This window comes from Globicephala melas, chromosome 1 (genome assembly GCF_963455315.2).
Source record: "Globicephala melas chromosome 1, mGloMel1.2, whole genome shotgun sequence".
In the NCBI taxonomy this organism is placed as follows: Eukaryota; Metazoa; Chordata; class Mammalia; order Artiodactyla; family Delphinidae; genus Globicephala; species Globicephala melas.
Window position 1 is genome coordinate 47,743,680 of NC_083314.1, and position 144,179 is coordinate 47,887,858.

The following is a 144,179-nucleotide window of genomic DNA, read 5'->3' on the forward strand; positions in this document are numbered from 1 at the left end:
GGATTGTCTCAAGCAGTTCTGTGTGTTTTACATGCCTTTGCCCCACCCTTGCCATTTGCCCTGACCCAGATCCCCTTCTACAAAGACTCCAGGTCCTACGATGGAGTGTCTTTCCCATCCCTATACTGCTTTGGAATGGTACTGTCAGGCTTCTCAGGGTGTGAGTGTTATTAAAGGTGTTACTGCTCCTTAGCAGCTCCTAGGTTGCAGGTATTGGGCCTATTCACCTTTGTGACTCCCCGACTCCTAACACAGTGTGGTTATAGCACAGCCTCTACTTGGCTGAATGAGCTCAACATGTCAGGGAGCAAGCTGGAAGCAATTTATGATTCCTCACTGACATTCTCTGTAAAGAAATCACCACTTTCCAATCTCTTGTCAACCTCAACTTCTTACATGGGCTGCGTGATGGACAAAAGCCAGCAGTGTGACTCCAAGCCTCCCTTAGAAAGTCTTGCATAGGGGCTCCAGCACCTCCCCTTGGAATGACAGCAGGATTTCACATCAACGGTTGTATTACTAACCATTCAAGCCTCTGCTGAAACTTAGAGACAAAAGAGTGAGTTACAGTGAAGATCTTATTTCAAGCATTTGTTGAATTGAATACCAAAAATTCAAAATGACAAGATATAGCGCCAAACGAGGTGTATGACACTTGAGACGAGTCCAGAAGACCCACTCTGCTAGGAACAGAGCAGCTGATGAATTCTTAAGCTCCTTTCTGGAAATGTCTTCAAACAGAAGACTGGGAAAGCAGTGAAGGAAATGTCTTTGAAAGAAGATCTCTTTGGTGATGCACATGTGAGAAGGCACTTGCAAAAGATGCTCATGCCATCCTGCAGTTTGTAACAGGATGGGAACTGTTCAGTCCTGGACCCGAGGGCCCTTTGATGACAGGGAGGAACTACCTCTGCTGGGGACTGCCTGTGGAAATCCTAAACCTCCTCAGTTAACCCTCGCTAATGACCTGCCGATCCCTCCCTTTTTTGCCCCCAAATTCCATGTCCCAGTAGAAATTCCTGGGAATCTGCTTTTCACCAGCTTAGGGACTGCAATGAAGGGGAGAAACAGAAACAGGCATGAGGGACACTAACTACCATTATTCAGGCACATATAACGATCTACACACTTGCCTGTTTTAAGCCATTTAATCTTTACAATTATTCTGAGGAGTATACAGAACTAGCCCTATGGGGAAACCGAGGCTCAGGTTGCTGAAGACATTTTCCCATGAAAACACAGCTAGAAGAAACAGGGGAGGTACAATTTGCTGTTCCCAGAACCTTCCCTGGACTGCCCTGCTGGCGCTTACCCTGTGTACTCCACCTGAAAGACCACTGCTCATCTCTACTGGTCCAGATCCCACTCTTCTTAAAGGGGCAGCTCCCATCTAACTACCTGCATACAGCAGTCTTGGTTCCTTCCAAGGTGGAAGCAACGGCTTCTTCGTCCATCAGATGGAACTTTGTACGTTTTACATGTCACAGTCCCCCACTCACGCCCCCAGCGTGGCCATTTGTGTACACCTTAGTTCCTCTACTAGAAGAAAAAATCCTTGTGGGCTGTGACAGTGTCTTATTCACCTTGGTAATACCCAAAGCATATAATCAAAGCATTAGAGCAAGTTTCTTGCTCATAGTAGGTATTCAACACATGTTTGTTGAATGAGGAACACAGAGGCATTGTAAAAGGTGAAATCTCAGGTATTCTGGTCCCAGAGCCCCTTGTTTTCAGCTCAGATGAACAAGATCTGAGGGTTCGCTGTCATCAAAAGCAAACGCTGGCCCAATTCCAGAGGGCATCTACCCCTTCCTGGCTTCTGCTTCAAAGTTTCCCCTAAGTCCCAGTCGCAATCCTCTTGATCTTTCCCTGTTTGCTCATTAAAGTTAATTTGGGACATGAAAAGATCCAGGACTGAATATTTCACTCAGGCCAGGTCTCCTTAATACAGCAACTGCAGACAAAACGTACAAAGACGGCAGAGGTTATCAGTACGAGGCCAGTGCATGGAGCACCTGTTTACACCCTGGACCCTCTGTTCATGGATATAGATCTTCAGTCAGCTTTGGGATGCTAAGAATAGCAGGAGAAGTAGATTGTGTCTCTTCATAGAGATGTCAAGAGTCTTCAAGAAGTTCCACAGCTCTCCTTCTGGGAGGGATTAAGAAAATGTTGATTTGTGTGAAAATGGCCTTATGTTGAGTCCTGGGTATGGACGAAGATCATTGTTAAGAATATCAGTTATTGGGGCTTCCCTGGCAGTCCAGTGGTTAAGACGCCACACTTCCCTTGCAAGGGGGCACAGGTTTGATCTCTGGTTGGGGAACTAAGGTCCCCCATGCCGCATGGCGCAGCCAAAGGAAAAAGAAGCAAAGGAATATCGCTTATCATCTTCCGAGTTCTTACGGTGTGGCGAGGATCGTGCTGAGTGTTTTCACATCGATTACCTCTTCCAATCCTCCCAGCCATCCTCCAGGTGGTATTATAACTGACCTTGTATTTCTTATGAGGAAAGCATGGCCTAGAGAAGGTCCGTTACTGGACTGAGATCTTACAGCTATCGGACGACAGGGAAGGTGACAAAGCTGAGATTCCAGCCATGGCAGAATAGGCCCAGGGTCTGGACTACTAACCACCACATCCTATTGCTCCTTAGGATGTCTCAAAGTGTATTTTTTAGCAGGCAGAAAAGATACGAACCAATAACTGCTGCCTTAGAAGGTGCCGCTCTGAAGAGTGGGGTAAGGCCTTGGCTTTTCTTAAATTTCACTTATAAAATTGATTTATTTGAGGAATGAAAGGACAGAGGTTGTCGCATAAACGGTTGGTGCCGTGAGAACCCAAGAACGACTTTGCCTATGTGACATGCCTATAAGGCATGTCAAGGTTTCAGGATTCAACGGGATGGTCTGTAAAGTTTACAAAGCTGGAGCCAGGGGGGTGAGGACAGTGGACGAACACAGAAGCACAGTGAAGTATCGCCAGTCTCAAGTGCCCATCGCCTTTGATTCTAACAGACATATATTTGTTTTCGAAGAAATTTTAATTCTAGTCAATGTAAGTTACTCAGTCCTATGGAAATATTTTTAAAAGCGGAACTGGGGTCAGGACTAAAATAAGAAATGATGCAAGCATAAAATAAATTTCTACAACTACATCCAAATATGTCAATGATCACGGTAAATGTAAGTATCTTAAATTCCTCTGTCAAAGTAATAGCTTTTCAGAACAGGTTAAAATACAAAGTCAAGCTATATGCTGATTATAAGACATATGCTTAAACAAGTGGGCACAGAAAGGCTGAAAACATAGGCATTAAAGAAGACTAGAAAAATAATGAAAATAGATGTTATAATACTAACATCAGACAAAAGAACACTAAAGATGAGAATCACTAACATTAAAAGGGACAAATATATTTTGTCCTTTCTGTCACGTTCAAGTCACAAAGAAGATAGAACAATTATCAATTGTAATGCGTTAACACTGCGGCCTCTATATGCATAAAATAAAACTGATAGAAATAAAAAGAGAAATGTTTTCCAGATAACTTTTGGGTTAAATAGAAAATAAATAAAGTAATAATGACAATATAAATGGAAAAATTATTCAGAAGTGAATGACAGTGAAAGCGCTCTATGTACCAAAACCCATGGGATGCAGCGAGAGTGGACTCAGCTCAAAAGAAGTCACCTTGCCATTTCCTGAGCCTTCAGGCTCTTTACACCAGCACTGCACCATTTGCTGCAGTGGCCACTGTCCACATGTGGCTAGTGAAATTTCAATCTATTACAATGAAAAAGTTGCTTCCCTAGTTGCACTGACCACATTTCAAGTTCTCAGTAGCCACAAGTGGCTAGAAGTTACCATAGTGGACAGCACAGATTTTAGGAACTTCTCACCCTTGCAGAATGTTCTGCTTGGCCGTGCTTCTCCAGAGTTTGCCAGGGAAGTTCCAGTATGTCAACTTTGCCGACTGTAGGCCGCCATTGAGCCCAGGTTTCAATTGGCCAAACTAACCAACTATCGATATACCATTCCCAGATGCTCAAGCCATGTATTAAACCTAGAATCTCAGGAGAGTCAACTCATATTGATAAATGAGGCTCAATCAACTCTTCAGTTGCATTCTACATAGTCAAACACCTTTAGAATTCATTCACATCCATGTTCCTCATACTCTTGCCAATGCCGATTGGTGAGGTCTTGTTACACTTTTGGTGGGTCGATTCCCTCTCACACCTCAGGGCAGGTCTTGTACCCCTTTTCTGGGCTGTGCTGGGATCTACTCTTGTTAGGGACGTGGAGGTATTAAGAGTGGTGGGAGTAGGGCCTACAAAGACTGGCATCCCCTGGTGATGGGACCATCCCGGGTGTAGTCACTGAAAGGTGTTTATGCAGAGGAAGACATTTTCTCTCAAGTGGGAAGACGGGTTTCCTCCATCAGAAAGAGAGGTCCTATGGAACTGGGGAGTTCAAACCTCAGCCTCCCCTGTTTCCCCATTCCAGATCTCAAGGTCCCAGGCCTTCCTCCACAGGAGCCCTTGTCTTAGCGTTAGAGACTGGGGGAGCAGGCCTTTAATTGGCCCTGCCACTCTACAACACACCCAGTACAGCACTGGGTCCTTAGCCATGTTTGCCCTGCAACGGTAAGAACGGACGGATTCCTTTCAAGTTGGTATAAAGGCTTTTGAAAGTGCTTGACACTAGAACCTTCCCTGAGTTTCTGGCAGTTTTCTAAGACATACCCAGGGATGATTCTGACCAACCTTGAACCTCCCGCAGGAACACCTCCTGTCAATGAACTATTCTAATCTGCACTCGACTCATCATTCAGCATGACATTCTCTCATTAGTGTGCAATTTGAATATTTCCTGTGCGTGTCTGAGTCTGCTATACCTTTAACTATATCGTAAGCTTTGTGAGGGCAAGATTATCTCACAACATTTAGTAAATTCATAAGTTCTGAATTTCTGAAGGCATTCTGGCTCATCCTGGCATTTAATGCCAGACAAGTGGCAGTGGCTGTGCCTGGGGCCCCTCAAGAACGTGGGGTGGTGGTCAGGGAGACAGGTCTGAGGGGGAGTCTCGCCGTGGAGCAGCCAGACCATGAAGGACGTCCGTGGGCTCCTGTGGTCAAGCTGAGTTTTCCTCAGGAAACTCTTTCGAGGCACTCGGTGTCCACAGACTCTGGATCTGTCTGCCAGCTCTGCTAGTCATTCCCCATCTTTGGCTTCCTTCTGGTGACTGGTGGGCCATGTCTGGTTTGGGATGGGTGATTCCTATCTTCAAAGTCTTGGTCAGGAGGTTCCTATTTTAATGAACACCATGCAGCCTTGGTGCCTGGCCAAGGTGGGGGCCTGAGCAACCCGGACGGGACCTGAAGAGGGCCGCCTTGTCCTCATGCATGCCACTTGCAACCTCACACTGCTGTGGGCTCAGTGCTGCTGTTCTCTCTCCTCCTCCGGCCACTGGCAATCAGCTGCCGGAAATGGCCATAGGTGGAGAGAAATGTGGTGGTCAGGAGATGACTGCTGTCTGCTTGCCCCTGAGTGTCCACTCTGTCCCTTAGATCTACAGCTCTGAGGTGCTGGACATATCATTAGGAGCGACCTAAAACAGCCTTTTTTGACACCTGCAGTCCAATCTAGGTAGAACTGGGCTACCCAGAAACGTGCACTGGCTCTGTGCTGATGGTGAGTACTCAGCGGAGCAATGGCCTTTGCTGCACAGAGGGCCACTTCCGCTCCCAGCAGCTCAACAGCTCCCCAGAGCGCGGGCAAGAACGAAAGAGAATACTGGAGATTTCTCCTCCCTGGTTCACTCATCACAGTGTCACGTGCATGGCTTCCCTTTGTACCTCCTCTCCCTGAACATTTAGCTTTTTGAAGTTTTCTGGGTGTTTTGATTACTAGTTAATAAGGAAATACTGTGGGGTTACACGATCACTCCCTTCTAGGCAACAACCCCATGCTTCCCTCCCTCCTTCTCTCCCTCCCTGCTTCTCTCTCTCCCTCCTTCTCTCTCTCCCTCCTTCTCTCTCTCTCTCCCTCTTCTTTTCACTTCTCTGCTTTCCAACCCCCCACCCCACAACGCCCATCCTTAGACAAGACAGGTGACAAAGCTCTTTCTTGTTTTTCATAGAGAAACCAAAGCTCTGCTATTTAGGGGGAAATGGTGACCAGATTCCTGGTCTCTCTATTTCCAGTCATTCTTTTACCCCATTTCACCACCCTGCTTTCTTAAAAGCTAGGATTCTACAGCAAAATATTAACAGTGGTTATCATCAGGTTTAGAATTGCAGGTGCTTATTTTTTCTCTCATTTTTTGCTTACAGATTTTTCTAAATTTTCCTCTAAAGGCTCCATATTAGTTTTGTCTTAGCTCAGGTGAACTAGCTGCTATAACAAACAATGTGAAAAATTTCCATGGCTTAATCAAAAAAGTTTGTTTCTTGACCACATGTAGTCTAAAATGAGTGTTCCTGAACAATGTACAGGCCTCCTAAAAGGTGTAATCCAGGAAATCTTTCCTTTTCATCTTGCAGCTCCTCCATCCTCAGCAACATATGGCTTTCAAGTAAGCTGTGATATTCTGTATAAATCCAGAGGAAAGGAAAATAGCATGGAAGAGTGTGCGAGACAGGATTTTATGGATGTGACCGGAAAGTAATATATGTCGCTTCCATTCACACTCCATTGGCCAGAACCCAGTTGCCAGGCTGCATCCACCTGCAAGGTAGGTGGAAAATGTAGTTTATCAGCATACAGAGGAAAAGGAAATGAATATGGTGAATTGCTGGCCAATCTATGCCACACTTGCACAAGAAAAAGAAAAGAAAGTTGAAGTTAACATGGAATAAGGAAGGTAAGCCCTTCCGTAAAGCAATCTTAAGCTCTCTCTCCCACAGCATTTTCACACTGAAATCCCCACTGTCCCACAGTCAAGAAAATGACCTTCATCCTCAAGGGCATGGACAGATTGGACTTTCTGATATTAAAGAGTTATAGGAAACGGAGAAGCTGAGGGCTGAGGCGGAGGGTTCACAGGCAGTGCTGTGACCTGGGTGCAAACTCTCCTCCTCTCCACTAGGGGCGCTGTCAGCACATGAGTGCTGCCTCTCTGCCCCACAGCCTTGCTTACACGGTAAGGACAGATGATTATGCAGAAGACTGTGAGGTCAGCATCATTCATGTTGAATAATGGCCTTCCTCTCCTCTAAGCACTCCTATCCCTCCCTCCCAGAGAAACTTTGGTTCCATGTACCTCTTACAATAAATCCAGAACCACTGGTGTTCCCAGGGCATGTCTCACATTCCCTGTACCTTGTTCTTCACCATCCCCTTTACATGTAGACTCTTGCCTTGAATACAGTCCTGCAAATGCAACTGAAAGTCACCTAGTGCCTAGAACTCTTTCTACCTGTGTATGTTTTATTTTATTTTTTTGCACTCTAATCCTAGGTTTATTCAACACAATTCTTTTCTCTACACAACAAAGTACAAACACAATATTATCTAAAATGCTACAAAGTTACAAAACTGAAAACAGAGAAAATGTATAGTACTGACTGTACAATAAAAGCCAAAAAAGCAATGAACACATTGCCAAGGTAACCTACACGACCACCATGAATACCGACACAACGGGTGGGGGGGCGGGACGGGAGGGGCGGGGGGGGGGAGAGGGGGCAGTTCTGTGATGACCCGACAGAGCTGGCTCTCAACTTACCAGTTTCAGAGAGAAAGGGAGATGTGCGTGTGTGTGTGTGTGTGTGTGTGTGTACGCACATGAGTACACATGAAAAGAACCATTTCGGGTATTTGGCCCTTGAGGTCAGAAGAGGACTCAAACAGGGGCGCAGGGCCAGGCTAACAGGAACGGCAGTTGCATAAAAGCACACCCTTTCCTGTGGGACCCTGCAGGCCAGCAGGTTAGGGCACGAGCAGGCCACCAGATCGGCCCCAGGTCACCTGTGGAAGGGGAAAACATGCTCCCAGGCTGGGGCTGTACCACCGCCTGGAGCCCCCTGCTCATCCCTGCTGACTTTGCCACTAAACTGCCTCTCAGGAACTAGAAATGTGGAAGCTTTCTAGCCAGAAAACTGGAGGGCATCTTTATAAGCGTGACCCCCAAACCAACAACGCCCCTGCAGCCGGAACTCTGCCGCCAGGGGAAACGTAGCAATTACTGCCTTCACCTCCGAAGCCTGCCCCTGAGTGAGGGATTTCTTTCCTACCGATCCTCCTTCGGCTAGAAAAGTGACAGAAGTGAGTTGGATGGGATACAAGTCACAGGGCAGAGCTTCCGTGGCCCTGCTTATACGGAGGAGTTGAAGCTGGAGCGGCTCCTGTGGCGCCGGCGCACCGGGGACCTGTGCTGAGGGGAACGCGACCTCCTCCTCATCCGTGGGGGTGACCTGCACCACATGGGAGGCGGTGGCGGCATTCTCCAGGGACGGCTGAATCGCCGGGGGGCGGGGCGGCCGAGGCCAGGGAGCCACCACAGCGGTGGCAGTGATCTCCTGGCCATCGATGTGTCCTCCCTCCACGTGCTTCAGCGCCTTCTCGGCCTCATCTGGATTCTCAGACTCCACGGGGGTGCATCCTTTCTACAGGCACGTCAATCATTTAAGTTTTCCCATAGGTGGAGAATATCTCCAGGATATGATCCTTGGTCACATTCCTTGTGAGCCTTCCAATGTGCCCTGTGGTGGGTTTAGGGGAAGGGCTCCGCCTTTTCCTTTCCTTTTTATCTCTTCTGGGTGGTTTGGATTTGGAGCGGGAATGCCGCCCGTTGTCCTGCCTGCGCCGAGAAGGACTCGGAGAGCCAGGGGAGCTGCCGGAGCTGGAGCTGCGGGATGTGCTGGAACTTCCTGAGCGGCTCGATGCTGAAGATGAGCTGGAGCCCGTGCTGGTGCTCGAGCCCGAGCTGCAGGTCGAGCTGGACCGAGACCTGGTGCTGCTGCTATCACTGGAAGCGCTGCGCCTCTTTGGAGTTTCATCCCCGCCACGATTCTTCTCGCTGGACTCCTTGGCGGCCCCCTTATCTTTAGAGCGATCCTTGGACTTCCCATCAGAGCGGTCTTTGCGTTTGGTAGGAGGACCCCAGTGCTGGACTTTGTATTATTTTCTTTGACTCCTAGCAAGCTCTTCTTTTTCACTCCTGATAAATCCATTCTCCCCTTCTGAGGTGTTCAAAGCAGCAATGGCGGCCTCACTTATCTGAACTCTCCCTTCTAACTTGAGTCTGAGAAACGATCCCTAATCGATTGCAATTTACGCCAAAGTGCAGCATCTTCCCGCCGCCGCGACCTCCTCCCCCTCTCCTCAGCCACTGAGGCCCGCGCTGCTCGGGCTTCACGATTAGGGAGCGGGGAGGCCCTATTGTGTGTTAGACACACAGCAGATGATAATTAGAGAATAAAGTTGATGAGCTAATTCATACTCAATACATATGCAGATATGTTGAATATGTAATATTCAACAACATATCTTGATATTAATAAGAAATGATACCCTGACATCCCAAAATTAATCTCAAAAGCTAGTTTTTCAGGTTCATCTACTGTCCAGTGGAGAGAGATTTAGGGGCAGGTGAGGGGCTTTCTAGGTGCTCCCCCAAATGTGTCTGTTACAGAAAAATGAAGAGGCTGGATAGATGCTCAGTATGTATAATGTGAGCACACTCCCCAATGTTTATACGGTTTCATGCTTTCAATATATGACCAAACATATGAGTAAGGGATCTTAAACGATGTGCAAATGTTTGTGAGGAACCCCGGCCTTTTCTGGATAGTCTCCGTGTTTGTGGACCTGTCCGCCTCTCCTCTAAGCACTGGACAGGAGCAGAAGAAAGCAGGCCATGGGAGAGAGGGACAAGTGTAACCAGAAGCATCTCAAAGGCCCAAACAGACGTCAGGAGTGCACACATTCTCGCAGGTGCACACTGGGAAATGTTTACCTTCCTCCTTTGGCAGAAGGCAGTTAGTTCCCAGTGTGCTAGAATGGAAGGGAACAGTGAGAACCAGTTCACCAGACGTGTAGGCTCGTGTCCACAACTTTCCATTCTGCCCGGGAGCAGTGGCCAGAGGGAGATGATAAAAGTAGGTAGAAGTTAGCTCTGTATATACGGCCCCAAACTTGAGGAGCCCTCAGGGAGAAGGCGGGTGGAGACCTCCTGAGTTTTGCTCTTCTCTCCTTTGTTAGACAGATGGATTCTGCCTTGTCCTGTTTCTCACATTGTTTTTTGGGGGGAGGTTTTGCCTCAGCAACTAAAAGGGAGGCTGCTTAAGAGCAGGGACTTTGTGGGACTTCCCTGGCGGTCCAGTGGTTAAGACTCTGCACTTCCACTGCAGGGGCCATGGGTTCGATCCCTGGTCAGGGAACTCCTGCATGCCACAGGACATGGCCAGAAAAAAAAAAAAAGGGAGCAGAGACTTTGTCATATCCTAGCTACCTAATTTGCTCTGCAAGTTCCAGAAGAATATAATGTCCTCTACACAGTTGATACTTAATAAAGTCTCCTTTGCTTCTAGCGCCTCCCTTTCCTGTCTCTCCTCAATGTAATGTCTGATTGCCCTGTGAACTCTCAGGGAGGCATCAATGGTCTAAAGTCTAAATTATCTAAGCAGCGGGTCCACTCTCTTTCTGTTCTGTGTGTAAAAACACGCCACTGACTTTGAGAGAGTTTCTCTGTATATCGTTGCTTAATATCTCTACGTAAGGTACGCCCTCTTGGTTTTCCAGAAATCTCCATAACTGAGACTCCAACAGGTTAATTTGCCCAAAGACTCATGGCTGGTCAGGGATAGGACAGGGATTAAGCTGGTAGGCTTGGCCTCAAGCCCCTGCTTCTGTCATCTGGCTTCCACTGACTTCTCTGCAGAGAACGGGGTGATTAATCAGACAACAAAATGGGTAAAAAGTGGGCAGCAACGAGACCCAGTGTGCATGAGTAGAACAGTGAGAATATCCCTCATCCTCCTAAACAGTATGTATACATCATACTTTCTGTCTCTATCCCCAGGTTCCCCAGGGTGTGGAGAGGCTAAGAAGCCTCCACGTTCCCGGCTGGAGCTTACCTTTCTCGGTACAGGTCAGAGTGTTTCAAATCCTTCTTGTTTCTCCTGTTACACTTAGTTACTTGGCTCTTTCCTATTATTTTTCTTCTGGGATACCACTTTTTTATCGCCATTTTTTAATACAGCCATGGAAAATGATGAAATAACTCAGAAAACACTTCCTCCTTGCTCTTAGCAAGTTATTTGTGCTCCAGTTCTAAACTGCTAGGCAAATCTCTGATAATTAATGAATTTCTACCAACATAATACCTCATAAAACATATCTTTTGGGTAACATACCTGAATTTATAGAAACATATTTAAATTAAATGCACTCCCAATCCAAAAAAAAAAAATTGTCCACATAATTTTAATGGAATTCAGCAAACCCATTCTAAAATATATCTGGGAAAGACATTTAGAGAAGAACCCAGGTCTTTTTCTTTTTTTTTTTCCCAGAAGAAAAAATGAGGAATAAATTGCTTTACCAATTTTCATAATACATTATACATATTCAATAATTAAAACTGTGGTGTAGGAGCAAGCAAGTATCATATGCCCATAAATTAACATAGTATGATGTAATAGAGACTCCAGAAACAGAAACATGCAGTGTGAGAACTAAACACATGTTAAGTAAGACATGACACCATAAAACTCCCAGAAGAGAGCATAGGCAAAACATTCTCTGGCATAAATCATACCAATGTTTTCTTAGGTCAGTCCCCCAAGGCAATAGAAATAAAAATAAACAAATGGGACCTTATCAAACTTATAAGCTTTTGCACAGCAAAGGAAACCATAAAAAAAGAAAAAATGAGAAGACAACTTACAGAATGGGAGAAAATATTTGCAAATGATGTAACATCATTTGAATGATGGGAGAGAGAGAAGGAAGGAGAGAGAGAAGCAGGGAGAGAGAGAAGGAGGGAGAGAGAGAAGGAGGGAGAGAGAGAAGGAGAGAGAGAAGCAGGGAGAGAGAGAAGCAGGGAGAGAGAGAAGCAGGGAGAGAGAGAAGGAGGGAGAGAGAGAAGCAGGGAGAGAGAAGGAGGGAGAGAGAGAAGGAGGGAGAGAGAGAAGCAGGGAGGGAGAGAAGGAGGGAGAGAGAGAAGGAGGGAGAGAGAGAAGCAGGCAGAGAGAGAAGGAGGGAGAGAGAGAAGCAGAGAGAGAGAGAAGGAGGGAGAGAATGAAGGAGGGAGAGAGAGAAGGAGGGAGGGAAGCATGGGGTTGTTGCCTAGAAGGGAGTAATTGTGTAACCCCACAGTATTTCCTTATTAACTAGTGATCAAAACACCCAGAAAACTTCAAAAAGCTAAATGCTCAGGGAGAGGAGGTACAAAGGGAAGCCATGCACGTGACACTGTGATGAGTGAACCAGGGAGGAGAAATCTCCAGTATTCTCTTTCATTCTTGCCCGCGCTCTGGGGAGCTGTTGAGCTGCTGGGAGCGGAAGTGGCCCTCTGTGCCGCAAAGGCCATTGCTCCGCTGAGTATTCACCATCAGCACAGAGCCAGTGCACGTTTCTGGGTAGCCCAGTTCTACCTAGATTGGACTGCAGGTGTCAAAAAAGGCTGTTTTAGGTCGCTCCTAATGATATGTCCAGCACCTCAGAGCTATAGATCTAAGGGACAGAGTGGACACTCAGGGGCAAGCAGACAGCAGTCATCTCCTGACCACCACATTTCTCTCCACCTATGGCCATTTCCGGCAGCTGATTGCCAGTGGCCGGAGGAGGAGAGAGAACAGCAGCACTGAGCCCACAGCAGTGTGAGTTTGCAAGTGGCATGCATGAGGACAGGGGACCCCACCTCAGGTCCCGTCCGGGTTGCTCAGGCCCCCACCTTGGCCAGGCACCAAGGCTGCATGGTGTTCATTAAAATAGGAACCTCCTGACCAAGACTTTGAAGATAGGAATCACCCATCCCAAACCAGACACGGCCCGCCAGTCACCAGAAGGAAGCCAAAGATGGTGAATGACTAGCAGAGCTGGCAGACAGCTCCAGAGTCTGTGGACACCGAGTGCCTCGAAAGAGTTTCCTGAGGAAAACTTAGCTTGACCACAGGAGCCCACGGACGTCCTTCATGGTCTGGCTGCTCCACGGCGAGACTCCCCCTCAGACCTGTCTCCCTGACCACCACCCCACGTTCTTGAGGGGCCCCAGGCACAGCCACTGCCACTTGTCTGGCATGAAATGCCAGGATGAGCCAGAATGCCTTCAGGAATTCAGTACATATGAATTCACTAAATGTTGTGAGATAATCTTGCCCTCACAAAGCTTACGATATAGTTAAAGGTGTAGTAGACTCAGACACGCACAGGAAATATTCAAATTACACACTAATGAGAGAATGTCATGCTGAATGATGAGTCGAGTGCAGATTAGAATAGTTCATTGACAGGAGGTGTTCCTGGGGAGGTTCAAGGTTGTTCAGAATCATCCCTGGGTATGTCTTAGAAAACTGCCAGAAACTCAGGGAAGCTTCTAGTGTCAAGTACTTTCAAAAGCCTTTATACCAGGCTTTTGAAAGGAATCCGTCCGTTCTTACCGTTGCAGGGCCAACATGGCTAAGGACCCAGTGCTGTACTGGGTGTGTTGTAGAGTGGCAGGGCCAATTGAAGGCCTGCTCCCCCAGTCTCTAACGCTAAGACAAGGGCTCCTGTGGAGGAAGGCATAGGACCTTGAGATCTGGAATGGGGAAACAGGGGAGGCTGAGGTTTGAACTCCCCAGTTCCATAGGACCTCTCTTTCTGATGGAGGAAACCCGTCTTCCCACTTGAGAGAAAATGTCTTCCTCTGCATAAACACCTTTCAGTGACTACACCCGGGATGGTCCCATCACCAGGGGATGCCAGTCTTTGTAGGCCCTACTCCCACCACTCTTAATACCTGCATGTCCCTACCAAGAGTAGATCCCAACACAGCCCAGAAAAGGGGTACAAGACCTGCCCTGAGGTGTGAGAGGGAATCGACCCACCAAAAGTGTAACAAGACCTCACCCATCGGCATTGGCAAGAGTATGGGGAACGTGGGTGTGAATGAATTCTAAAGGTGTTTGACTATGTAGAATGCAACTGAAGAGTTGATTGAGCCTCATTTATCCATATGAGTTGACTCTCCTGAGATTCTAGGGTTAATACGTGGCTTGAGCATCTGGGAATGGTATAAATATCGATAGTTGGCTAGTTTGGCCAATTGAAACCTGGGCTCAATGGCGGCCTACAGTCGGCAAAGTTGACATACTGGAACTTCCCTGGCAAACTCTGCAGAAGCACTGCCAAGCAGAACATTCTGCAAGGATGAGCAGTTCCTAAAATCTGTGCTGTCCACTATGGTAACTTCTAGCCACTTGTGGCTACTGAGAACTTGAAATGTGGTCAGTACAACTAGGGAAGCGACTTTTTCATTGTAATAGATTGAAATTTAACTAGCCACATGTGGACAGTGGCCACTGCAGCAAATGGTGCAGTGCTGGTGTAAAGAGCCCGAAGGCTCAGGAAATGGCAAGGTGACTTCTTTTGAGCTGAGTCCACTCTCGCTGCATCCATGGATTTTGGTACATAGAGCGCTTTCACTGTCATTCACTTCTGAATAATTTTTCCATTTATATTGTCATTATTACTTTATTTATTTTTTATTTAACCCAAAAGTTATCTGGAAAACATTTCTCTTTTTATTTCTATCAGTTTTTATTTTATGCATATAGAGGCTGCAGTGTTAATGCATTAAAATTGATAATTGTTATATCTTCTTTGTACTTGAAGGTGACAGAAAGGACAAAATATATTTGTCCCTTTTAATGTTAGTGATTCTCATCTTTAGTGTTCTTTTGTCTGATGTTAGTATTATAACATCTATTTTCATTATTTTTCTAGTCTTCTATAATGCCTATGTTTTCAGCCTTTCTGTGCCCAGTTGTTTAAGCATATGTCTTATAATCAGCATATAGCTTGACTTTGTATTTTAACCTGTTCTGAAAATCTATTACTTTGACGGGAATTTAAGATACTTACATTTACCGTGATCATTGATATATTTGGACGTAGTTGTAGAATTTTATTTTATGCTTGCATTGTTTCTTATATTAGTCCTGACCCCAGTTCCGCTTTTAAAAATATTTCCATAGGACTGAGTAACTTACATTGACTAGAATTAAAATTTCTTCTAAAGCAAATATATGTCTGTTAGAATCAAAGGCGATGGGCACTTGAGAATGGCGATACTTTACTGTGCTTCTGTGTTCGTCCACTGTCCTCACCCCTCTGGCTCCAGCTTTGTAAACTTTACAGACCATCCCGTTGAATCCTGAAACCTTGACATGCCTTATAGGCATGTCACATAGGCAAAGTCGTTCTTGGGTTCTCACGGCACCAACCGTTTATGCGACAACCTCTGTCCTTTCATTCCTCAAATAAATCAATTTTATAAGTGAAATTTAAGAAAAGCCAAGGCCTTACCCCACTCTTCAGAGCGGCACCATCTAAGGCAGCAGTTATTGGTTCGTATCTTTTCTGCCTGCTGAAAAATACACTTTGAGACATCCTAAGGAGCAATAGGATGTGGTGGTTAGTAGTCCAGACCCTGGGCCTATTCTGCCATGGCTGGAATCTCAGCTTTGTCACCTTCCCTGTCGTCCGATAGCTGTAAGATTTCAGTCCAGTAACGGACCTTCTCTAGGCCATGCTTTCCTCATAAGAAATACAAGGTCAGTTATAATACCACCTGGAGGATGGCTGGGAGGATTGGAAGAGGTAATCGATGTGAAAACACTCAGCACGATCCTCGCCACACCGGAAGAACTCGGAAGATGATAAGCGATATTCCTTTGCTTCTTTTTCCTTTGGCTGCGCCATGCGGCGTGGGGGACCTTAGTTCCCCAACCAGAGATCAAACCTGTGCCCCCTTGCAAGGGAAGTGTGGAGGCTTAACCACTGGACTGCCAGGGAAGCCCAATAACTGATATTCTTAACAATGATCTTCGTCCATACCCAGGACTCAACATAAGGCCATTTTCACACAAATCGACATTTTCTTAATCCCTCCCAGAAGGAGAGCTGTGGAACTTCTTGAAGACTCTTGACATCTCTATGAAGAGACACAGTCTACTTCTCCTGCTATTCTTAGCATCCCAAAGCTGACTGAAGATCTATATCCATGAACAGAGGGTCCAGGGTGTAAACAGGTGCTCCATGCACTGGCCTCGTACTGATAACCTCTGCCGTCTTTGTACGTTTTGTCTGCAGTTGCTGTATTAAGGAGACCTGGCCTGAGTGAAATATTCAGTCCTGGATCTTTTCATGTCCCAAATTAACTTTAATGAGCAAACAGGGAAAGATCAAGAGGATTGCGACTGGGACTTAGGGGAAACTTTGAAGCAGAAGCCAGGAAGGGGTAGATGCCCTCTGGAATTGGGCCAGCGTTTGCTTTTGATGACAGCGAACCCTCAGATCTTGTTCATCTGAGCTGAAAACAAGGGGCTCTGGGACCAGAATACCTGAGATTTCACCTTTTACAATGCCTCTGTGTTCCTCATTCAACAAACATGTGTTGAATACCTACTATGAGCAAGAAACTTGCTCTAATGCTTTGATTATATGCTTTGGGTAATACCAAGGTGAATAAGACACTGTCACAGCCCACAAGGATTTTTTCTTCTAGTAGAGGAAATAAGATGTACACAAATGGCCACGTTGGAGGCGGGAGTGGGGGACTATGACATGTAAAACGTACAAAGTTCCATCTGATGGACGAAGAAGCCGTTGCTTCCACCTTGGAAGGAACCAAGACTGCTGTATGCAGGTAGTTAGATGAGAGCTGCCCCTTTAAGAAGAGTGGGATCTGGACCAGTAGAGATGAGCAGTGGTCTTTCAGGTGGAGCACACAGGGTGAGCGCCAGCAGGGCAGTCCAGGGAAGGTTCTGGGAACAGCAAATTGTACCTCCCCTGTTTCTTCTAGCTGTGTTTTCATGGGAAAATGTCTTCAGCAACCTGAGCCTCGGCTTCCCCATGGGGCTACTTCTGTATACTCCTCAGAATAATTGTAAAGATTAAATGGCTTAAAACAGGCAAGTGTGTAGATCGTTATATGTGCCTGAATAATGATAGTGGTGTCCCTCATGCCTGTTTCTGTTTCTCCCCTTCACTGCAGTCCCTAAGCTGGTGAGGAGCAGATTCCCAGGAATTTCTACTGGGACATGGAATTTGGGGGCAACAAAGGGAGGGATCGGCAGGTCAATACTGAGGGTTAACTGAGGAGGTTTAGGATTTCCACAGGCAGTCCCCAGCAGAGGTAGTTCCTCCCTGTCATCAAAGGGCCCTCGGGTCCAGGACTGAACAGTTCCCATCCTGTTACAAACTGCAGGATGGCATGAGCATCTTTTGCAAGTGTCTTCTCACATGTGCATCACCAAAGAGATCTTCTTTCAAAGACATTTCCTTCACTGCTTTCCCAGTCTTCTGTTTGAAGACATTTCCAGAAGGGAGCTTAAGAATTCATCAGCTGCTCCGTTCCTAGCAGAGTAGGTCTTCTGGACTTGTTTCAAGTGTCATACACCTCGTTTGGCGCTATATCTTGTCATTTTGAATTTTTGGTATTCAATTCAACAAATGCTTGAAATAAGATCTTCACTGTAACTCACTCTTTTGTCTCTAAGTTTCAGCAGAGGCTTGAATGGTTAGTAATACAACCGTTGATGTGAAATCCTGCTGTCATTCCAAGGGGAGGTGCTGGAGCCCCTATGCAAGACTTTCTAAGGGAGGCTTGGAGTCACGCTGCTGGCTTTTGTCCATCACGCAGCCCATGTAAGAAGTTGAGGTTGACAAGAGATTGGAAAGTGGTGATTTCTTTACAGAGAATGTCAGTGAGGAATCATAAATTGCTTCCAGCTTGCTCCCTGACATGTTGAGCTCATTCAGCCAAGTAGAGGCTGTGCTATAACCACACTGTGTTAGGAGTCGGGGAGTCACAAAGGTGAATAGGCCCAATACCTGCAACCTAGGAGCTGCTAAGGAGCAGTAACACCTTTAATAACACTCACACCCTGAGAAGCCTGACAGTACCATTCCAAAGCAGTATAGGGATGGGAAAGACACTCCATCGTAGGACCTGGAGTCTTTGTAGCAGGGGATCTGGGTCAGGGCAAATGGCAAGGGTGGGGCAAAGGCATGTAAAACAGACAGAACTGCTTGAGACAATCCAGGTGTACAACAAAGCACAGGAATGCTTGCCGATCAAGATCATACAGGCTGTAACTGTGACAATGGGAATGAAAAATGTGGTATGTTTTAAAGATAAACAGCAAAAAACAAATCCTACAGTCCTTTACAGTTTGCAGAGCTTTGGGGGATAACTTACTAAGTTTGACAATCACCGCAACCCATGGGATCAGCAGGGAATGTACTTGTTCGACAAATGAAATAACTGTAGGTCAGTGTTCTTATCTTACCCAGTAGTACAGAGCTAGCCACCGATATAACTAGGATCTGACCCTAGGCTTCCTGGTTCCAGGTTTTGTTTGTCAGTTGTTTCATGGCATTTCATCCTCTCCCTCCACACAGGTTATGAGCAGTTCAGTTCTAGCAACTATTGCAAATTTTACTTTTGGAATTCTAGGGGTGTGCTGTGAAGATTGTATTGATCGATTCACCCATTCAACAGACAATTACATTTTAATGGGAGGAAATAGATCATAAAAGATAAGCAAGCAATGTATGTATATATGAGATGCTGTAAAGTCTAGAGAGAAAAATAGAGCAGAGAAAGGGAATAGGATTCACCAGGCCTGCGAGGGGATGCTATTTCAAATAGGGTCATACGTGAAAACCTGTGCGATAATGGTGACATTTGAGCAGAGACCTAAAAGAAGTGACATGAGCTAGTGAGTCATGCACTGTCTGGGGAAGGGACCAGTTAAGACGATGGCAGTTATCCAGATCGCAGGTGATGGTGGTGTGGACCAGGGTGAGAGAGGTGAAGACGGTGAGAAGTGGTCAGAGTTTGTGTGGTTTTTGAAGGTAGCGTCAAGAGGACTAAGAGACTGACTAGATGTGTGATACAAGAGAAAGGAAAGCACCTCCCCAAACCCCAACGCCAAGATTTTCAGCCTGAGGCAAGAAAAGATGAATTTGCTTTCCGTTGAGATGATAAAGGCTTCAGGAAGGAAAGGATTTGGGGGAAAGTTAAGGAGTGTATTGGGGGGCACTTTAAGTTTGAGATGCCTGTTGGACATTCAAGTGTTGATGGTAATTGGTTATAAGCATCTGGAGTTCAGGAAGAGGTCAGGACTAGTATATAGAAATGGGAGTTAGCGTAGAGTTCTACTGATTTTCAGTGGAGTGATTGTCAGGAACTGTGAAGGATCTGAGTTTGACCCTATTTAAGGTCAGCTTACCCCAGCCTCACGGATGCTGGCAGAAAACATGAGTTCCTGGGGTCACAGACAAAAGACATTATTACTCTCAGCAATAGCAGTAGCCAGAGTACCCGCCCTTCCCTGCCCTGTTCCCTGGGTCTCAGTTGCCTAAGGCAATGTGGAGAGGGCCAGAGATGCCTGCATACACACAGTGGGTTGCATGACAGGAAAGGAACCCCAGGCTGAGGGAGCCTGAAGCTTTTGTAACAGGCAGTAGGCACGCCTATCCTTTGCTCTGAGACGGACACTATCTGTATGTTCCAAAGCTGTTTGCTACACAAAGATCCTTGGAAAGACAGTCCGGAATAAAACCAGTCGGCTTCTCTGCTCATGAGCTGTTCAGGAGTGCAGGACAAGTGTCTCCCCACATGGTGTCACCCCTGAAGCAGCATTGTGGAATTCTGAAGGGGCACTGTTGGCTTTTGCAATGCCTGGGGGTGCTACTGGCATTTCATAGGCAGGAGCCAGGGCTATTCGATATCCTGCAATGTGAGAGACGAGTATCACACAAAGAGAACGATCTCATGTCCCACACCACTTTGAATGTTTTGTCAAGCATTCACTGAAGTGAAAAAAAGTATAATTATTGGAATTATTTGAACCTCGACTCTCTTTCCACTTTACAAAATATTCTTTTTAGGGCTTCCCTGGTGTGTCAGTGGTTGAGAGTCCGCCTGCCGATGCAGGGGACACGGGTTCGTGCCCCGGTCCGGGAAGATCCCACATGCCACAGAGAGGCTGGGCCTGTGAGCCATGGCCGCTGAGCCTGTGCATCCGGAGCCTGTGCTCTGCAATGGGAGAGGCCACAACAGTGAGAGGCCCATGTACCGCAAAAAGAAAAAAAAAAAAAAAAATTCTTTTTAGTATGGCAATATACACTTAATATTTAATCATTTAAATCAAAGGAACATTGTACTTTGCTTTGTTCAGAATATTATTGAAAGTTACCATTTGGGGGAAAAAATACATTGTTAGCAGCAAGACCCATTATTTGAGTAGTCACACCTCATACGACATTACAGTTGCAGCTGAAACAATTATAGTAATTGTAGGGGTGTGTGTGTATTTATATTCAGCCTTTATTTCTTAAGGTCAAATAGGAAGAAATAGACAATTTTGGTGGGGTATTATCTAACTTCTCTTTAGTAAAACTTACTCAACATGAGAAGGTATGATAGAGTCCGACGCTTGCATCAAATCTTGTTGAAATGTCAACGAGGAAGAGGGTTGGAAAGTGATCATTGGATTTAGCAGTGTAGAAATCATCAGTGACCTTGAAAAGAACAATTTCAGCAGAGAGGTGGGGACAAGGTCTGTTTGAAGATAGTTCAAAAGAGCATGAGGGGACAGGAATTGAGACACGAGTATAAACAACTTCTTTGAGGAGATTTCCTGTAAAGGGGAGCAGAGCAAGAGGATCATATGCAAAGCACTTATCCCAGTGCCTAGCACACAGAAAGGGCTCAGAAAATGTTGGCCAAAGAAGGTCTTGATGACCCATGGGAGGTCTACTGAGTAAGGGCTAATGGAAAGAAATGCAGACATAGGGGCTGGTCAGGAAGACCTTCCTGGAGACTTGTGAGTCTTAAAAGGAATGATGGGCTTAGAGGGGGAGGATGGAGATGAGAGGGTGTTTCAGGCGTAAGCCAAGGCACCACGATGGGGAGGAGCTGGGGGCAGCTGCCTGCCAAGCCACTGAGCTTTGGGCGGAGCAGCCAGGGTTGACTAGGGAGCCCTGGAGACAGCAGACAGAAGACCTTGAATGCCAGACTGTGGCATTTATTTTGGGTCTGATGAACCAGTAGGGAGCCAGAGATCCCGAACAGTCAGGGGCATAGTGGGAATCTAGCACTGACTGTATTTCTCAGACTGTGAGCTATGCTTCTATTCCAAGTGTTGAAGTTGGGCAGGTTACAACTCATGCTGCCTGCCGCCAATCTAATGAAAAGCACATATTTTTATGCTAATCCAACCTTCAGTTTCCTTCCTGAGTTAGGGCCATCCTGGGAATACAATTCTTGGGATAAAGATTAATGGGGAATGGAAACTCACCAGGGATCTAAGGAGGGGTGGGAAGAAGGGGTCCTCCTGAATGAGTGCATTTGATGCTGGCTTTAAAACAGCCTGTGTCTGCAGAAAGCCAGGCACTACTGTCAGCTGCCTGTTAGCAGCAGGCTCTGGGTTCTCAGGCAGGGGCCTAATATATGCTTTAACAATGCCTCTTCATTTCAGTGAATCAGGGCAAGAAAACTGCTAGCCGGCTGGGTATTTTAGAGGTAGGATTATTCATCTTATCACGTATGGTATTGAGATTCTGACCAGGCATGGTTGGCACAGTCCAGTTTCCCAGGGAATGAGTGGTGACGGTCAGTCCAAGAGGCCATGTGGTCCAGGGGCAAGCACCAGGCTTTGGTCCCAGCTGAACCTGGGTTTGAATCCCAGTCTTTCACCTCCTGCCTATGTGACCTCCGACAAGTCCTTAAACCTCAATTACTTTATCTGTCAAATAGGGTGACGCTTATTGTAAGGATCTGCTACCCACAGAGCGTGTTGCATAAGAAGGGTTATGCCATTAGTTTATGTTTCAATGCCATCCAGTTGTGAGGAGTCAATAAATGATGGGGTAAATGGAGAACCACGGGAGAGAAGCGCCAGTACTTTTTGGCCAGAACGTGCCAGTTCCACCTAGTTAAACCCCACTTAGCCCCAGATTATAGTCCCCTCTTTGGTAATCCTACTTTGTTTCCATGGTCCAAGTTGCAAGGAAAGCTCCCACAGGAGACTGCAGTCATTGCTGAATTCTTTAGATTGTTAGATTATTAGGTAATGACTCAATATCCTTTTTGATCCTGGGGCTTTTCACATAGAGAGATTAGGCGGGTGCATAGCCAGAGGGAAGGAGCAGGCAAAGAAAGTGCTTGTAAACCAGTGACGTTGGGCTCCATCAGCAGCTTGGAGATATATAGAACTCTATAGAGCTCTAGCTTTCTCTTAGATCAGCAAGTGCTGGCTGGCATGATGGAGACATAGATGTGTTTCCATGGGTGTTAGGGCCTTGCTTGCCCCACTTCACCACCGAAAAGTTGCAATGCCAGCTACATACAGGAATCCTTAGAAATTCAGCATGGCCTGTGAGGGAGGTGGTCCGACCTCTACCTGGAAGGGAGTTTCAATCATCCTTGAAGTGGGACTCTGAAAGCTGTCGTGGGAATGCGGGGCCAGGGCTGCCCTGGGCCTGAATGGAGAATGATGGAGAGACAGCCACCGGTGGGGCTGCGGTCTGAGGGGCCTTTGCTAATCTGCTCCCCTAATTCACCCCTCCTCTTTCCCTGATCCCCCCACCAGACAAGATATCTGACTTCTGCCATCGTATGGGGACTCAGATTTGGGGTCTGGTGTCCTCCTGCCTGAGCTTAAACCTTAACTCTAACACTTATCACCTGCATCAACCTGGGTTAATTAGCCTTTCTAAGCATCAGTTTCCTCTTTCTCAAAATGAGGATAAAATTAGCATTATTGCAGCATAAATTAGGATTTTTTGGTGAAGATTAAATGAGAAAAATCTATGAAGCCTAATTCAGTGTCTGTCACAGAATAATTGTCAATAATTGTTAGCAAGGACATGTCAGAAGTTTACACTGTTGAATGACAATACTTTTAGGAAATGCTTTCACAGAATTACCACCTTCAGTTTTCCCATCTAAGAAGAATTATCACTCTTTTTAATGAGGTGATTGAGGTTCAGAGCAGCCATTTGACGTTCCAAATTAACATCCTAAGAAAAATTAGGAATTCGACTGAGTGGTGCAAATTCAGAGGCCAATTTTATTTCCTGACAATATGCTGCCGGCATGAATGCTTAGAGAGAAGGGGACAGGGCAATATTAGCTGGGAGAAGGAGGGAACACAGAAAGGAAAAATGAAAGAGTGCTCAAATCCACACTTTTACACATGGAGTTAGGTGTTAAAGAGTGGAATCTCTGAGAATAATGTCCATACTTATACTTGACTCACTTCTGGAAGATTATAGATCGGAAACCTCAAGTATCCAGAATACAGACAAGGTCCAAGAGCCCCCTTAAACACTTCAGCTGGAATCAACGTTCTAAAGTTCAAGCAGTGGCAATAACGCAGAGAGGACCTGGAAACCTCACTCAGCGCCAACTCGCTCTTCTTTTATATGCAATGTTAATAAGTGTATCTTCCTGATTCATTTATTAGGTCATAAGTTAGAAACAGTATGTTAATTGAAGAGAAAATTGACATATGACAGCAGAGAAGAACTAGCTGGTAGCCTAAGAGAAGAAACTCTGACAAGCAAAGCAAAACTTAAACGATCTTACCAGTTTGGGGTTAAGTGTAGATAATCACAGCGCTCCCTCTGTATCCCCCCCACCTCATGGTGTTCCTTCCTATATGATGGTGCAACAAGATAACTAACTGAGCCATAAAAAATAAAAACTTCAGTTGTTTTCACCATCCCTTATTAAAGGCAGCAGAGAAGTTTCAACATGTTTTAGCAATATTCATGTCTAAAATTATTTTAAAAACTGAAACTAAACGCCGAATTTAATTCCAGTTTCCTAGACAACTTGATGGCAAATAAACAGGTTTTATTGTCACTAAAAAGTAATTCATTTGCATAAATGAATTAGAAAATGAGCTTATCTTGAACAGCTAGTCCAAGGACTTCCTTTGTTTGGCAACATAGCAGAAGGGTTTAATCCCCACATCCCACTTCCCGGCCGGGAAGATCCCACATGCCGCTGAGCAACTAAGCTCGTGCGCCACAACTACTGAGCCTCCATTCTAGAGCCCGCAAGTCATAGCTACTGACCCCACGTGCCACAACTACTGAGCCCACGTGCCTATAGCCCGTGCCCCACAACAAGAGAAGCTACCGCAGTGAGAAGCCCGCGCACCGCAATGAAGAGTAGCCCCCGCTCGCCACGATTAGACAAAATCCACACGCAGCAACGAAGACCCAATGCAGCCAAAAATTAATAAATTAATTAATTAAAAAAAAAAAAGAAACTAAGCATGGTGTTAGAGGGTGGGGATAAAAGAGAAATAAAAAGATGGATGAAATCTAGTCCCTGCCCTGGAGAAGGCTGGGAGAGCAAATAACATCTGTGCATTGTGACCTTGACGGGGCAAGAAGCCTCTGACCCCAGAGTGAGTAACTGCCTGGGGGCTGAGGTCAGGAATGCAGTGGAAGCTGCAGGGGGCAGGTGACTTTGACCTGATTTGGAATGTGTCAGGGTATGGGCTCTGTTTTGAATCCCAACTCTGCTGCTTGCAAGTTGCATGCCTTTGAACAAGTTACTTAATTCTCGAAACTTCCATTTCTTATACTGTAAAATGATATTTTTTCTTTTTTTGCCTTAAAACCACTTGCCTTTCTTTTTTCCTATAGAACACCCCCTCCTTTTCTTTTCACTAGCTCCCCTCCCTCTCCGAGGAAGGTGGGCCTGCGTGCCCACCACAGGCAAGGAGTAAAACAACAGTAAAGCAGGCTGAGCCCCGCAGTGATTCCCTCGCTGGTGGTGGGTTTAGGGGTGGGCGTGAAATGCAAGCCCAGGCAGGGAGATGCGAGGGGAAGCCTGCTCTGGTTCTTCTGGTAAAGTGCTCCCCCATCATAAAGGAATATTTTATGTATATGATAGAGCTGTCTTTTCTGCCTCTGGACAATCTATGAGGATATGGCATCTTTAAGTGTGACAGCATCTTGAAACGATTACGGTCGCTAATCTGAGGACAAGGCCAATGAGAATGGCAGAGAGAAAAACTAGAAATAAACTGGACCCTTGACGATTTCATCCAGTCACTGTATTAACCAGCTCTGGAGGTACACTACCTCTGGAGTTCTTGTTAAGTGAGAGAATAAATTCCTTAATGCTTAGGCCAGCATCATCAGGCTTTTCTATTATTTACAGGCAAAAACATATTACATGATTTATTACCTTATAGATTTGAGGGAGATAAATGAGGAAATTCCTATAAAGTGTTTAGCACTGTAAAATGTTAACAATTATCATTAACAGAACACTTTATTATGAAATTATATAGTGCTTTCTTCTTTGTTAATATGTGTCATATTTCTCCAAAGATATATGACAACATTTTGGCCAGAATCAAAGGTTTTGCATTTTGGGTGCTGAACTCAATTGCCAAACACAACCCATGGTAGAGGTTTAATGTCAGTTTCATAATTTATCTATCTGCCAATGTGTCTGTGTGTCATCTATCTATCTATCTATCTATCTAGTCCTCTAAATGTAATCCAATGGACAATATAATCCAGACGCCCTTGTTAGTTGGATGGAGATCCTGTCCTCAGGATGTTTTATTTTGACACTCAGCAGTAAATTCCACAAGAATCCAAGTAGTCTGAAAAAGGGGAACATGGCAGACCTTTCTAAAACTGGAAGGTTCCAGAATCACAGACTATCAGGGCTGGAAAGGACCTGGGAATCACCTTGTCCATCTTCTTCATTTTACAGCTGAGACCCAGAGACTTCCTTATGGTTATACAGCTAGAGGCCAGGTCGGAACTGGAACCCAGCCTCCAGACTCTGACCCAATCCCCTTCCATAACATGTCATTACTTTCTCAACTTTCTCCAGAGTCAGCTTCTCTTACAAGCTGAATAAGGGGGAAGCCCTCTCTTCGGAGGCTGTTTGGGCTGCCAGTAATCCGTGGGATCCGTGGGAATCTGTGCATCCACTTCCTACCAAGGTCGTTCTGCAGAGTTGTTGCCAGGGACCAGGTGTCCTGGCGTGAGATCTGAGACTCGGCATCCTTTGCTGTCTGCAAACATCAGCCCCTCATCCCCAAGGGGTCACTGAGGGCCAGAAGTTGGGAAGAGGCCTCTCCCTGTCCATGCACTGGTCAGATCCTAGCATGGAGGGCTGGTAACAAGGGCAGTGCAAAGAACACAGCACTTATAGGCTGGGCAGCCATCCATCCTGGGGTGAGATTTAGGAGCCCTTGAAAGACCTTTCTTCCAGTCTGTCCCAATCTGGCTCTGCACATGGCCTACCCTCACCCTCACACCCCCCATCACCCACACAACATGCACATTCACAGCTTTGTTCATGCCCTTTTCCACAGGTGAATGCTCCTACCTACTCTCAGTTGCCCCCAGCCCCAACTTGTTGGCCAGTTCAATTTCAGTGCAAATGGCTACTTCTCCCTCAGAATTAACCAAACCCTTCTCGATGTTCCCACCATACTTAGTTTACTTCATCGTCATGAAGTTTAATTCAAGATGGCTTTAGTTGAATCTTTGCTACTAGATCAGCGCTTCTCAAACTTTATATGCATACAAATCACCTGGAGATCTTAGTGAAATGCAGATTCAGAGTCAGTAGGTCTGGCATAGGGCCTCGGAATCTACATTTCTAACGAGCTCTGCGGCGATGCTGACACTGGTGGCCTATGGACCACACTTGCAGTGGCAAGGTCCTGCCTCTGAGTTCCCTGAAGGCAGGTGCCATGTCTTATTCACCTTTGTAATACCGGCTTTTAGTGTAGTGTCTGGCTGATCATAGCTGGTTAATACATTTGTTGAAGGGAAATGGGTTAAGGCACTGGTGTTTCTGGGGTGTTTCTCTTAAATGTAAGTGTGTGATCTGGGCAGTATTAGAGTATTGTTGTAGCTGAGATGGTGGCAAGTAGGGTGGGGCAGGGCTTGGGGCTCGCAGCAAGGCAGGATAAATCCTGAGTAGGACCAAGACCTCAGCTTTACAGATGCAGAAACTCATGTTTATCAGTCTGTTTAGGTTCCGAAGGACTGTCCGATGCTTATAAACCAGAAGCCCCGTGTACTCATTAACTTTAAAGGATATGTCTCTGCAGTGACTGAATTACTTGTGCCTGCTTATGAGATGCTCCCCGCCCCCACCCATCCACGCTCCGCCCCCCACCCTGCACCTCACCTGAGATCAAAGTAGCAAGGGATAGCTTAGCTCAGAACATTGACTCAGAACATACATAACTAAATGTACTCGCGGGGAAAATAAAGCAGGTAAAGGAAAAGCTTGACAAGTTGCCCCTTCTCCAAAAGGATTTCATTTCTGTAATACTTATTTCCTCCCCAGTACAGTCTTTCTCCTTGGTTAGCACTGGAGGAAGACGATAAATTCTTGCTTCTAACTATATGTGTTTCTGGCTCCATATTGACCAGCCACTCCCCTTCAGCCAACACATCCTTCTACCACGAAGCCCAGCCTCAAAATAACTGATTTTATTCTTGCTTTTTCCAGCTGCATTCCAGTCTTGAGGGTACATTCAAGTGAGCATTTTAATGGTGGACATGTGTGTGGTGCCCAGTACCTCTTAGGGTGGGGTGCTCCTGCAGGGACAATTCTGCTTGTTTGATGCTGACTCTCCTCGTCCCCCAATTCTGGGGATGCCTCCTTTGGCCTCTCCTCTTGACAAGACCGCGAGGGGGCGGGCAGGGTGGGACAGACCAAGATCCAGCTCGCGGGCTGGCCCGAGTGCTGTGCTCTCCTGTGGCCTGGGGGCCGTCAGCCGAGGGGGCTGATTGGGAAAGAGGGCTCACAGCCTTCGTCCACTTACCTCCCCTTTTGCCTGAGGGTGGGCTGGAGTTCTCTCGTACTTCTTGACAGATGGTGACTGAGTATCTCAGCATATACTTTGTCACTGACGCACCGCTCACCATGTGACACCCTGTGGGTCACTTGTCTCTGGGCTTCGGTTTCTTCTTCTGTGAAAAGAGGGATTTGGAGGAAATAGACCCAGTGGTCTCATCCAGCCCTAAGATTAACAACTTAAAGTGCTTTATATTGATAACCTGCTTTAAGATGCACTATTCATGGAGGCCTCACGATTACAATTCCACACTTACCTGTGAGGAGGATGAATGTTAGGAAGGTAAGTACCTTGTCTTAGAACACCTGCCTAGCAATTGGCCAAACACACATTTTCTTAATCACCAACTGGTACTATCTCCTGGGCCTGGACATGAGGACTTTTTACTTCTCTCCCACCTTGAGAGAGAAAGCACAGGCCTCTGGCTCCCTTGTTTCCTCCTTTCCTCCCCTCTCCTTTCCAGGGTCTGGTCTGCATTCACCCTCTTTGTCTTCTTTCTGCGGAATTCTCCACGTTCTCCCTCAGCCTTCTCCATCTCTCTTTCTCTCCTCCACCCTCCCTTCCTTCTCCCTTCCCTCTCCATCCCCCTCTTAGCCACCTCCCTCCCCCTCCCTCCGTTTCCTCCTGCATGCCAGCCTTTCTTGGGAAATCCTTTTCAGTTCTGCTTTTACAAAGATGTTGCCCCACACTCCTGTGTGAGTCTGTGGGTCAGTGAGGGCAGGAAGATAGCTTCCAGGTGAGACCTGATAACCAGGGTGCTGCTTTCCAGTCAAATGCAATGGTCTCCAATCATCAGGTGAAAGATGCCCTTGCATTGGGATCACCAGTGGTGGGAGAGGGGGGGATGATTCAAACTGCAGATTCCTGGGCCCCAACCCAGAGCTTTATTTAGTAGGGTCATACGAAACTCAGTACTCTGTATTTTAGAACAGCTCTCCTGAGATGAATCTGATGTGCAGCAAGACGCATACTCTGCTGTTGAGACAAGTGCCCATCAGACCCTGTCCCTGAGGGTAAGCCAGTGCATGGCCAAGTATCCACCACGGTACCAGGAGTGCTGCCTCCGGAGGAGGCCTTACTTGCAGGTCACAGAGCGTCAGGTAGTGAGTTTGGCAGCTGCTCCCTCCCCGTCCTAGTTGGATGCCCCATCGGTGCCATGTGTGGCTGAATAGAAGGGAGCTCCCTGCTTCCACCACATTGGGGTAAGCTCAGTCTCCTGATTTGCATTTCATCTATTTTGGGCTACAAGTCCCTAAACCAGAGGTATGCTTATCCCTTTCATCCTTTTAGATAACACTTCCCTCTCTCCTATAGTTGTCACCCTGGTTATTGACTGGAGAAGAGTAAGAGGAAAGCAATTTTCATTCAAGTCCCTGTAATAGAACATGAATTTCCTAATTACTTTCTTTCCAAATTAAATTAGTTTTCTAATTAAATACTAGGACATTCCCCCTGAGATCTCTGGGTTCTGACAGCTCCGTATGTAGAATTTGGAAGTGCCTCTGAGGCCATCTAGTCTGCCTCTCACTAAAGAACCCTCACTGCCTATTGCTAAAAATACATTTATTGAAGACCAGTGTTTTTGAAGATGAGCTCTGTGCTGCATCACCAAGCTCTTTGCTGGGATCACACTCTGCCTTTGGTTTACACCATGTGCTCTCAAAAGGGACATTATGACCCCCAAGGAAGTACAAATTTGTGATTTTAGATATTACAATGATGTGTGGCTTTCCAAAGGGCTATAGGACATAAAAGAGATAGTATATTTCGTTATTAAATTTTCATGCGGCGGAGGGGACGAGATAAGGGAACATATGTTAAAAAGCTTCCTTAAGGAGGACAAAAATGAAAAAAGGGTTGAAAAACACTGATTTACGCAAAAGGGGTCTAAGTCTCTGGGAAATTATAATTATGCCAAGTCATCCACACCCTTTCATTCGGCCTCTTCTGTGTTTAATTGAGGAGAAAGGAGTCAAGATAAACTTTGAACACACCTATGTCAGTCTCTCCAGCTGTTCTTTGGGAATGATCCAATTTGCCCTGCCTTCGACAGCTGGGGTGAATTCTCCCTTCTAATTGCATAGCTCTGGTCATTTGTCCCACTCATTTGGTATTTCACTCTTAGCATTAGTGACTTGCATCATTTGTATGTATCTGTTCTGTCTTTATAACTATAACATAAGCATTTTATGGTGGAGCTCACGTGTTTATGTGTTCATGTATTCATTCATCCAACAAACATCCATTGAGCACCTCCAGGCATAGGGCTAGATTCTAAAGAGACAAGACAGGACACGGTTTCCTACTTCAAAGACTTCCCAGTAAAAAAAGACTGGTGAAACAGGGTGACAATTGTACCGATAGAGATGACTAGAAGTTGCATGGAGAGATATCCTTCCCAGTTGAGAGGAGGCAGTGCTTGAGCTAAGCCTTGAAGGAAAGGCAGAGTTTCTCAGATAGAGAAAAAATGTGTAATAGGAAGCCCATTTCAAACCGAGCTGGAAGCTTCTGATATGCCTGGAGAGAATGTGGGAATGGAGTGGAAATGAGGCCAGGGCAAAACACGAGGCAACTTGAAGCTCATTCTAAGGACGTGGATTTTATCCACAAGTCAAGGGGATGCCACTAGAGAATTCAGATTAGCCAGTGGCATGATTATATCTTCACTCCCAAGATTAGGTCTTCATTCACTGTGGTTGCAATGTGGATAGGAATCAATGAGGATTGGAACCTCATTAAGAGATATTGCAACAATGCAGGGTTGGTGATGCCTGAACAAGGGTGGTGGGTGGGGATGGAGTGAAAGGAACTGACCAGAAAAGTTACTTAGGAAGGAGAATCTAGAGAACTTGTTGATTAATGGGCTGTGAGGTTGAGTGAAAATTACTACCACTACTTTGATGGGACATTTATCAGTATCTATTACAACTGAAAAAAGGAATACATTTTCTGTTTCTGATACTGAAAACAAGAAAAATCTCAAATAAACAATCTAACCTTACACATAAAGCAACTAGAAAGAGAACAAAGAAAAGCCAAAGTTAGTAGAAGAAAAGAAATCATAAAGGTCACAGCAGGAATAAATGAAATAGAAAAAGAAGAAAACAATAGCAAAGATGAATAAAATTAAAAGTTGGTTCTTAGAGAAGATAAACAAAATTGATAAACCTTTAGCCAGACTCATTAGCAAAAAAAGGGAGAGGCCTCAAATCAATAAAATTAGAAATGAAAAAGGAGAAGTTACAACAGACACCACAGAAATACAAAGCATCCTAAGAGACTACTACAAGCAACTTCCTGGTTTAGTCTTGGTACAACTTTCCAAGACTGAACCAGGAAGAATTAGAAAATATAAACAGACCAATCACAAGCACTGAATTTGAGACTGTGATTAAAAATCTTCCAACAAACAAAAGTCCAGGATCAGATGGCTTCACAGGCGAATTCTATCAAACATTTAGAGAAGAGCTAACACCCATCCTTCTCAAAGTCTTCCAAAAACTTACAGAGGGAGGAACACTCCCAAACTCATTTTATGAGGCCACCATCACCCTGATAACAAAACCAGACAAAGATATCACAAAAAAAGAAAATTACAGACCAATACCACTGATGAACATAGACACAGCAATCCTCAACAAAATAGTAGCAAAGAGAATCCAACAACACATTAAAAGGATCACACACCACGATCAAGTGAGATTTATCCCAGGGATGCAAGCATTCCTCAATATACACAAATCAATCAATGTGATACACCATATTAACAAATTAAAGGATAAAAGCCATGTAATCATGTCAATAGATGCAGAATAGCTTTTGACAAAATTTAACACCAATTTATGATAAAAACTCTCCAGAAAGTGGGCATAGAGGGAACCTACCTCAACATAATAAAGGCCATAAATGACAAACCCACAGCAAAACATCATTCTCAATGGTGAAAAACTGAAAGCATTTCCTCTAAATCAGGAACAAGACAAGGATATCCACTCTTGCCACTATTATTCAACATAGTTCTGGAAGTCCTAGCCATGGCAATCAGAGAAGAAAAAGAAATAAAGGGAATACAAGTTGGAAAAGAAACGTAAAACTGTCACTGCTTGCAGATGACATGACACTATATGTAAAAAATCCTAAAGATGCCACCAGAAAACTACTAGAACTAGTCCATGAATCTGGAAAATTTGCAGGATACAACATTGATGCACAGAAATCTCTTGAATTCCTATTCACTAACATTGAAAGATCAGAAAGAAAAATTAAGGAACCAATCCCATTTACCATTGCAACAAAAAGAATAAAACACCTAGGAATAAATCTACCTAAGGAGGCAAAAGACCTGTATTCAGAAAACTATAAAACACTGATGAAGGAAATCAAAGATGACACAAACTGATGGAGAGGTATACCATGTTCCTGGATTGGAAGAATCAATATTGTGAAAATGACTAAACTACCTAAAGCAATTTACATGTTCAATGTAATCTGTATCAAATTACCACTGGCATTTTTCAAAGAATTAGAACAAAAAAATTTACAATTTGTATGGAAACAAAAAAGACCCCAACTAGCCAAAGCAATCTTGAGAAAGAAAAATGGAGCCAAAGGAATCAGGTTCCCTGACTTCAGACTATTCTAGAAAGCTACAGTAATCAAGACAGTATGGTACTGGCACAAAAATGGAAATATAGATCAATGGAACAGGATAGAAAGCCTAGAGATAAACCCATGCACCTATGGTCACTTAATCTATGACAAAGGAGGCAAGAATATACCATGGAGAAAAAACAGCCCCTTCAATAAGTGGTGCTGTGAAAACTGGACAGCTACATGTAAAAGAATGAAATTAGAACACTCCCTAACACCATACACAAAAATAAACTCAAAATGGATTAAAGACCTACATGTAAGACCAGACACTGTAAAACTTTTAGAGGAAAACATAGGAAAAACACTCTGACATAAATGACAGCAAGATCTTTTATAACCTACCTCCTAGAGTAACGGAAATAAAAACAAAAATAAGCAAATGGGACCTAATGAAACTTACAAGCTTTTGCACAGCAAAGGAAACCATAAACAAGATGAAAAGATAACCCTCAGAATGGAAGAAAAGATTTGCAAATGAAACAATGGACAAAGGATTAATCTCCGAAATATACAAACAGCTCATGCAGCTCAATATCAAAAAACAAACAGCCCAATCCTAAAATGGGTGGAAGGCCAAAATAGACATTTCACCAAAGAAGACATACAGATGGCCAAGAGGCACATGAAAAGATGGTCAACATCACTAATCATTAGAGAAATGCAAATCAAAACCACAGTGAGGTATCACCTCACACCAGTCAGGATGGCCACCATCAAAATAAATGCCGGGAGGTTGTGGAGAAGAGGGAACCCTCTTGCACTGTTGGTGGGAATGTAAATTGATACAGCTACTGTGGAAAACAGTAGGGAGGTTGCTAAAAAAACTAAAAATAGAACTACTATATGACCCAAAATCCCACTACTTGGCATATACCCTGAGAAAACCATAATTCAAAAAGTCACATGTACCCCGATGTTCATTGCAGCACTATTTACAGTACCTGGGTCATGGAAGCAACTCAAATGCCCATCGATAAACAAATGGATAAAGAAGATGTGGTCCATATATATAATGGACTATTACTCAGCCATAAAAGGAAAGGAAATTGGGTCATTTGTAGAGATGTGGATGGATACTGTCTTACAGAGTGAAGTAAGCCAGAAAGAGAAAAACATATATCGTATATTAATGCATATATGTGGAATCTAGAAAAGTGGCACAGATGAACCTATTTGCAGTGCAGGAATAGAAATGTAGACATAGAGAATGGACATGTGGACACAGGGTAGGGGAAGGAGAGGGTGGGATGAATTGGGACATTAGGTTTGACATAAATACAGTACCATGTGTAAAATAGATAGCTAGTGGGAAAATACTGTATAGCACAGGGAGCTCAGCTCAGTGCGCTGTGATGACCTAGATGGGTGGGCTGGGAGGGGAGGGAGGTCCAAAAGGGAAGGGATATATATATATGTGGCTGATATAGTTCATTGTACAGCAGAAACTAACACAACATTATAAAGCAATTATACTCCAATACAAAATCCAATGGCTTGTTTATTCTGCATATTTTTCTTTTTAATCCTCACTACTATTCTATGAAGTAGACTTATAGATGATAACCTAAAACTCCAAAGTTGTAACAAAGTGGCTTAATGTAGGTAGACATTTAGCCATGTCACATAATGCTATAGCTGCGAGTCAAAGGGAATGGAATTCTGTGCGGGTAGAGTTCAATTATTGAGATCTTGCAAAAGAATGTGTTTATGTGACCCATTCTGCTTTTCTCCCTGCTGTCCCCAGGATGTGGAGAATCTAAGCTTCCCTACTTGTGGTCACGGCTAAAATATTTATGCTTCGAACAGAGTGAGGCTGGGACAAGGATTCTAGAGAGCCATTATCCTTCTAGTTTCCCCCTTACTTCTAGTTTCTAGGAAAACAAGATGTAACCCTTTTCCTTTGGTTCTGGCGTTATTCTTCCGTGTTAATTTTCTGGTTCAAAAGTTAAGATGTAGCAGGGGTAAATTGTTGTCTGGCGGTTAATAGCCTCTACTCTCTGGCTTTGGGGATCTGTGAGCATTCTGACGATTGCAAAGGAGGGAGGTACTACCCAGTGTTATTTACAGGGGGCTCAGCAGTGTCTCAGGATGCAGGCTGGCATGCATGTGCCGAACGTCCAGTGTGTGAGCAGCGGGCAGCTCTCCACGGGAGGCTTACACCTTGCACCAGTGGGATGATCAGGTAATGATGCTGTCCACAGGAGATGAGCCATGGTCCCCGGGGTGGAAATAAAATATTCCCCAGACAGTAGTTCAGCGTCTGTGCTTCTCCTTGCTCCTGGTGACTGTGGAGCTCTGCACTTTCCCCTGGAGGTTCTTCTCTGTTTCTGGTTGTCACCTCTGGGTCCCATCCCCCTGTTTCTTACCCACACCTTGGGTACCTTTTCAGGCCTTGCCCAGCCTTGCAGCTCCTCCTTCCTGTGGCCTCGTTCGAACTCCTCTAGTGCCTTGAGTTTGGGGTGGCAGGGAGTCTGGTTTTCCTCTATATTCGTTCCTAGTGATTTGACAAAACTCTGTTTTCTACTTCATGCAGGCCTCCTCTTCTTCATATTAAAAGCATATTTTCGATTTTTTTAACCTAAAAATTGACTTTATTTTTTTGGTATTGCAATATGACCTCATCTTGAGGCAATGCCTTTCACTAATAGGGAGAGAAGTTATACACAAGGGCAGAAAAGAACAGACAAAATATTACTATTTTAAGGTATTTTCTCTCTACAAAGGTAGAAGTTGAAGAGATACCTCAGCCACTTTTTGACAGATCTGTCTTGCTTCTGAGTACTTTTGAGATCAGATACTGATGAGCTCATCTCTTGTAGTAAATTAATGCCTCAAAATATTATTATGTCTCACAATGTGTACCTTTGAGGTAGAATAATAAATAGTAGCAGGGACCTTCAAAGCCACAAAGGATCATTACTGAGGCCTGATATAATGGTGGAATGGGCAGGGCTGCTGTTTGGGTGATAAGGAACTTTCTGCATTCCTCATATCACAGTAGGTATGAGCACTCTGACAGTAATCCTAATGACGCTGGAATGTAAAATCAACTGAAGATAAATCTGGGAAAAAAAGAAAAATAAAAAACCCAAACAGAATTCTGGAGAGAACGGTGTAATTTTTACCACCATCCACCAGAGGGCACCATCTTTGCATGAGCTAGGAAGGGGCCCTTGCTCTCCATTTGTGCTGAGGTATCAATTTTAAAAGAAATGAAGGAAGGCTGAAGAGGAAAAATACATAAGCTAGTGTTTTCCCAGCATCTAGTAAGCATAATGAAGGTCTGTTTGTTTCCTATTAAACTTAGATGTGTAGACATGAATAAGCATAAAATTCAGCTGATAGATATAGAGTATATATGTATAGATCTATATACACAGATACATAGATGGATATATAGATATATAGATAGATATATAGATACAGATAGCTGTATATACATAAACATATAGATATATATGTTTGTGTGTCTCAAAAACACAGCAGTGTCAACATGCTTGAGCTAAAATGGCTGTTTTTTAGCAACTCTATAAAAGTCATCACAATGCTCATTTAGCTCATCAAATAGGCATACAATAAAGAGTTGGTGAATGAGTAAATAAAGCATCTAGTACAGGTGTAACATGGATGAAATGTCAATTTAATTCTGATCTGGGTTTTGAGGGATACGCAGGAGTTTGTTAGAGGAGTTCAGGGGAGGCACTCTGAGGTCATACGTTCCTGTACTCATAAGCCCAGCAGTGCAGTTCCAGAATTTCATGGCCCGATGGTACCAGAGAAAACTCTTGAGTTCCTGCCCCCTAGGAAGGATGGCTAAGGAAGAGCCACACAAATTGTTTTATGGAAAGTTCGTTAATTTGCATTTCAGGTGAAAGGTAGACGATTATTAATGGGCTCTTCCAATGGAGCGAGGTGCCAACCACAAAATGCTGGCAATTGCTGTGTTATAATCAATATTCAATATATTATTGTACACATTTATAAACTAATTGTTAAGCTTTTAAACTTGGCATATAGAATTACTTTTAAATGTAATTTTATTTTAAATTGCTTTCACTTTTTCCTTATTTTTCAATAAAATCATACATTTGATAAATCAAATTTTCCTAAACAGATACCACTTCCATATTTTGTTAACTAAAATTCCTTAGGCATTTCATATTATGGGCTGAAAATATGATTTTAAAAAATACTTTACATACCTAACAAGGCAGTTTTACAAACCTAAGAACTTTCTCCTAAGGACTTAAAAAGGCTCTTGTAAATTTAATGTCAGATTTTAAAATGCAAAACAAAATTTAAGCATTTTACTGTGCAAAAAACAACATACACAAAATAGCACACATTTTCTTAAAAGTACAATTTATTTGCATGTGTGTCTTGATGTTTCATGTGTTCCAAGATGAGTTTGTAGCCTACCATGTTTCTTCAATCTTCAATTACCTCATTCATTAATCAGGGTAACACACAAACATGCACACATCTTTCCTTAAATTATCACTTCCTTTGGAAAAGAGATCATAACCTGGGCAAAGAAAATTCTTTTAGTTCTCTTCCTAGAAGAGTGGTCTATACAGCACTGATATATACCCACATTCCTTAAGACACTATGCTTTTTATTTTTTTTTAACATCGTTATTGGAGTATAATTGCTTTACAATGGTGTGTTAGATTCTGCTTTATAACAAAGTGAATCAGTTATACATATACATATATTACCATATCTCCTCCCTCTTGCATGCCCCTCCCACCCTTCCCATCCCACCCTCCCTATCCCACCCCTCTAGGTGGTCACAAAGCACTGAGCTGATCTACCTGTGCTATGTGGCTGCTTCCCACTAACTAGCTATTTTACATTTGGTAGTGTGTATATGCCCATGCCGTTCTCTTACTATGCCCCAGCTTACCCTTCCCCCTTCTCATGTCCTCAAGTCCCTTCTCTACATCTGCATCTTTATTCCTGTCCTGCCCCTAGGTTCTTCAGAACATTTTTTTTTTAGATTCCATATATATGTATTAACATATGGTATTTGCTTTTCTCTTTCTGACTTACTTCACTCTGTATGACAGACTCTAGGTCCATCCACCTCACTACAAATAACTCAATTTTGTTTCTTTTTATGGCTGAGTAATATTCCTTTGTATATATGTGCCACATCTTCTTTACCCATTCATCTGTTGATGGACACTTAGGTTGCTTCCATGCCCTGGGTATTGTAAATAGAGCTACAGTGAACATTGTGGTACCTGAAACTTTTTGAAATATGGTTTTCTCAGGGTATATGCCCAGTAGTGGGATTGCTGGGTCATATGGTAGTTCTATTTTTAGTTTCTTAAGGAACCTCCATACTGTTCTCCATAGTGGCTGTATCAATTTACATTCCCACCAACAGTGCAAGAGGGTTTCCTTTTCTCCACACCCTCTCCAGCATTTACTGTTTGTAGATTTTTGTTGATGGCCATTCTGACAGGTAGTTTTGATTTGCATTTCTTTAATGATTAGTGATGTTGAGCATCCTTTTATGTGTTTGTTGGCAATCTGTATATCTTCTTTGGAGAAATGTCTGTTTAGGTCTTCTGCCCATTTATGGATTGGTTTGTTTTTTGATATTGAGCTGCATGAGCAGCTTGTAAATTTTGGAAATTAATCCTTTGTCAGTTGCTTCATTTGCAAATATTTTCTCCCATTCAAAGGGTTGTCCTTTTCTCTTGTTTATGGTTTCCTTTGCTGTGCAAAAGTTTTTAACTTTCATTAGGTCCCATTTGTTTGTTTTTGTTTTTATTTCCACCTAAACTTACAGCTAAAGCAATTAGAGAAAAAAGAACAGAAAAACCCCACAGTTAGCAGAAGGAAAGAAATCCTAAAGATCAGATAGGAAATAAATGAAAAAGAAATGAAGGAAACAATATCAAAGATCAATGAAACTAAAAGCTGGTACTTTGCAAAGATAAACAAAATTGACAAACCATTAGCCAGACTCAACAAGAGAAAAAGGGAGAAGACTCAAATCAATAGAATTAGAAATGAAAAAGGAGAAGTAACAGCTGACACTGCAGAAATACAAAGGATCATGAGAGATTACTACAAGCAACTATATGCCAATAAAATGGACAACCTGGAAGAAATGGACAAATTCTTAGAAAAGCACAACCTTCCAAGACTGAACCAGGAAGAAATAGAAAATATAAACAGACCAATCACAAGCACTGAAATTGAGACTGTGGTTAAAAATCTTCCAACAAACAAAAGCCCTGGACCAAATGGCTTCACAGGCGAAGTCTATCAAACATTTAGAGCAGAGCTAACACCTATCCTTCTCAAACTCTTCCAAAATATAGCAGAGGGAGGAACACTCCCAAACTCATTGTACAAAGCCACCATCACTCTGAAACCAAAACCAGACAAAGATGTCACAAAGATAGAAATCTACAGGCCAATATCACTGATGAACATAGATGCAAAAATCCTCAACAAAATACTAGCAAACAGAATCCAACAGCACATTAAAAGGATCATACACCACGATCAAGTGGTGTTTATTCCAGGAAGGCAAGGATTCTTCAATGTACGCAAATCAATCAATGTGATAAACCATATTAACAAACTGAAGGAGAAAAACCATATGATCATCTCAATAGATGCAGAAAAACCTTTCGAAAAAGTTCAACACCCATTACTGATAAGACACTATGCTTTTAGACTTGTCTTCAATGAAGTTATGTGAAGCCACCCTCTACTCCTAATCACTGCCCTGCTATCTTCCCTGCAGTTCAAAGAGGCTGACTACTGGAGCTATTAGCAACCAAATGGAGTGTTGTCACCCCAATAATAGCAAGGACTAAAAGCCAACAAGGCTGGCTAGAGGCTTGAATTACATGACGGTTAGATCCCTGATCCTTTCAAGACCTTCTAGTTCCCAAAGTGAAAGGGTACCAGATGTCTCCTTTACTTGTGTGATGATAAGAATCACCTGGGGTGCTTGCTAAACACATCCATTGGGCTTCCCTGGTGGCGCAGTGGTTAAGAATCCGCCTGCCAGTGCAGGAGACACAGGTTCAAGCCCTGGTCCGGGAAGATCCCACAGGCTGTGGAGCAACTAACCCCGTGCACCACAACTATAGAGCCTGCAAGCCACAACTACTAAGCCCGCATGCCTAGAGACCATGCTCTGCAACAAGAGAAGCCACAGCAATGAGAAGCCTGCGCACCGCAAGAAGGAGAAGCCCCCACTTGCCACAAAAAGAGAAAGCCCGCGCACAGCAACAAAGACGCAACATGGCCAAAAATAAATAAATAAACAAATAATAAAACAAAACAAACAAAAAACACATACATTACCATGTCCATGCTCTGACAACTCTAGCTTAGAAGAGCCTGGGTGAGGCTCAAGTGTTTTGTATATTTTACAAGTGCCCCAGATGATGATTATTATCAGGCAAATATAAAATATATTGTTTTTTAAAAAATTATACCTAAGTTCACGTCTCAGCTCTACCACTTACCAGTTGTGTGTTGGAGCAGATCTAGTGTGCAATGATTTCCCAAAGCTCTGGGCATCTCCTTTACTCCAGTGCACCCCTACCCTGGAAATGGCAGCAGATCTCTTTGGCAAAAGTTAGGAAGAGACTCCCAGGAAATACTTGCAAAAATATCGCAAGGTTCTTCCTAAGGGGCAAAATGCTTTCTTTTCATTTAAGAGCTTCTAGTTCTGACTCAGGACTGAAAATTGGATGAGGGGTCTGGAATTCTACCTGACGGTTCATTTTTGGTTCATATTCATATTAATTCATTCACTCAAATATTTATTGAGCACTTCCACGTGACAGAAACTGCTCTAGATGTTCGGGATGCATCACTTGAAAAAAGAGTAAAAAATTCCTGCCACCATGTAGTTTATGTTCTCAAGTAGAATCTCACTGAGCCCGCCACACAGTTTTTCCAAGGGACCCTATGATCATTTGCCACCACAAAGAATCTGTGTGTTGGATCATTCTGATATCCATACACCATAGCTGCTATTATGATATCCACATATACTTTGGTATATCCCATTGCAATCAAAGGTAATTTTCAACTACAGCGTCTTCTTTCAGCCTTTGTGGACACCTCCACTGTGCCACTACTGCTGGCACCATCACCAATGAGCCTTTGCTGTAATAAGCACCACCATGCATAATCTCTCATTGCCCCTGAGCTTTTTCCTTTTGCTTTTTAAAATTATTATAATTATTATTGTTTATTGGAGTATAACTGCTTTGAGTCACCCCTTCAAGATGAAGAGCCCTGGATGGAGGATCTGACTGCTGAGTCTAGGACAGGTGCCCGTGTCCTTGCGGCCAGGACAGGAGAGGGACTGTCCGGCCCCTCTGGCAGGAGACAGTCCCTCCAAGACTCACACAATTTTTCAGCCCAAATAAGAAGGATGGTCAGAGACTGAGTGACCAAAACAAAGCTACACAAAACCCTAATAAATGCACTTGCCCCTGGCCCTCTCAGTGTTCAGGATCCTCTTTGGGCTAATTTACAGGGATCCTAGGACAGTGTAAGGAGGGATCTAAATGTGGCAAATCAGACCCAAACCCGGGACTACCCAAAATCATTTGCCTCTCCTTCAAGTGAACAAGAACTTACTCTTCAAACCCATTTGAAGGCAATAAAAAATGAGTATCAAAAGTTAATTTCCACATTAAAATCTTCTGAACACTTGTCTTATAACCAGCTGTTCTCTGTGAGTAAACTCATGCTGAGCTCCAAATTTCCAACTTGCTACAAATGTTTTAGACCTTGCTAGAAATTACTTCTGCCTACTTTCTCTTTGGTTATTATTGTTCTTCATCTCTAAAACTCTTTCTATGTGGATCAAAAGTGTTCTGCTCTTTTCTTTGAGCTACTCATGATCCCAGAAGTAGGCCTGGCCCAGTTTACAACAGAAAATCATTATACCATCCTCAGAAAAATTAAAATGAAAGAATTATAACTTCTTTCCCATATTGCCTCTTGCTTGCCTCTAGTTTTCTGGGGTAACTGGTCTAGATGGATGAGGGATTGATCAGGATTAGAACATTTCTGGTCAAAATTGGTCACAGAAAATCTGCAGTTCTTTTGTATGCTATGATTTGATGAAAATATTAAATGACTTTGTCTCAGTCTTATGGTAAAATTCTTAGATAGGTGGGGTACCTTTTTCTAAGTAGCTCCTTTCCATATAGATATTGTTTATGTCTTCCTTTATAACATCTGTGGGAAAGAAAGTCTAATTAAACATATAAGGATACGCACAAGAAGTGGCAGGAGAAATTATACAGAAAAACACATCATTGTGAGCAAGTCCAAGAGACTTATTTCTAAGCTCATTAAAACATGTTTTTCATGTGAAAGGGAGGTTTGATTTACTGGCACATTTGAAATAAGATGGGCTCTTGAATCGCGTAGGCAGAGTCCAATCTCAGTGTTGCACTTACTATCTTTCATTGAAAAGGAGGTGATGATAATCCCTATTTTGCATGGCTGAGAATGGAATGAGAATCAAGTATAAACACCTCATCTAATTCTTCCTCATGGAAGGCATTCAGCTAATGTTTATTCAATCTTTTTTCAAAGCCAGTGGATAGTAACCCACAGCCAACCAGAGGAAACTATTTGGGAAGGAAGAGAAGGGGTGGAAAACAGCATGGATATTAGGTTGAATTTTCCAGCTTCTCTGAGAGACAAGTCATTAAACATTCACTGTGTACCTGTTAAATTTCTAGCAGGATATTGGATCCAAAAGACACATGAGGAATGAATGAACAGATTCCTACTCCCTCGAAGCATAAAATCAAGTTAAAAAGACAGAACTTAAACTCAGGATCTAGAATTAGACAACAATTATAAAGAAACTGTCGAACCACACCAAATAGTATGGACTGAAGCCCTAAGTATGGGAAGAGTCTGTATGGTTAAGGGAATCCAGAAGATCAGGTAACGTAAAGACTTATTTTCAGACTGAGGTCTCTACCAGAGGTATCGAATCTGGAACCCCTAGGAGAAGGTGTCATTGTGCATTCATAAGGAGCAGTGGCAGGAAGAGCAAGGCCACATGAGCAATGCTGGTGTGAGTCTCTGAGAGGGATGTCTCCGCGGCTTTGAGCCCCCCAAGTAAGGCAAACCACTCACCTTCGTGGTTGTTAACAGGAATGAGTCATTCAGGGACACCACATGTAGATTTTATGTTATTCATACCAGTTGTTTTTCTTCTCTTTTCTCCCCTTAACCCACCTTATGCCACCACATCTTTTAGGATCAGATAGAGTCCCATTCATAAGACAACTAAGGCAACTAGGAGGGATAACTAATAGGGAAGAATTAAAATGCATATTGGCCCATTGTGTGTCATACCGCCTCCAGGGAGAAGGCTAGCATGAGGTTTGGGGTTATCCAACAATTTCTTTGTTACCACATCAATATCACTATTGTGTGGAACGAATGTTGAAAACCTGCTCAGATTATAATGAAGTTTGAAGGCAAAACAGGTGAGAATGGAAAAACAAGAATGGAGAAATAGGACAGGGAAGTGGAGGATATGGAGAGCCTTGTTCCTACATCCCATGAAGACTGTATTGTTAATGCCAAGCACTGCTCTCAGTCAAGCCCCTCGTCACCAACAGTATGTGTGACTATAGAAAACAATCGATTGAGAAATTTATCCAAAACCTTGCTTTCCTGCACTCAGATCGTCTCAATAATCTTATTCAGCAAATCCATGCCAGGATTTATGAATAACAACAAATGAACAAAAGTCCAAATGATGGAAGATCTTTTCTTGAAAGAACAATTCATTCAACATTTACAGAACTTAGACACTGTGCAAACACTCTTAGTGTCTAGAGGAATAAAGATGAAAAGACAAAAGTCCCACCTCTCATGGAGCTCAGTCTGTTGAGGAAGACAGTTGAGGAATACTCCTCCACTGCATAGGGGAGTATTGAGAGAGAGAGAGAGAGAAACAGAGCAACAGGAATCAAAGATGATTTTCAAGTTTCTGGTTTAGACAACTGGATGGTGGTTCCAGTAACTGAGACTGGGAAAACAGGAAAAGGAGAAGGTTGGGAAGGAAAATTATCAGATCAGCTTTGAAAATGTTGAGATGAAACTGCTTGACGGGTGTCCATGTGGAGATGTCCCATAGCTCATTGGATATTTAAAACTGGAGCCAAAGAAAGAAGTCTGGACTGAGAACATAGATTTTGAAATTATCCATGGGGAATAGATAAATTAAATCAGGGAATTCTCATAAAAAGATGAGCAGAGGGCTGAGGAGGAGGACGATAGAAAAAAACACATAAATATTTACAACACTAGGTAGCAAAAGAAAAAGACATCTATGGATCAGAGGGCAAGAACGGGCATCAGTTCTGTTACAATCGTGTTTGATTGTCTGGGTTTCTATTTCTATTTCTATTATTAGAAGACAATAACCACCAAAGTGTCATTAGGAAAAGTAATGAAGGGGATTGTTTAGTTTTCTTATGTTATTACAACTTCACCCCAGTGGAGTGCCATGTACTTTTCTCACCAGACATTTAGCTAGCTGAGAGATAGGACTAGTGTATAATATTTAAGTTTCTCATTTTATGAGTGTTTTTTTAAAAAATAAATTTATTTATTTTTGGCTGCGTTGGGTCTTCGTTGCTGTGCACGGGCTTTCTCTAGTTGTGGTGAGCAGGGGCTACTCTTTGTTGCAGTGCACGGGCTTCTCAATACAGTGGCTTGTCTTGTTGTGGAGCATGGGTTCTAGGCAGGCAGCCTTCAGTAGTTGCGGCGCGTGGGCTCAGTAGTGGTGGCTCATGGGCTCTAGAGCACAGGCTCAGTTGTTGTGTCTCACGGGCTTAGTTGCTCCGTGGCATGTGGGATCTTCCTGGATCAGGGCTCAACCAGCGTCCCCTGCATTGGCAGGCAGATTCTTAACCACTTTGCCACCAGGGAAGCCCTATAAGTCTTTCATTATACACTTTAGGTATGATGGAAAAATGCTGGGCCATTGATAGAACAATTAACTTACTATTTACCAGTTGACATTATACACTAAAAAGCAGGGGCAGTGAATTAGAATGAACCTAGAGAGGCCACCTAGTCCACCTGTGGTCTCTATGCTTGGTTTTGAGGCAGTCAACACTTATTTCCTGAGATTAACTTGGGCAGCACAATGATCAAGCTTGAGAGAAATAATAAATATGTTCCATTACCGATATATTCAAAAAGCCTCTTTCTGGGGCTTTAATGTTGGGCCCAAACCGACAAGTTGAAATTTGACTTGGTTTCTGAAAAGTGACTGCACAAATTAAAGATGGTGAAAGCTAACCCCATTTCCGGCCATGCTAATATAACATAGAACATGGGTAATAGTTGTCTTATGCTCCTCACTGGGAAGGATGTGGAATGATTGAGTTGTGGGTGCCCCTTCAGGCAATGAGAAGGGAACCAGACAGAAAGGAGGTCATGTGATGAATTACTGAAGAAATGCTTAGTGACTAGCCAGAGGGGGTGGAGGTAGGCAGAAGGTTGTAATGACTTTGTAAATATGGGATCTCTGTCCATTAAAAGAGGACTTAGATGAATTCAATCAAGATTCAGAGGGCAGAGTTTCAACAAACGGAAAGAAGGTAAAGGAAGGCAGTTCACAGTAGGAAAGATCTTACGAAACTATTTTCTCTCTGCATAAATGGAACGGGCAGTCCTGTGAGGCGAGGAGCTCCCCACAGCTGGGAGTGTTTAAGCAGAGCGATGTGGCAGACCAGGGTCCTGGAGAGGGGAGAAATTGAGTTAGATGACCCTAAAAGCCATCGTCATGCTGAGATTTACCCTTGTGAAATGATCCATTCAAATTGCTTCATTTTCCCATCCTCAAAGCAATCCTGCTTATGAGAGATTTTTTTCTCCCCATATAGAGATGATTGGTTCTACAAATCTTATAATTCTGCTAGAGGATGAAACCTTTGCTGATTTTTTCAACACATTTCTTTCTCTCCTAGTAAGCATTCTCAGACTTAAATCCAAATGTTTCATCAACAGCTGAAGAGTGAATCTTACTGAGCTGAGTATCTTTTTTTAAAAAAATTTTACATTATTTATTTTTTATACAGCAGGTTCTTATTAGTTATCCATTTTATACATAATAGTCTATATATGTCAATCGCAATATCCCAATTCATCCCACCACCACCACCACCACCCCCAGCCAACTTTTCTCCCTTGGTGTCTATACGTTTGTTCTCTACATCTGTGTCTCTATTTCTGCCCTGCAAACAGGTTCATCTGTACCATTTTTCTAGGTTCCATATATATGCGTTACTATATGATATTTGTTTTTCTATTTCTGACTTACTTCACTCTGTATGACAGTCTCTAGATTCATCCACGTCTCTACAAATGACCCAAAATTTCATTCCTTTTTATGGCTGAGTAATATTCCATTGTACATATGTACCACATCTATTTTATCCATTCGTCTGTCAATAGGCATTTAGGTTGCTTCCATGACCGGGCTATTGTAAATAGTTCTACAATGAACATGGGGTGCATGTGTCTTTTTGAATTATGGTTTCCTCTGAGTATATGCCCAGTAGTGGGATTGCTGGGTTATATGGTAATTCTATTTTTAGTTTTTTAAGGAACCTCCATACTGTTCCTCAAAATGGCTGTATCAATTTACATTCCCACCAACAATGCAAGAGGGTTCCCTTTTCTCCACACCCTCTCCAGCATTTTTTCAAAAATCAAGTTTTACCAAATCAAAACTATTTCAATTTGAGCAAATAAACATGAAGTAGAAAATGCTCTAAAATCTCCAGGAGTTCCAGTTATTGATATAATGAAATCCTAAATCCCCAGCCTCCTTGATCACCTTTGCCTGTACACAGTTATCTTTCATCACACCCTTTGCTGGTCCCCAGTGCTGCAGTGATGGCCGCTCTACCCTTGCAAAGCACACCTGGCATTCTCCCCACCTCTATGCTTCTCCTTGGCTGTGTTCTTAGTTTCCATAGTTTCACTCACCAAACTCTTAACCATTTTTCAGATCTCTAGTTAAATCCTGCTCTGCTTAAGGAGTTCCTAGGTCCTCCCAATAGGAACTTATTTCTCCCTGCCTCTGTGCCCCTTGGCACTTTGCAACTTTCATGTGTTATATGTGTGTATCTGCCCCACTGGATTGTGAAGTTGTGAATTCCTCCAGAAGGACAATGGATTATTCATTCTGCTCTACTCCCTTCACCCAGTGTTTGGCAGATAGCAATTGCTGAGTTGTTAACTGAAACCAAATTTATATATCTTCTCAATCTATGCAACTAAAACAAACCTCAAATATCAAAATATTCTTCAAACCAAACCTACACTAATCCTGCTTCTTTTTTGGTTTAAATATTTGGTTACATCTGAGCGCTGGTGCCTTATAAATAGCTGCTCATCTCAGTGCACCTTTTTCCATGGATGCTGCCTGTGAAAAGGTGAAATTTCACAAAACTAGGAAAGAACACTATTATTCCACAAACACCTATTGGGTGGCACTTTGTGCTAGACGCTGAGCTTAGTCCTGGGGACACAGATATTAATGATGCCATCTGTGTCTTCAAGGAAGTCCAGTCTAACGTGAGAGACCAGTGTTTAAGGCCAGTGCGCAAAGGGTTGTGAGTGACATGACTGAAGTCTCTAGGAGGTAGTGGGGTACATTGGAGGAAGAGGCCACTCCTACCTGGAAGAGTCAGAAAGGTGCCAGTGAAGAGGTCACACAAGCCAAGCCTGGAAAGAAGACTAGTTATTTGACAATGGTCTGGGGACGAAGATGGGGAGGGAAGGGTGGATAAAGAAGCAAGAGGAAAAGACGGGGGGGTTGAGTATCAAGAGAAGCAGAGGCCTTAGGGACAGGACAGAGTAAGTAAAGGCACCATGGAATACAGTCCTATGGCACCTTGGGGGAACCTCTAAGGCTGAAGAAAAAGTTGTGAGAGGCAGACATAGCAAGAGATGAGGCTGCACAGCCAGGCCTCCGAGAGTAGGTAGGCCGAGCTTAGGAGTTTGGACATCATTCTGAGGGCAACAGAAAATCATCAGAGGTTTAGGTAAAGGAGTGACATGATCAGACTTTCATCTAGGAAAATTATTTCTGCAGAAGTCTGGCCATGGCTAGCGCTGTCAGGGGGCCACAGTGGAGACAGGGAAACTAGTCAGGAGATTGTTTCAAGAGTCTAGGTGAGAAGCGATGAGAGTCTAAAGGCAAAACGATGAAGAGGATGGATAAATAGGAGAGATTTTTCACAAAGCGAAACGCAGGACCTATCACTCTGAATGTCAGAGAGAAGTGGTAACAAGAAGAGAGGGATCAGGGTAGCAGGCGTGGGTGCCTGGGTGGATGGTGGTACCAGCGACATGGTAAAAAAGGGAAGGAGGAAAAGGCCTCGAAGAGCAGGTGTTTGGGGGTGATCCGCACTCATACTCTAGCATCTGCCACTGTCTTAATGAAAGGTTTCAGAAGTAACCTTAAGGCATTTTAGCTAATCAGTTTGTCAACTTAATTATGCGGCCCGCAATAATGTTATAGAAATGGCGAACGTAATGTGGGAAGTAGAATCCTGAGAATGTCCTGGCCATTTAGGTCGCTGTGGTCTATTTAGGAAGAAAGTGGTATTTCATGTTGAGTGCTGCTGTCAATTTACAGATTTCTACCATTTAATGTCCATAATCACCCTGTCAGGTCAACATCACTCCCTCCTTACAGATGGGTCTCAGAAGTTAAATGACTTGCCTAAGATCACTTGGCAAATCTGGGGCAGTCCTAGAGTGACCAGGTCCTGTGGCTCCAGGCCTGGCGTGTTTTCCACATCAGCCTCCGGCCCTGAATGGCACAAATGTCACATGGTGAAAATGCTCCCACGCACTACTCCCACAAAATCTCACGATCTCACAGTCCCACCGCACATCCCATAAAGGTAACTTCACACGCCAGGCAGGGTGTGTCTTGTCCAACACTGAGTGCAGAGCAGGGAGGGGTCACTAAGTATTGAGTCTCCTTCACAGACCGATATTTGTGAAGTGCAGGCAACACCATCACCTTCCATTGATACAGCCAAGGACAAAGGGAAGAGAAGGAGGGGGCCGCAGACTGACAAAAGTTTGGGGCTGCCGGTCTCGGGGAGATGGTCAGAATGACGTGATGTGCTGAGAGTTCACTTTAGCCCCTCTGGTTTATCACAAATACTTTGGGGGCACTTTGAGATATTTTGATGCCTACAGTGAGACTGCTAAGCATAGCTACCTGTAAACATAGAAGCCCTTTCACATTAGTCTCAAAACTGCCTAGGTCACAGACCCTTCTCCTTGACAAAAGAGGACAGTAGCCTAGAATTTTCTATCAATTTTGGACACTCTTAACGCCCCCCTAAGTTATTTGTACCTTTAATCCTCACATCCTCTGTTCTCTCTACTTTCTCCAGTTAAAGAATTTAGGCAAATCCAAAGGTATTTCTCTTTATGAAAAGGCTTTAAGCCTTTGCTCTTTCTAAGTCCTGTAGAAATGAATAATGCAATACACAAAATAAATACCTTTTAATGTCGTGAGCTTTGGCCTTTGCACACAGGCAAGATAACTCCCAGGTCGGGGCAGGATGGAGCCAAAAGGTAAATGAATCTTGCAGTTTAATCTTTCTTGGTTGTTTTGCACAAAGCAAGTTGATTCAGTGCAATAAAGTTAGGAATTAATGTCCCTTGATATAGGAAAGCAATGGAACCTCTCTTTGCCTGTGGCTGCAGATGGACTGTGACATTTTCATGAAGAGAAACTCTAGACCCCTTTGGCTGTTTCTTAGGTTTCTTTTGCAGGTCTTTGGTCAGACACCATTTTACACTCTTGAAAATTCATAGTGGAGCTTGTGGCCAGAAATACCCCATGACTTGGTGAGTATGATTCTTGAATGGTGTATGGTTTGGGATGGGGGAAGAGGCAGCTGAATTTGATGTGTGGATTCGGACAGGGAGAGGGATAGGATCTCCTGAGGGTGACTGTGGAAGAAACTATAAAGCAGGTAAGTAGGACAAACAGCATCAAGCCAGGTAGACATTTCTGCTTTTTGCATTTTTACCACTTGGGCAAGCAACTGCTGGTGAGTTCTTTCCTCTATATTGTAGTCCATGGTTAGCAAAAGTGATTAAACTCTCATGTCCACTGTGGTCGTTGGGTAGGAGATGCTTGGAGTACTGTGTTGAGAAGAACTCAGAGGCCATACTTAAGCCAGAAGGAGTCTGAGAATTGATTGGCAATGCTTGCCATGGGTGTGAGATAGGCAGTGCAGCCCATGGGCCACACAGCAATTATTTGCATTGTAAGGTGTAGCTCAAGTCAAGATGACACTCGACAGTTCCTAGTGACTGCTTGACCATGAGACCTATCTTTCTCCCAATCTTTTTTTCTCTTTATATGTTTTTTCCTTGTCCTTGTTCACTGTCTCTCTCGTCTCCTTTTCCCCCCTTCCTGTTCTCCTTTTCCACTCTGTAGACCTTGGACTCACCAATGGCTTCCTCATGCCCTACCTGTGACATGTGGCATCAGAAAGCTCACTCAGCCATGCTCACAACAAGGTTTTATTTTTCTCTGGGATCTGGAGAGCTGAGAAAGACACTCCACTTGATTCTTATATTTGGTTTTCTTACGAGAGCCCCAAGACTTAAAATTTTATTTTATTTCCTTTCTCTGGTAGTTAGATCCTTCAGGGATCCGTCCCGTATTCTAAATGATGTTATGTGTGTTTGTGTGTTTTTGTACACGTTGTGCTGGTGATATGGGTTGAGAGCTTGTGAGAAATTGTAAGTGTGCTTACAAAGAAGCAAGTTGAGTAGAGTTATGACTTGACACAACAGACCAAAATCTCTCCTGCTTCTCTTCTCTCAAGCAAAACTTAGATTTTTTTTCTTTACTTTGACCTTTTCTTAAACAACCTCACCCAGGAATAAGAAAGATTTTTCTGATGAGAAAACAAGCCTTTCCTTTCCTACCAATCAGTCCTTTGAGAACCTCAACCCCAGTCTCCGCTTCCCTTAGATACTATTTTTAATCAACACACCTCTCCTCTGGGCCAAATACTACAAGCATGAGGTTATTTATTGCCCTTGCTAAGCTGCATTTCTTAGCGATTCAGTTCCATTTCTCTTTTCTGTTCCTTGTTTGTTTGGACTCTAGATTGCAAAGTACAAAGGATTATTGACCTGGTTGGAAAAATACCGGTTACCTTTCTTCTGTAAAACCAACTTGTGTTTCCATTACATTCTCTGTCAGGAGTTCATCAGTTTCGTTCAGTCCCCAGAAGGAGGTAAGCCGGCGGGTGTGTGTGGGGAGAAACCTGGGCAGCTAGGTTGCACAGCTTCCCGTGCCTGTCAGTCCTACAGTAAGGCTGCCTTTATAGCCTTAGATGTACGGTTGGCTCAGGCTGTGTTGCAGCGAAATCTTAGGCTGAAAAATCGGAACCAAGAGCAACAAGCAGGAGTCTGATGGGCGGGGCTGTTTGTCTCACTGCAGCCAGACATGAGAGAGTTAATGACGGCCACATTGCCCACAATATGTTCAGAATCAAAGGTAGCACCACCTTCACTGTTATCACCTGGCCTAAGCCACCATCATTTCTCGCCTGGCTATTGAAATCATCTCTGAATCAGTCTCCTCACTGCTGCTCTTGTTCTCTGCTCCCAGCAGCCAGGGTGAGCTTTTTAAAACATCCGTTAGTTCATGTCACTCCTCTGCTCGCTGACCCTCCCCACCACCACCACCAATGGCTCCCATCTCAGTGTGAAATCCAGCGCCCCTAAAATGCCTTTCCAGGTCCTAGAGACCTGGCGCCATTGCCTTTCTGACCTCATCTCCTGCTTCTCTCTTGCTCCCTCACTGCAGCCAGATTGGCCTCCCTGCAGTTCCTCAGACATAGTGGACACATTCCCAGTTCAAGGCTTTGCACTGGCTGTTCACGCTGCCTGGAAGGCTCCTCCTCCATGTATTCACATGGACCTCCCTTCACCTCAAGTCTCTGGGCAGTTCTCACCTCCTCATTGAAGGCTACCCTGATGGCCCAATGCCCACTCATCCACCCCTGCCCTAGCTCTCCCTACATCCTCCTTTCCTTTTTTCCTGTAATGCTTATAACTTTCATTCTCACTAGAGGATGTATTTATTATGCTTATTGTATATTGTCTCTCTCCTCTGCTAGAGTATAAGCTCCTTGAGGGCGGGGATTTTTGTTCTGTTTGTGGATGTATCCCAAACACCTAGAATGGTACCTGGCACTTAGTAGGCACATAATAAATATCTGTTGAAAGAATGAATGAATAAGATTTCCATCTAGGGTTGACTTGACAACTTGATTCTCAGCTCAACTAGCCAAAGGAGAAAGGAAACCAGGGAACGTTAAGATTCCGGAGATCCCACTGAGTAAAATGTTGTAACAAATCGCCCATTGTACTCACCTCCCGCCTTCAATATATTGATATGTATTGGGAGAGAATTATAAAGCATATCCGAAGTGAAATCCCTGGGAGATATAAGAAAAAATCAATCCAGTATCTGATAGTCCTCAGTCTCTTGCCTTGCAGACTGCTACCCTCTCCATCAGGGATATCAGTGGGAACCCCAACCCTAAACAGGGAAGGGCTTGAGAGAGACCAGTTGTCCTGAAGCTGGTAGGTGCCTGTTCCTGAGATAGTACTTGTGAGTGAAGGGTGGCTGGCAAGAATGAAGGGGAATTGGGACAGGGTAATTGAATAGCTCCTGCACTTCTAAGCCTGCATGGCATGTTTTGTTTTATTTTCGTAGTTGGTTTGTTTTATTTTTCAATTGGGATTCTTGAGAACAAACTACAGTCCACAGGCCAAATGCAGTACATGTGGCCTAGGAGCTAAGAGTGTTTTTGTATTTTTAAAGGCTTAAAGAAGAAGACTGTGCAACAGAGACTATATATGTGTTACAAAGCATAAAATACTTACTACTGGCTCTTTACAGAAAAAAGTTTGCCAACCCCTTCTCTAGAACATCAGATTCATTCAAATGTATTTATTTACTAACTGAGAAGGTGTTCCTAACCCAAATACAAATGTGTTCCAGAAGATTCGCTGTTTGGGCTTAGTCTCACTCCTCTTTATTCATATAGATAACTGAGGATTGATGACATTAAAATCAGGGCTAGTTGGGAGTTTTTCAATTTGTCCAGTCCAAACTCTTTCCTTCAGTCAGATCTAACTTTGAGAAATCCCATTCAGAGGTACATGTTTCCTGTTCTTGAACATGTTTTCGCGTACCTCTTGCTTTCCTTTACAATAACTTTCAGTAGTCTGAAAAGTAACTTGAGGAATCCCACGAAATGATTATTTCTCTGGGGAAGAAGGAAGGTAATCAGAGTAAGGGGTCACTGAGTGTTGAACAAACCCTAAAAACATGTTCACTATATATCTGACCTGTCTACACCCCAGGACACAAAAACATTTGGAAAAATTCAAAAACCTCACCATTCCACATCATTTTCATCCTTTATCTTTCTTTCCAGAGGCCCTTCTGAACCTTTCCGTCTGGCATCCCAACCAGTCAACCACCAGGAGGGAAATCCTGAGTCACAAGCAAAAAGTGGCTCTGTTCAAACTCCAGAGCTATTGGCTCCCAAACTTTTATACCCACGCTAAGACGATCATGGCCAAGGAGGAATCGTGCCAGGCTCTGATGCAGGAATACGAGACTCGCCTGTACAGTATCTGCTATACCCACGTAGGAGGGCTCCCTCTGAGTATGAGCATCAAGAAGGGGCACCATCCCCAGAAGCGGTACTCGAGCGGGAAGGCCAAGAGGAAGATGTGGCAGTTGACAGACCAGGGCTCTTGGTCTCTGGAAGTGAATACCAACCCAGATACCAACACTTTGCTCCCCCAGGAGCTGTTTCCTCAAGGCAAGTTGGTTATACAAATGCCTTCCCCGAAAGAGACCTCTTTAAAGGAGAGAATTATCAGTTTCCAGGAAGAGGATATTCTCTGTGCCAAGAAGTCCAATGTGAAGAACAAAGCCAAGAGCCACCTCCACATGGAGGGCCTCTTTGAGACATCATTCTTTACCCACCTGAGGACTGTCACCCCCATCATCAATTACTCCCCCCACAAGACAATTAAGAAGGCCGTGGAGCAAAACCTCTCCTTGGGGTACACCCACTGGGCCTTGTGTGCTGATGCCTTGCAGGGAGTCCCATTTGGGACCACCTGAAGAAGCAAAATTTGAAAGTGGAGGTCCGACTCCTGGACCTATGGCAGGACCTGCACGATTTCCTCAGTGTCCTGATGAGTAACAGGAAGACTGGGAAAGCCTTCCTGGGCACATGCTGGGCAACTGGATCTGTGAGCTCTGCCTTAATGAGCAGATTGGTCTACGCCTACCACTAAAATCCCAAACCATCAAAGGCCTGAAGGAGCTGCTGCCATCTGGGGATGTGAACCTCTGGATTCCCAGAGCCCAGAAGGAGATCTGCAATGTAGGCCATGCCTCACAGAAATGGGTTGGTATCTGGAAGATTAGGTCAAGACTGACCAAAAATCCTATCTGGTCATCTATCCTGGCTAACTTAACGATATAACTACCCACACAACACTTTCCATATTGAAGCACTCGTTGATCACTTAGGAGCAAGTTATATAAATTCCCAAGAAGCAGCCAAAACTCCAAAGTAGGATGGAGGCGGAGGAGTGGTCTTCAATTCCCCCTTATACGGAGTCACCCAAAACTGTGAACCTCGGACTGTTCTATTGAGGGAAGTTTTAAGAACTCTGTTCTAAACCTCATGTACTGAAATACGGGGTCTCCGTTTCCTAGACTAGCCGTCACGGAAATGGCCAAATGAGAGGGTTTATTCTTTATTATTATTATTATTATTTTGCGGTACACGGGCCTCTCACCCCTGTGGCCTCTCCCGTTGCGGAGCACAGGCTCCGGACGCGCAGGCTCAGCGGCCATGGCTCACGGGCCCAGCCGCTCCGCGGCATGTGGGATCCTCCCGGACAGGGGCACAAACCCGTGTCCCCTGCATCGGCAGGCGGACTCTCGACCACTGCGCCACCAGGGAAGCCCGGGAGGGTTTATTCTTATCCCCAAACATTAGATAAAAGCATGGGACTATCCTGGAGACACAGGAAGTAATAGTTTGATGATTGTAAGTCAAGATCTTGGCAGAAAACAAATGGTGGAGCCAAATTGGGTAACAGATAAGAGCTTAATAAAAAGGCACTACTTACAAAGGAGGGTAGGGAAACCACAGTGGATACCCCGTGCAATACCCCAGGGCCAGTAAGGGTGGGCCACCTTCATCACTCTTAGGCCTGAAGAGTGGAAGAGAGGGAGCAGTTACCAGAACCAGGGGATAAAGAGCTGTGTAGAGTGGAGCACTGGTCAGGAGCTGTGACTGCCAGTAGAGGGACGTCTGGAAGGATCGGGGGGAATAGGTATTCCAAGCTCACTCTCCACCTCTTGTTTCCCTTTTCCTACCAGCTCCGGATATATCCAATGAGAGGTCAAGGGAGTGTGTTAATGTGCCCATACAGGTTAATTTCCCCAGGCACAAGCAGGGTGAAGAAGGGTAGAGAGTGGATCTGGAGGGCAATGGCTATAAACAAAAAGCTATTTGGGGGGCTTCCCTGGTGGCGCAGTGGTTGAGAGTCCGCCTGCCAATGCAGGGGACACGGGTTCGTGCCCCGGTCTGGGAAGATCCCACATGCCACGGAGCGGCTGGGCCCGTGAGCCATGGCCGCTGAGCCTGCGCGTCCGGAGCCTGTGCTCTGCAACGGGAGAGGCCACAACAATGACAGGCCCGCATACCGCAAAAGAAAAAAAAAAAAAAAAAAGCTATTTGGTGCATTATAACATATTTACCTGATAAGCACACTCACTACCTCCTTTGGGCTTCTTAGCACCTCCAAGCAGCAGAGAGGGTAGTATTATTGACACTACTACGCAACTGAGGAAAATGAGACTTAGAGAGGGTGTGTGGATTATCCCAAAGGCATGCAGCAGACTAGCGGAGGAATCAGGGTTAGAACTCAGGAGTCTCTGGCTCTAAATCCAGCACGATTTCTAATGCACCTTAATTATCCAGGGTTGCACATCTGGGCAGTGTAAGGATGAGATTAGTCCAGTGGGTCCACAGCCAAAGCTGTTTGCACAGTTCTCGAGTAGTAGAAGCTCCAGAGAAGTCCTCCCTCCCCTCCCTTCCCCACCCTTTGTAGAGGCATTTGGGGCTAAAGGCTTAGATAGGCTGTGCTTTCTGGATCAGCAAGTCCACACAGTAAAGCTCCCTCTCTAGGCCTTTGGTCTTCAGCAAAGATATTGAAGGTATTTGTGTTATCGATAATGCTGGACTATCAAAGTTTCTAAGATTAAAAATCTGGATATCATCTATGACTCTCCTCTTTGTCTCATACTCACATCTAGTCTACCAGTGAATCCAGCTGGTTCAACCTTAAAAATATATCCAGAGTCTGGTATTCTTCCCCTCACCTGTTACAACCACTCTCATCCAAGCCCTGTCCAAACTCGCCTGGATCACTACAGCGGCTTCCTACCTGATGCCTCTGCGTCTGCTTTTGGCCCTCAGCAGGTTCATTTCCAGTGTGGCCACAGTGATTCTGCCGGAACATAAACTGTGTAATTTAACTGAAAGTAAGTAAAGTCAGTGAGGACCTTGAAAAGAGATGGCTGTCTCCAGTAAAAACCAAAGCCCTTGCTAAAACCAACAAGGTCTACACTATCTGTCCTCTGCCTCTCCTCTCTGGCTTCATCTTCCTCTGCCTCTGTGCTCATCACATTGGCTAAGCCAGACACACCCCTAGCTCGGTTGTGCTGCTCCTGCTGTGTGTAACATGCAGATTCCTGCACGGCTGAGTCCCCCACTCCCTCAGGTCTTTACTCAAGTCATCTCATGAGGCCTTCCCTGCCCACTTGATATAAAACTTCAACCCTATCTCCATTTTACTTTTCTCCTTAGCACTTACGCGATCTGGATCAATGCATCCATCCTTCCATACATACATACATACACTTTGCGTGCATTCATGTATAATACATGTATAATCCTTACAATGCACATGTATGCATTTGTATATACAATGTACATCTATCATATACACATATAATATACTTGTACTATATTTCAAATAAATACACTAAATATAAGTTATGTATGTTATATATATTGTGTTATATATATGTATATATAAATACATATATATTTAACTTAATTTGCTTATTTTCCTTCTCCCTATGAGGGCAGAAGTTTTCATCTGATTCGTCACTACTGTCTCCACAGCATCTAGAAAACTACTGGCAGTGCAGTGTTTAGTTCTCAGTAGGGCTGATAGATAGTCAAATGTCAACAGACATTTGTTGAATCAATCAGTCCTAGTTGGAGATGACCCTTCTTTGGGCTTTTCCACAATCTTTTCTGGTCTGAGACACCTGTCTCAGTGAGAACTCTGATTTTCATCCACCTGTTCAACCATCCTCCAATTATACAATCAGCTTTTGTTGAATGCTTAGAGCATGCCAGCTAATATGTCTATATCCTGACTTTTGACTCACTGATGTGGAAACAGAGTCCACGTGGAATAGAGGAAATTACTCTAGAATTTGTCCTAATTCTAGAGAATTGGGACAAAATCATATTTTGTTATTATATTTGTGAATTCAATAAGTTTATACTTATGTTGAGAATACTATACTGTAAAAGGTAAATAAGTAGAGAGAAAAGGGTGTGAACCTGGAAGACAGAGCATCAGGCTTAAAGTCTGCTCTTGCTTCTAACCAAAGAGGGGAAGATTGAGAGATGGTGCTGAAGATGTCTGGGGTATGCAGTTTCATAGATAGTGATCGGAGACCAAGTAGGATGACAAGAAATTTAACTAAAATTTCCTTAATTAAATAAAATCTAATGGAAAATAGATTCATAGTTACCAGAGGCTGGGGGAAAGGAAAATGGGGAGTTGTTTCTTAATTAGTACAGAGTTTCCATTTGGGGTGATAAAAGGTTTTGGAAATAGACGGTGGTGATTGTTGCATAACGATGCATGTAATTAACGCCACTGAATTGTACACTTAAAAATGGTTAAAATGGCAAATTCATGCTATATATATTTTACAACAATAAAAAGTTTCTTTTGGAAAGAAAGTAAAAGATACAAAGGACATTGAGTTTTAGTGAGGAGAGCAGACAGCAGTGAATTTGAATTCTAGCTTCTCCACTTTCAAATCATTTGATCTTAAGCAGAAGGCTGCCGGGCCCCTTTGATCCTTGTCTCCTCATCAGTACAATGGGGATCATAATGGCTCCCTCAAAGAAAGACACTGTGTGTATAGTGTCTGGCGAGTGGTAGTACACAAATGTTCACCTCTTACAACCCTTAATCAGAACCATAGAACCTTAGAATAGGACGAAGCCCTCGAGGTTCCCTCAGCCTCCCCTCTCATTGTACAGATGATAGAGCAGGGTCTAAGGTCCCACTGCTGTTTCCTGACAAGTTTGGAGCCAGTGTCCAGATTCCCCCAGTCTACAGCAGAGTCAGCAAACGTCAGTCCGGGAGCCAAATCCAGCTTACCTCCTGTATTTGAATAATCAGTGAGCTAAGAGTGGTTTTACATTTTTTAAATGGTAGAAAAATATCAAAAGAAGAATTCATCATGCCACATGGGTATTATAAGAAATTCAAATTTCAGTGTCCATAAATAAAGTTTTATTGAAACACAGCTATGCCCATCTGTTTACATGTTGTCATGTGCTCTGACTACACAGTTGAATCATTGCAACAGAGACCGTTTGGTCTGTGGCCCACGCAGACTAAAATATTTACTATCTAGCTCTTTACACACTGTTCTGTGGAGAGGCCAAGAAGGTTTACCAAGTGATGGACAAACACAGTTCTGAAGGAAACACTAATACATTCTAACAAAAAAGAATTACAGAAAAATAAAATATAGGGACTTCCCTGGTGGCACAGTGGTTAAGAATCCGCCTGCCAATGCAGGGGACACGGGTTTGATCCCTGGTCAAGGAAGATCCCACATACCACGGAGCAACTAAGCCTGTGTGCCACAACTACTGAGCCTGAGCTCTAGAGCCCACGGGCGACAACTACTGAGCCTGCGTGCAACAACTACTGAAGCCCGCGTGCCTTAGATCCCATGCTCCACAACAAGAGAGGCCACTGCAATGAGAAGCCTGTGCACCATAATGAAGAGTAGCCCCCGCTCGCTGCAACTAGGGAAAGCCCGCACCCAGCAATGAAGACCCAAAGCAGCAATAAATAAATAAATAAATTTTTAAAAAGAAGAAAAAGAAAAATAGTTCAAATTTTATTTAGGTCTTCTGCCCATTTTTGGATTGGGTTGTTTGTTTTATGGTTATTGAGCTGCATGAGCTGCTTATAAATTTTGGAGATTAATCCTTTGTCAGTTGCTTCATTTGCAAATATTTTCTCCCATTCTGAGGGTTGTCTTTTGGTCTTGTTTATGGTTTCCTTTGCTGTGCAAAAGCTCTGAAGTTTCATTAGGTGCCATTTGTTTATTTTTGTTTTTATTTCCATTTCTCTAGGAGGTGGGTCAAAAAGGATCTTGCTGTGATTTATGTCATAGAGTGTTCTGCCTATGTTTTCCTCTAAGAGTTTGATAGTGTCTGGCCTTACATTTAGGTCTTTAATCCATTTTGAGCTTATTTTTGTGTATGGTGTTAGGGAGTGATCTAATCTCATACTTTTACATGTACCTGTCCAGTTTTCCCAGCACCACTTATTGAAGAGGCTGTCCTTTCTCCACTGTACATTCCTGCCTCCTTTATCAAAGATAAGGTGACCATATGTGCATGGGTTTATCTCTGGGCTTTCTAACCTGTTCCATTGATCTATCTTTCTGTTTTTGTGCCAGTACCATACTGTCTTGATTACTGAAGCTTTGTAGTATAGTCTGAAGTCAGGGAGCCTGATTCCTCCAGCTCCGTTTTTCGTTCTCAAGATTGATTCGGCTATTTGGGGTCTTTATTTCTCCAAAGAAGATATACAGACTGCCAACAAACACATGAAAGAATGCTCAACATCATTAATCATTAGAGAAATGCAAATCAAAACTATAATGAGATATCATCTCACACCAGTCAGAATGGCCATCATCAAAAAATCTAGACAATAAATGCTGGAGAGGGTGTGGAGAAAAGGGAACACTCTTGCACTGCTGGTGGGGATGTGAATTGGTACAGCCACTATGGAGAACAGTATGGAGGTTCCTTAAAAAACTACAAATAGAATTACCATATGACCCAGCAATCCCACTCCTGGGCATACACCCTGAGAAAACCATAATTCAAAAAGAGTCATGTACCAAAATGTTCATTGCAGCTCTATTTACAATAGCCCAGAGATGAAAACAACCTAAGTGTCCATCATCAGATGAATGGATAAAGAAGATGTGGCACATATATACAATGGAATATTACTCAGCCATAAAAAGAAACGAAATTGAGCTATTTGTAATGTGGTGGATAGACCTAAAGTCTGTCATACAGAGTGAAGCAAGTCAGAAAGAGAAAGACAAATACCGTATGCTAACACATATATATGGAATTTAAGAAAAAAATAATGTCATGAAGAACCTAGGCGTAAGACAGGAATAAAGACACAGACCTACTAGAGAATGGACTTGAGGATATGGGGAGGTAGAAGGGTAAGCTGTGACAAAGCGAGAGAGAGGCATGGACATATATACACTACCAAACGTAAGGTAGATAGCTAGTGGACATATATATACTACCAAACGTAAGGTAGATAGCTAGTGGACATATATATACTACCAAACGTAAGGTAGATAGCCGCATAGCACAGGGAGATCAGCTCGGTGCTTTGTGACTGCCTGGAGGGGTGGGATAGGGAGGGTGGGAGGGAGGGAGACGCAAGAGGGAAGAGATATGGGAACATATGTATATGTATAACTGATTCACTTTGTTATAAAGCAGAAACTAACACACCATTGTAAAGCAATTATACCCCAATAAAGATGTTAAAAAAATAAAGATTATAGTCTAAACATAAAAAAAAAAGCTAAAAATAGAGTTGCCATATGATCTAGCAACCCCACCCCTGGGCATATATCTGGAGAAAACTATAATTTGAAAGGATACATGCACCCCAACGTTCATAGTAGCACTATTTACAACAGTCAAGACATGGAAGAAACTTAAACATCCATTGACAGATGAATGGATATAGAAGATGTGGTATATATATATATATACAATGGAATATTACTCAGCCACAAAAAGAATGAAATAATGCCATTTGCAGCAACATGGATGAACCTAGAGAGTATCATGTTAAATGAAGTTAAGTCAGAAAGAGAAAGACAAATACCATACAATATCACTTATATGTGGAATCTAAAATGTGATAAAAATGAACTTATTTAGAAAGCAGAAACAGACTCAGAGACATGGAATACAAAGTTATGTTTACCAAAGGGGAAAGGAGGTGGAGGAGGGATAAATTAGGAGTTTGGGTTTAGCAGATACAAACTATTCAATACTATATATAAAATAAATAAACAACAAACTCCTATCGTATAGCACAATATATGTAACATACACTCAAAATCAATACCCAGATTATATAGACAAAACATTAATAGGCAAACAAAAACACAACTTAGTACTAAAAAATAGTAGGATATATAAGTAACTATGACTCAGAAGAAGAGCAAATGATTAATAAAGATTAAAAATATGTTAACCTAAGGACTTCCCTGGTGGCACATTGGTTAAGAATCCACCTGCCAATGCAGGTGACGTGGGTTTGATCCTTGGTCTGGGAAGATCCCACATGCTGTGGAGCAACTAAGCCCATGCACCACAACTACTGAGCCTGCGCTCTAGAGCCCACGAGCCACAACCACTGAGCCCTAGTGACACAACTACTGAAGCCCGCGTGCCTAGAGGCCATGCTCCGCAACAAGAGAAGCCACCACAATGGGAAGCCTGTGTACCGCAACGAAGAGTAGCCCCCGCTCACTGCAGCTAGAGAAAGCCCGTGCGCAGCAACGAAGACCCAACACGGCCAGAAATAAATAAATAGGCAGACTGAAATAGAGCTGTTCAAAACACAAATAAAAAATTCAGTTTTTTGAATTTTATTTTATTTTTTATACAGCAGGTTCTTATTAGTCATCAAAAAATTATTTTAAAAAAATGTTAACCTAAACAATTTTGAGAAAAACAGATTTAAATAAAGTAGGATCTTTTTATCACCATCAGATTGCCAAAAATTGTCACAAGTTTTGAAGAAACAATATTATCCACTGCCGGAGAAGATTAGGGGAAAAGGAATATCATACACTGTAGGTGGAAATATGAATTGGTCTACATTTCCTTGAAGTCAGCTTGGCAGACTTTTGGTGTGCCAGAATTTAAAGTGCATATATCCTTCACGCAAACAATTCCACTTCCTGCTACCTGCAGTGGACATTTGTCATGTGAACCTAACAACATCTTTGAAATAGACTCCCAACACTTTCATCAGTTTCCACATTGTCAGGCCTGCCTTCCTGATAGATTTCTGTTTTTAACCCCTGACCTCCCTTGTAGCCAGCTAGGGTACAGGCATGTGACCAGTTAGACACACCCACTTAAGATTTCAACTGAGAATTGAGCAATGTAAGAAAACTGAATCTGCATGGGGTCTCTATTCTGTAACAAGAGTAGTGGCAAAGACGGCAGCCTCTGCTCATCACCAAGCTGGTTTGCCCTGTAGTTCTGAGGTCAGTGCCAGAAGCAAAAACCTAAACCCATCTGACAGTGAAGTCCTGGGCATTGGTCCTTCAAACTTAACCTGGAGCCTTTCTCCAGCCTTCCTAATGATTCTGTGAACTAACATCTATTTTAATAAATTTCTTTCCCTTAAACTAGCCAGAATGGATTCTTGCCTGTAGCTAAGAACTCTTTCACAGTGTCTATTCTAGAAATACTCACATATCTATACAAAAAACATGTACAAGAATAGTCACTGAAGCACTGTGTCCATAGGTAGCTTTATTTATTTTTTATAAATTAATTTGTTTTTATTTATTTATTTTTGGCTGCATTGGGTCTGCATTGCTGTGCTGGCTTTCTCTAGTTGCAGCAAGCAGGGGCTACTCTTTGTTGCGGTGCGTGGGCTTTTCATCGCGGTGGCTTCTCTTGTTGCATAGCACAGCCTCTAGGCATGCAGGATTCAGTAGTTGTGGCATGCAGGCTCAGTAGTTGTGGCTCGCGGGCTCTAGAGCGCGGGCTCAGTAGTTGTGGAGCATGGGCTTAGTTGTTCCATGGCATGTGGGATCTTCCCGGACCAGGGACAGAACCTGTGTCCCCTGCATTGGCAGGTGGATTCTTAACCACTGTGCCACAAGGGAAGTCCCCATAGATAACTTTAAATAATAAATGTTCACCAGTAGGGGAATGGGTAAATAAATTGTGGGGTACTATGAACTAGTGAAAAGGAATAGGGGAGATCTGTGTCTTAAAAGATCTCCAAGATGCAGTGAAAAAAGTTAAATGCAGAAAATATGGGGCATATGATCCAGGTTTTGGAGACAGTTGTGTTCTTGTTAACTTCAGAAAGTCTTAAATTTTCTCCTTACACCTGTCAAGAATGGCTAGGACCATAGAGCAATCAAGAGAGAGGACATCTTGATGGGTGTGACTTGCTTTACTTAACATACCCTACAGCAGATTTTATCTCCATTTGAATAATGATCCAATTGGATTTTAACCTATAATTAATGTGACTATATAATTTATTATTTAAACTTGGACACAAGAGAGAAAAGATGCAAAATTAACTCTTCCACTGAAACAACAGGTAAACACCAAACTACTCCAGGCAAATCAGGATCTATGGTTACCCTACCATAACCTAAAAAGAGATGTGCCGTATATTTTCAATTTGCCCCTCCAAATCCATCTTTCACCTCCACCCTTCTCCCTCTCCCAGGAGACTGCCCTGGTCTGTAACACATCATTGAGCCCCCTTATCCTTTGGCTTCGGGCAGCACTTGGCCAATGACTAGCCCCAGCAGGAGGATGGAAAGAATAGTGAGATTAGGGTAGTATTGTCTTAGCTACTATCTCTGGGGTCACCTCAGGCTGGCTGTACCCTGCCACCACAACACCATCAGTATTAGTTTCCCAGGCTGCCACAACAAATGACCACAAACGTGGTGGCTTAAAACAACAGGAATTTATGCTCTCACAGTTATGGATGCCGAAGTCCAACATCAAGGTGTAGGCAGTACTGGTTCCTTCCGGAGGCTCTAGGAGGCTCTGTGCCATGCTTCTCTCCTAGCTTCTGATGGCTGCTGGAAATCCTCAGTGTTCCTTAGTTTGTAGATACATCACTCCAAGCTCTGCCTCCACCTTCACATTGCTCCTGTGTGCCTCTGTGTCTCAAAAATCCCTCCGCCTTTCTCTTATAAGCTCATCTGTCATTGGTTTAGAGCTCACCCTAAATCCAGGATGATCTCACCTCAAGATCCTTAATTATATCTACAAAGACCCATTTGCCAAATAAGGTCATGTTCACAGGTTCTGGGATTAGGACTTGGAAGTATCTTCTTAGGGGCCATCTTGCAACCCACAACACTGTACTTGCACATACCCAGGAACTTCGCTCATCCCATGTCCCCTGGGGCCTAGAGGTAGTAATAGCTCCAACGGTTACTCAACTATTCCTTGTGGTGTCCTTACACCGTACCCATGTCTATGTAAGAACCTTTATCAAACCTTCCTTGAACTATCCCAACTTGGGTTGCCATCAATTTTCTGTTGGGACCCTATCTGAAACACCAGTGGAGTACTTGCACAGGAGGCCATAAGCCTTAAACAGAACTTACTCCCAGATATTTGGAACAATGACAAGAGAAAAAAATTTACAACTGAATTTCACAAAAGTGCACATACAACGGAGATTAATTTGTAAATTTGCAGGTAATACATTAAGGAGGTCTTCCAAATTCAATCAAGATGACCAAATGATTAATTAATTCATTTAAAAAATCCTAAAATAGCTACTATTTTCCAGGTACTGTGAAGGTATTAGCAATATAATAATGAGAAAGATACAAAGATGTGCACAATTGTATTGCAACTTACAGTAATGAACAAAAAGGAGGATTGGATGGTCTGGTAAGCAGAATTCTAGATGGCCCCCAAGATTCCTGTCCCTGGTATACATACTCTGTACCCTCCCCTTGAGTGTGAGTGGGACCAGAGAATATAATGGAATATCACTCACATGATTAGTTACTAATCAGTTGCGTTATGAATTAGTGAAAAAGAAGATTGTCCTGAATGGGTCTGACCTAGTCAGGTGAATCATCTAGGAGATGTACTCCAGTTGGCCTGGAAGAACGCAAACAGCCATGCTGTGAACTCCACTGAGGGCCACATGGCAAGGAACTGTGGGCAACCACTAACAGCCAGCAAGAAATGGGAGCTTCAGTCCTAGAACAGCAAGGAGCTGAATTTAGGCAACAGCCAGTGAGCTTGCAAGAGGATCCTGAGCCAGACAACACCTTGATATCAGCTTGGTGAGAGTTTGAGCAGAGGACTCAACTAACCCATATTGGATTCCTGACCCATGGAAACTGTGAGATAATAAATTTGTGTTGTTTAAGCTCCTAATTTTATGTTAATTTGTGGCATAGCAATAGGAAACCAATTAGGTGGTATTAGTTTGGGGTGAAGCACTGGTCAGTGATGAGAAACACCGTATCTCATTAAGATGTGTGGCCCTGTTATTGGAAGATTGTATCCAAAATGAAGCAGAGGTCCTAATGAGAATGAGAAGCTTCAGGACCACCAAGATATTGTGCTCCTTATCCAAAATCATAAGGCACCTTTGTGAATTCACTTTCCTGGGCCCCAGAAGCAGTGGCTTGGACAGGGTATGTGAGAATTCTAGACTTTGGGATACTGGAGGCAGAGGAGGGAGTTGGATGGGAGTAATCAACTTAACCCTTCAGGTAGTTTACATCAAAGGTGATGGCCAAGAGTTGCATTTACATGAGCCCTCAGTGGGCCTGTTAGAGGCCTGGTAGACAATGTAGATTCATTACCTGATTTAAAACAGATAAACTCTTAAATCATATTGGCTTAACACAACAGAAGGTTATTTCTCCCACATTCATAAAATTAAATGCCAACACTTGTAGTTAGTAGGCAGCCTTTCACCTGGTCCTTCAGAAGCCAGACTCTTCCCATCTTGTAACTTTGTCCTCTAGTGCCTCACAATCTTCTGTATTCAGCCAGCAGATACGGAGAAAGAAAGGGTGAAGAATGAGGAGAGAGGTTTCTATGGGCCACGTCTTGAAGTGGTGTACATCACTTCCACACACATTCCACTGGCCCAGACTCAGTCACTGAACACGCAGGTAACATGGTCCCTGGCTAGGTGGCAACTTCCCAACAACACCCTACATTGTGGGAGGGGAGCAAGGATATTCAGTGGGGAGATAGATGTATCTCCCACAGGGAATTTTGAAATTTACAGTGGGGTTCCCAAATTGCAGAGTTAAGAATCCTGCACAAGAGGGCACAAAGGTTAACTCCTGATTTGGGGATGCAGATTCTGGTTTGGAAGAGGACTGATCTATGGAGAAACAGACTCTGGGTCCTTGAGTTCTCTCCTCAGCCACGGGTGTGAGTTAATACCATAGTCATGAGGGAAGAAGTAGGTATAACAGAGGTAAGATGAGTATGTGCTTCCACCTTGCCAAAAGTTTCTAGAAGAAAAAGAAATTTGCAGCTGTTGAAATGTGATCACCAAAAGTAACTGAAATCTATTATATGAACTGTGAAACCTAAGTCATGGTTATGCAATGAGGTATAAAACTCCCATTATAGGAAATTTCAAAGAGGAAAATTATGAGCTGGTGTGCCAGGAGAAATAAAGCAAATATGTCCTTTCAAACTAAGAAATGAGAATGTTGTTTTCCATCTCTCATGAGCTTTGCTTTGGTAAGTTAGTGACAAACCCCAAGGCTTAGTAACCCCTACTTGAAATAAGATGAAAGTTTGGCACATAAACAAATGGGCTCTGACCTTGTTCTGATTCCATGGACCCACTCCCTGTGTAGTTCTGCTCAAGCACCTACCTCTGGCTTTCTCCCTTCCTGGGGTGTATTTCTGCCTAGCAACAAGGTGAGTTGTAATCATTTTTTGATGATGATGATGATAATGGTGCCCCTCCCAAACAGAAAGGAAGTAAATTAAAAGATGCTTTTGGAAAGCACCATACTAAAAGCCTACAACCATTAAGTTTATAGTTTAGCTGTCTAGATGCCATTTCTGAAGAAACCTCTACCTCCACCATGAACTGTTCCTTTCACTAAAACTAAAATTCACTCAACATGTCATTCTATACTGTCTAAATCTGTGTATATCAATATAGCAGCCACTAACTACATGTAGCTATTGAGCATGTAATATGGCTCTTCTGAAATGAGATGCACTGTACATGTTAAACATAATGCTGGTGGGACTTCCCTGGCAGTACAGTGGTTAAGACTCGGTGCTTTCACTGCGGTGGGCCCGGGTTCAATCTCTGGTCGGGGAACTAAGACCCCACAAGTCCTGACGCACGGTCAAAAAAACCCACAAAACATTGTAGTTTGTAGACTTAGTATGAAAGATGGAATCTAAAGTACTTCATTTATAAAAAAAAAATACTTCATTTATAACTTTTATATTAATTACATATTGAAATGATATGTGGGCATATTGAGTTAAATATCTCATTAAAATTAATTTCATCTTTTTATGTTTTTAATGTTGCTGTTAGAAAATCTGTTTTTGCTTTTTAATTCTTTATCGAAGTATAGTTGAGTTATAATGTTGTGTTAGTTTCTGGTGTACAGCAGATCAATTCAGTTATATATATATTATATATATGTTCTTTTTCATATTCTTTTCCATTACAGTTTATTACAGGATATTGAATATAGTTCCCTGAGCTATACAGTACGAGTTTGTTGTTTATCTATTTTATATAGTTTGTATCTGCTAAACCCAAACTCCTAATTCATCCCTCCTCCACCTCCTTTCCCCTTTGGTAAACGTAACTTTGTTTTCCATGTCTCTGAGTCTGTTTCTGCTTTGTAAATAAGTGCATTTTTATCATATTTTAGATTCCACATATAAGTGATACCATATGGTATTTGTTGTTCTCTTTCTGATTTACTTCATTTAACATGATAGTCTCTAGGTTCATCCATGTTGCTGCAAATGGCATTATTTCATTCTTTTTGTGGCTGAGTAATATTCCATTGTGTATGTATATGTATGTATATATATATATGTATATACATACATATACATACACACACACACATACACACACACACACACCCTACATCTTCTTTATCAATTCATCTGTCAATGGACATTTAAGTTGCTTCAATGTCTTGGCTATTGTAAATAGTGCTGCTATGAACGTTGGGGTGCATGTATCTTTTGAAATTATAGTTTTCTATATGCCCAGGAGTGGGGTTGCTGGATCATATGGCAGCTCTATTTTTAGCTTTTTAAGGAACCTCCATACTGTTTTTCATAGTAGGTGTACCAATTTACATTCTCACCAACAGCAAAGGAGGGTTCCCTTTTCTCTACACCCTCTCCAGCATTTGTTATTTGTAGACTTTTTAATGATGGCTATTCTGACCATCTGAGGTGATACTTCACTGTAGTTTCAATTTGCATTTCTCTAATAATTAGCAATGTTGAGCATCTTTTCATATACCTATTGGCCATCTGCATGTCTTCTTTTGGTGAAATGTCCATTTTTTGATTGGGTTGTTTGTTCTTTTGCTATTGAATTGTATGAACTGTTTGTATATTTTGGAAATTAAGCCCTTGTTGTTCGACACATTTGCAAATATTTTCTCCCAGTCCACAGGTTATCTTTTTGTTTCGTTTATGGTTTCCTTTGCTGTGCAAAGGCTTATAAGTTCAATTAGGTCCCATTTGTTTATTTTTGCTTTCACTTCTGTTGCCATGGGAGACTGACCTAAGAAAACTTTACTATGATTTATGTCAGAGAATGTTTTGCCTATGTTCTCTTCTAGGAGTTTTACAGTATCATGTCTTATATCTAAGTCTAAAGCCATTTTGAGTTTATTTTTGTGTATGTTGTGAGGGAGTGTTCTCACTTCATTGATTTACATGTGGCTGTCCAGGTTTTCCCCACTTGCTGAAGAGACTGTCTTTTCTCCATTGCATATTCTTGCCTCGTTTGTTGAAGATTAATTGATCATAGGTGTGTTGGGCTCTCTGTCTTACCCATTGATCCATATGTCTGTTTTCTGTGCCAATACCACAGTGTTTTGATTGCTGTAGCTCTGTAGTTTTGTCTGAAGTCTGGGAGGGTTATGTCTCCAGCTTTGTTCTTTTTCCTCAGGATTTCCTTGGCAATTCTGGATCTTTTATGCTTCCATATAAATTTTAGGATTACTCGTTCTAATTCTGTGAAAAATGTCATGGGTAATTTGATAAGGATCACATTAAACCTGTAGATTGCTTTGGGTAGTATGGTCTTTTTAACAATATGAAATGTTCCAGTCCAAGAGCATAGGATATCTTTCCATTTATTTGTGTCATCTTCAGTTTCCTTTATCATTGTTTTATAGTTCTCAGCACATAGGTCTTTCACCTCCTTGGTCAGGTTTATTCCTAAGTATTTTTTTTTTTTGATGCGATTTTGAAAGGGATTTTTTTTTTTTTACTTTCTCTTTCTGATATTTCATTATTAGTGTAAAGAAATGCAACAGATTTCTGCATGTTAATCTTGTATTCCTGTTATCTTGCTGAATTCATTTATTAGTTCTAGTAGTTTTTGTGTGGAGTCTTTAGGGTTTTCTATATATACTATCATGTCATTTACATATAGTGACAATTTTACTTTTTCTCTTCCAATTTGGATACCTTTTATTTCTTTTTCTTGTCTGATTACTGTGACTAGGACTACCAATACTATGTTGAATAGAAGTGGTGAGAGTGGGCATCTTTACCTCCTTCCAGATTTTAGTGGGAAGGCTTTCAGCTTTTCAACATTGAGTATTAGGCTGGCCATGGGTTTGTCATAAACGTATTTTATTACGTTGAGATATGTTCCCTCTGTACCCACTTTGGTAAGAGTTTGCATCATGAATGGATGTTGAATTTTATCAAATGCTTTAGAAAATTAAAAATTACATACATGACATTTGATTTCTAGGGAACCAAGGTAGTCTAAATAGTTCTCTATATGTTGTGTGTTTGTGTATGTGTGTTTGAGTGTGTGTAGAGATGTGTGCCTTCAAATTGTAAGCCCTTTGTGGATAAGAACTACATCATATACTTTTTTATATGCCTGCTGTACTCAGCAGAATCCACAGCAGTTAGTAAATTCATAGGTACTGAATTCCTGAAGGCATTCTGGCTCATCCTGGCATTTCATGCCAGACAAGTGGCAGTGGCTGTGCCTGGGGCCCCTCAAAAACATGAGGTGGGGAACAGGTCTGAGGGGGAGTCTCGCCATGGAGCAGCCAGGCCATGAAGGACCTCCGTGGGCTCCTGTGGTCAAGCTGAGTTTGTCTTAGGAAACTCTTTCCAGGTACTTGGTGTCCACAGACTCTGGAGCTGTCTGCCAGCTCTGCTAATCATTCACCACCCTTCACTTCCTTCTTGGCTACTTGTGGGCAGTGAGTGTCTGGTTTGGGATGGGTGATTCCTATCTTCAAAGTCGTGGTCAGGATGTTCACATTTTAATGAACAACACGCAGCCCTGGTGCCTGGCCAAGGTGGGGCCTGAGCAACCCGGACGGGACCTGAAGTGGGGCCCTTTGTCCTCATATGTTCCACTTTCAACCTCACATTGCTCTGGGGTCAGTGCTGCTGTTCTCTCTCCTCTTCTGACCACTGACTCACAGCTGCAGGAACAACTGGGGAGAGGAGGATAGGAGCTGGAGAAAGCTCTGCTGCACCCACCTTACTAGGACCACAGCCTCTAAGTACAAGAAGCAACATTAAAAGCAATCAAATGTGGCTCCTCTTGAGGCCTGTAACCACATGCTTCCTGTCCTGGTCCTGCTGATACATAGAGGAGCGATGGACCCTGGGCCTCTCCCAGAGCAAATCCAAGAACCTAAGAGAATCCCTCGGGTTCTCTCCTCTTGACGACTTCAGAAGCGTCACTCAGATTTTCCCTTTGAATCTCCTACCTCTGAGCATTGAGCACTACAGAGCTCTCCCAGTGTTTTGGTAATTCACCAAAAGGGAGAAGACAAAAGATAAACATGTTCACTTCTGTGCAACCATATTCATGCCCTTTTATTTTCATTTTAATAGAAAGTTAAGTTGAACACTCAGTTTTTTTTAGATGAGGGGTATGACATGCAGCAAATCAAGGGGAACTGGAGTGAGAAGGCAGATTTCTGACTTCCATCGATGCATTTTCCATTCTTCATGCTGCTTTCTTAGAACTGTGTTTCTACACCTCAGTGGTAACAATGGTCACCTCCAGATTGTGTAATGTTCTTCTTTTTGCTGATGCATTTTATCTGACTTTTCTATAATGACTGTATATTAATTGAATAAAAATACTTAACTTTAAAATTTAAAGTTAGAAAATTCCCCCAGAAAGCTGAATTAAGTTTCGCTTTTCTAATTTCCCTTCACACTCAAATCCCTAGCCCCACCAAACCTCTAAATAGCAAGAAGAAATCTGAATTACCGTCATCCTCAAGGGCAGGAAGATTTAACTTTTTCTGGAATTAAGTGGACTTGTGGAAGTGTAGGTAGTTGGGTAGGAGTGAAGTCTCAGAGGCAGTGCTGTGACCTGTGTGTAAGTTCTCCTCCTCTTCACTAGGGGCACTGTCAGCATACAGGTGCTGCCTCTCTGCCCCACAGCATTACTTGTACCGTAAGGACAGATGATTATGCAGAAGACTGTGATGTCAGTACCATTCACGTTGAGCAATGAACTTCTCCCCTCAGCATTATTATCACCCCCAGAGAAATTCCTATTCCATGTACCTTCCACAGTAAACCCAGAACCACTATGAGCTTCACATTATCTGTACTTTGTTCTTCACCATCCTCTCTGCCTTATACTCAGCTGGCTGTTACCCAATACCTAGGACTCTGTCTTCTGAGGTGCATTAGACACTAGCAGAGTCATAGATAAATGAAGCTGATGGGCTAATTCACATTAAAATCCAAATGGCCAACACTAGCACACTGGAGTCACTCCTCTCAACGGTATCTACATTTTAGGGATTACACCTTAATGCCTTGCATCAGTTAGGGATAGATCATGGGAATATGGATTTCTTATGGATATTAGACCTTACACATTTGTAGTGAGGAAGTCTATGGAAGGCTCTTGCCTCTCTGTGTGATGGGGTGGAGGCCATTTCAGCTCAAATTGGCAGCAGTCAGGAAGAAGTACATTACACAAAGTTGGGGAAGAGCAAGGACAAACTGCAGCTTATGAAGATAGACTGAAGCCTCTGTCTTCCCCTCATCACCTCATACTTCAGTGGCAGGTGGCCTGCAGAAGCAGCTGGTGCCCTTCACACAAAGAGAAGCTGAGGGAGCTGTAGGCCTGGCTGTCCATGCCAAGGAGTTGAGCCAGCAGATCAGTAACTGAATACGTGAACTGCAGTGGCGCCTGGTACCCTACACCTTCAGAGTGTCTTAGGTTGCTTCATTTCCATCTTTAGGTTCTCTTGTAAACTTCTCTTGCAGCCAACTCAATCTGGAATCATAGAGGGAAGGTAACTCTAGGAAACATGGCTCAAGCTTGGTTAGGTTGACACAGTACAAAATACCCACTGTTCCTGAAATCAGTATCAAAAGTTAGCTTTTCAGATCCATTTACTGGCCAGTAGAAATGCTGAAGTGGGGAGACAAAGGTGGGGAGGTGAAAAGATAAGGGGAGGAGAGGAAGGGACCTTTCTTGGTGATCCTCAGAACACGTCTATAAAAGAAGAAAAGCCAGATAGGTACGAAACATGCTCATATATCCAAATGTTTTTAAATATATGTGTCCAGAAAGAAAACTTTGTAATCAGGCCAAAGTTATGTCTGAGAGATACCAAAGGAAACCTGAGGATTTGTGAGTGCCCAGGCTTCCTCTGGAGACCATGGCAACCCCTAATCCCATCCCATGCTTCTGTGCCCTTCTCTGAGTGCTGGGCAGTACCAGGGGAAGGAAGCCATAGGAGAAAGGGACAAGTATGACCAGAAGCGCCCCAAGGGCCCTAGAGGGGAGCCCCTAAAGGCACATTCACCAGCTGTCTGCTTTGGCAGAAGCCAGTTAGTCCCCAGCGTCCCAGAATGGAATGGAGCAATGAGGCTTTACACCACCAAAGTCATAGGCTTGTTTCAAGAAGCATTTCCTCTCTGTGGCGGAGCAGTGGGTGGGGTGAAATGATAAAAGTTGGTGGAAGGCAATTCTTTCCAGAGTCCAGATCTTGAAGTGGCCCCAGAAGGTGTGGACGTGCCTTGGTTTTACTCTTCTCACCTTCTTTAGAGGGATTTCTAGTTCACTGGGAACCTTTATCGGTCATGCGTACCCAGGGCTGTTTCTACTCTCATATGGGCTGTATCAAGCAGTAGTGGTCTCCAAAGCTGTGATATTCAGTGACTCTTTCCTGTATCCTTCATCACCTCCCAGGAGTAAGGGGAGATGGGCCAGGCTGTGGAAAATATCCTACGGAGGTTTGCTGAAGACGCTGGCTGGCTCTGGCTTGTTAGTGTATGAGATAAGCTGCGTGAAGAGAGGGCTGATACTGATGAACAGGGAGCTGCCCCTGACAGTTATGTACGCCAAAGAGTGGCAGCACGTCACCATGTACATCCTTCTCACCCTCAACGGCTGTGTAGAGGTCGTGAGCAAGAACTTGCTGCCTCAGCACTGGGTGCCCCTAGAAGAAGGGACCTTGGTGCTGACTTTCTATGTGCTCCTGCTGTTGCTGGTGTCACATGTTCAGGACTCAGCAGGGGTGGAGCTGCAGGTTCACTCTCTGCTCATCTTGGTGGTGTTGTTGCTGATGCTGGTGTTGACCGTACAGCTGTGGGTTCCCGACACGTTTCAACTCTCAGTGATCGGGACCTTTCTGTTTCAGATCATAGGCTCCTGGCTGGTACAGGCCGGCTTCATTCTGTACAAACCAGGCACCGGCTACCCGGGGCAGGATGATGACATCATTGACATCACGTTTGTCACCACCTTCTTCTGCTGGCATGTGATGATCGATGCTTTGTGCCTGTTGGGAATCTATGGCGTCTCTTCCTTTTGGCATTGTTGTTACCGTCCCAGCTGGAAGCTAACAGGGTCCAGAGAAGCTCCATGTTACACGACCACCGTGGGACCCCTCTACAAATTGCTGCAGGAAGTGGATCAGTCAGAGTCTGGCAGTCTCTCAACCTCTAGCTGGGTCTTAAATGTCTGGGCTCAGATCCTAGTGAGGGCTGAGGATAACAACTGTTGTGACCAAGTTTTCTGATCCCTGCTATTTTCCCTTAATTCTTGGTTCCTAGACTCTTTCCAATTACCTTTGTTGGGGGAACTCCTTTTTTGTCTACCTCTCATACACACTGATGTCAGATGATGAAAAAGCACAGGTGCTGCCAGCTGCCCATTTCTAGTCATTTGAGGCCTAATGTTATAATGATAAACAAACCTCAAGTAATCAATTGATATCCCCCACACAATATCTCTAAAATATCCAGTGTAGGTAATAAACTTGCATGCTATTAATTTACTATAGTATTTGAGATGTAACAGAGAAGCCCTCCCCTTGAAGGCCAGCCAAGAAAAGACTTCTCAAACACTCTTAAGGTTGGGGGGAGAAATTTGCAATTCTCACAAAATTCCACCAGAGGGCACTATATTCACATCACCCCAGCCAAGCCTCTAACTCTCCAACCCAGTAAAAAGTCTCCTAAGAACCGGTTCAAAAAAAGTGGGGGGAGGGGAAAGGAGGTCAGGAAAAATATAGAGCCAAGTTTACGTATTGTCCAAATATCCAGAAAATGTACCCAAGCGCTGTTTGCTTCCCGCTAATATTTGGCGTGGAAATGTGAAATAAACAAGGATTCAAATCAACTAATGGGATAGGAGTGAGGGAGGATGAGCTGTGGATCCAGTTGAGGATATCTTTGGGAAAAGTACCAACTCAAGGACACACTCTGATCCTAGTCAGTTTTTGACCACAATGCTAAATTTCCTAAACTTCTAAATAAGCTTCAATAATGTTCCAATCAATCTAGAGAACAAAGATAAATCCATACATACCTTGAGAATAGGAAGAAAATTTATCTGTGAAGATCCCACATTCACAAAACAACGAAACAGATTATTAAATACACAAAATGATCTCCAAAGATTCCTTTAAAAAGAACCTGTCATACAGCAATTTTTCCCCTGGTAATCTAGTTATTCACAAAGAATATATTGAATGTCCATTGTATGTAAGGTACTGGGTAAGCCACTATGCAGGATTCAGAGGTAAACTAGTTGGTTCCTGGACTGGGTACTTTCCTTAGTGGGCACAGTAGGGATTTCGGAGTTTAGAGGTGGTGGCCCAGGAATGCATCACCCACAGCCCGAGAAGGCTGAAGGAAGGGCAACAGAAAAAGGCTCTCAAGGGAATTGCACCTTGGAAGCATATTAGCCTGTGAAATGCTGCACTAAGGTGAATCCAGCTAGCTACTGCAAGTGAGCACGTCCTCAGCTTCCTCACTGGTCAGCTAGAATGATTTGAAGGTTCATTCTAGAATTATACAGCTGTAATTTTCTCAGTAGCACTTATTTTACCATGTCGTTAGCTAAGATGAACTTAATTCCTCCCAACTCTCCAAGCAGTTTCCTATGAGAGACAAGATTTGGGGTAGGGCTCAGACCCAAACCTTCAGTCATAAGGTGTAGGCTGGGAAATGAAGTGTTCTCTATATTTGAATGGTTTCCAGGGGCCTTCAACAAAACTCAAATCAGACAAAAAAAAAAAAAAAAAGCTGAGACTTGAATTTCTAATTTCCTAACCTGAGCTTAAGAATATCAAACAATCAGAAAAGAGATAAAGAACAATTCCTCTGGGTTCAGTGTTAGATACCAAATTGACGTAAAACCTGGTCTTTCCTTCTTTAATTGTGTACTGTGAAATTTGAAGGCTTGGTCAATTGCAGCTTTTCCCCAAAATGTGCTTTAAGAGTAATGACATCAACTTCCAAGGCTGTTTCTTTTTCTTTTGTTTTATTTTTGTTTTGCTTTAAGATATACAATGGTCTATTCTTTTGGAAAGAACTGGCGTTGGTTTATTGAAAAAAAAAATTTATAATTCTGGGTTGGGTTTCCAGGGTGTTCCTCAAGCCTGAGTCTCAGCTATGTCTCTTTAGCCTAAGTTAAGGGTTTTGTTCAATGCCTACTGAAATCATTCAAATGTTGGAAAAACTCCATTTCCCAAACTACATGTTCTGGTTGAAGGTTTGAGTACGTTTGAGCCTTACCCCAAATCTTGTCTCCAATGAGTGCAAGGCAACCAACCACACAGGCCTTGGGAAGGCACGCTCAGATCACTAGATTAAGGGCTTACGACCTGCAGAGTGAGAATGGGTCCTTTAAAAGAGAGTGAAAGAAATTGAGAGAATTCACAGGTAAAGCCCAGCCAAGACAAGGCCTTTATTTCAAGCAGCAGAACAACACTGAAGAAATGCTTTTTTTCAGTCCCCAGTCATTTCTGCAGATTTGGAACCAAATTTTTACCTGTGATATTTCTCTCCCACTCCACCCACCCCTTGGACACAGCTGCTCTATTCTAAGAGAGAAAAACCTGACTTCAAAGCACACGTAACAGAATCCCCTGTGTGCTTTGATACTGGGTGTACCAGGAGACAGAAGAGTTCATCCGTTCAAGTGCTCTAATGCTTTTTAGGGAGCGAGTGGAGAATGTGGGCGGGTAGCAATTTAGGGAAGAAGGAGAAAGAGAACAAAGGGCAGCAGACACAGCAAAGTCAAACAGGATCAAACAGTCCATTCTACTTCTAACTTCTCTAAAAGTACAGTCTGGGTTTCTGGGGACGAACCAGTTAGTTTAAGGACTTTCTTCTGCTTTTTCTTCCCTCATACTCTTTTAAGGTTCCCTGAACAATCATTGGGCTCATTTGGGCCCTAAATCGGTTGGGTTAAGTAAGTATGGTGCTGACTAAGGGGGACAAGGCCTCTTGTTCTGCCTGAAAAACTCAGTAGTCATGTATTACCTTCCTAACCCTCACAAAGTATGCCCCGTCACGTGAATGGATCAAAGCAAATCCATTTCCATTCTTGGAAAAGCAGCTCAAAGCACATGTTCTCTTGATGGTGCCGCTGTCATTTCTGTGTGGTCAACAAACATCGGTTATTGACCACTCACCCTGGACACTCCTGGGGGACACTAAGATGAATAAGCTGCTCAGGGAGGTTAAGACACCAGCAAGGGCGGCAGGCACCCACAGACTAGAAGCTTTAAGAACTGCACATGCTTCCTACTTTTCCATTTTCTATTCTGTGTGCCATCCCCGCCTCGGGTGCTGGTGGTGACGAGTACAGTAAAAAGCTCTGGTTCACTTCTGGCAGTTTGGCAACTGGAAATTAACATTTTCTAAAACAAGAACATGACTCTTCCCCTCCCTCACGCCCCCTCCTCAACAATTTAAACTCAAGACCTCACAGAAAGAAATGGAATGAAGACATCTCAGTTTGCTACCAGGTCTAAGCCCACTCTCATAAAACCAACGGTAGAGCATTACACGAAGTTAGGAAGTTGTACTTCACAGTTGTGGTGGGGAAAGAAAGAATCCAATCCCATCAGATTATCTTGGCCTATAATAATTATTATTGCTCTTTTCTAAAAATTTACTATATGCATGTGCCTTCACAATTAATCCTTACAATATACAAGGTAGACGTTATTCTTATTTTGGAGGCAAGGAATCTGAGGCTCTAGGGCTAAGTACCTACCCCAACACAAAGCTGGTAAGAAGTAAAGCCCAGATCTGAACCTGCGTTGCCTGAACTGAAGCCCAGCTTTTAACCATCATATCGAAGGATCACATAAAGGATGGAATCCCTTACACTTGCAAGGCGACTTACCTGGTCCACAATGTTACCTGTCTGAAACATACCAAAAGCCCCTGTTTGAGGTGAATCTTGCATCTCTCATTTTAAATCACTACAGTGTTAGACACACTCTCACAGGGAAGGGATGTTGACCAAAGAAGCCAAGTTATGTGTGTGTGGTCACAGGCAACATTTCTTTTCCATATTTGTGGTACAAAAAATAACCAGAAGTGCAAACTTCTTCCCTTCCTCTTCCAAAGGCCCTGGAAACATGACTTCTTAGTCTTCAAACAGAAAACCTCGAAGTCTCAAATACTGGGGCTCTTGAAAGATGCAATAAAGGCTAGACACCATCAGATGGATTCAGGCAATAAAAATAGTATGATCAAGTAATAGCACTGGTAGAAATGAAAACATTATATTCACGTGTGTGTTGTGTATGTGTTGTATACATATATATATAGTTATTGTGTATCTGTTGACAAGCATCCACTTCAAGACTGTGTTCACATACACATACACGTTTTCTCAACTATCATAGTAAGGCTATAAGGAGAGAGGAGGAAGGGGTACTGATTCTCATTTTCCATATTACAAAAACGTGCAATAAATTACTTGACAAACAAAAACAGACAGAATTCGTTTCAGGAATTCTAAATTTTTGACATACCCTGAGCTTCGAAGAGGAGATGCCAAGACTTCACCTTCCTTTCAGCTGTCCTCGGGAAACAATTTGCACACAGAATTTCAAATCTGATGGGCGACTCTTAAGGTCCTTTCTTGAACCGCTTTACTGAACAGAATTTCAAATCTGATGGGCGACTCTTAAGGTCCTTTCTTGAACCACTCTATTTATTTTATTTTTTTAATTAATTAATTTTATTTTATTTATTTTTGGCTGCGTTGGGTCTTTGCTGCTGCGCACGGGCTTTCTCTAGTTGCAGCGAGCGGGTGCTACTCTTTGTTGCGGTGCGCGGGCTTCTCATTGCAGTGGCTTCTCTTATTTCAGAGCACGGGCTCTAGGCGCGTGGTGTTCAGTAGTTGTGGCTCACGGGCTCAGTAGTTGTGGCTCGTGGGCTGTATGGTGCAGGCTCAGTAGTTGTGGCGCATGGGCTTAGTTGCTCCGCGGCATGTGGTATCTTCCCGGACCAGGGCTCGAACCTGTGTCCCCTGCATTGGCAGGCGGATTCTTAACCACTGCACCACCAGGGAAGTTCCGCTTTATTTATAGATGAGGGAACTTGGGCCCAGAGGCTGCGAGAATTGCCTCAGGTGTGGCAGAGGCAGAATCAGGTCTCCCGACTTGTGTCTCCGCCCGCCAGGATCCCTTCTATGGAATGAGACAAAACACAGCACTTTCACTACCAATGTGAGATCCTAGACTTCTGTTCACATCCCCAAACCCGCCGAGAGACCTCCGGCAGCCTCGTCTGCGCCGCCCCCTCCGACGCCTGGCCACGGCTGCGGCGAGCCCAGGGCTTCCCCCACCCCGCGAGCTCCCTCACAAACTTGACCCGAGGGCCGGGAAAGGGGGCCGGGGGTTCTCTAACAACAAAAGGCAAAAGTGGGTGCCCGTGGGTCAGAATTTCCTCTGGGAGCTCTGGGGCGTGCAGTGTGACCTAGTAAAAGAGAGAACTCTCCCGCAAAATATCCGACCTGAATGCAATACTGGGCTGCGAGGCCAGCCCCAGGCCGGGCGGGCGGGGGCGCCGCGCCGCTGCGCGGCAGCCCGGGCCGGCGGGGTCCTTCCCGGCAGGCACTGGGCCCTCCGCCGCCGCCGCCGCCGCCGCCGCCGCCGCCCCGCCCTTCCTCGCTCCCCTCCCCCACATCCCCTTCCCCCACCGCCCTTTCCCTTTCTTTCTTTCCCGGGCCGGCTCGCCCCCACCCCGGCGGCGCCCGCTCGGCGGCTCGCCCAATGGCCGAGTTGCCGGGACGCGCATCAGCTGATCCGCCTGGGCTCCGGGCCTCTGGGAGCCAATCAGGGCGCCGGGGGCGGCCCCGACTGCAGATAAAGCGTGCGGGGCCGCAGACGGCCTTGCAGAGCCGAGAATGGGAGAAGAGCCGGCTGTGTAAGCAGTTCTTCTGGCCTCCTCGCCTCTCCTCTCCGCACCTCGCTCTCGCGGCCTGCCCACCCTGCCGCCTGCTCGCCGCCCAGGTAAGCGCCTGGCCGGCCCGGGGGGCTCGGAAGTGTCGCGAGCCGCCGCGCTCTGACCGATCGGCTGAGCTCGGTTCGGCCCCTTCCCACCTCCAGCCTCTACTCTGCGCCCCGGCCTGCGGGCCCTTCCGCTTGCTTCCGCCGCCTGTGCCTCCCGGCGGGTCTGGGTCGGCGATGGCGGGGCGCGCGAGTCGCCAGGGCTTCGAGAAGGGCGGGGAGTTGTTTTGATCTTCCTTCAGCTGCTTGCAGCCCCAAGCGCCGCCCCTGGATGTCGCTCGGCAGGGCGAGCTGTGGAGGCACTGCCCGGGCCCGGCGCCCTCGGCTCGGCCATGTGGTGTGCGTGGTGGATGGAGTGGTCCCCTGCTGGAGCCTCGCTCTTTTCCTCCGCGGAGGCGGGCCCTGGGGCGGTCGTCGCGGTTAGCCGCCTGCGCGGAGGCGAGGGGCAGTGAGCGTCTGTGTTGCGGCCCGCTCCCGCCGCGGGCTCCCGGGGGCCTACCCCTGTGACTGAACAATGGGGAGCCCGGGATGCGGCATGGCCGGCGGGCGCGGCGGGTGGAGAGGACTGGCCGGCCGGACAGGGGCAGCAGCGGCACGCTGTCCCTCTGGCGGATGTCCCCATCCCCCGCCCTCCTAGCCCTGTCCTTGGAGAGGGATGGCCCCCTCGGCTAGGCCCTGAGATCCAGACGGGGGCCCAAGGGGCGGGGCGCCGACTTTCGGGACCTTTCTGTGGGAAAGGGCTGCTCTCAAAGTGGATTATCCCAACCACCCCGGGGGCGGGAAGCGGGGATCCTCCCCTGGCCGCAAATCCGTAAAGAAGACCATGAACGAAGGTGACGACCTGGAGTCTCGGTCCTCGGGGTCCCCCTCCAACTGCTTCGGCTTCGTCGCCTACTCAGTGAACGCCAGAGAGAAACTGCGAGTCAAGATCGAGACGTTGACCTACCAGCCTTCGCATTCCAGCTCGTCCCGGTCCGATCCCTACCGCTCTCCAACTCCCTCTCCCTCTCCGTCTCCCTCGCCCAGAAACCTCCGGTGCCTGGACCAGCGAGAGCCGGAGACCCACGAGAGGCGCGAACGCCACTCGGAAAGGAGAAAGGCTAAGGAGGGCATCGATACCGTTGACCTTATGTGGCTGGGGTGAGTGAGGAGCAGGGATGAGGACCCCGGCTCCCACTGCAGCTGCAGAAACAGCTAAAAACTGCAGAATCCCATCCCTCCCAGCACCCACCACGTAATCTTGGCACCTCGGCGGCACCAGTTGATATAGTAGACTAGGCTGTTGGCATTGCAACTCGTCACCAAAAAGAGCAGGATCCGAGGCTTAAAGGGAGACAGAGTGGTTTGAAATTGGAGGTGTAACAGGTTGGGGACGAAAGCCAGAGACCGGGTTATAGCTTTTAGTGGGAGCTGAAAGGGTCAGGGATTGCTCCCTCTGGCTTTTAAAGGCAGGATGGGCGTCGGGGGTGGGATTTGACTGACCAAGTCTTCTACAGGAGTAGGCAAAGGTAGTGGTTGTCTGCTAACACTGCTTGACAGACAGCTTCTCCGCTTTCGGGGGCGGGGGGTGGGGGGAGAAGGGTGAGGCTGTTGGAGGGAGAAGCAGTTATGTTTTCAGCTGGGCAAACATGGACGGTTGCCCATAGAAACTTTGCCACTGTACTTCAGAAAGTTACCCAAGTCATTGGAGGAGAACAGTGTGTTCCCTTTCCAGCCACCCTGGGCTGTCGACAGCAGAGGGAGGGGTGGAACGTTTCCTCTTAATGTTGAGGTTTGGTTTTGTGGCTTCAGTGTCTCTTCTTTAAGGGGTTTGGTTTTGCGGTGGAGCCTCGCAGTTTTTAGCATGCCTCAGCTTTTGAAACCCCAGAGCTTTTTGATTTAGAAGTGGGAATTTCTTAATTACTTGAAAAGCTCTCTGGTGGAATCTGGTCAAACTTAAATCTCCTGTCTGAAGTGAGAACTTTGCCTCAGACTGATGCAAATTATGCCATCGTGTATCTTAGAATCCAACTTGGATTGGCTATTTTTACATCTTGGTAATTGTAATAACTGCTGTTCTTCTAGGAAGCCACCAGTCTCTTAAAGCTTCTAGCTAGCCCCCTTGTTTCATCCTACCAACTAAATGGGGGGGGGGTGTTTGTTTTTTGGAAGGGTGGAGGAATCTTCAAAAGCACTCTTTACTGAGATATCCTCTGGGGTGTAAGGAAAAGGGAAGACTTAACCCAGAGATCATAGCAGCCAAGCCTTTCTGTGGCTGGATTTTACTTGGAGACGATGTCTGTTCGGCAGACTTTCTGTTTCAGAACTTTTGTATCTTCATTGTGTTTTGGGGTTTTTTTCTCCCTCTAGTATCTTAGTGTGAAAAATGAAACAATTCCTCTACCTCTGATAAACTGCAAAAAGTAGAGCTTAGTGCTCACAAGTTTAGATTCTGGCTTGAGGAAGCTTATAAGGAGACTTTTGTCTAGTATAAAAGTTTAATCTTCCTGAAAGCAAGTTAAATAGGGAGGGGCCACCACTCCCGCTGCTTCTTGATTTAGTTGTCCTTATTGCGTCAGAGGATCTGTTTGGAGTTGGTGTTCTTATTTTATTTTGTCTCTCTCCAGAACACCTTCCACCATGGCCACCTCGGCGAGCTCCCACTTGAACAAAGGCATCAAGCAGGTGTACATGTCCCTGCCTCAGGGTGAGAAAGTCCAAGCTATGTATATCTGGATTGATGGTACTGGAGAAGGACTGCGCTGCAAGACCCGGACCCTGGACTGTGAGCCCAAGTGTATAGAAGGTGAGAGACTGAGCTGGCTGGGAGCAGCGTGAGGGTGGGCAGCAGCCTGAGACCAAGCCACTAGATTTGGCCTCTGTTTGTGATGCTTTTCGAAGGCGGGACTTTTCAGACTTCATTCAACCAACATTAAGCTCCTACACTGCCTTCAAGCATAACAGCAATGGACCCCTTCATTTAAATGAAATCTTGCGTGTAAGCCAGTATATTGAAGGAAAAGAGACAAAGTCTGGGGGCAAGAGGGGTTGGAAACTTTGTTTACTTGGGCAGTCCTACTTAATTGGCCCTAAGGTACCGCCAGGAACCCAGTTTGAAAACCACCGCTGTAACCTGACTGTGCCATCTACTTTACAAACTCTTTGAATGCTGTTTCAGACTCATGTGTCACTGAGGTTCTACATGCAAAACAAACACCCTAAAGTGGTCTCTAGGACCAGCCATCATTAGTTTTTAGTTGATGCCACTTCTGGAAATTCTTAAGCTGGCTGATTGCTTATCCTACAGGAGCTATTATATGAGTTGTGACAACTTCATTCTTTTGGTCTAGAACAAACCATAGCCACTCTCCTTCTGGAAAGGGACCGTGGTCCATCATCTTTTACCTGCTTTTAGGTTAGGTTACTCTTCTGATAATGTTCACATTTGAGCAAATGAATGAATGACTATAATATAAAGCATATACTGTGCACCTGCTATGTGGCAGGTGTTGGATAGGCCCTGGGAATACAAGATGAGAGTCTGGTCTCTGCCTTGGGAGAACTCATAGTCACCTGGAGTGATGAAGGAACTGGCCCTTAAAACATAGTGTGGATACGTGACATGGGAGCACCATTGAATAAGTCATCCGGCTAGTGTCTGTTTCCTCATCTGTTAAAATAAGGACACCACTTGAACTAGGACAGTCCGTCACACAGCGGGGGGAGGAATTAGAGAAAGAAGCAACACAGTTGGCTCTCAGAGAATCTTTATTTCTCCTATTTCAATACTTTAAATGAGGACTGACTGACTGACTGGTGATATCCAGTTTGTCTCCTTGGTGTCCAGTAGACTTATTTACAGAGGAAACGTCATTCTTAGGTTGTTCTTGTGACTGTTACGTCTTTTAGGAAAGTGATGCAGTGGTCTTACTTGGAACTCAGATAGGAAGGACTGTAGGGCTACCTGCAAACATCAGGGTTTGTGTGTTAATAGTGGCAGTCATGCATGCCTCACTGGCTTTCTGGACAAGAGAGTACAGATCTTGTGAAGATCTGAAAAGTTCCTGTGCGTTTTAACTATAATTTTCCCCTCTCTTTTTTACCCCAGAGTTGCCGGAGTGGAATTTTGATGGCTCTAGTACTTTTCAATCCGAAGGCTCCAACAGTGACATGTATCTCGTCCCTGCTGCCATGTTTCGGGACCCTTTCCGCAAGGACCCCAACAAGCTGGTGTTCTGTGAAGTCTTCAAGTACAACCGAAAGCCTGCAGGTGTGTATAGGATAGGTATGGATACCCCACCCCAGTCCATGAATTGTAAAGGTGGGCGGGAGAGGATATTCCAAAATCGGTATTGGAAAGACGAGCTTACCTCAGAACTGTCTTAGAAGTCTGAAGGATTGGACATGGACCTCTCCATCCTGAACTTCCTTGTTCAGAGAGGTTGTATGGTCCATCCTCCCATTGTTGGTTCCATAAAACGACATTGAATTCTTCTAAATCTGCTGGGGGAGTGCCGCATGTCACAGTCCTCCTGCCTGTAGATTTTAAGAACATGGATTCTGAAGTTAGAATGTTGGGTTTGAGTTTTAGATCTGCCACTTACTTGGTATGAACTTGGGCAAGTTACTTTTCTCCTATACTTTTCACTTCCCCGATTTTAAAATGGGGAAAATAATGAAATCTGTCTCATAAAGTTGTTTAGAGGATTAATTGAGTTAATATGTGCAAATGATTGAGAAGAATTGTATGTTATTGGTTGCCTTTTCATTCCAGAGAGCTTGTCTTCTTTCTCTGTCCACTGACTAAAATAAGAGCATCTTGGTTCACTGATAACATACGTTTGCCTTGAGGTTTGCTGTAACTGCACCTTTGGTTTTTGTCTGGTATACCCTTTGCTCCCAGTTCTCCACCATTCACCTTTTTAAGCTCAGCTGGAGTCTCACGTCCATGAAGTCTCTTGCTACACTCAGCCAGTGAGACTTTTTGGCAAGTCACTTAGTGACTCTGGACCTTACTTGTCTTTGTTTTGAGAGGCATTATCAAATTGTGGTAAAGGGCCTGAGCTCTGAAGTCGACAAGCAGGGTTTCCTGACCTTGCTGCTTGTGCTGTACCCTGGGCAGGCTACCTACCATCTCTGAGCCTCATTTTCTCATTTGTGAAAACGGAGACTTGTAATACCCACCTCAGGGCTGTTAGGAAAACGAAGTTGGGGGTTTTCTTTGATGTAACGTAGAGATCTTAAAATGGTTCCTGGGACATAGTGAAACAGCCATAATGAGTCTATAAAGTTCCGGTCTGGGTTAGAAATTGTTCCCAGTTGAGCTCGTCACATTTTATTTTATTTTTATTTTTTTGTACTAACCAGTACTATAGAACTTAGCACTTTATCTGCTCACCTGGAATGTAAAGCTCTTAATAGGCAAATGATTCTCTCAATAAAAATTGTAGATTTGGCTCTAAATGCTTGAGAAACTAGGAATAAGTCTGACAGCTAGAAGCAGTTCTTTTGTGAATAGAGGGTTTACGTGCCTGACATTTGGTATTTGGGAAGGAGCCAGCTTGCAGATAAGGTGAAAACTTGCTCTGTTCTGGATCCACTCCCATGTGACTCTGTTGTAACCCAGTTTAGTTATAAATAAAGCCTTTTGAGAGTCTCCCTGCAGATATATAATCATAGCTTCTCTTATCGTCCCCTTTTACACCGACCGACGGGGGCACAGAAAGGTTAACACTGGGTCAATTCAGCTTATAATCAACATCTCAAGTACCTGGAGTCCAAGGAGTATTTCCCATCAATGCAGGCATTCAGTACATTTGTCCATATGTCTCTAATAGTGTGTTGACTCTTTCTTTTTCCTAGAGACCAATTTAAGGCACACCTGTAAACGGATAATGGACATGGTGAGCAACCAGCGCCCCTGGTTTGGAATGGAGCAGGAATATACTCTCATGGGCACAGATGGGCATCCCTTTGGTTGGCCTTCCAACGGCTTCCCTGGGCCCCAAGGTAAGTCCCCTTGGTGAGGGGTGAATCTTGCTCCTCCCCAAGTGCTTAATTAGCAAGGAAAGTCTCTCTCTCCAGAGATGGGATTGAATCCTTGCGGATCAAAAAGCTAAGGGAGTATCCCTGAGTTTGGCTGAAATAATACCGTAAAGAGAGAGAGCCCTTGTGCTACCCAAATCCGGACGTGGATGTTGAGACATTAACATTGCGGGAAAACCTTTGGCCCTACTGAGAATGTGGCCAGGAGGGCCCCCTGCACTCCACTCCTGCACCTCCAGGTGAAGGCAGGGATGGTGATTCCAGAGAGCAAGTGTTGAGAGCTTTCTGACTTCTGACTTTGGGCCGTGCATCTCACACAGATAGGAATTTTCTTGATGTCCTGCCTCTTGACCTTCCATCTTGACGCCTCTGCAGGTCCCTACTACTGTGGTGTGGGAGCAGACAAAGCCTATGGCAGGGATATCGTGGAGGCTCACTACCGGGCCTGCTTGTATGCCGGCATCAAGATCGGGGGCACGAATGCCGAGGTCATGCCTGCCCAGGTAAATGGCTCAAGTCCGTCACCTTCCCCACCTAGAGGCGAGTGGAGACTTTTGCTAGCAAGGGCTGCTATGGGGCCCCGCTCCTTAACCCAAAGTCCTCAAGGTGGCTTGGAGTAGGGGTGAGAAGGGTGCACGTGTCAGAGCTTCTGGGTTGGGGTGAGCAGTGGGTTTTAAAGGCCAGTCTTCTCGTTCTCTCTAGTGGGAATTCCAGATAGGGCCCTGTGAAGGAATCGACATGGGAGATCATCTCTGGGTGGCCCGCTTCATCTTGCATCGTGTGTGTGAAGACTTCGGAGTGATTGCCACCTTTGATCCTAAGCCCATTCCTGGGAACTGGAATGGTGCCGGCTGCCACACCAACTTCAGCACCAAGGCCATGCGAGAGGAGAATGGTCTGAAGTGAGTGCCGCCTCCTGCTGGGGCTGTTTCACTCTCTTTGCAAGAATACTTGCCAAGGGTTTGATGTATCGGGGATGAGTCAGCCGCCTTCTCAGTTCGTACCTTGGCCCTTGGCTTCAAAAATTGTCTTCTGATCCTGTCATTTTGTTTCTATTTGAAAAGTACCCCAAAAATACTCTAGGAGTAGGATTCAAGGATGGTGATAGGGGAAAGTTGACACAGATGAATGCATTTGAAAGTCTTTAGTAAGAACTAAATTAGTAACCGTACAGGCTTATGAATGAATTCAATGCCTGTGGGTGGGAGAAAGTCCTTGATTGGGATCTTTTCATTCAACAAATGCCATCTACTGCATGTCTAGCACTCTTCCGAGCACTAAGAGACACAGCTTACAAGGGAAAGTGCTGCCCTTGTGGAGAATTTGTTCTCCTGGGGCCGTGTTTTGGTGAAGTAGACCCTGGACAACAGTCTTTGGTAGATGAGTCACTCCATTCTTGGATCCACACCTGCTCCTCTGCCCTTGAAGGGCGGGTTTCCTGGTGGCAGGTTGGACCCTCATCTTAACTGTCTCCTCCAGGTACATTGAGGAGGCCATCGAGAAACTAAGCAAGCGACACCAGTACCACATCCGAGCCTACGATCCCAAGGGGGGCCTGGACAACGCCCGGCGCCTAACTGGATTCCACGAAACCTCCAACATCAACGACTTCTCTGCCGGTGTGGCCAACCGTGGCGCTAGCATCCGCATTCCCCGGACTGTCGGCCAGGAGAAGAAGGGTTACTTTGAAGACCGTCGCCCCTCTGCCAACTGTGACCCCTTTGCGGTGACAGAAGCCCTCATCCGCACGTGTCTTCTCAACGAAACTGGCGACGAGCCCTTCCAGTACAAAAACTAAGTGGACTAGACTTGCAGCCGTCAAAACCCCTCCTAATCCTACATCCTGCTGCCACTCTCGCCCCTCTCACCCCTCTCACCTGTTATAATAGCTGTTAACTCAAAGGGCAGGATGTCAAGGTCTTTTTTTATTCCTCACTCTTGCTTTCTTTGGCCAGGATAGAGGGGTCAAGTTCTTAATCTCTTCACACCCACCTACCCCCCCACCATTTTTTTTCCTATCACTGAAGCTTTCTAGTGCGTTAGTCGGGGTGGGGTTGGGGAAACATAACCACTGCTTCCATTTAATCAGGTGTGTTTGTCCAATAGGCATAGCTATCCGGACAGAGAGCATAGTATTTGTGAAGGGAGGGGGAGGACTTTCTCTGCGTGGTAGCTGAGTGGGGGGCAGGGGGCTTGATTCTGTGGTAAGGTTAGGATTTCCCTTTCTTGGTGAGAAATTCCATTACTTATAAGGTTATAACCAACTTTCTATTAAAAGTGAGAATTAGGGGAGAAGGAGTGGTGGGAAATCAGGTGGGAAAATGCCCTAGATCTCCTAGTGTGGTGCTTCCCTTGCCTGGGGCTGAATGCCCTGACAAGCTCAGCATAAATGGATGGATAGCCCTACGTTAAAAGAAAGAGTTCCATGTTGTTTGGTCCTCCATTTATAACACAAAGCAGAGTAGTATTTTTATATTTAAATGTAAAAACAAAAAAATTATATATACGGGTGTGCAGATAAATGTGTGTTTTCTCCTTAGCAAGTAAAAACCATTCTGGTCACGGGGAGCCAAATTTGAGTTGAGTAGTCTGGTCTCCTTTTGCGGGGGGGAGGGGGGTGCTTGACAAGTTGGCTACTGGGCTCTCATCCCCTCACTACCACTTCAGGGCTTCTCTGCCCTGCTCACCCTTCTGGGGAGGCTGGCACGGGTTGGCTGTGTCAGCCCGCGGGAGCAGCAGCAGTCACCTGAGCCCTGGGGCTTTGGTTCAAAAGACACACACGTACTTGTACACACAGGGGTTTGGAAATATGAGTTGGCTGGTCAACTTGAGCATGTTACTGACAAGGGGGGTTGGGGGTTATTGTCTGGTGGGACTAGCATGTCACTAAAGCAGGCCTTTTGATATATTAAAAAAAAATTTTTTTTAAAGCAAAACAAGTTTAGATTTTAATCGTATTTGTAGGGTTTCTAAGCCTTTGTTTTACAGAATTGCTTGTTTGCTTCAGCTGTCTCCTTCCCATGTCTGCTGTTGGAGGAGATGGGGACAGGTCTGGAGTCAAAATACTTGTAATTTTGTGTCCTGGTGTCTATTCTCTGAGTGTGAAATATTCCCTTCCTTTGTTTAGATTCCTGAGGAGTTTTTTTTTTTCTTTTATAATAAAAACAAACCCCACCTTTGTTCCTACGTCTCCCCTACTGTTTCTGGCTGTTTCTGTGTTGGCTGCAGCAGGCAGGCTATGGTTTTTTCTTACCATGACAACTTCTAATTGCCATGTACATACAGTATGTTCAGAGTTAGATAACTACTCATTGTAAACAAACTGTGTTAACTGCCCAGAGCAGCTCTTATAAATCAACCTAACATTTATAAGACCTCTTCTGACTTGATTCTTTGTTATTCTTTTAAATCGCTATGTGCCTCTTCATTCCCTTTTACTACCAAAAAAGGGGAGTTTTTTAAAAGAGGCAAAGTAAGTTCAGGTTTACCTGTTCTTGGAATTAAAAAGAAAATCTTTCCTGAGTCTTGTTGCCAACCAGATCTTTCCCATGCTTTGGGAATTTGGATGTGTGGGTTAAGGCATATCCTAGCCTCAGAATTCTGCAGTAGGGTACAAACACCAGCCGTCCCCTGCCTGTGCTCCAGAGCTTGCCTTTGACCTAGCATGCTATCACATTGTTTTGAATACCCCTCTGCCTTAATTTTATAGCAGCCTGAAGTGTTTAGTGTGCTTTCAACTGGTCTCACTATCCCTACTGGTCTCCATTTCATCCTGTGCCCAGCTGCCAGTGATTCATCTAAATAGCAAATATTGACCACGTTGCTATGCTGGTTAAAGCCTTTTTTTTTTTTTTTTTTTGCGGTACGCAGGCCTCTCACTGCCGTGGCCTCTCCCGTTGCGGAGCGCAGGCTCAGCGGCCATGGCTCACGGGCCCAGCCGCTCCGGGGCACGAACCCGTGTCCCCTGCATCGGCAGGCAGACTCTCAACCACTGTGCCACCAGGAAAGCCCTGGTTAAAGCCTTTTGAGGTTACCTGTGCTGAGGGCAAGCCAGCCCCAGACATGCCTTGGATACGCTTTTCCTTGCACCAGACCAGTGAGCTGCTTGTGATACCCTCAAAAGCACTATGTTGACACCTCAGTGCCTTTGCTCCCTGTCCCTTTACCTGGAAATTCTTCCACCTCGTCCTGGCTTCTTCCTACCCTAGTTTCATTTCCACATCAGGCTGGGTAGGAGCTCCCTCCTGCTCTCCGGTGCTGTGCACATACCTCTAGCAAAAGCACTTATTCATCCTTTGTCCTTGTAAGGTACCAGGTATTGTGGGCAATCGTAATTATCTTTTTAAAAAGTAGTGTCCTCTATCAGTTTGGAGGTAGCTGGTGCCTGTTACAGCAAATTTATTATAGAGATGAGTTTTCTTTGGGCAAGTGCTTATTGCTCTAGTCTTAGGTGATCCTAGATATCTGCATTTTTTTTTTCTAAGTTATATCCCATTTTCAAAGTAGGATGATCTTACCTGTTGGTTTGCTGGGAGTGGTCCCAGTTTGCACCATGTTTTGGCATGATTTAAGAGTGCCCTCTTGCTCTCGGTGTTTTCCAGGTTTTGCTGATAAATTATTTATTTCAACTGAAGCTCTATTTCCCTCTCTCCAGCCGAAGTTGGCTTCCCTTCCCTGGGTCACCAGCACAGTTCTTGGTGAGGGGGTATTCTGCACAGCGCAAGCACTACATTAAGGAAATAACCTGAGCACTTTGCTTGTGTGCTCATTGTAAGCAATTCTCTGACAGATTACGTAGAAAGGAATTCTCAATGTGATCCGGATTTAGGTGGAAACAACTAGTATATTTCCTTCTCCAACCTCTTACATAGAGTTAGCTTTGACCTACAGGTCACAGTGCAATCCCCTTGTATTTCTAAGGTGTTCTTTATAGCTCATTTAGCAGACACTAGGTTACGTGATAACTTTATCAGTGATAGATTAAACAGAATGACGGCCAAGCCTTCAGCCTTAAAGAGACAGGCCAGTATTCACAAAAGGAGTTTCTCCATTTTAAACACGAGTTCCCTTAATTCCATCCTGCCAGTTATTGGATAAGAGCTAAATGACAACACAAGCTAGAAGAAGAACATCAAGGAGCTGATAAAGGATTCCAAGGAGTTCCTTGGATGGTTATTACTAGGATCATTTAACAAGCCAGATCTGCGCTGCTGGGTAGAATTTTACCCTAGTGGATAAAAGAACTTCCTAAACAAATACTTGGTGCTGGGGCTCCAAATATCTCACCAAAGCCTGCATTTAGGTAATTCCAGCTACTCCTTGGCCCTTACACCAATAAAAGTACAAAGTTTGAAAAGTAACTTGCTATCGCAAAGAAAGCCCTTCACTCACTAGACTTTTTGCTTGTAAACTTCATGAAGGCAGGGATCCTGTTTTTCTTTCTCAGGGCTGTATCCTGACCTGTCATGGTGCCTGCAGGGCTTGTTTCATGAATTATTTTTAAGTACCAGTATTGCAAGCTTTAAGCCCACAATTCTATTGGGTGGTGTTAAACCCATGAGGTCTTGGTGGTTTGGCTGTGTTTTAACTCTGGTCATGGCACTAAGGTGAAGTTCTGTTTTACTGAATTTTTAATGACTGCTGGCGTGGTTGGTTCTGGCTGGAGTCAGGCTGCCAAGAGCCTCGTGTTGCTTTATGAGTAGTGGCAAGTTACCGTGTCATTCCAAAGGCTTCAGGTAGATTGCTACTGTAACCAATTTGACTTCATTAGAGCCCTATCATTTTATAGGCTTTAGCTCAATCACCACCTACTCATTAAAAAAAAAAGGTCAACTTGATTTTATAATATGCAGATATATGCACATATATAAAATATAGACACATACCATATTGGGACATATGCATATATGTACACATTAGAACACAATCTAGGTATCTTACACGAACCTTCTGCAAAAGCTATAGCACCTTCTAAAGGAGACAGGAACTTAAGAATATCTCTTCCAGAAGCAGTACATATTCAAGCAGATTCACTGGTCTGAAAAGCTGTCACTAGGAGTGGGGGGGCAGGACATAGATGCTGTAATCATTCTCAAAGCATGGTTCTACCACCAACCCTTTCTAATTCTACCCTCTCCTCTGCTTAATGGACAAGAAGTTTTGGGGCACTGTCAACTAATTGTTTATCTATGATTCACTGCCTGGAGCCCCTCTGATATAAAGGGGATGGTGTCCTAGTCCCATGTTACAGAGGAAGTGTCTATGCAGTTCCTATTGTTATTTGATGACTTTCTTTTGCAGGGCCTTGGACCTCAGCAAGTTGTCCTCTTTCTCATGGATTTCAGATTAAGTTACTTGCATTGTCTTGAGGTTGTGACTGTCTCAGCTTCCTCTACTCCTCCACCTTATGGCATAGTCAGCAGATCTATAGGCTTAACTCCAGTGGGTGCACACTCGTCAAATCTAAACTCCGCATGACAGCCTTTCTGCACTTGCCTTTCAAGAAAGATTCAGAATAACTCCTCCTTTATGACTATTATTCTGCTCTACTGATGTTAAATGGAAGAGGCATTCAAGATACCTCCAAAATTTAATAGATATAATGTGGACCAAATAGGCACTACTTTTTGGTGTTTTGGTGCAAACATAGGAATGAGGGTGTCAACTGAATAGAAATTCTTCCTCTTCTTCATGCCCCTCCCTCTTACAGCTAAAAGAGTGTCATTGGCGTCATGAAACAGTATGAGACTTCAGGACATATTGCTATGTATTCTAGCTTATCCTCAAATGATTTTTTGAGCTGTTTTGATAACTACTCAAATAATGCTATATAATGAAGTACAGTATCATCCTGGTAGAAGGGAGGAAAGAGGATTGGGGGAGGGGCAGAGAAGTGAGTTGTCTGGTCTCTGGCAAGGAATTTGTGATATGTTAAGAGAGACAGTATAGTAGGAGAATCCACTTCCCCAGGGCTTTGTTTACAAGAGAGGATCATGAAATGAATGTACTGGGTTTCTCCTCCCCAAATAACCTACCTCCAGACTCATTCCTAGGTGGGCTTAGGAACCAGAAACTGCCACCCTATTTTAACATCTTTACATAAATACATTATGGCCTAACCTACTTAAGGCACTGTAGCCATGTAAGCCTTTGGTAAATGTTTGTCGAATTAACTGGAAAGGTCATTATCAGTGTCAGTGGCTAAAATAAGTGAATAGAGGGTGGAGGATGGGGGTGGGAGGGCAGTTTATCACAAGCATGAATCTTAGATGTTTATGATTTGTGTATGAGCTTCCTTACTCCTGCAGTTCGTCCCAAATTACCTGGTCCAGAAATAGTCTCCTCTCCCTGGTCCCAAATGCAGGGCCTTCAAGGATGTTCACCCCAACTGCTCTATCCTGGAAACAGCTGAGCCTTGCAGGTTCCTCCCTTCCCTAAGGAGGGAACAGCTGGGAGCACATTGATACCTAGACTATCTGGCATTAAATGATTCATTTGTACAGAAATTGACACCATCCTAATAGAATCAGCCTGAGATAAGCTATGGACATCCCTGAAATTCCTTCTGGATTTAGAATTCCATGCAGTGAACCATGTTCTACCGTGAAATGAAGCAGTTAAGGGTTAAATTGGCTTTCTTGGAGGATGACTGCTTTCAATTTACAGTTATTTATTTGTGATCAAGGTTCACAGCTAAATTCAGAAAGTCAGGGATGTTGGAGAAGTCTGAAAGAAATGAACAAGTCACACCTTGACACAGCGTTTCTTTGGGGGTAAAAAATATGAGGCAACATTTTAGTATGGGTAATGACAGGAACATTTAACCTATTTAAAACTCATTTCTTCTAGGTTAGAGAGAACAGTTTCTCTCTGTTTGAAGACTCCTGCTTCATGTACAGGAATCTTAAAGCTGGATGACAATCTTTCCAAGGGAAATTAGCCCAGTACTCTCCATCCCTGAGGGCTATATATAATTTGAAAGCATTGAAGTGTGTTACCCATCATTGCATAACAAATTACTCCAAAAATATAGCAGCTGAAAACAGCAAATATTTATTATCTGATACGGTTTCCTGGGGTCAGGAATCTGGGAGTGATGTAGCTGGGTGGTTCTGCCTCAGAGTTTCTTTGGAGGTTGAGTCAAACTGTCAGAGCTGCAGTTTATGAAGATGTGACTGCACTACAGGATCTGTTCCCAAGCTCAGTCACATGACTGGGCAGGAGGCTACAGTTCCTTGCCACACAGGCCTCTCCACAGTGCCACTCGTGACACATCTTTCTTCAGAGTGAGTGAAGCAAGAAAGAAAATGAAAGCAAGAGAGAGAGAGATGCAAGACACAGTCTTTTTATAACCTAATCTTAGAAGTGATATCCCATCACTTTTTTTTTTTTTTTTTTTTTGCGGTATGCCGGCCTCCCACTGTTGTGGCCTCTCTCGTTGCGGAGCACAGGCTCCAGCCGTGCAGGCCCAGCGGCCATGGCTCATGGGCCCAGCAGCATGTGGGATCCTCCCGGACCGGGGCAGGAACCCGCGTCCCCTGCATCAGCAGGCAGACTCTCAACCACTGCGCCACCAGGGAAGCCCCTCCCATCACTTCTGCCGTGCTCTATATGCTGGCACTGAGTCACGAAATTCAGTCCACGCTTAGAGGAAGGAAAAGCTCCACCTCTTGAGCTTAGGCCAATCTTTAAATGTATCACGGTGAGCAGCTTTGGCCCTAAGACAATAGTAAAGATTAAAGTATTATCCTGGGGAGAAAGTCTTTTATTTACAGTTTCTGGTTTCATTTCTTTGATTCCTGTTTTTAATGATTCTCTCGTCTGTCGGAGAGTGGAATTAAGGATTTCCAGTTCAATGCCTGCACTTAATTGGGAGCGAGGAATAATTTGGATATGTCTTTCCCTTTCTCCATCCCAAACCGCAGGAAGGTCCTCTGGGAGCTATACAGGGAACACGGAGCAGGCAAGAAAATAGAGGCAATGTTTCCAGGGACCAAAAATGCCCCCAAGTGTGTGTGCATATAAAGTAAATTCCCAGACTGGACTCCTATAGGCCTTCCAAAGCCAGGTGCAACCTCTCCATTCATATTAGCTCCACTACAAGCCCAAACCTGCATGCTCCTCTGTGAGATATCGCCTTCCTGTCAAAGATGCCCTTGATGGTCATTGTAATCCACATTTCACCTGGATTAAAATGTTTGGAGAAGATATATACACAGTGTGATTGATTCCCCTTTAGCCTGGGCTAAACTTTCTCTAATCCTAAAAAATGACATTATGGATCAGCCCTTCTCCTGATCCATATACTTAGGAAAAAAAGGCGAGTCCTCAGCAGAATGAATACAAACCCAGAAACCGCAAAAAAACTATGTTCTTACCACAGCATTCCCAGGAGAGACCCCTGGGGGGGGGGGCTTGCCTTAATATTTCTGCCTGAATAATCAAGATCTGGGAGCCAGGGACATCTCCCAGGGGACGAGGTTAACTTAAGTCACTTCTGGGAGCTTGAAACTATTGATATGGACTTGCCCTTTGTCTTCCCATCTATTGAGAAACAAAGAACTACATCTAGGGGCTAGTAAACTAGTGTGTATTGTGCAAAGTTTTCAGCAGAGAGGCCAACTTAGAATTCCAGAGGTGGTGACAGAGTATGGAAAGGATGGAAGGTTCCTGTCCTAGTTCACACGTTTATTTAATCATTGAGTCTGTCTTTGCCACCGCTCACTGCAGCCCCACCTTCCCTTGTCTCTGACCTGTTCTGCCTCTGCCTTCTGGAAAGCTCCAAGACCTGACTGAGTTCATCTCAAGAGAGACTCAGATGTCTGGTGCCCTCAGAGCACGCAAGCCCTTTTCTGCTGACCCTCCTTGCGAAGAATCCAAGAAAACCCAGAAGCGCCGAGCACCAGGTTTTTTTTTTTTTCATCTGGGTTTCACCCAGCCTGGCATGGCAGGCGGCAGGGTTATTTTGCTTTCATAAGCCATGTTATGTAACTAAAATTTTGAATAGTGACACTGAGCCAACTGAGATGTCACACAGAAGGGGAGGGGAAGAGCCATCAAAGAAGTGGAGAGAGAATACGGAAAGAGAGTAAGAATGGAGGAGCAGAAAAGAGAGAAAAACTGGAAGGGAGAGTGGGGATAAGGAGACTATTTATTTCTCCTGCCTGTTCGTATGTTCTTGGTCTCCAGTGACAGGATATGCTACCTGAAAAGTTCTCCTCCCCTCATTTGAGCTGGGCTGGAGGCCTCCTTCAGGTCCCAGTCTGTGGAAAACCTTGCTGAGTGCCAGCTGTCTGCAGGCATCACCCCGGGGCCCACTGGTGTCCTATTGGAGGCTGCAGCTGCCTGGCATGGTGTAGCACAGAGTGTTCTAGGTGGAAGACAAACAGGCATGACACTGTCTCCAATCATGCAGCCTCCAAGACAATTCCAGGCTGACTGCGGGAGTCAGGGGCTGGTGAGTAGGAAAGCCCCAGAGGGTTCTGGAGACCTGAGGCCTTCTTCTTCTGCCATATTTCAGAAGATTAGAGTCTACTCTCACCCGCTTCCAGGAGCTTGGGTAGACATCAGGAGCAGGTATCAAAGAAGGCTAAAGGGTTTTGAATTTGTACCCACAAAATGTCACTTTGTTTCACTTACTACAGATTAGATCTGAAGCCAAGGGAATTCCCTGGCAGTTCAGTGGTTAGGACTCCAAGTTTCCAATGCGGGGGGCCTGGGTTTGATCCCTGGTTAGGGAACTAAGACCCTGCAAGCCATGGTGTGGCATGGCCAAAAAAAGAAAAAAGAAAAAAATCTGAAGCCAAAAGTAGTGATGCTGAGGTAGGGATGGCCCACATCTACGTCCCAGGCATCCAAAGAATCCTCTTTTCTTGTCAATGCATGCTCATTGGAAGTTTCACTGACCTTTGGCACACAAAGATGTTGGTGCAGGAATTTCAATCCTAGAGTCAGAAGTGGAAGTCAGACTAGGGCAGTCACCCTAAACTTTATTTTGGGTTATTCCTTTCTTGGACACTCTGGTTTAAACATACGAATAGAAGCAGTTATGGATAGATACAGATGCCCCCCTAAAATAAGCTTTATTTATAATTTCAGTGTGTTCAGAGTCTGCCTGAAGCCTACCCAGGGATTCAGGTTAAAAACTCCTGCCCAACGGCTGATTTTGTGCAGCCTTCCAGGTTTAGAAACTGTTTTTACAGCATTCATTATAGGCTGTCATGTACTTGATGCTCAAACTCTCTAGGGCAGGGAGATCTCACTATATCATAAGGAAGCCCTTTCCATTTATGCAATGCTTTATGCTTTTCTTTATGATGAGGTAGAAGTTGCTTCTCTGTAGTTGTTGTTTGTTCTTTCCTTTCTTTTTTCTTTTCTTTTCATCTTTATCCTCATTCTGCCCTCTGAAATTACACAGACCCAGGAGGCTAATCTTTCTCAGGTGAAAATTCTTCAGAGTTGAAGACAGGACTCATGTCTCCATTGAGTCGTTTCTTTTTCACATTGAACATTCCCAGTTACTTCTGTCCTGCAATGACTTCTAGATCCTTCCCCAGCCTGTTCTCATTCCTCTAGATATTCTCTGGATCACTGATCCAGTTCTAAAAGGCTGATTCTCTAGGACAATTCTAATGGATATGATTTTTAAACAGGTGTCTTGGACATCCCTGATGGCGCAGTGGTTAAGAATCCGACTGCCAATGCAGGGGACACAGGTTCGTGCCCTGGTCTGGGAAGATCCCACCTGCCATGGAGCAACTAAGCCCCTGCGCCACAGCTACTGAGCCTGCGCTCTAGAGCCCACAAGCCACAACTACTGAGCCCGCGTGCCACAACTACTGAAGCCCACGCCGAGAGCCCACACTCTGCAACAAAGAGAAGCCACCGCAATGAGAAGCCCGCGCATCGCAATGAAGAGTAGCCCCCACTCATCGCAACTAGAGAAAGCCCGCACACAGCAACGAGGACCCAACACAGCCAAAAATAAATAAATTTAAATTAAAAAATTTTTTAAATAAAAATAAAATAAAAAGCTTGCCAGTCTCACTACCAAAATTTGTATTTTAAAAAATTAGGGCAGCGTTCACCCAGTGTATAGTATCCTGTCTACCCTTGTGCTAAGGTTACTGAGGGTGGTTCCAAGAGCACTTTATCAGGTAGTCCTCCCCTCCCCCACCCCCAACTGACCCCACAGCTTGGCCATCGGTTAGCTGGGATTTTTGTTTCTTTGCCTCAGGGGAAGGTTGGGTTGCTGGGTGGAAACCGAAGCTGGGTGGAAATCTGAAGCTACCGGGGAGACTACTTCCCCAGTAGTCCTTAAATGAAAGCTCAAACACTTTAAATCTTACTGGGGGAGGGCACAGAGGGCTCCCCAAGAAAGGGAGCCTCTGAGAAGACTTAAAGGAAATACTCCCCAAGACATAAGGGACATTGATATTGTTTTGGGGGTCCAGGAAGGTGACAGGAAGGGGGCAGGTTTCACCTGAAGAGGCTGGGTCAGAGTGGCGAGGAGGCCACCTGCTTCCAGGGTACCATGGGCAGTGACATCGCCAGCAGCAGCCACTTGCTACCTTTTCCTTGTGTTCTGGGCACCAGGTAATTCTCCTGAATTTATTTCCAGCTCTGGGCAGGGCCAGGGACCCAGCAATGCAGGCTCGGAGTGCAGCGAGGGCTCCATTGAAAGGAGGGGCACAGGGCAGCTCTTCGGTCATCAGGGCAGCCTGGAGACTTGTCCCTGAGTTTAGAGAACAGGGACACTTTTTACATAGCTTGTAAATCTATTTGGAATGGCTGAGTAGAGATTCTGATGGAGATTACGAGATTGCTGAAACCACCTCAATACCACTACTATTGGCTTCAGATGAAGTAAAATAACATTTTATGGGTGTAAATTCAGAACCCTCTACCTTATCTTTGGCATTCTTTCTGATATCAATTCAAGTTCCTAGTAGATACTCAATAAGTGTTGTTGAATGCATGGATAAATTCAGGGGTTTTTTGTTTGTTCTTTTTGGCCCTGCCGCTCAGCTTGTGAGATCTTAGTTCCCTGATCAGGGATCGAACCGTGCCCCCTGCAGTGGAAGCACAGAGTCTTAACCATTGGACAGTCAGGGAATTCCCATGTGGATGAATTCTTAAAGGAGCTGAGCTACTCATTTATATTCCTTTATCTTTTGAGCATGTGCTTTAAAAAAAGTATAAACTCAGGACTTCCCTGGTGGTGCAGTGGTTAAAATCTGCCTGCCAATGCAGAGGACACGGGTTTGAGCCCTGGTCTGGGAACATCCCATATGCTGTGGAGCAACTGAGCCCGTGTGCCACAACTACTAAGCCTGCATGCCACAACTACTGAAGCCCGCGCGCCTAGAGCCCGTGCTCCGCCACAAGAGAAGCCACTGCAATGAGAAGCCTGCACACCGCAACGAAGGGTGGCCCCTGCTTGCCGCAACTAAAGAAAGCCCGTGTGCAGCAACGAAGACCCAATGCAGCCAAAAATAAATAAATAAATAAATTTAAAAAAATATAAACTTTACAAAAATCTCTATAATAAAAGACTATCGGTAAAGGATTTTTTTTTCCCTATTGGTAATTACTGCATGCTAGGTGCTGTTGACTCACTTAACTGCACAACAATCCTATGAGCTGCTGTTGCTATTATTATTCCCATTTTGCAGATAAACAAGTTGAGGCACATAAAGATTAAGTCACTTGCTAAAGGCCACACACAAGTAAGAGGCATAGTTAGGATCTGATCCCAAACAGTCTAGTTCCACAGCTTCCTGGGACTCTGGTCTGTCATCCTTAAAATGGCAGTGATAGCTGTCCTGTGCCCACCACTACAGCTGCATGGACACAGTGAATGTGAAAGTGCTTTGTAACTTGCACTATGTGGCACTGGCGTACAGTAATTTTAGCTACGAGAGTAACAGAGCCCTTTCTCTTGTTTTAACTTCTTGTGATGTGGCCACAGTTTTATTTTAGAGCCTGTGTTCTTGGCTCCTGCTCCATTGCCTTTGTGTCTCAGAAAGGGAACATTTCTAACTCAGGTTAAGTTTGACTTCTTGGTTGCCTCGGTGTGTTCCTCTGAAACCTTTCCTAAGAAGTCGAGATGGTGTAACTCACAGAAGCAATCACCTTAGGACACATCTAAATTGAGATCAAGCACAGGTGCTCACAGACACAGTTCAAAGTTATGGCGGTTTGATGCTGAGATGCTGAGTGTGGTTCCCAGGAAATAGCTTGCTGGGGCCACTCTCACTGCTTGGGTGGGGTGTGTGCTGCTCTACAAAGGAGGCTCCGGCAAAACAAACACTGAACCCTACTTTCACTTTTCGACTTTTCTTGTAAAAGCAAAATTCCTCTTCGGATTTATTTCAGTTAGCAAAAACAGGTACTACCATAGGTCTTTCCTAAAATCTGAGAGGTGTAAAGGAATCTGAATAAAGTGAACTTTTTTTAGAAATTTTATTGATTGATTGTTTGATTTTTGGCTGCATTGGGTCTTCGTTGCTGTGCGTGGGCTTTCTCTGGTTGCGGCGAGAGGGAGCTACTCTTCGTTGCGGTTCGTGCGCTTCTTTTTTTTTTTTTTTGCGGTACGCTGGCCTCTCACTGTTGTGGCCTCTCCCGTTGCAGAGCACAGGCTCCGGCCGCGCAGGCTCAGTGGCCATGGCTCACAGGCCCAGCCGCTCCGCGGCATGTAGGATCTTCCCGGACCGGAGCACGAACCCGTGTCCCCTACATCGGCAGGCGGACTCTCAACCACTGCGCCACCAGGGAAGCCCCGTGGGCTTCTTATTGCTGTGGTTTCTCTTGCTGCGGAGCACGGGGCTCTAGGCGCACGGGCTTCAGTAGTTGCAGCACACGGGCTCAGTAGTTGTGGCTCACGGGCTTTAGAGTGCAGGCTTAGTATTTCTGGCACACGGGCTTAGTTGCTCCGCAGCATGTGAGATCTTCCGGACCAGGGATCGAACCCATGTCTCCTGCATTGGCAGGTGGATTGTTAACCACCGCGCCACCAGGGAAGTCCCTAAAGTGAACTTTTGAAAAGTGGGGGATACCTGTATGTCAAATCCATTTAACTTTTCCTTTGTGATATGAAAAGACTAAGTGTAATGATAATACCTCTATAGTTTTTTTTTTTTTTTTTCTTTTCTGGCTGTGCCTCACAGCATGCAGGATCTTAGCTCCCGGGCCAGGGATCGAACCCACTCCCCCTGCATTGGAAGGGGAGTCTTAACCACTGGACTGCCAGGGAAGTCCCTCTATTGTATTCTTAAAGAACTGCAACAAGGGTTAAAATGACCAGATGGATGAAGAAGAAAAACAAACAGCTTGAATTTTCCACTATGATTCTCATAGTTTCCTGAGCTCTTCACACCTAAGGACATACTAGGAGCTAACGGGCATCCTTCAGGACATCCCTAAAAGGCAGGTGGACAGGAGGTTCAAGTAAAGAAAGGAGCAAGGAAACTAAGTGTGATGTCCCTGAGAAAAATGATTAATAGATCTACAATTGCTATACAGCTAGTGTATTCGTTGACCATATAATTCTTGCTTTCAAAAGGCAAAGGACTTATTTGTATGCTGTTTGTTTTTAATTGGTGGGGATACATGAGACTAAACTAGAGCCAACCTTTCACTTCTCCTCTACCTTTTCCTCAAACATCACAATCATATAAAAGATGGTCCTGTAAAATTCCAAACTAACCAAAGAGTTCTGTGTTCCCAGCAGCATCTTCTTTCCACAACTGTAGTAATGGGGCAAATTATAAACTTTCAGAATTAGGGACCCCACCGTAGACCTAACTACATAATAATCTCCAGAGGAGGGAGAGAGGGAGTACATATTTTTAAGAACCATTCCAGATGACTCTTCTCAGTCAAGTTTAGGAAATACCTCTGAGCTTCGGAGTGCCGGGCCAAGCCCAGATTTTGGACTCAAAGGACCTAGTTCACTCTCCATCTGGCATCAATTTTCTCAAACTCATCAAGTGTAATTTTCTACACTTGTAAAGTGGACTCATAATACCTCAAGCTGCACAAGGGAGCTTGTTGCTACAAAGCCTAATCTCCTCACTCAGACATTAGGAATATTCTGGAGTGTATTTTGAACTGATTACCCAATACGAATTCCATCCCTCAACCTTTATCGCAGGGTCTCTCATATCCATGCTGTCCCACACATTCCCTAATGTGGACCAATTTATTCCTCCCTTCCCCACATCTGACCCCTCCACTGTGCTTGCTAGAACGCCTGGCTTGTGATCAGCAGACTTTCTATACATATAGTCCTAACTTATTCCTTCCATCTCATTGCCTGGACCAAGGCTCCCCTTCAGGGCTAGTTGGATATGAGTCCGGAGCTCTTGGTTCCCAGATGTTTCTGTGAGTTCTTAGCCCTTTCTCATCCCCTACATCTCACCTGGCCTTTCCTTTTCAATCTCTTTCACTGGTTCCTCCTCCTCCCTTGACTGGCTCCAATGTCTACATTTTGGAGAGTTTCTAGTGCTCTATCCTAGACTCTTTTTTTAATGTATATCCCTCCCCTGGTAACCCTCAGACTACATGTCCCAACTTTTACCTCCAGCCTAGATCTTTCCCTTGAGCTCTTGACTTCTATATCCAACTACATACTTGAGAACCTCACTTGGTTATCAATAAGAATCTAAAGCTCAAGTATGTCCAATAAAGAGCTCTTTATTTCAGAGCACCATTTCTAAGACTCTTCCTCCTCTTCTCTCTGGTACCAGTCATTGTTGCCCCAAACCTAGCAACTGATCTTGCTTCTTCCTTTTCATTTACGGCATGCTCTTTCCCCATCTTGTCTATCAGCAAATCCTCTATGTTTTATTTACAAATGTATTGTGAATCCTCCCATTTTTATCTATCTCCACCATTACATTCCTAGTCCAAGTCACCATCATCTCTCACTTGTCCTTCCACTTAAGCCTTGCAAATGGTCTTTCTCCTTCAACTCAAAGCTCTGATGAATGCATTTCCCAACAGCAACCAGGGAAATCTTTCAAAAACCCAACCTGGATTATGTCTCATCTCTTCTAACACTTTTTAATGGTTTCCCATTGTTGTTATGGAATTCAAGCTCCATTCTGTTGTCTCTTAGGTCTTGCTTTGATCTGGACCCTTCCTGCTTCTCCAACTTCACCTTAGACCAGTCCACCCTCACTCCCTCTGCTCAGTCCCTCCATTCTGCTTTCTGTGAACACACCAAGATGGTGACCTCTGGGTGTGCTGTTTCTTCAGTCAGAAGAGGTTCTTCCTCAAATTCCAAGCAGAGCTGTTTTCCGTAAGTCTCAGCTCAACTGCCACCTTCTCAGAAAAGCCTTCCCTAACCATACTCTCTAAACCCTCTACTCTGGCCTCTGCTTCATTCTAGCACATCCATCTTAACACTTCTTTCATCACAAGTATCATAATTAGCATAACATTATCATGCTAATCTATTTATTTGTGTGTTGATTATCTGTATTCCTTATAATGGTAATTATTATTTTCAATATGAGATACTAGAAAGAGTTTGGGATATGGAATTCAATGGAAGGCATAGCTTAATTTTAGGTCTCATTACTTACCTACTATATGATCTTGGCAATTTACTTTCTCTCTGTCTTATTTTTCTCATTAGTAGATGGGATTAACATAGCAATATAAAGTCATTACAATTAATGAGCTAACATCCATGAAGGGCTAAGCAAAGTTTTTCCTGTTACTATGCACTGGACGTGGCATTTTTAAAGACGTTCACTTTCACAAAATTACTTCCCAAGTAAAATCATTTTAAGAATTACTTAAGGGCTTCCCTGGTGGCGCAGTGGTTGAGAGTCCGCCTGGCGATGCAGGGGACGCGGGTTCGTGCCCCGGTCCGGGAAGATCCCACAGGCCGCGAAGCGGCTGGGCCCGTGAGCCATGGCCGCTGAGCCTGCGCATCCGGAGCCTGCGCGTCCGGAGCCTGTGCTCCACAACAGGAAAGGGCACAACAGTGAGAGGCCCGCGTACAGCAAAAAAAGAAGAATTACTTAAGAAGTTTTTTTCTATAGTTCACCTCCCATTTTTATGGTATGAATCAGGGAATGCTCTGGGCACCTGTATCTTGCAAACCAGTAGAATGGACACAAGGGCCCTCACTCTTGGAGAACAGACACTAGGGAAAGAAGGCAAAGCTTTATGGACCCACACAGTAAAAACTTCAGAGCCAGACAAGCCCAGTGAGGCCCAGGGAAGGCCTTGGAGAGATTCAGTGGAGACAAGGTAGTACTATAAAGTAGATCCATGCAAGCGCTGGACTTCTGAGGCTCAGAAAGAGGGCTGGCCATTGGACCTTCGGTTGTTTAGTGATTTGTTCAAAAGTTTGTATTGCTTTCTTTACTCCTAGGAGCTAAGCTCCAAAGGTAGAGACACTATCCCTTCTGTTTCATTTAAATTCTGACTTTCTCCCACCTCCTTTAGACTATGTCTATGTGGAAGGTAATTTTGCATAAAAGGAAAAATAAACAAATACTAGAATTAAAAACAGAAGTCCTGGGTCTGGGCACTGGTTCTGTCAGATACAATGTGGAAAGGTTCTGGGTCTTCTGGCAGGTTGGGAATCACCAGCAGTCTCTCAGACATTGTTACTGGAGGTGGAAGTTGGGACATCCTTTTGGGAGGGCAATCTGGCAATTTAAATTACTATTTCCCATACATGTACCACAGTGTTCATTGTAGCACTATTTATAATAGTCAGGACATGGAAGCAACCTAAATGTCCATCAACAGATGAATGGATAAAGATGTGGCACATATATACAATGGAATATTACTCAGCCATTAAAAGAAATGAAATTGGGTTATTTGTAATGAGGTGGATGGACCTAGAGTCTGTCATACAGAGTGAAGTAAGTCAGAAAGAGAAAAACAAATACCGTATGCTAACACACATATATGGAATCTAAAAAAACAGTACTGATGAACCTAGTGGCAGGGCAGGAATAAAGACGCAGACGTAGAGAATGGACTTGAGGACACAGTGGGGGAAGAGGAAGCTGGGACGATGTGAGAGAGTAGCATTGACATAAATACACTACCAAATGTAAAATAGATGGCTAGTGGGAAGCAGCTGCATAGCACAGGGAGATCAGCTTGGTGCTTTGTGACCACCTAGAGGGGTGGGATAGGGAGAGTGGGAGGGAGGCTCAAGAGGGAGGGGATATGGGGATATATGTATACATATAGCTGATTCACTTTGTTGTACAATAGAAACTAACATAACATTGTAAAGCAATTATACTCCAATAAAGATATTAAAAAAAACTTTAAAAAAAACTTTAAAAAAATTACTATTTCCAATGCACATATCCTTTTCACACAGCAAATATCCTTCTAGAAATATATATGCTTGTATATATGCATAAATACGTGTAAGGAAAGATCATTGCCCTATTGTTTATATTAGCAAAATATTGAAACCAAGTGGTTAGATAAGTAAGGCCCATTCATAGGTAGTACACAGCTGTTAAGAAGAAAGAAGGAGGTCTATGTGTACTGATAGGGAAATTGGACCTATATTGTTAAGTGAAAAAGCAAAGGTTGGAGCACACCAAAAGCAGACACACACACTCCCAGGCACAATTATATGCTTATATTCATAAACTATTCCTGGTAAAATTTTCAAGTACTGATGGTGACTTCCTTGAGACAAGGATAAGAGCGAATTGTTTGTGGTTGCTTTTCTCTGCAGTTTGGAGTTTTAAAAAAATCATGCATTTATCATCTTTTCAGAAGAAAAAGTGTACACTTTTCAGCCCCATGGCTGTAAGTCTACAGCACTGAGTCAGTGAAGGAGCGATGTCTGATCCTCTTACCTTTGGGCAAGTCATTTAATCTTGCTGAGATTTTTCATCACCTACAACATGTTTATAATGATATACAGCCCTCGGGATTAAGTAAGGTCACTCTGTGGATGTGCCAAAGCACACTAGTAGGGAACACAGCCGATGTCTAACAAATGCTCGTTAGCCTCCCTTTCTGTCCTTGCCACAGTAGGTAGAGCCGTGAGCACATCATCTCTTGTGGCTTGGGTTTCCTTTCTTAGGCCAGGAAAGTTGTGCGGATGCCACAGCTATTTAAATCAACTGACCTTTCCTGCTAAGGCTGCAGGGCAGCCTCTATCTTAGGCTGGGGATGACTAAAGTTGCTGATGATGGAGGCTGCTGACGGTGGGTGTGTTGGGAGGTGGGGCAGGGGTGGGGCCATTCTTTCCTCAGACCCTTCTGACCTACTGGCTCTCATGCTCTGCAAATTTCTCTTGACAGAGATGCCTGCCAGCCAGACTGGTAATCTCTGGGAAGATAGAAATAGCAGGGCTCGTGGCTCCACCTCCCATTCTTTGGGAAGGGGACTTTGGCCTCAAGTCTTTTTTCCCTTTTGCCAGAGTTTTAATTCCCTTTATTGCCTTGGCCGCCCCAAGCCCTCTCCTGAGGGTGATGGAGCTTTCAAAGCAGTAGGCTGGGCTTGCATGCTTTCCAGAGGGCACGATCTAGAGAAACACCCAAGAACATTTCATTGTCTCCTTAAGAGGTGCTGTGAGGATGTCATTGTCCCACCTGGTTCCTTCAAGCCAAGTGACCTCATTAAGGAAAGTCATGTGACTTAACCACCTCCACCCACAATTTCCATCAGCTCTACTGCGAACTCCTATCCTCATCATGCAATCTAAACAACAGCAGTGAGCTTGCTCATTCCAGGGAGTAAAGCGCTCCACGCACACTACCACACCTACTAGAGAACTCTTCCTAGAATTAAGTAAACTTGCCCAGGGTTCAGCACCTGGCATGATTTCCACAAATACCGTTATGGTATGAGAAGCAGCTTACACAGAGCTCCATTCGACCCTCAGAACTTTTATTTATAAAAATCTTTTACAAAGTGTTAATTGTTTTTTTTTTAATTTTTGACCACATTATGTGTCATGTGGGATCTCAGTTCCCCGACCAGGGATCGAATCTGCACCCCCTGCAGTGGAGGCGCAGAGTCTTAAACCACTGGACGGCCATGGAAGTACCAAAGTGTTAGCTTTATATATCAACTAGCCTGGGCCATGGTGCCTGCCCGTGGTTTCTGTGAAGGTGTTTTTGGATGAGATTAACATTTCAATTGGTGGACTTTGAGAAAAACAGTTTACCCTTAATAATGTGGGTGGGCCTCCTCTAATCTGTTGAAGTGGGACAAAGAGTAACTTCCCAGAGCAAGAAGGGACTTTGCTGTGACTCAAACTGGAACTCTTCCCTCAATCTCCACCCCCTTTGGATTTGCCAAGCCTCCATGATCCTGTGAGCCAGTTCCTGAAAATAAACCTCTCTCTCTCCCTCCCTCTCTCTCCCTGTCTCTGTCTCTCTCTCTGTCTCTCACTCTCATATATATATTTTATATATTTATATATTATATATTTATATTTATTATAGGTATACATATATATATTTGTATTTACAATTTTGTCCTAGAAGAAAATAAAACCTAATTAGGTTTTATCAGCATCTTACCAAAGTCAAAACCAAAAAAAAGCACACATTGAAAAAAACTGGAAAAAATATGTTAAAATTAAATGGTAGAACTATGGGTGATTTTCCTACATTTTAAAATGTTTAGTAATGAGAATGTAGGACTTTATAATGAAAATGTTAAAAATTAATTTTTTAATAGGGAGGTTTATGTTACGACAAGATAGAGGTTTTAAGTAAAACAAAACAAAAAAGGGTGTGCTTCCTAAGCAAATAGAGCTTCAAATCAAATATCCCAGAGCTCTCTTTCAACCATGCTGCCACTAAGACCCTGTAGCTAGGAATCTTGCTGAGGTTTTCCCTGAGAGCTGGGGCTGCCCGTCTCCCAAGATTCAGATGTGACCAACAGTCTATGAAGGCCAACTACATGCCAAGCTTGAGCTGGGTGCACTTGCTCACTGCACGTGTTCATCTGATTCTCACAACTCCTCTACGTGAGAGGTAAGTTATTCTCAACAGATGAAGAAACTGAGGTTCCAGGACTTCCCTGGTAGCACAGTGGTTAAGAACCCGCCTGCCAATGCAGGGGACATGGGTTCGAGCCCTGGTCCAGGAAGATCCCACATGCCATGGAGCAACTAAGCCCATGAGCCACAACTACTGAGCCCGCGTGCTGCAGCTCCTGAAGCCTGCTAGCCTAGAGCCTGTGCTCCGTCACAGGAGAAGCCACTGCAACGAGAAGCCCGTGCACTGCAACCAAGAGTAGCCCCCACTCGCCGCAACTAGAGAGTCTGCTCAGCAACTGGACTCAACGCAGCCAAGAAGAAAAAAAAGAAACTGAGGTTCCAAGAAATGATGTGATTTCCTTAAGACCACACAGTTAGTTAAGTGGCAGAGCCAGGATCTGAACCCTAATTTCCTAACTCCAGCCTCAGTGCTCTTGCCTCTATCATGGCTGTCTTTCCTGGGATCCCAGGAGATGTGGGAGAGGGCAATACGCAGAGTCTGGCTCATTCTACAGTAGCTTTTGTACTGGAGGAGGTGTAATGTGAAAAAATGCATATGATCAAAGTTTTGCATACCATTTCCCCAGGCTCGTCATCCCCGCCTCACCAAGTCTCTAGGAAACCCACATTCCAACTTTCTGTTCCAAACAAGAGAGGGAGACGAGACCAATTCACCCTAGGAGCTCAGCAGAGGCTTAGGCCTTGATCCTCGTTGGCTCATGCCTCAGCCCCTGCCTGGCCTCCATGGTGGCCATCTGCCCTTTACTCGTGCTCTGCCATTTTCTTCACACCACAGGAAACCAGACTTCTCTCCTGCCTCTATCCGAACATGAACACAGGAGAAAGGCAAGGACATCCTATTGACATTGAAAGGAGATGGTAAGTGGTGGGGGGGTGTGGGGGGTGTGTGTGGATAGTAGTGGCAAGGAAGTAGAGGGATGGGGGGGTGGAGGTAGCTTGGGAGAGTGGAGAAAAAGCTATTGAGGAAGCAAGGGAATAAAAAGTGGTTAAGAGAGCACAGACTCTCTGGAGGCAGATTATGTGGGTTCAAACCCCAGCTCTGCAGCTTACTGTCTCTGTGTGACCTCAGATGAATTACTTTGCCTCAGAATATCCACTTGATAGGGCTGATGTAAAAATTAAATGAATTAGTGGGTAGAAAGTGTAAACTTCCTGGTATATGTGCTCTGTGTTTGCTTTTATAATACCCAAACTAGCTGTGTGACTTGGGCGACTCACTTCCTCTCTCTGACCTTCAGTTTTCTCATTTATGAAGTAAAGGGGTTGGATTAGGTGGTCCAAATTCCTTTCTCACTTTCAAGTTTTAGGCTGCTGACCTCTCTTTAGTCATTAGGAAATATTCTCAAGTTTCTATTGAGAGCTGGCTCTGTGTCTCGTGCTTTAAATGATCACAGTACCCTTGTCACTTGGCATTTACCATTATAACACGTCTTTGGACATTAAAAATGTTTCATTTTTAAGATTGTCTAGCTGAAGTTCAAATTCTCTAGGAGATCCTAAAAGCAAAAAAGATTAAAGGACCCTAAGAGCAAACAAAAGGATAGGAGGCACCCGAGGAGATGGGGTGGCAGCGCAGGCGTGGCTGCAGCCTGCCACCATCTAAAATTCCCACTCTGTGTGCCCCTTCGGTCCTGCTGGCTACCTCTCTTGCCTGGATCTCCCTTCTTTCCTCAACTCCACCGTGTTGTTAAAGCTGCTACCATATTTGTTTCTTTCCTCACTGCCAGACTTTAGGAAACAATGGCCAACCCCACCGGCCGACACGGCCTGGCCAACTGGCCACACCACCATCTTCCCAGGCCTCTCTGAGTAGCTCCACCCAGTTGACTCCTTCTCAAAAGGCTCCTCCCCTTTCATGTCAGTGACTGACACTTTGGTCTCCTTTTGACATTCAAACAGCCTCCAGTCTAGTCTAGCTCTAGTCTGGCTGACCCTTGGCTGAGCCCAGGTCTAGGGTGTGGTCAGGCTCCGGGAAATCCCATCAGGGGAGATTTGGCCCATCTGAAAAGACTAAGATTGCCTTGGGGCATATAATCCATTTCAAGGGTGTGTGCCATTCCTTTCCCTTCTCCTAAGCTCTTTTTTTCCACCCCTGAAATGTCCCCTTCCCTTGCCTGCTTTTGAAATAAATGTTCAGGGAGCTGCCCAGGCAGGTTCAAAACAAACAGCTGCCTCAGCACCAGCTCTTCCCCCACACTTGCTGCTGCTATATGTAGAGTGGGATCTACGGCCCTAAACGCTGGAGTCAAATTGCAGGTACTCAGCTCTTTAGCAGCCTGTCCTTCTGCCCTGTGTTTTTGCTTAGGGGGATCTGAAACCCGTGCACCCCCGCCCCCTTCATTCCATGTTTCCCCGAGGCTTTGAGGGCTGTGGCTCTATCTGATGCCCAGTGTGTCTGGCACATGCTCTGGGCCTGGTGGTCCCAGGGAACCTTGGAGTGGAGCAGCAATTCTTTTACACTTTTAAAGCCATGCTAGACTAATGCCTTTCAGGCACCTCTATTCTTTCCCCAAAATGAACCTCTCCAGAGTCCCGTGTGTTTGTTAGACAACACTTGTCAGCATGGAACCTGACTGTGGGATTAACCAAAAGGTTTATTTTTCTCACAGAACAAGAAGTCATAGGTAGCGTCCCAGGCTATGCAGCAATGCCAGGATGTAACTAAGGTACCAAACTCCTTAGATGTTTTTGCTCCACCATCCTTAGTAAGTGGCTCTTCTCATGGCCTAAAAATGGCTTTTGCATCTCCCAGCATTATTGAGAAAGGATGCTACCTTCTCCTTTTCTCTGCTTTTAAGTATGAAAGCAACTATTTTAACTAAATGAGTGATTCATAAATTCACAGGCCTTGTAAAAATTTAGAAAATTACAGAGAAGGCTAAAGGCATCCCTTCACCATTCCTTTTCCCAGTCCCTGGAAGTGAATATTGTTATCACTTTTTGGTTTTCCTTCAGACCTTTTCCTGCATATTGCATACACGTATATGTGCACATGGAAAATACAAAGTTTTAAAATAATTTTACTTGTATCATATTGTATGGATAATCCTTCAACTTTATTTTTCTTTCCAATTCCACCATAAATTTTGGCAATCTATTCTTTTATTACATGTAGCTTTCTCAAGTTGTCTTTTATTTTCTTTTTCCAAACTGCTTCCTGGTATTTCCTACTATGAATATATAATGCTCTAGTTTCTTTAGCCAGTCAATCCCCTATTAATTGACATATAGGTCATTTCCAACTTAGGATACTGCAGAACAATGATGCAAAGATTATCCTTATACATATGCCTCTTTTGTACATGTAGATACCATAAAATGAAATTTCTGGGTTTTAGGATGCAGGTATTTTTTTAAAAATATTTATTTATTCATTTGGTTGCACTGGGTGTTAATTGCGGTATGCAAACTCTTAGTTACAGCATGCATGTGGGATCGAACCCGGGCCCCTGCATTGGGAGCGTGGAGTCTTACCCACTGCGCCACCAGGAAAGTCCCAGGCATTTTAAATCTTTACAGGTATTGCCAAGTAACCCTCTCCTCCCCCGCAGAGAGAGCCATATCTAAGAATCTGGTTTGTTCACCTTTAACTCCGTTCTACCTTTGGGTCTAGCACGGTCTAAGCTCAATAAATGTCTGTTAAATTGCATGCTCCGCCAGGATTTTATATGGAGATTACGCAGGCAAGTAGCTACTTCTCCATTAGACTGCTTTCTCTGTTAAAAGTACATTCTGTTGAGCCTTATGTTCTCTCTCTCTCTTATTTATTTATTTATTTATTTATTTTTGTGGGATCTTACTTCCCCAACCAGGGATTGAACCTGGGTCCTTGGCAGTGAAAGCATGGAGTCCTAACCGCTGGACCGCCCGGGAATTCCCCTCTCTCTCTTTACCATTATACTTTGGTTCTTTCCTATCCCTAAGATCCAGGGAGAACAAACCTAATTCCTGTTTCATGTGACGTGCCCAGCCTGTATCAGACTGAAGATTCCTGCTTCCCCCTCCCCCATGCCCGTTTTTAATTTTTCAGGGTTTTTGTGAAGATAAATGAGATAATCTTTGTGAAAGTAGTCTGAGTTCTCTTCAAGGCTGGAATGTAACTATGGCAACAACATGTCCCCAGTTTTTGAGGACAGATTCATTTCTATTTGATGAACTCTTATTTCATACATTTAAGTTTTTGAATATGAAATACATTCACAGGGCTCAAAAATTCAAAAGTACAAAAGGGTATACATTGAAAAGTCTTGCTGCCATCCTTATCCCCCCCCCCATCCTTTTAGTTACTGACTTCTGTCTCCATGCCCCCCACGTAACCACTTTAATTCATTTTTGGATAGCATTCCATAATTTCCTTATTTAAGTCCTTACAGATGTATGTTTCCCCACTGTGTCCCCCCATCCTGCTCCTCACTTCTTTCTATTCACATGTATATCTTGAAGATATTTCCATATGAAAACATAGAGTGCTTCCCAATGATTACTTTTGCCTTTTTCTATTAATAGAAAATTTTAAACAGTATATAGAAAATTTAACCTTTCATATAACCTCCATCCAGCTTCAACAATTATTGACAATTTGCCAATTTTTAAATCTACTCTTCTTTTAAAATTTTTGTTGTAGGATCCTAAAGCATATCATATTTCTATTTTCATCTTTATTATTTTTAATGGATACACAAATACTCTGATATAAAGATATGCACCATAATTTAATTTAGCAGTCCTTCACTGATGGATATTTGTTTCCATAGTATAATTCTTTTTAATAAATGGGATTATATCTACATATGTATATATGTGTGTGTATATATATATAAATACAGATATAGATAAACACATACATACACATGTAGTATATTTTTTACTGTTTAAAATGTTCACATAAATTCACTACTCAGAAAAGGAAAATTTTTATCAAACCATGGCTTCAATTTGGAGTTCATAAAATAGAATCACTGCAGAACCTGAACAGCAACTATGGAGTTTCTAATCTGCTCTTCTCAAAATGCTGCAGTATCTTTGATTTTAAGTATTAAAATCATATTAACACTCTTCTCGCAGTTTCATGATTAAGAAAGCTATGGATTTCCTGAATTTTATTTTCTCTTTTTTCTTTTCAAGGCTTTTCTCAACTTACCCAAACTTTGTTCAGTTTCTCAACCTCAGCACTACTGACATATTGCATAACTTCTTTGCTTATCCAATTGTTCTGTGAATTGCAGGATGACCTGCATCATCCCTGGTCTCTACCCACTACATGCCAATAGCACTTCCCACCCCCCTCCATTTTAACAATCAAGTGTCCCAGACACTGCCAAATCAAGTGTCCCAGACACTGCCAAATGTCCCCTGGGGAGCAATTTCCCGACCTTGAGAACTATTGCTTCAGACTTAGAGCAAATGGAGGAAAATTGGACAAGATGGCCAGTAGCAGACATAGAAACACGTCATGCTCTACTAGCTGATATCCAAACAAAAACAAGTAAACTGAATTATGCTTCTGTTTCATTTTCCATTCTGAGCTAATTACTTCTTTGTTTATTTAATCAAAAAGTTCTAACTTAACTAGTTTAAACAACGTTTGAGAATATTATTAGAAGCAGAAGACTAATGAATGAATTTTCTTTTTATTTATTTATTTATTTATTTATTTATTTATTTATTTTTGGCTGTGTTGGGTCTTCGTTGCTGTTCGAGAGCTTCCTCTAGTTGTGGCGAGCGGGAGCCACTCTTCATCGCGGTGCGCGGGCCTCTCACTATCGCGGCCTCTCTTGTCGCGGAGCACAATCTCCAGACGCGCAGGCTCAGCGGCCATGGCTCACGGGTCTAGCTGCTTCGCGGCATGTGGGATCTTCCCAGACCAGGGCTCGAACCCGTGTCCCCTGCATTGGCAGGCAGACTCTCAACCACTGCGCCACCAGGGAAGCCCTGAATGAATTTTCTAATTCCTCTTTCCAGCCAGTGACCTTGGTTAATATTTCTTAGCAGTGACATGTCTCAAGTACTGTTTATCTTTTTACCTCTGATAAGTCATATTTTGTGTAGTTATTTTGTGATTTAATGCTGTGTTTTCCATTGAATGCCTCAAAGTGAACTCTATGAAGTTGAAACATTTTTTCTATGTGAATTTATATATAAGTCTTGATTAATTCCTGCATCAAAAGTTCTGTGTTGTGGTCTAGGTGGCTCTCAAGATGTGTATTCAGTTTTAGAATTGGATACTGACTTCAGATGAGAAAATGCAAGAGGAGTATGGAGTCTCCTTTGCCCTCCTTTTTGAGAAACAACTTGTCTTCTTTGCAGAGGGAAGAATGTAACCAAATTTTCTCAGCCTAGACTATAAACATGCTGTCAGATGCCTAGAAATCCTGCCTAGCTAGCCAGGGTCAGTTCACTTTCTTACTTTTCTATGAGTTCCTGCACCTGCTAAGCCACACTGGCCAGTCTCATCCTCTTCGCTCTGACAGTGTTTTAAAACTCTGCCTGACATCATGGTGAGGTGTGGACACATGTCCCATTTTTTGTTTGTTTGTTTGTTTTAATGAAACCGTGTGACTTTATTAATTTACTTATTTATATTTTGGCCATGCTGCACGGCTTGCAGGATCTCAGTTCCCTGACCAGGGATTGAACCCGAGCCACAGCAGTGAAAGCATCTAATCTTAACCACTAGACCACCAGGGAACTCTCCACATGTCCCCTCTTAACCTGTCACCTCCTCCATTTGATTGTGAGCAGCTTAAGGGCATGAACTCATTTATATGTATCCCTGATATGCCCAGTATCTGTTGTCTTACTTGGCACACACTAATTGCCAAGTAAATCTCAGTTTAGTTTAAATTAGTTAAATAATTGAACCCTTTCCCCTCAAATCTTCTGACTGCTTGAGGAGCATTTATTGCTTACTCCTTTTGGAGTTTATGCCTTTGGGATATTCCTTCTATGCCCAGTGACCAGTGTTGCTGTGTTGCTATCAGTGAAAGATGACATTCATTATCATCATCATCATCATCATCATTACTATTAATAAGAGTCTCTTATGTGCCAGATATTTTACACATAATCTCATTTGTTATTTTGTAATTACGTTGCAAAGTAGGCATTCTTATACCCATTTTTCAGATGCATTAGAAAGCAGAAGCTGGGACTTCCCTGGTGGCGCAGTGCTTAAGAATTTGCCTGCCAATGCTGGGGACACGGGTTCGAGCCCTGGGCCAGGAAGATCCCACATGCCACGGAGCAACTAAGCCCGAGTGCCACAACTACTGAAGCCCACGCGCTCTAAGGCTCACATGCTGCAACTACTGAAGGCTACTGGCCTAGAGCCAGTGTTCCACAACAAGAGAAGCCACCACAATGAGAAGTCTGTGCACTGCAACGAAATGTAGCCCCCGCTCACCACAACTAAAGAAAGCCCACACTCAGCAAAGAAGACCCAACGCAGCCAAAAAAAAAAAAAGAAAGCTGAAGCTCAGAAAAGTTAAGAAACGTACCCAAGGTCACCCAACTCATAAGTGGACAAGTTAGAATACAAACTCAAATGTCTGATCTCTAAATATTTGCTCTTTCCATGTGTCATTTCACTATGTGATCAAGGAGAATCTCTGGGGGAGAACCCATGTGGGGTAAAAGCTTTGGTCAAACAGGACATTCAAAACCTTGGTGGTCTCTTAGATTTCTCCTCCACAGGAGAGAGTCCTTTATCTGTTAGGGTTAGAAGGACGTGGGTCTCCTGCCTGGAGAATTAGTTTGCTCACAGTAAGGCAGGGATCCACTGGAAGGGTCATCTAGGGTCATAAGAATCCTCCGGCTTGTTCCAGCCTTATTTCCTCCTGTCCTGTAGGTCATAGCTCTGGCATTGTGCAAGGAGGGGTATGAGCATTTTGGAAGAGAGCATCTGAGGCAAAGCCGGCGGGAGTAGCAGGGGTGGGGCAGACCCTGAGAACATCAAAGCCCTAATGAGGCCTTTTCCATGCCTACTGCTCAGTGACCTCTTGAGCAATTCTTTTTGTAGTTTTTTCTATTCCTTTGCTCCTGGTCTATCTTGGATAGGGTGACTATGCAACATTGTCCAAACTAAGACAATTTTGAGAAGAGGACAATATTAATAATAACGCTGGGATATCAGAACCTCCTGGGGAAACCAGGATGCATGATCTCTCTATTTAGTTTGTAATTTTTTTATTTTTTTGGCTGCACCGAGTGGCATGTGGGATCTTAGTTCCCTGACCAGGGATGGAACCTAGGCCACAGCAGAGAAAGCGCTGAGTCCTAACCACTGGACCACCACAGAATTCCCTGGTCTCTCTATTTTTGAAGTCCTATTTCCATAACATTTCAGAAACCTTTCAGAGGTGAATGTCCCTGACACCCTTGAACACAGAGAACACATTTGTATAGGCTTGATAGGAAATGTCATAAGGCAGTAAAAATCGATGGGGCCTTTTCCAAACTACATGACCTTGGATAAGCCACTCAACTTCACTGAACTCAGTTTCCTCATGTATATAAGGGCATAATGGTATTTACCTCAGGGGGGCTTACATGGAATAAGTAAGATATCATAGATACTATCTGCATAGTAATCCCTTTCTCAGCTGAGTTGGGAACCCTTGTGGCTTTGGGGTGATGGTGGGGACCCCCGAATATTTGGTCCAAGGTCAGGGGATCTCTGGAAACCTTGAGAGATGGTCTGAGTTTCACGTTCCTGTGATCTGAGGATTCTTGGCCCACCCTTAATTAATGAAAGTGGGGCTCACTCATTTTTACTGGTTAAAGAATATTCATCCACCAGCTGGGAATAAGAAAGGAAAAAAAGAAAAGAAAAAAGAGCTTCAAAAACGTGCGTTTTGTACTGCCCTGGAGATAGGACAGAGAAGGGTCTGGGGAGACTCTGACATGATCCCACCCATGACAATGTGGAGAGAGTATGAGAGTTCATCTTGGTTGCTGTGTTTGCAGTTTCTGTACAAATAGGAACTGAATAAATAGGAAGTGAAGGAAAGAGCTGAGATCCTAAGCTTAGGGCTGGAAACGACCTCAGTTTTGGCCTTTTACCTGTTTTCTTGGCCCTGACAAATAGGCTTGCAGTTTCCTGATTGGGCAATGATCCCTCGGGCATCCAAGCTCAGGGAGCATTTTCCAAGACAAATTAGAATTTAGGAGAGACTTTTCCTGGTAAAATGGCCTCCACCTTAGGCTTCCTTGTCCTGAGGGGAGGAGAGAGGGAGGCCTTGCTTGCCTGAGACCTACTAGTTTTGCTTAGAAGGAAAGACTGTTGAGTCCCATGCTTGCTTGGTCGGTCCTGACTTCATTAGTTTTGCTGGAACAGCTACAAGATAGGCCACATGACATCTGTTCCCTGAGAGTAAGCTGAGAACACCACGTAAATAATGGTCACGAATTCCATCCAAAGAGACAAGGACACAAGTGACTCTGCTTACTGGGCTTCGAACAAAACACAGCGGGCCTGGGCTGGCACCCGGGGGCCGGGAGATTGTCATGAATTCTCATCTTCCCTACCTTTGAGCTCCTTCTCAAGGCCTGCGGCTGTGTCTCTGTTTTCAGCCCTCCAGGCTCCTCTGCTCTTCCAGTGGGATGAGGACCAGATGTGCTGAAATGCTGGAAGGCACATGGGGCGCTGCGATGCTATTTCTGGCTTGGGCTGAACTCACAAGTCCTAGAAAGAATGTTTCTGACACTACTTGCCTTCTGAGAATTCATGATGCTCTGCCTGGCTGTTCCTGATACTCATTCAGACAATAAGCTTGTGGACCATGGCATCCAGAGGGGCCAGGGCAGAAGGGTGATGGAGGTGGTGACCCAGCACACACCGAAGCAGCTCTCTAGTGGCTGGCTCAGAGCAAGCCACACCCTTGGCTGCTTCATTTATTTATTCATTTGTGCATTTATTAAGCAACTATACTTGTCAGACATTGTTCTGGGAACTTGACAGGCGTAAGAGAAAAGATCAGACTTAACATTCCTGCTTTCATGGATTTTATATTCTAGCAAGGGGAATATAGATAGTAAATAATAAGTATCATAAATAAGTAAAATGTTTAATGTTAGAAGATGTTAAATGCTATAGAAAAAAGAAAGAGCAGAGCAAAGGAGACCAGGAGTGCCAGTGGGGAGGTTGCACTATTAGCCAGGGTGGTCAGATTAGATGTCATTGAGAAAGTCCTCCTTCAAAGACTTGAAGGAAGTGGTTAACTTAGGTTATATCTGAGGGAAGAGTGATCAAAGTAGAGTTAACTTCTAGAGCAAAGGTGCAAAGATGGAAGATGTCTGGACTGTTCAATGAACAGCAAGGAAACCAGCGTAGCTGGAGGGGAAACAGCTAAGAGGGGAAGAATAGAAGAAGGGTTCAAAGAAGTGAGGAGTATGGGGGGAGGCACTGACCTTACAGGGTCTTGTAAGCCATTGTAAAGACCTTGGCTTTCACTTTAAGTGAAATGGGAAGTCATTTCAGGATTTTTGAGAAGTGGCATGATCCGACATGATTCAAAAGGATCATTCTGATAAGATGGCAGCAGCAGTGGTGGCATACTTTTTGGATGTTTCTGAATCTCCACATAAAAACAGACAGAGAAACTAGAATGAAAACTAAAAACCCTTGGACATCATTTAGCTCAAAACTAGATGACACTCAGCTTGGTGCTCTCTGATGACCTAGATGGGTGGGATTGGGGGGTGGAGGTGGGGTGGGAGGGAGGCCCAAGAGGGAGGGGATATACGTATGCATATAGCTGATTCACTTCATTGTACAGCAGAAACTAACACAACACTGTAAAGCAACTATACTCCAATTAAAAAAAAATGAAAAACTAGGTGACAAGGTGTTTTCACAACTCCCCAGAAAAGAAATGGACAGAACAAATCACCAAAAGCCACAAGACCTGCATAGTATCAGCTTCTCTGCAGAGGAAAGGAAGGGATTTGATGGACCTGAGGACAGGAGAATCACAAAATAGCCAACAGTTATTCACTGGAAGACACAGGAGGCCAGTCTGAGAACAGCATTCTGCTGGTGGGGGACTTCAGGGCCTGGGTTAAGGTCAGGGCTGGAGCACACCAGTCCCTTTGAACTTTTGAAACTGCCCATTCCAGGCTCCCTCCCTGGACACAGTCCTGTTTGAGGAGAAACTGCTGGGAGTGGATTCAAAATACAACAAAATAGGACAACAGAGATGCAGAAAGAGAAGCCAAGTGGTAGAGCAAAACGGAACCAGGAAATCTCAGAAAAAAAGCCACCATGGCTCATTTTGTTTTGGTTTGTTTGGTTTTCAATATTGCCCAAAACAACAGAGGAGGAGGTTCTTCGAAATTAGAGAAGCTATCTGAACCAAGGCTCCTTCTAACAATTCTAGAAAATTTAACTCACATCAAAATGAGCAACAGAAAAGTATCAAATTTAAGTCCATACAAAACGGTTATAAGAAAAACAGAATATGGATCATGAAATCATGCCAGAAAGCGTGCTCAAAAAGCAAAAAATCAAAGCAGTAGTATATATTTTTTCAAAATGAAATAAAAGATGCTAATAAAATGTCTTACATTTGAATTAGAGAAACGGAAATCAAAATTACATAAGCTCAGAAATGATGTGACAAAACTCAAGAACTAAAAAGAAAAAAAATTGAAATAAATATCATAATAGAAAGACCACGAAAGCAAATTAAAAAAAAAAACCTTAACAGAAATAGAAGGTAAAAAGGCAGAACACTTTTAAATATCAAAAAGTAATGGGGCTTCCCTGTGGCGCAGTGGTTAAGAATCTGCGTGCCAATGCAGGGGACACGGGTTCGTGCCCTGGTCTGGGAAGATCCCACATGCCTCCGAGCAACTAAGCCCGTGCACCACAACTACTGAGCCTGCACTCTAGAGCCCAAGAGCCACAACTGCTGAGCCCGTGAGCCACAACTACTGAAGCCCATGTACCTAGAGCCTGTGCTCTGCAACAAGAAAAGCCACCGCAATGAGAAGCCTGCGCACCGCAACAAGGAGTTGCCCCCACTCGCCGCAACTAGAGAAAGCCTGCGTGCGGCAATGGAGACCCAAAGCAGCCAAAGATAAATAAATAAATAAATTTATATACTAAAAAAAAGAAGTAACGAAGAAGATAAGGATTTGAGAGAATGTGACAAATATTTCAGATTGGTAAAAAAGATACAAAATAAAGGTAATGGGAGTCCTGAAGAAGAAAACCAAAGCAAGGAAACTACATACTAAACACTATAACTTAAGAAAATTTGCCTAAATTGCAAAAAAAAAAAGAAAAAGAAAAAAAGATTTAAAACTACATATTGGAAGAGCATATAATGTGCTGGAGAATAAACATATCTTAGTAAAATTTTTAGATTGTGAAGAAGGTGAAATGAGCATGTTACTTATAAGGGAAAGAAAATTTGTTTATCATCAGACTTTTTCACAGCAATGTATTATGCCAGAAGCAAGTGGAGTACCACTTTTAAGGTACTCAAGGAAAGGAAATATGAACTGAGGGTATTAAATCCAGCAAAATTTACCTTAAAATAGAAAGGCCCTGACAAATCTATCAACATGCAAGAGCTCAAGGAATATTGTTCCCATGAGCCCTTCCTAAAGAATTTTCTAAAAAATGTGCTTCAGACAACCACAATGACTTAGGAATAATTGATATAAGGACTGTTGGTGAGTATTAAATATACAGTTACTTGTAGAATTAGATTAAATGAGAGTTAAAAGGCGTAAGGCATAGTGAATGTAATAGCTATATGCTCTGACACCGTAAATTTAATATAACCATTAACAAATAAGAAAGAAGAGAATAGGAATGGCATCAGCAAAAGCGATTGAAGGGCTGGGGTGGAAAAAGTATTCTTACAAAGGAAAATATGTCCTTTCTACCGGTTCTCAGGAATGTCTCCTACCCTAGCCAGTCTTCTATTTTCATCTATAAAGGGGCCTGACTGAAAGGAGCTTTGCTTTCGCAGTGAAGTTCAAACAGCCACCCACCCACATTTTTCTAGCCCACAGGCTGTTTCCCTGCCCAACAAACATCGTCCTGTGTCACTGCACTGCTATCTATGGCGCTAACAATATCCTGAAGACATATCTTAGACAGTTCAGGAGTTCACATTTTTATGAAGTTTCTCATTTGCCACCTGTGTTCTTTTTGGCCTGGCTTAACATTCCCCAGCCCTGGAGAACAGGCTTCAAGGAAATCGTGCGGACTGATTTAAAGCTAGAGGTCCTTGTTCCTGTTGTTCTCTTTAATCTGTGTCTGTAATCCCTAGCAATCCTGACATGGCATGTACCCTCTCACGATATCCTGGGTCCCCAGCGACTTCCTGGCACAGATAGACTCAGGGTCCCCAGGACTACCACCTCCCGTGCCCTCCACTGCCCTGCGCCTTGCCTCTTTCTTCCCTGACCCTGGAGCTTGAGCCTGATGTCCAAACACTCAGAATCCGACTCGTTATGTAAGTTTCCTGGTCCCTGAACTGGGTGACTCAGCACGGGGTGGTGCCCCACTGTTTCCCAGCCTGGGGCAGCACGCTAGCAAGCTGCAGTGGAAAACAGGCCTGCTGTTGGGGTCCAGCCCTTCAGCCTTCCTTCCCAGTGTGTCTGCTGAGCCCAGGAAACCCATGGGAACCACCTGAGGGCTGTAGCACACTAACCCATGGGTGGAGTTCTCCAGCTCCCTGCCCACTTCCTGTTTCCTCCCCACTCACGTTTGGTTGAGAGTCACAGAAGCTGCACATTTGGTTCCCCTCTGCCCTGAGGCTGCCACTTTCTGGGTCCTTGTTAAGAACTGAATGTTTGTGTCCCTCCAAAATTTGCATGATGAAGCCCTAACCCCCCAATGTTAAGCGGTGTTAAGAGGTGGGCCTTTGGGAGGTGATTAGTTTAGATGAGGTCATGAAGGTTGAGAGTCCCTCTCTTTCTCTGCCATGTGAGGACACAGCAAGAAGCTGGCCATCTGAGAGCCAGGAAGAGGGTCCTCATCAGAAACCCACCCTGCTGGCACCCTGATCTTGAACTTCTAGCCTCCAGAACTGTGAGAAAATTAATTTGTTTCAGCCTGAGCTAAGACAGTCCCACTGACTTGGGCCCTCACCTCTGAGTTCTATCAAGGCTCAGGCAGGCAGCAATGTTGGTGCAGGAGGAGGCCCCTTGGGTGCGGTTCGCCTGGACCCAGACTCTATCTCTCCTCTGCCCCAGGTCCCAAGCACAAAGGAGGAAACCCACTGGGAACACTGGTCATAGAGAGGACAGACTTTGGCTGATTTTGGTCTTGGGTCTGGTTCTTCCTCATTTCCCTTTCCTGCAGGCATATAATTGAGTTTTCTTTCCTTTCTAGGACAGGGACAGGTGCTGGCATCCTGCTAACTGTTGGACTAGGAGCCAGAGACCCCAGATTCTAGTACAGGTTTTGCCACTAATCAGGTGTTCAGGGTTATAGGCAGCACACTTTTTCTCTCTGTGCCCCAGGGATTCATCTGAGCGACACCCGCCTTAGAACTGTTACTCGTTCATTAATAAAAATTGTGTGCCAGCTCTTCTAGTGTTGGGATATGGTGCTAAACAAGATAGCTATGATTGCTGCCCTCCTGGAGCCTGCATTCCAGAGTGAGGAGGCACGAAGGAAATAGGTAAATAAGACAATTACTGATTGTGACAAATGCTCTGAGGGAGATAAATAGAATGATGAAATAGACAGCCACTGGGAGGAGGTGACATTTATTTAAAAGACTCCTCCACCTGCAAACTGAGAAGGGGCCAGCCCTGCCACCAGGGAAGAGCCTTTCAGGCAGAGCTCTGAGCTAACAAAAGTAAACATGCTCTACAAACTGTATAGTGCAATGCAGATATCAAGTTTAATAGGAGTTAAATCGCCTTCATCCTCTGTGGCTTTGCTGCACATTCCTTGATCACAGCCTGGAGTTGGCACCACTGGCCAGTGTCTGGAAAGCAGTGTGAGGACAATTTAAGTCCCAGAGTGTGGTAAAAAGAAGGGTGGACTGAGTTCTGCTCTCTTTGAGGACGTGATGATCCAGTCTATGTAGGCAGACCCTTCTCCTCCCACAGACTCGTGTCCCCAAATGCTTCAGTTCTCTGTCACCGTGCTTGCAACATTCACCTGGCATTTATGGAGCACCTTCTGAGAGACAGGGACTCTCCCCTCCTCCAAGCAGGAACTCAGGCCTGTGGGAGGCCCCTTCTCCCAGCCTGTCCATGTTTGGGTCCGTGTTGCCTGCTGTCCATTTTGTTTATTAGTTTGCTGTCCAGCTAGATCTTAAGCATGTGGCTCCAAGCATGCTGCGATTGTAAACTGATGCCATTTACCACCCAGAGGGGCCATTTGGGGCTGGAATGTTTCCGCGTGTGTCTTCTCTCTGTGGACAAATATCCAGGGGCATGTGGAGCAGTCATGTGGTGCATCTCCCTCAGGGCATCCCGGCAGAAAAGTTCCCCAGCTGACCGAGTGAGCCAGCCTCAGCACAGTGGCACAGCAGGGCTGCTGCTTCACATCCTTTCTGGGCACGTCCCCTCGGAGTCAGGGATGCTGGACAGAGTGCCAGAACACCAGGGTCTCCACCTGCTAAGCATGGAAGCTGCTCTGCAGTTTTATGTTCCTTTGGTGCTAACATTCTCTAGCTGTGTGACTTTAGGGGAACAGTGGTTTTCAAACTTCAGCGGGCATCAGAATTCTCTAAGAGGTTATAGAAGCATAGCTCCTTGGACCTGCTAAATCAGTAGCTCATTGAGTAGCAGTGCAGGAATGTTCGTTTTTAACAGGCACTGAAGAGCGATTCTGACTGCAGGTAAACTGTAGCTGAGGAAACGTGGCTGTTTAAAGACATAATTCAGTTCACTCCTCCCTTAAAGGACTAATGGTTCCTCAGGGAGCCTTGAAGCCAGGCTACCTGACAGGGTTTATGCAGACAGCAAAGGTGACAATGCCTCCTCTCAGGTGGCACCGATGCTTCACAGAGTGCAGGGCTCAAGAGTGTGTGCTAATGTTGGCTGAATGGATGAAGTGCCCAGAGACTCAGAGAGATGGGAAGGGCAGTTGGGGGTGGGCTGTTAATTATGTTTGTGCTGCCAGAATGCAAGTTCCAGAAAAGTAGGGAAGTAAGAATAATAATTCTTAATTATTCCCAGGGCCTGATCCATAGTGAAAATGCTAAATGAATTAATGACACCACCCACTTCTCTCTCCCTTGCGAAAGAGAGAATGTCTAAAAGCTCAGTGAAATAAACCTACCATATCTAATGAAATTCCCTAATTCCCCCAATACTTGATTTAAATAGACTCCCATAGGATCAGCATTGTGTGATTAAAAACCAAGTTCAGGGGACTTCCCCGGTGGTCCAGTGAATAAGTCTCCGCACTCCCAGTGCAAGGGTCCAAGGTTCAATTGCTGGTCAGGCAACTAGACCCTGCATGCCACAACTAAAGATCCTGCGTGCTGCAACTAAGACCTGGCACAACCAGGTAAATAAATCAATAATAAATAAATAAATATTAAAAAATAAATCAGGTTAAGACTTCAAGGTTTTTAAAATTTATTTATTTTATTTTTTGTCTGCGGTGGTTCTTCGTTGCTGTGCGCGGGCTTCCTTTAGTTGTGGCGAGCGGGGGCTACTCTTCGTTGCAGTGCACGGGCTTCTCATTGCAGTGGTTTCCCTTGTTGCAGAGCACGGGCTATAGGCATTCAGTAGTTGTGGTTCACGGCCTCTAGAGCACAGGCTCAGTACTTGTGGCACACGGGCTTTGTTACTCCGCAGCATCTGGGATCTTCCCAGACCAAGGCTTGAACCCGTGTCCCCTGCATTGGCAGGAGGATTCTTAGCCACTGATCCACCAGCGAAGCCCCAGGACTTCAAGATATTTTTGATACCCAGTGACAGGCAAACGCATCAACTGGGCACAACAAAGTGAGTCATGCAATTTCTATTGTAATGAGAAAGGATGGAGTAACTGATTTCCCTTTCTTCCCCTTAAAACACCAGGGCCAGAACAGCTGGGCCATTAGGAAAATTTACTAAATAACAAACCTCATTAGAAGCAAAGAAAGAGTAAATTAAACTGATAATGGAAAACCATTTTAGAACCACCAGGTGGACAAAAAGTAAAAAGTCTGACAATAGCAAGTGTCAGCAAGGATGTTAGTATGATAAAAACTAGTTGACTGAGGATGGTCAACCACTTTGGAAGAAGAGTAGACATCCTCAAGCAAAGTTGCAAATGTGCCTTCTTGTTTTATGACTCAGCATTCCCACTTCTAGGGAGTTACTCCATTTTTGCACGTATACAAGAAACATATAAGAATGCTCACAGCAGCACTGTTTTATATGGCAAAAACCCGAAACAAGCAGCCCAAACGTACATCAATGGTAGAATAAAGAAACCATTAAGCACATACAATGGCAAACCATATAGCCGTGAAAATAAATGAACTACAGTCGTGCATCAATATAAATGAAATTCAGTAGTATAGTATTGATTGAAAAAAGCCAAGTCACAGAAGAATTTACACTATGATTCCCCTGATTTAAAGATCAATAACAGGACTTCCCTGGTGGTGAAGTGGTTAAGAATCCACCTGCCAATGCAGGGAACACGGGTTTGATCCCTGATCTGGGAAGATCCCATGTCCCTCAGAGAAACTAAGCCCGTGTACCACAACGACTGAGCCTGCACTCTAGAGCCTGCGAGCCACAACTGTTGAGCCCGCATGCCACAACTACTGAGGCCCGTGTGCCTAGAGCCTATGCTCCGCAACAAGAGAAACCACCACAATGAGAAGCCCGCGCACCACAGAGAAGAGTAGCCCCTGCTCTCCACAGCTAGAGAAAGCCCGCATACAGCAACGAAGACCCAATGCAACCAAAATAAATAAATAAATAAATAAAATAGATTCTTTAAAAATAAATAAAGATCAATAACAGAACAAACAGAACAGGTTATCAAATTTGGGCAAAACTTTATGTTCTAGAATCTTTGGGGTTTCTTTCCCTGGAATTCCCTTCCTTATTTTATTTAAGAACTTCTCATTCTTTCCTCAAGATAAAACTTAAAGGCATCCTCTATGATGCCTTCCCCAAAGGCTCCACGTAAAGTTATTGCCCACCTCTCTATCCTGACATATCTTTCCCTTGCACATACACTGTCAAAGCTCTTGTCACATCATGTTGGCACAAATGTTTGCAATGTCTGAGCCAGTCGTGTGCTGGTAGCTGGTTACTAACTGGATTTCCATGGCTATCTTTCTATCTATCTACCTATCTATCTATCTATCCATCTATCATCTATCTACCTGCATATAAATTTATTACAAATTTTACTGATATAAAGGGTATATAACACATAATCTATAAATAATAATAAAATATTCAGTCTCCTTATGTGAATTCTATGTAGCCAAATTGATTCTCACAGAATGTTTTTTATTGTCTGCAGAATCTTGAATGCATAGCCAGCCTTACATTAATTAATAAGAAAAAGTAAAATAATAAAGACATTAGGACTTCATTTGTTCGTTTGCTGATGACTTTGCTGAAATGGATGATAACTTTTGAGTACTGGAAGAATATTTCCTCAATTTTCTGCACCATTTACAATGTAGTAGCTATAGACATGAGACACTTTGAGTTATCTGCATTCTTAACATTTTCTCCATCGCTCAGGTCTGACAGCCAACCAAACAAGAAATGAAGCACTGATTTGTAGTGTTTGCCAATTTCCATGGTGTAAATTCTCCCACCATGGAAAATTCAGGGTTTTAGGGTGATGTTGAATGAAGAGCTGGAAAGAGATGCATGGGAGCATAGCATTATACATACTTGTACCACATAGACACAGTACAGGTAAGTCATCACAGGAGCATAGATAACAGTGAAATGTAGTAAATAGTAAAAGACCAAAATGAAGCTATAAGTAATTAGGAAGTGATGAGTACTACTTTTGTTTGTAATATAATTTACTTAATGGTAAGTTTATATAATTTTAAAAATTATGGCTGTGTTTAACAACTGGCTCTTAAAATTCCTGAAAATGTAACCACCAGCATTTGTATAGCATTTGTCTGCATGAGCCAGCTCCAGCAAGTGTCACTGTGTGTCTCCCAACAGAAATGTAGCTCCTGTGTGGTGTGGATGTGCCTTATTAGTTTTGTCTCCCAGTGACTATCAAAGTCCATGGAACATAAGAGTCATTTAACAAAAATTGGACAAATGAATGAATGAACTCATACACTGCAGGCCATTTTGCAAAAATTCTGGGAGTGTAAGTGGCTTGGTTCTGGTATCACACAACATCTAGGACTTCTGAGTCTCCTTTATGTTAAGGGTCTCCCAGCTCTAGGAAGCATTCTCATATGCTCTCACCCAGAGAACAGTGCAGGTGTGCACCTGACTTATATGGCAGGGAGAAGGGTTTGTAACTGGCAACTAGAAGAGTGCAGGAAGAGCCCAGGACTCTACCTGAAAGAAAAATTTGTAAGATATAAGTTCAAAGGCAGGCTGGGTGCCATGTGCTGAAAAATGTGTGTTTAAGAGGCAGAGGTGAAGGGGATGGGGTACCATCTGAATTTCCTCTTGTGGCTTTGAAACACAGCATGTAGGCTTTCCCCCTAGTGATTTACTGTCCTCATGATCAAATTGCCTGTTTGGCTCAGTGAGTCTTAAAAGAGGTTGTTTACCCTTGGCCCACCATAGCAAGAACTAAGGAAAGTAGTTTGTTCCTAGAAGAAACCCATCTGAAATTAGATACTATGTTTTGGGCTTTTGGTCTGTTTTAAGGGTCAGACCCAGGAGCAAAACCAATAGCTGAACACATCCTTGCTTCTTGCAATGCACCCAGAACAGAAACCAGCCTACATGACTCCCTTCATGAGCTCCCACTGCTGTCGGAGTAAAAGCTAACTGCAGTCTGACTGCAGCCGACCGTGCCAAGCCCCTAGTATATTTCTACCTCTCTGCCTTCTTTCTTGTCCTCTGAAACCCTGCGCTCTTTCTTTCCTTGGTGGTTTGACACTGCTGCCCCTGCTGTCTGAATAGTTCTTCTGGTTCCTTAAAAGGATGGCTTATCCCCGTGCTGCAGATCTCAGCTTAGATGTTACCAACTTACAAAAGCCCTTGCTGACCTAATTCACCCCCCTCATTTATTTGCCTACGAGCCTATTTCCTTCCTCACGCTCACAGCAGTGTTTAATTATCTGGTTATTTGTTTATTGCTGCTTCTCCCATTAATGTCCTTTCCTTCTAGTTAAGGACCTTGTCTGTCTTGAACATTACTCTAGCCAAGGCCTTCAGCAAATATTTGTAGAATGAGTGAACGAAAATGTAAAGGAGGATTCCTCAAGACAGGGGTTCTCAAGCTTCAGCATGTAAGGGAATCCATGGAAAGGCTTTTTAACACAAGATTGTTTGACCTTCACTCCCAAGGTTTCTGATTCTGAACATCTGAATGAGCTGAGGGGTTTCCAAAAAGTTTCCAAATTCTGCTGGTCCAGGGACCATAGTTTGAGAGACACTGCGCACCCCCATCTGTACCCCATTAAAATGTATCTGTTGACCAGTCACAGGAGGAGCCTGGGAGGGGGGAGTTCATGTTGAGGGAGAGGAGAAATCAAGACAAGTTGACCTCAGAGGTACCGTGGAAAAGGTAAGGGGCTCCAGGACAATGGTTGGGTATCTTTCTACTCAGAGGTCCTGGACTTTGGAGACAAAAGGCTGCTTTTCCAATGAGGAAGCCACGGTGGATAAACAGATCTTTCCTTCCTCAGCTGCCAGAACAAGCAGGGCTAAATAATGGTGTGTAGGCTCCCAAACTGTACACCCATCATATTCGTGACTTGCAGTGGTGATTTGTGCTCGAAATGAGTTCTGCCTCCAGATCTAACCCAAAGGTTAAAAAGTGGAAAAAGGGGGAATTCCCATCTTCATCCAAAGTCAGCTTTTCCCAAAGTGTATTCTGAAGAATATTTGTTCCATAGAGTCACACCATGACAAAAGCCTTCCATAGTCAGACGAAATGAGAGGATTCTGAAAGCCATATCCCCTTCTCAGAGATCCACAGGACATGTCTGAGAAGTCTTGTGGTCAAGAAATCAACTTAAGATTGTTAAACTCAGTCTTGGGAAATAGGACCAAAGAGCATTTTTGCTTATAACACATGTTTTGTGGCACATACTTAGAGAAGCACTGCTTTTGAATGCCTTCTTTCTTCAGAGAGAGGAATTTTGTTTTGTTTGTGATGGCAACTTCATGTAGGCATACAAGACCAATCTGATACACACACACACACACACACAAGGCTGCCTCCTGCCTGAATCCCTAGATAGGCAGGAGAGGAAGTATCCAGAATGACCACTTCAGTTCTCTTTCTTTCCAGATGTGAAGCTGCTCCAAGGTATGACATTAATTGCTGCCTGGGTGGGGCACAGGGGCTGCTTTTTGTTTGTTTGTTTGTTTTGTGGTTCGCGGGCCTCTCACTGTTGTGGCCCCTCCCGTTGCGGAGCACAGGCTCCGGACGGGCAGGCTCAGCAGCCATGGCTCATGGGCCCAGCTGCTCCGCGGCATGTGGGATCCTCCCGGACTGGGGCACGAACCCGTGTCCCCTGCATTGGCAGGCGGACTCTCAACCACTGCGCCACCAGGGAAGCCCGGGGCTGCTTTTTAATGGGGCAGTTCGGGTGGGTGGAGGAGGAGGAAGCTCTGGGCATAAGTGATAGGCAGCCAGGAAAGTGCTGGCCTAGGGAACAGCAAGTGGAATTTTCCTCTGGAAATCCTTTTGAACTAAGTGGATTTGAATGTTGCACCCCTGGTTGCTTAGATCCCGTGGCTAAGTGATTTTGTCTTCATTTTCCGGTAATGATTAACATTGCTGTAGTCACTGCAGTTTGGGGACGGTTTATTTAACTGTGGTGATGGAAACGAGGAGAAAACCCTTCCCCAAACCCCTCAGCAAAATCTGCTTTCCACTTCTGACTGTTGGTGGGAAGAGGAAGGACACTAAAATGTTCCTGTGTTTGGAAGGATTGTTCTGCCTTTTCTTAAATCAAATACTTCTCAGTGTCTTATTATATTCTTGTAACAAAGCACCCATCTGGGGCTCATGGGTGATGTTTCCATTAGTCATCCTAGTGAAACCCCGCTAGGAAATGGTGTTTTTAGATTAGGAAGCAGAGGCTGATAGGCCCAAATCTTTTGGGGGCAGGAGTGGGGAAGAATGGGGTGCCTTGTCTCCTAACCTGTTGGAGACCTCTGACACCACCTGGCGAGTTGTCTGGGTTCCACATTTCACTTTGAATAAACAAGTGGGATGTGATAAGCAAGTGGGGTCAAAGAGTCATGGCTTATAGGATGTAATGCCACTTACCCAGCCCCTGAATTGCAGGGGAGCACTGCACCTCCTACCCCCAGCAACCAACCAACACTAAAAAGCATGGCTCTGTAGTGTGATTTTTTATTTTGTTTCCAAGAGCTTTTCTCTCTCTTCCCTCTCTCCCTCCTTCTCTCTCACCCCTCTCTCCCTCCTTCTCTCTCTCCCTCCCTTCTTTCCCTCCTTCCTTCCTCCCTTCCCTCTCTCCTTCCTTCCTTCTTTCCTTTCTCTCAATGAAAGAGGAAAGCATAACAAAATATTGCTCATTTGAGAGAGGTAACAATAGAAAACCATCAGAATCTGCATCTGGGAGTAAGGGGAGAGCTTCCTCTTCCATGACACAGCGGATGCCTAGAATGTCAAAATAAGGAGGGACCTCAGGCATTGTCCTGACCCATCCTGTCAAAGAAGATGGAGGCCAAATGCTGAGCTCCTGCACAGGACTCTTCATCACAACACTGCCCCTTTCTACTGCTCCAGGCTAAAAGGGCGAATGGAGTTTGTTAGGCAATGTCACGGGTTCTGCTGCGGCTCTCTCTGAAGCGTGGCATGCATGACGTGACACTTTTGGGAAACTTTGAGCTGGAGCATCCTCTGGATCATGCTGAGGACTTGGTCAGCTTGGTCATATCCGTGGGTGCACAGGGTGGGCTGAGATAGGGATGAGATGACCGCCTGCAAATAAAGGCTGCTTATCCTAAAACCTAAAGGTATTGAAAACATGCCTTGATGCATTTCTGAGCACTCTGCCAAAATAAGTTTGCCAAAATTACAATGTTTGAGGGCTCTACGATGGAGAAAGAGGGACACGGAGCAAGGTGTGGAATACCCCAGGCACAGGAAAACCCACCAGGACTCCGACATCATTTGAAGCCCCTGTGTAACTCCATCCCTCATGAGGTGATGGCTGAGTTTAAATGCTGGGCCTCATAGTTTCATGTCATTCGATGCTATGGAACCACTGATGAAGAGCATGGCAGTGTTTGTTCTAGATAGTTTATTCCTTATTCTTGTGACAGTGGGATAAATGTAGACTTTTTTATCATTGGGAATATTATCAAGTATCAATTATTTGTTAACCACATTCTTAAAGTTAATATGCAATGACGGGGACTTCTCTGGTGGTCCAGTGGTTAAGAATCCGCCTTCCAATGCAGGGGATGTGGGTTCAATCCCTGGTTGGGGAACTAAGATCCCACATGCCGTGGGGCAACTAGGCCTGCGGACCGCAACTACTGAGAGTTTTGCAGATGATAGAGGGTGTTGAAGTTTGTGTCTCTAAACTCTCAGCCAAGTCCTCATCTAATCATGTATGTTGTTTTCTCTGGATCTAAAGTAATAACAACGTATGAACAAGAATTAAAAAGCCTGGGAAAGTGCATTTCCCAGAGTAGGGGTATGAATATGTGGTTTAGAGCCTCAAAGTGAATCCCCATGTTGGGACTGACTCATACCAGGCAGAACACAACTTGACATGTTCCTCAGTTACAGCTGCAAAGAAGGGTGGCCATCAGGAACCTAAGATTGCTCAGGACATAGACACCACTAAATGCTAGGGCTGGGAGGACTTTGTAGGTCATCTAGTCCTTTCTTCTTCCTTCCAGCTCTCAGACAATGAGTCAGTTGGTGGAAGGAGGGGGTGGGTGGGTAGGGGGGAGCTCCTGCCTCTGATTTTGTCCTAAATATCCCAGAAATGAGAATGATGTCTTGGCCACCAAGATGCTATCAATCTGTTCTAGTGTTTATTTATTTATTATTATATTTTTAAATATTTATTTATTTTTTGGTTGTGTTGGGTCTTTGTTGCTGCGTGCGGGCTTTCTCTGGTTGCGGCGAGCAGGGGCTACTCTTCGTTGTGGTGTGCAGGCTTCTCATTGCAGTGGTTTCACTTGTTGCAGAGCACGGGCTCTAGGCACACGGGCTTCAGTAGTTGCAGCACGCGGGCTCAGTAGTTGTGGCGCATGGGCTTTGCTGCTCCGTGGCATGTGGGATCTTCCTGGACCAGGGCTCAAACCCGTGTCCTCTGCATTGGTAGGCGGATTCTTAACCACTGCGCCACCAGGGAAGTCCCTAGTGTTTAGTTTTAAAGGGACGCAGTGCATGGATAAGAGTGATTCATATTATCGAGGGCGCATAATGTTGTGTCTGACACCCTGCTGAGCACGTGCAATGCATCCTACCTCATTTAATACTCACACCAGCCCTAATGAGGCAGGCACTTCATTATACAGATCAAGAGACCAACACATAGAAAGAGTAAATAACTTACTCTAGATCACAGTTAGCAAGTGGCCGAGCTAGGGCTCAGACCCAATTATGCCTGATTCACACTTCAAACTCTTAACAGTCCTATTCTATTCCCCATTGGCAAGGAAGTCCTACCATTATGAAAAGGTTCTCTTTATATGCTGAAAAATTGGTTTTGATTTATGGGTCAAAAGACCTTTCCTTTACAAGTAATAAGAGGTTCATTATTAGGGTTGCTAGATTTAGCAAATAAAAATATAGAATGCCAAGTGTTTTTCATTTTCTTTTTTTTTAATTTTTTTTTCTATTTGTTTTATTTATTTATTTATTTTTGGCTGTGTTGGGTCTTCGTTGCTGCACACAGGCTTTCTCTAGTTGCGGTGAGTGGGGCTACTCTTTGTTGCAGTGTGCGGGCTTCTCATTGCGGTGGCTTCTCTTGTTGTGGAGCACGGGCTCTAGGCACTCAGGCTTCAGTAGTTGCAGCACGCAGCCTCAGTAGTTGTGGCACAGGGCCTTAGTTGCTCCGCAGCATGTGGGATCTTCCCGGACCAGGGCACAAACCCAACTCCCCTGTGTTGGCAGGTGGATTCTTAACCACTGGGCCACCAGGGAAGCCCTGAATTTCTGATAGATAATTAATTTTGTAGCTTAAATATTTTTAGTATAAGTACATCCCAAATATTACATGGAATAGGCTTCACACTAAAAAACTATTCTTTGTTTATCTGAAATTCAAATTTACTGGGCATCCTGTGTCTTATCTGGCATCCATATTCATAATGAATGAGACCAGGTTGGTGAGGTTAGTCTCTCTATAGGATACTTTATGTTGCTCTGTTCCATGGCTGACCCCTCTCTACTGGGAACCTCTTCATCCAAGGCTTCTGTGAACCTCTCAGTCCCATAGTCCCTCATTGTTTATGTATATCATAGATTAATTTATTTATTTTAAAATATTCTTATTATTAAATGGTTGATACATACAGAAGAATATATGTAACATGTTCTAGTTAACAATTGCTGAGTCAAAGGTTATAGGCACGTTTAGCATTGCAAGATAAGGTTAATTGTTTTCCAACATTATGGTACAAATATTATTCTTCCATTGGTATACATTAGTTCTCTTTGTTCAGTATCCTCACTGCACATGGGGTATCATCAGTCTTTTAAACCTTTGCCTTTGTAGTGGGTGAGAAGTGCCCTCTCACTGTGATTTCAATTTGCATTTATTTCCCTGATTTCTAATGAGTTTGAGCATCTTTTCACAAATTCACTGTCTCTTCTTTTTCTTTTTTGTTTTTGTTTTCTCAGATTTTTGCATTCCAACTATGTGCTGGGGTCTGAAAGTCCATTGTTTTCAGGAGGAGACTCAGAGATAGTAACTCAGGAGAAGGTTAAACAGAGAAGACTCCAGATACAGAGTGCACACTGGTCCTCAGTGAGAAGGAGGAAAGTGTGCTTTGTATGCAACACTACCTGAGGCCTGGAAACCCCTCTGTTGCCCAACCAGCACTTAGCTCCTGCCCACTGGCAGCCAGGTGTTGTAGAAACTATTTCCAAGCCAGACAGACGTGGATTTAAATTCTATTTCCTCGCTATGTAACAGCAAGTTACTTTCTTTCTCTGAGTCTCAGTTTTCTTATCTATAAAATTGGTATGGAAAAACATGCCTTGCAGGGTTGCTCTAGGATTAAACAAGATAGAAAATGGAAAGGACTGTCAGGTAGGGCCTCAACCCATGTTACTTTCTACCAGGCTTCTTTGTTTTAAGAACTGACCAGAAGAAAAACACCTCAAGAGAACCAATATTCTGTTCCAAAAAATTAGAAAAAATTGTCAGAAACTTTGCACTTAAGATCTTATTTGTGGCAAAGGTAAGCCTAGGGTTTCTCTAAGAATCAAAAGGTTGGGTAGATTTTGGAGACATTCTGACTTGATGACTCCTTTCCAGGCGGTTCTGGGAGTAGATCATCAGAGAGCTGTGTCAGCCATCATCCTGATGCTCCTTCAGAGGGAGATTCCACCATCACCCAGATGCCTGACTCAGTGTCTCACAATCTTTCTGTAGTTTAGAGTTCTTCCCTGTGTCTTACATAGAATCTCTCCTGCTTCAGCAAAGACTGTGCTCTCCCCAGAGTGAGGGAGCTCTGCCATGAGACAGATGTTTGAACTACATAGCAACTCTGCCAGCTGCCTCACTGGCCTGGTTCACAAGTTATTATATTATGGGATGTTGGGCCTAGGCCACACCTCTTAATTCACATGAGAAAACAAGGCCCAGAGAGATCTGTTATGGCTATGATACTACAGCTAGTAAGGGGCAAGACCTTTGTTTCAACTCAAGTTTTCTGAGTCACAAACTTAGGATTATTTTGTTCCCTTTCACCGAGGGTCTCTTTTTACTTGGTCTGTGTCCAAAGGTGACCCAGAATCCTTTGGCCATCCAAGGGCCACTTTCAGACATCTTAGCCCAGGAGTCAGGAGACCCTAGTCCCAATCTTGGTCCTCTTCAGAATTGCTTCTGTGGAGAATGCAGTGAAAAAAGAGCTTTTGTTTATGTGCTTTTGAGGGATATCAAGTGTTATGGGTGATGCAGGAATATCCTTTGGAAACTAGAGTCTTTGCATGGGACGATTCAATTATACATATAATTTTTTTAATGGAGAGAGGAGTTATAAATTTCATCCAATTTAAAAAAAGGGGCCCAGGACCTCAAAAAAAGCTAAGTAATGCATTCATTAATCTTTCATTCAGCAAATATTTTTCAAGTGCCTACTGTGTGTGAGGTACTCTACTAGGCCCAGAGAATATAATAGAAATATAATAGATGTGATCCCTACTCTCATAGCACTTACATTCTAGTGAGGGAGGCAAATGATAAATAATAAGTAAATAATAACATGAAATAACACCTGAACAGGTTCAGAACTACCGGTCTAACTAGACTTTGTCTTTCTCTCTGGACTCAAATATAGTGGTTTCCTCAAATGAGAAAGCCAAACCCCACTGGAAGCAGACTCAGTTTGACTTCTCAGTTGTAATTTGAAGGTATGTAGTTAAGTCCCTAAGTCTCCTGACTCTTCTCCATGTTAACAGGGTTGCTTTGTGCAGCCAGGCTGATTAGATTAACCCTTCATTCCTCCCTGCCTCCCAGGCAGGCAGGATAATTCCAGGTCTCTAGGAATGAAAGACAAGTCTGTTTGGCTAGGATCAGCCACGTACTTTCCCCTTGCAGAATCTCCCTGCTGATTACAACCGCTGCTTGTGCAAGACTAAATGATCTGAAAGCCCCAGAAAGGCAAATCACCAAGAAGCTTTGGTGAATTTTTAAACTTTGTGGATTCTCATAATGAGGATATTGTTCACAATTTTATCTCAGATCAGGTTTTTGTGCACCACTGAGTGGATTTTCACGTGTGCACCTCTATTGTTTAAAAATGCAAGTGAGTTGGACTTCCCTGGTGGTCCAGTGGTTAAGACTCTGCCCTGCCACTGCAGGGGGGCACAGGTTTGATCCCTGGTTTGGGAAGTTCCTCATGCCATGTGGTGCAGCCAAAAAGAAAAAAATATATATATACAAGTGAGTTAACCCGCCTGCCCTCATTTCCAATCCTGAACAAACTCATAGAATTGTTGCTATTTTTGAATTGGTGTTTTCCTAAATTCAGCTTTGGGGGTTGGTAGTAGAAAGGAGTGACCTGCTGAAAGTGTTACAACTCAATGGCAAAGCGGCAATCCGACTCTAGGACACCTGATTTCTGGGTCCCTGTTCTCCAGGCACTAGATTAGATCCAAGGGCCTGGCTCAGATTACACATGCATGTGCACACAATATTATCAGAATGCTGTTGGGGGGGGGTCAGTGGATTAGAATGTTCAGTCCTTACTAATTCTAGGGAAAGTGTCACACCGCCAACTGAAAGGCCAATTCTGATTAAAAGAAAAACAGACTCTGTCAATGAAACTGGAGTGCATGGTCATTACACTTTGAAAACACAAGTATAGGAAATTAAAAAAAAAAAAAGAAGTTGGGGAAGGTTATGGATATCATCTGGAGGGTGTAAATGAAAGGTTAATGATGATGTACAATTAAGGTTACCAGGTCAGTACCTAAAGTGCTATCGGTGGTCCAAAGGGAGTCTGAATTGGTTTGAACTCGTTGATGGCTTCTCTGTTCCTTTCTTCATACCGCCATCCTCTACTCCATGTCTCCCTCCTATCCGTTCATATCTTGGATCTGGTGGGGAAGTGACATTCCCTTTTCCTGAGAGTCTCTCTGAGGATGGACTTCAGGTCATGGTATTATTAGCCTTAGAAATGAGTTAGCTTTGGGGGGGGTCTCCCTTAGACAATATCATCCTCCTCAATCCCCCAGCAAAAGCATGGGAAAGAGTCAGAAAAGGAGGGACTTCCCTGGTGGTCCAGTGCTTAAGAATCCACCTTCCAATGCAGGGGACTTGGGTTCCATCCCTGGTCGGGGAACTAAGATCCCACATTCCACGGGGCAACTAAGCCTGTGCGCTCTAGAGCCTGCGTGCCGCAACTAGAGAGACGCCCGCATGCCGCAATGGAGATCCTGTGTGCCGCAACTAAGACCCAATGCAGGGCTTCCCTGGTGGCACAGTGGTTAAGAGTCCGCCTGCCTATGCAGGGGACATGGGTTCGAGCCCTGGCCTGGGAAGATCCCACATGCCGCGAAGCAACTAAGCCTGTGCGCCAAAACTACTGAGCCTGCGCTCTAGAGCCTGCATGCCACAACTACTGAAGCCCGCGTGCCTAGAGCCCGTGCTCCGCAACAAGAGAAGCCACTGCAATGAGAAGCCTGTGCACCGCAACAAAGAGTAGTCCCTGCTCGCCGCAACCAGAGAAAGCCCGCGCACAGCAACGAAGACCCAACGCAGCCAAAAATAAAAATAAATAAAGTAAATAAATTAATTTTTTTAAAAAACCAATGCAGCCAAATAAATAAATAAATATTAAAAAAACAAACAAACAAAAACGAGTCAGAAAAGGAAATGTGCCTGAACTGGAGAGAAAGTCAGACTTCCATCCCAGGAAGCTATTGGTTATTTCTGGATAGCCAGGCCCAGGATTTATGCCCATTGCTGAGAAAGTGTCATGGCACAGACTGAAATAATTAGGCACAGTGTCCTCCCATCTTGTAAGTCCGTGCAGCATTGGTTCCTGGACTAGGGGTGTGCGTGTGTGTGTGTGTGTGTGTGTGTGTGTGTGTGTGTGTGTGTGTTGAGGGGCCGGGGAGAGAGCCTGAAAGATAAACTGAACAGGGACTCTTTTTTCATTGCTATTGTGACTGAGTCAATTCCAGGATTTAAACGCAGGCCCATTATGCCTCCTATTCAGTTCTCCTGGGAAATGCTATCTGTTGGGGGTACTTATTTCTGGGCAGCAAAAATGCCATTAGTTCGATTTTGGTGTAGCTGCTATGTGGCATGCCTCCCACCAGCCTCGTCCCAGGCGTCAGGGAACAAGGGTAGGGCTCAGGCATTTGCCACCATCCAGTTCTCCCTCTTTTTTAGGTTGTGCCTATTAACCCAGCTTTCTGTAAACACCCCTCATTTCCTTGACCCGCATATACGCAGCCAAACCCTCCCTTAGTTTTCAAGCCATGACATGATTTAAATGCTTCTGTGAATTCCATATCAGGTGTACTAAGGCTTAACATTTGCTTGGAGTAAATAAGGAAGTGCTGTTAGGAAATTCATTCCTTAGGATCTTATTTATGTCTTAAACAAGACCAGCACCTTTTGTTATTACAGCTGCTCTTCAGTGCGGTGCACATAGGCTTGCCTTTCTGACCCTTTTTGTTTGTTTGTTTTCTTTCTTTTGGCCACAGTGCTCGGCTTGAGGAATCTTAGTTCCCAGACCAGGCATTGAACTCAGACCCCTGGCAGTGAAAGCACCGAGTCCTAACCACTGGACCGCCAGGGAATTCCCTCTGACCCCTTATTTTGAATGCATTGTTGGCTGACACTCACCCCTAGAAGAAATTTCTACCCTTTTTCCAATCGTTAGGACAAATTCACGTGCCAGTCTAGGCTGGTTCACCTGCTCAATACTGAGTGATTTGAATGGGGCCGTCTTCTCTGCACTTCACTGGCCACAGTGCATAGACACACTCCACTCAGGAATGTAGTCCTGGGAATTCCCTGGTGGTCCAATGGTTAGGACGCCGATCTTTCACTGCCTGGGGGAGCCCGGGGTTCCATCCCTGCTCGAGGAACTAAGATCCTGCAAGCCCTGAGGCACGGCCAGAAAAAAAAAAAAAAAAAAAGAGGAAGGAATGTAGTCCTGGCATGGGAGCTTAGGAATTCCTTAAAGATTTCAGGAGTGCATGAGCACAAGCCAACAGAGAGGAGTGATGCATATGCTGGCTTGAAATTCTGGAGACAAATTCCTGTTCAAAGCCCAGGAAAGCTAGTTTTCTGGCTAAAGTCTTAGGGAGATGGGAAATTCTGGGGATGTGGGTTAACAGAGGCCAGGGCTAGGGATGAGAGGGGGAAGGAAGCCATGTGCTCAAGACAAAGTCATAGGTGACATTCTTGATTTTTCTCTCCTTCTCACCCCTCATAACCAGTCTATTAGCAAGTCTGGCAGTCCCACCTTCAAAGCTTGTCCTGAAGTCCCTTCTATCTGTTTACCCTCACTGCCATCACCCTCGCCAAGCTTCTGCCATCTCTCATCTAGTCAACCAGATTACCTCCTCCAACTAGTTTTTGTGCATCTCTCTTGCTAATTTCTAATTAATTCTCCATGCAGATGATAGAGAAATCATTTATAAGTGCAAATTAGATCATATTACTTCCCTGCTTAAATCCCATCTCAGCTAGAATTACATCCAGCTCTCCTCCAAGGCCTACAAGCCCCATGTGCTCTGGGGTTTGCTCACCTCTTCAAAGTTCTCTCACTCCACTCTCCCCCACTGACACTGCCCTCTAGCCACACCGAAAACATTACCTGCCAAGCATTTGACGCCTAGGGGCCTTTGCTCTGACAGCGCTCTCTGCCTGGCATGCTCTGCTCACTTCTTCACCTGGCTGGTCCATTTTTACCTTGCAGGTACCCACTGCAATGCTTCCCGTGAGAGGCCCACGATGACTTCATCTAAAGTAGCAATACTCCCCATCCCTACCCCTCAGTGGCTATCTCATCACCATTGTTTCACTTCTAGCATTTCTCATAATCTAAAATCATCTTCTTTATTAATCTCTTTACATATTTATTTTCTAACTTTCCCACTTGTATGACGGCAAGAGAGATTTCTATCTAGATCTGTGTTGTCTGGTATGGTAACCACTAGACCCACGTGTGGCTACTGGGAACTTGAGATGTGGCTAGTCTGAATTGAGATGTGCTTAAAGTATAAAATACACGTCAGAATTTGAAGATTTAGTATGAAAATATCATATTGATAAGTTTATACTGATTACATGTTGAAATGATAATATTCTGGAAATACTAGTTTAAATAAATTATATTTAAAAATTTTTTTAAACATTTTTTTTAATATTTATTTATTTGGTTGCACCGGGTCTTAGTTGCAGCAGGCGGGCTCCTTAGTTGCAGCTCAAGGGCCCCTTTTTAGTTGTGGCTCGAGGGCTCCTTAGTTGTGGCATGTGAACTCTTAGTTGTGGCATGCATGTGGTATCTAGTTCCCTGACCAGGGATCGAACCCGGGCCCCCTGCATTGGGAGCGTGGAGTCTTAACCACTGCTCCACCAGGGAAGTCCCTGTTATAAAAATTAACATTGCTATTTTTAATCTTTTTTTTTTTAACTTTATAATGTGTCTACTAAAACATTTTAATAGCATTCATGACTCACATTATACTTCTACTGGCCAGGACTAATCTGGATCACCAAAACGCTCCTCAATGTGCATTAAATACTTGTTTACTGAATGGTTATTTGCTTCCACTCTCTCTTTGAAATTTACCAAAGAGCAGTCAAATGTTTCTCATTTCCTCCTTCCATCTGTTCCAAATTAGGAGAAAGACAAAACAAAGCTCAATACCAACAACAACACCATCAACGGAAGAAATCCCCTGAGCCATTTAGCTCCTAGCAGCAAGCCAAGGAAGGCAAACTGGGATTAGGGAACAAAAGGGTAACCTGGGATGGTGGCTGGATGGGGTGAGCAGTTTCAGCAGCCAGAGATCTTCCCTTAGGCCTAGGAGGTGACACAAGCAATTTTCCCAGGATCATCTTGACACAAGCAATAAAACAAGTTAACAAGGCAGAAGGTCACTCACTGAACCTGGTCTCAGCCAGTCCTGGTGCAGCTCTCCCCTAACATGTAAGCAAAGGGGCTGGCAGAGAAGTCTCCTCATTCATCAGCCCGCCTCAAAAGCACATCTTCCTGCTTGTATTGTGGGAGGAGTTGCAGAGTTTGGAGAGTCAAAGTGGAGTGGGGGAAGGGAAATAACTGTGGGGATAGGAAAAGCCCTACTGATTTTTTTCCAGCTTTCCTTTTAAGGGCTTCTGGAGACAAAAGGGGATTAAAACTTCAAGTTAGGGAGAAGTAAAAACTCATAGTTAACTGATTAGGTGGGTTTATCTGATTAATCCTGGGGAGTCTGGGTCATAATTCAATGCAACAAAATTTACCAAAGTATGGAAATTTAAAAACATTTTGAAGCCAGACGCCCTACCCTGACAGGGTAATGGGTGGGAGAGGATGGGAAGGAATGAGACAGAGCTAGGAACTGCCTTGTTCTGGGAACAAAAAAAGCTGAAAGAGCCCCCAGGCCAAGTGGAGTTGGAGTAAGACTTTGCCCTTAATTTCTTTCAGTTCCACTCATTAATTCATTCATTCCACAAATATTGAGTGCCTACAGTGTGTTAGGCCTTTGCTAGCACTATCAGTTGGACTTCTAGAGTTGTTGACTGTCCTTTGAGAAACCACAAATATTGCCTTAAAATCCTTAAGTCGGTAAGAAAGTGCTTCAACTGAATGAGCAGGCAGGTGGATCTTCTACTTCCTCCTTTTATCCCTTCTCCCTAGTAATCTGCAATCCCAACCACTCCATTCCTCTGCTATTTGCTGAAGTTGTTTCCACTAAATCTCCCAATGACCTCCATTTTGCCAAAACCATATCCACTTGCATCTGTGGAGTATTTTTTTAATATAAATTTATTTATTTATATTTATTTTTGGCTGCGTTGGGTCTTCGTTGTTGTGCTCGGGCTTTCTCTAGTTGTGGTGAGCAGGGGCTACTCTTTGTTGCGGTGCACGGGCTTCTCATTGTGGTGGTTTCTCTTGTTGCGGAGCAAGAGCTCTAGTCGCATGGGCTTCAGTAGTTGTGGCACACAGGCTCAGTAGCTGTGGCTCGCAGGCTCTAGAGCGCAGGCTCAGTAGTTGTGGTGCATGCGCTTAGTTGCTCCGCGGACCAGGGCTTGAACCCATGTCCCCTGCATTGGTAGGAAAATTCTTAACCACTGTGACACCAGGGAAGCCCCCACCTGTGGAGTATTGACATCTCTTGAAATTCTGTCTTCCTCTGGTTTTTTCCTTTTCATTGGTTCTCCTCCTTCATTTAAAGCTGCTCATCTTTTAATCTCTTTCACCTCCTTTGGCTGACTTTTGAAATGAAAAGGAGTCCTCAGGAGTCCTTGGCTTTCCCCTTTTCTCACTCTATTCATAGTTCCTGGGCATCAATAACCAAAATAACAGCTTCATCTACCATAAAGACATGGATTGGGCTCTCAAAACTGCATCAGGCCCTTATCGCTCATCACACTTTTAGTCACATGTGATAAACTGCCTGCTAGACCTTCATTGGATGAACTTAACCCCTAAGCCAGTTATTCTCCTGTTATCCTTATCTTGAGGACTGACACTACCAAAAACCTGTGTCTGTTTAGACTTATGCTCCCTGTCATATCATTCATTCAATAGATTGATCCCTTCCTTACTAGATCCTAGACACTGGGCCCTGTGCTAAAGGGTACAGAGATAAATAAGATACAACCCCTGCCCACAAGGGACTGGGCACTTGGAGACAGGTAAACAATCAGAGAAGTATACTGTAAGACATCACCAGAGGGAAGTGAAAAAATAGAAACACATTTAAGATGCAAGACACAGGGACTTCCCTGGCGGTCTGGTTGTTAAGACTCCAAGCTTCCACTGCAAGGGGCATGGGTTCAATTCCTTGTTGGGGAACTAAGATCCTGCATGCCACTTGGTGTGGCCAAAAAATATAAAAAAAAAATAAAATAAAAGATGCCAGACACAGAGAAAGCACAGTAGAGGGACTAACTGGGAGATGGAATATGAGGAAGTGCTTCCTTGAGGAGATGATGCCTGAGATGGGTTTTGAAAGACAAATGGAAATGTAGTTTGCATGACAAGCAAGGGAGTTATGGTATTTTTAGGCATTGAGAATAGTACGTAAAAGGCATGAGTACGTGAAACCAAATAGCATATCTGATAACACATGAGCAGTGTGATATTGATGGGAATGTAAAGTACATGGCAAAGGGATATTTGGTAGGAGGTGAACTTGGAGTAGTAGGTAGGGACCAAATCATAAGGGATCTGTATAATAATAAGAACAATAAAGGCTACAATTAACAAAGCAGACTTTACCTACAAGACCACTAGTGCTTAATCGGCTCTATGTTATTATTCACACACTACAGCAAGGAAGCCAAGAGGCTACATATCTGGTATGGTTTAGCTGAAATTCACACCCAGGATTCTTTGACTCCAAAGCCTAGGCCCTTGGTCATACATCTTGCTGCATGTGCATGATGCTAAAATGTCCTTACCTCATGGAGCTTGTAACATAGTGCAGGGTGAAGGATATGGTGGGTTGAGGCAAGGATGGGAGATGGCTTCTGTGCCTGTTTGCAGGGTCAGGAACTAGGATGAAGCTGGCTTAGCCACAGCTGGTGGTGGGCTGGGTCTTGCTTGCTCTAGGAAGTCCACACCTCTGGGTGGTGTACAGTTCTGAAGAAAGTCAAAATATTCTTACTTCTATAATAGTTCTTTCCCTTGGCTTCCCATGCCCTCCTCACCTGCTTCCTTACCACCACTCTCCCACCCTCAGCAATCATCTTCAACACCATCCAAATTTGACCTCATCCATTCCTACTTAAAATCCTCCTCTGGATTCTCATTGGCTTTGCTGACACACAAACCCTTCCTGGTGAGGGTTCTGCCCACCCCCTTTAGCTCTGTCTTCCACCTGTGACTCAGTCACACTGCATGGTCTGCTATCCCACCCTTCTGTATCTTCCCAGGTGCTATAATTGTGCCTGGAATGCTTTCCCCTTACCTGACTTCCTAATCCCACACCAAACCTTCAGGATGGTGTACATATCACCTCCTCCAGGAAGCCTTCCCTGACTTCCCCTGGCTGGTCTAAAAGCCCCTCTTTGGTGCCCCCAGCATAATTTATATATTCTTTACTATCTATGC

The 144,179-nt window shown here is 44.1% G+C and overlaps 3 protein-coding genes, 2 long non-coding RNA genes and 1 pseudogene across 6 annotated transcripts in view; 4 read left to right on the plus strand and 2 right to left on the minus strand.

The window, feature by feature from the left end:
• Positions 1-11,099, plus strand: part of LOC132593561 (uncharacterized) — a 20,804-nt gene extending 9,705 nt beyond the window's left edge. Inside the window, exons 2-3 of the long non-coding RNA XR_009559216.1 lie at positions 6,549-6,739; positions 11,030-11,099. This is a non-coding gene — a long non-coding RNA (uncharacterized lncRNA). The remainder of the gene's footprint in view (positions 1-6,548; positions 6,740-11,029) is intronic.
• Positions 8,321-9,325, minus strand: LOC115850714 (RNA-binding protein with serine-rich domain 1-like; annotated as a pseudogene).
• A 16,962-nt stretch (positions 11,100-28,061) lies between the features above and the next one.
• On the minus strand, positions 28,062-79,689 carry LOC138842365 (uncharacterized). Its single transcript, XR_011376780.1, has 3 exons — positions 79,573-79,689; positions 78,587-79,246; positions 28,062-28,203 (listed from the first exon to the last, which is right to left on the minus strand). It is a non-coding gene; the product is annotated as an uncharacterized lncRNA (long non-coding RNA).
• On the plus strand, positions 42,821-54,362 carry RGSL1 (regulator of G protein signaling like 1). Its single transcript, XM_060284377.1, is given in 7 exon segments — positions 42,821-42,833; positions 45,669-45,751; positions 49,594-49,668; positions 50,948-51,077; positions 53,295-53,963; positions 53,966-54,100; positions 54,103-54,362. Coding segments are annotated over 7 exon segments (1,365 nt in total).
• Positions 70,352-74,326, plus strand: TEDDM1 (transmembrane epididymal protein 1). Its single transcript, XM_060284431.1, has 2 exons — positions 70,352-70,380; positions 73,282-74,326. The coding sequence occupies exons 1-2, from the start codon at positions 70,352-70,354 to the stop codon at positions 74,324-74,326; spliced, it is 1,074 nt and encodes a 357-aa protein (XP_060140414.1).
• Positions 79,690-79,911: 222 nt separating the features above from the next.
• Positions 79,912-89,278, plus strand: GLUL (glutamate-ammonia ligase). Of its 2 annotated transcripts, XM_030847628.2 has the most exons (8): positions 79,912-80,071; positions 81,095-81,208; positions 82,675-82,853; positions 84,156-84,317; positions 85,910-86,056; positions 86,468-86,595; positions 86,795-86,994; positions 87,572-89,278. In XM_030847628.2, exons 2-8 carry the CDS (start codon positions 81,198-81,200, stop codon positions 87,888-87,890), a joined length of 1,146 nt encoding a protein of 381 aa, XP_030703488.1. In that variant the 5' UTR covers positions 79,912-80,071; positions 81,095-81,197; the 3' UTR covers positions 87,891-89,278. The 2 variants fall into 2 exon arrangements, with proteins under 2 accessions (XP_030703488.1, XP_030703489.1); XM_030847629.2 differs by lacking the exon at positions 81,095-81,208 and having other exon boundaries at positions 79,918-80,071.
• Positions 89,279-144,179: the final 54,901 nt, after the last annotated feature.

Coding starts and splice junctions, on each gene's coding strand:
- TEDDM1 (XM_060284431.1), top strand. CDS start 70,352: ATGGAGCAGCCAGGCCATGAAGGACCTCC. Junction 70,381..73,281: donor CCAGGCCATGAAGGACCTCC/GTGGGCTCCTGT, acceptor AATTCTTTCCAG/AGTCCAGATCTTGAAGTGGC.
- GLUL (XM_030847628.2), top strand. Junction 86,057..86,467: donor CGGCTTCCCTGGGCCCCAAG/GTAAGTCCCCTT, acceptor ACGCCTCTGCAG/GTCCCTACTACTGTGGTGTG. Junction 86,995..87,571: donor CGAGAGGAGAATGGTCTGAA/GTGAGTGCCGCC, acceptor TGTCTCCTCCAG/GTACATTGAGGAGGCCATCG.